Raw genomic sequence first — 128,657 nt, forward strand, 5'->3', positions numbered from 1 at the left:
AATATTGGTATTATCATTACAATAACTGTTAGTCTTATTTCCCAGCATATAATCCTCTCTGCGGTATGAGATTTGAATGCTTGCAGTCATGTATCGACTAGAGTCTTGGTCACGTCTCGCTATGTTCTGCTGAAAGACACAGCTGAGATTGTAGCCATGACATTACTCCAAATATGAAAATCATATACTTGTGGTCACTTGACCACTGCTGGAAAAGGCAAGTGGGGACGAATCCTAACAGTGTGTGCATTCAGCGCTTGCTGGAGATTTCACCAGAGGTAGTCAACAGTGATAACATTAATTTTCAAGGTGTTTTCCATCCGAAATGTGTATCAAAATGACTGCAACAATCAGATTGTGGCTTTCAGGCTCTGAAAATTGATTGGTGTGAGCAACTGCAACACTGTTCCTATGTTCAGTGCACTGGGCTATATAAGGGTGTGTGCAGACGCTGCGGAATCCGCTGCGGATTAATCCGCACGGATTTTGCAAAAACCGCAGGTAAACCGCAGGTCAAAAGACCTGCGGATTATCTGCGGTTTTGCCTGTGGTTTGGTCCTGCGGATTCACCATCTCCACAATGGTGGAGATAGGAACCCGCAGCGGATTCCGCAGAAAGAATTGACATGTCAATTCTTTCTGCGGTTTCAAAACCGCAGCAAATCCGCACGGATTTTTCCGCAACGTCTACACAGCGTTTTTTTTTCCATTCATTTGAATGGTACTGTACACCGCAGCTAAAACTGCTGCGGGTCCGCAGCGGCCAGAACCGCTGCGGAAACGCAGCGGAATCCGCAGCGTGTGCACATACCCTAAAGATAAACGGGGTGCTCACTGTTATATTAGGTGCTCAGAGGTAAAATCCAATACTGAATGTAGTACAAAAACCTCAGCACACAAAATTCAAATGAAACTCAAATGAGTATGAGTAAAGACCAAAGTTTATTGATTCCAAAATATCATAAAGACCAATATTCCAAAATTCAACGTTTCGGCTATAGCGCCTTTTTCAAGAACTTATCTGCAGAATAAACGATACATGCACTCATTACATAAGAGATATACAATCAAGTACTAATCGTACTAAAATAATAAATCATAATTCACATAAAATAAAGACTCAATGCATTGAATATTATATCCATTTAAATAGTCAATATAGACCCAGAGTAATACCTGTGGAAATAATAATCCATGGACATCAGAGTCAAATTCATCATACATGTCACATAGGTGTGGAATGCCTTATAAAGAAAAAAGAAAAATCATATTGAAAAATTTAATACAAAAAAAATAGTGCGTCACCAGGAAAAGTTTACCAGGTATACGATACAATATATGAAAGTAATATGCTCCATATAAATGATTGCAAAAAATTGCAAAAGAGCATCCTAATCTTATTTTTGCTCCATATAAATGATTGCAAAAAATTGCAAAAGGGCATCCTAATCGAAATACATTGTGCGTTATATAAATATACCATGCAATATGTGAAAGTAATATGCTCCATATTTTGAAACTTGTGGTTCTTCTCTAGTGTGTGCAATGTAGGCTATGTTTTTTCTTTTATTTTCTTGTATTCAAATATTGGTGGAAATAATTATCATAGCTTTTTCGTATATATCTGTATGCCTCTTATTTATTATCTTATATGATCTTATTTATTTAAATTTTTCTTGTTTTTTCTTGTCTTTTTTAGTTTGATAATGCACGTGGGAAATGATCCTTATCCTGATATGTCGGATGGTGGTGGCGGCTTTAAACTCTCCTTCTTTTTAATATCAGTTTCCCGTTCGAGTTCGGCATTCCCCTGTAAGCCTGCTTACGTCATCTCACAACCATTCGGCTTTTCACTTCGGCTTTTTCCGGTATACGGCGCATGCGCAGTTCTTTCTGTGGGACGCTGACTCTTACCCCGGAAGTTCTCAGCTTCTCCGATATAAGAGAGCCGTGTTCTCTCATGGCAGAGACGGGCCACACCGCACGGGTCACCAGGGAGCACTTGCACGCAATCCACGGACTTTCAAATAGGTATGCTTGGACCGAGTTATATCTGGATAAGGGACGTTTATAGAGCGTACAATGTATTTGGATTAGGATCCTTTTTTTGCAATTCTTTGCAACTATTCATATGGAGCATATTACTTTCACATATTGCATGGTATATTTATAGAACGCACAATGTATTTCGATTAGGATGCCCTTTTGCAATTTTTTGCAATCATTTATATGGAGCAAAAATAAGATTAGGATGCTCTTTTGCAATTTTTTGCAATCATTTATATGGAGCATATTACTTTCATATATTGTATCGTATACCTTGTAAACTTTTCCTGGTGACGCACTATGTTTTTTTGTATTAAATTTTTCAATATGATTTTTCTTTTTTCTTTATAAGGCATTCCACACCTATGTGACATGTATGATAAATTTGACTCTGATGTCCATGGATTATTATTTCCACAGGTATTACTCTGGGTCTATATTGACTATTTAAATGGATATGATATTCAATGCATTGAGTCTTTATTTTATGTGAATTATGATTTATTATTTTAGTACGATTAGTACTTGATTGTATATCTCTTATGTAATGAGTGCATGTATCGTTTATTCTGCAGATAAGTTCTTGAAAAAGGCGCTATAGCCGAAACGTTGAATTTTTTTCTGTGGAATATTGGTCTTTATGATATTTTGGAATCAATAAACTTTGGTCTTTACTCATACTCATTTGAGCTTCATTTGAATTTTGTGTGCCAAGGTTTTTGTACTACATTCAGTGCACTGGGCTGCCATGGTAAAATTTAAGGCATTAGCAGAGATGTCAACCTGGGACCGCTCTTTACAGGGTGACATGTGAGCACAGGTGATTGCAAAATTGGAGTGGCGTTTTCAAAGGGTGTGACCCCATATCCATTAATGTAAGGCACACTATGATCAGGACAGCACAGATAACTCTCCTCTACTTCAGTTTTGGAACTACAAGTGACAGCGTGTTCTGCTTAACTTAAGCAAGGCATTCTGGGAATTGCAGTTCCACAACTAAAGACATGCCGGATAGACTTATATATGTTTATAAGCATCATTATATCTTTATGCTTATCTCTCCACAGCACATGCCCGAAAAAAGTTAAAAACATTGAAAAATCTTTATTCCATTAAGTTAAAACCCACATTATCCTCAATGTTTACGCATTTTGCGCCCCGGTCCTGGGCTCTGAGGCAAAGTCACAACATGAAGCACTAGAACTCAACAACTGTACCATAACTCTTAGCCTCTAAGGGCCATAATAACGTCATGGAATTAAACTACGGTATATTTGTGCCGTAAAGAGCAGTATGGCTCACCCTAATACCTTAGCTAGATGACAACCAAGATGGCTGTCAATAAATCTCCTACAGATCTAAGTGATGACCAAAATATCTGCTATTTATCCCTTAAAGCGGTTGTCTGGTATTCAGCTACTCCATGCAGTCACTCCATGTGGCTGCAGACTTTTAGTCCTCAATTGTGCGCACAGTGAGGATTTTCCACTGCCGTTACAGGGAGTGGGCAGTCATGTGACCAGAAATATGCGACATATATACTTTCGGCCACATTCCATGTTTATTGCAATGTCTGTTACTCTGTCACTCTCTACCTGTCCTCCATGTGTAATGCAGTGTCTGTCACTCTCTGCCCTCCATGTGTAGTGCGGGGTCTGTCACTCTCTATCTGCCCTCCATGTGTAGTGAGGGGTCTGTCACTCTCTGCCCTCCATGTGTAGTGAGGGGTCTGTCACTCTCTGCCCTCCATGTGTAGTGAGGGGTCTGTCACTCTTTGTCTGCCCTCCATGTGTAGTGCGGGGTCTGTCACTGTCTGGCCTCCATGTGTAGTGAGGGGTCTGTCACTCTCTGCCCTCCATGTGTAGTGAGGGGTCTGTCACTCTTTGTCTGCCCTCCATGTGTAGTGCGGGGTCTGTCACTGTCTGGCCTCCATGTGTAGTGAGGGGTCTGTCACTCTCTGCCCTCCATGTGTAGTGAGGGGTCTGTCACTCTTTGTCTGCCCTCCATGTGTAGTGCGGGGTCTGTCACTGTCTGGCCTCCATGTGTAGTGAGGGGTCTGTCACTCTCTATCTGCCCTCCATGTGTAGTGAGGGGTCTGTCACTCTCTGCCCTACATGTGTAGTGAGGGGTCTGTCACTCTCTGCCCTCCATGTGTAGTGAGGGGTCTGTCACTCTTTGTCTGCCCTCCATGTGTAGTGCGGGGTCTGTCACTGTCTGGCCTCCATGTGTAGTGAGGGGTCTGTCACTCTCTATCTGCCCTCCATGTGTAGTGCGCGGTCTGTCACTCTCTATCTGCCCTCCATGTGTAGTGAGGGGTCTGTCACTCTCTGCCCTCCATGTGTAGTGAGGGGTCTGTCACTCTCTGCCCTCCATGTGTAGTGAGGGTTCTGTCACTCTCTGCCCTCCATGTGTAGTGAGGGGTCTGTCACTCTTTGTCTGCCCTCCATGTGTAGTGCGCGGTCTGTCACTCTCTATCTTCCCTCCATGTGTAGTGAGGGGCCTGTCACTCTCTGCCCTCCATGTGTAGTGGGGGGTCTGTCACTATCTGCCCTCCATGTGTAGTGAGGGGTCTGTCACTCTCTGCCCTCCATGTGAAGTGGGGGGTCTGTCACTATCTGCCCTCCATGTGTAGTGAGGGGTCTGTCACTCTCTGCCCTCCATGTGAAGTGAGGGGTCTGTCACTCTCTGCATTGAAGGAGAACTCACCACCTCTCGTGGCAGCCTGTTCCACTCATTGATCACCTTCACTGTCAAAAAGTTTTTTCTAATAACTAAGTGGTACCGGCAGGTACGTGGGATGCAGTGACGAGTCGCGAGACTTTATGCTTTTGGTGATAACTTTTTATAAGTATAGATCAGGTGACTAGTCTAAGCAACCAAACGGGTAACAGGGATTGTCCTCGCAGGGACTCAACACAAGCAAACACGGATATATATGAACATGACTATCCCGGCAACGGCCGGTCACTATAGGGCCGCGGTATGGTCGACTACGGGTCCTTAGTTATATAATGTCACTTATCCGTCCTGACGTCTTCGGCGTCCTGGGTGATGGTTCTTCGGCGTAGCAGCCGCTGGGCCCAGCGGCTGAAGAACTGGCGAAGTCTTCGAGCGTTCCGACGCTCAGGCGAAGCAGGGGCACAACAGGCCCCGGAAGAGTTCTTGGACAGGTGGGCCGCAATCCCCAGACGGGGGGTAAGCGGTCGCGAAGCGGGGTGGCGGTTGACAAGCCACCGGCGCAGCCAGCGGCTGTAACAGGGATTCCGCGGCGGGAGACGGCTCGACTCTTGCCACGAACTGGAGCGGGAAACTAGTGGCTGCCGTCTGCAGTGAACTGCCGCGGTCGGGAGTGGGGCGGCTGCGGACGGCGAGGGGTAGGCCGCAGCCGCGGGCTGGAGTGAGGTGGCAACGGCCGCAGATGACCGCGGGCAGGCCGCAGCCGCGGGCCGGAGTGTGGCGGCAACAGCCGCAGGCGTCCGTGGGCAGGCTGTGGGCTGGAGTTGGCGGCAACAGCCGCAGGTGTCCGTGGGCAGGCTGTGGGCTGGAGTTGGCGGCAACAGCCGCAGGTGTCCGCGGCAAGGGAGGTGTTAAGCCGACGCTGCAGACAGATCCTCCGGGACAGATGGTGTGGTGCAGCACTGATGTTATAGCCCTCCACAGGCAGGGCTGTTGTCCCAGGGCAGTGTAGATGTGGAGACACTTAGATGGTGTAGTGTTTGGCGCAGGGGATGTAGCAGTGCCAGGCGGACGGACGCAGGAAGGAATGGAGGACACTAGGGCATGTAGTTCCAAAGCTTTACTCACAGTCTGTAGTGCCCACTTCTGTGCCGTGTCCTCCGGGTCAGGAACTTATGTGCCTTTTCTGAACGTCTCCTTTATAGTGCCTTTAAGTGTGAAGATCTCCTAGTACTGTTACACTGGAGTTCCTCCTGACAGATGTTCCCAAGAACTCTACTTATACGGCAGACAGCTGTAGCCTGCTGTCACGGTCACGTGTGTCTGGACGCAGCGAGTACCGCAAGGCGAACCCATGTGACGCACGTGACCCTGGATACACCGCCTCCAGTGGGGCGAATTTAAATAATAAACACGTGCAGCTGGATACACCGCCTCCAACTGGCGAATTTAGACATTACACGTATATACAAGTCTGGAAACCCCGCCTCCAGTAAGGCGAATTTAAACAATAAGGGAAACCTGGGAAACATTAACAATGGTGGGCCCTGCGATAGGGAATAGGGAAGTGGAGACCTCCTGCGCTCCCCTGAGCCAGTGTCCCTGCACTCCTAACGTTCCCTATGCCGGTTCCGCACCGGGCGCGCAACAGGAACCTAAAAACCCGAATTGGTCGGTGCGGACACTAATCCCACCACTGCACTAAACACACATGAGGAAAGATGACAAAACAGGGGTAACACCACTTAGCTTTGCTCTGTTGCGTACGCTCCTAGCAACAGAGCACACCACCTGTGTGCATCTTCTCCTCCACCCGGATCCATTACCATAACTGGATCCTTCACCATAGTGCAGCCTTGGAGCAGAGTCCACCACCAATTGCAGAAGTCCAGTAACAGAGTCCCAAAGATGAGTTCAGCTCCTGACCAAAAAGTCAAGCATGTTTGAGTCCAGCTCTCAGCAACCAAGTCCCACAAGCTGAGTGCAACTCTCTCCATAGTCGTCACTCCACCAAGCCATGCAAGCACTTCCTGCCGACACCATAAACTGTGACTCCACCACATCATGCCAGCCCTTCTTGCAGATCATCTAGCTGCCACTCGTCCCCTCTGGCTGGGCTGCACATGACTCAACTTCAGCTCCTTCCTCACCCAGGCATACTTGCCAAATGAACACACAATATGACCAACAGTGATTGAACCCACCTGGCTCCCTTTTATAGAGCCTAACACCTGATTTGTAATTGCGTGCACATTAACCCTAAAACTAAGGTGCGATACCACTCACCACCACCGGGGCAACTTAGAATGAACGACACCACATGTAATAATTCTAATGGCCACCGGGGGGCAATCACATCACACTTTGGCACACAGCCAAAGGAAAAAAAGTTCACTTTATGCATTTAAGCTGTCATATCCACCTTGGATCATGACACCTGCTTCGGGGACTCTCTACTCCTGAGTCCCGGCTCTCTATCCAAGTTGCTGTTATGCCCCCAAGTCTTAGATGGGAGTAGTGCATTTACAGCCCACTACTCCACCGGTGTCTGCTGCAGAACCAATAGTGTCCATACAACCTCGGGGACCGGGCCCCGGCCTTGCACTTAGAACTTCTAGGCAGGGTTCTTCCTCTAACCCACGTCCTCTGTGTTCCCTTTCACTCCTACGTTCCGTACTTGTTTTTCCCTCCTATGGAAGCTCAGGCTTCGGTTTAATGTCTTTCTCCTTCTTTCCTTTCCCATTCCAGCTGGGTCAGATCACTGAGGCAGCTGCAGCACTCCTTCCTCCATCCCTCTTCCAGGGATCCCCACTCCTCTCCGAGTGGCTTCCTCTCTACGACTCCCCGTCTGACTGACTGACCTCCTATCCTAAAACCTTCCCCCTCTTTTATGTGTATTCTCAACTCCACCCACCTCCCAGCACGTTTAGTGTTCCAAGCAGGGAATCACCAAAGGTGCTCTGCTTCACTCTAAGCAAGGAGCCGCAATATGGTTTTGCTGAACTACTCTATTGTGTGGGGTGCGAGTGTTGGAGCGTGGTCAGGAGCCCCCAACTTACCTGGATGGTGGGGCACCACACATTAGGAGAAGGTGCAGTACCACTGTGGCGACTGAGCCTCAGAGGCGCCACATATCCCCCTGTTAAACGCAACACGTCCGCGGGCTGCAAGGTAAACAAAGTTGACAATACAGGAACTTACAAATGTGTAGTGCGGGGTCTCTACCTGCCCTCCATGTGAAGTGCGGGGTCTCTTGTGTGTAGTGCGGGGTCTCTACCTGCCCTCCGTGTGTAGTGCGGGGTCTCTTGTGTGTAGTGCGGGGTCTCTACCTGCCCTCCGTGTGTAGTGCGGGGTCTCTTGTGTGTAGTGCGGGGTCTCTACCTGCCCTCCGTGTGTAGTGCGGGGTCTCTTGTGTGTAGTGCGGGGTCTCTACCTGCCCTCCGTGTGTAGTGCGGGGTCTCTTGTGTGTAGTGCGGGGTCTCTACCTGCCCTCCGTGTGTAGTGCGGGGTCTCTTGTGTGTAGTGCGGGGTCTCTACCTGCCCTCCGTGTGTAGTGCGGGGTCTCTTGTGTGTAGTGCGGGGTCTCTACCTGCCCTCCGTGTGTAGTGCGGGGTCTCTTGTGTGTAGTGCGGGGTCTCTACCTGCCCTCCGTGTGTAGTGCGGGGTCTCTTGTGTGTAGTGCGGGGTCTCTACCTGCCCTCCGTGTGTAGTGCGGGGTCTCTTCTGTGTAGTGCGGGGTCTCTACCTGCCCTCCGTGTGTAGTGCGGGGTCTCTTCTGTGTAGTGCGGGGTCTCTACCTGCCCTCTGTGTGTAGTGCGGGGTCTCTTGTGTGTAGTGCGGGGTCTCTACTTGCCCTCCGTGTGTAGTGCGGGGTCTCTTGTGTGTAGTGCGGGGTCTCTACCTGCCCTCCGTGTGTAGTGCGGGGTCTCTTGTGTGTAGTGCGGGGTCTCTACCTGCCCTCCGTGTGTAGTGCGGGGTCTCTTGTGTGTAGTGCGGGGTCTCTACCTGCCCTCCGTGTGTAGTGCGGGGTCTCTTGTGTGTAGTGCGGGGTCTCTACCTGCCCTCCGTGTGTAGTGCGGGGTCTCTTGTGTGTAGTGCGGGGTCTCTACCTGCCCTCCGTGTGTAGTGCGGGGTCTCTTGTGTGTAGTGCGGGGTCTCTACCTGCCCTCCGTGTGTAGTGCGGGGTCTCTTGTGTGTAGTGCGGGGTCTCTACCTGCCCTCCGTGTGTAGTGCGGGGTCTCTTGTGTGTAGTGCAGGGTCTCTACCTGCCCTCCGTGTGTAGTGCGGGGTCTCTTGTGTGTAGTGCGGGGTCTCTACCTGCCCTCCGTGTGTAGTGCGGGGTCTCTTGTGTGTAGTGCGGGGTCTCTACCTGCCCTCCGTGTGTAGTGCGGGGTCTCTTGTGTGTAGTGCGGGGTCTCTACCTGCCCTCCGTGTGTAGTGCGGGGTCTCTTGTGTGTAGTGCGGGGTCTCTACCTGCCCTCCGTGTGTAGTGCGGGGTCTCTTGTGTGTAGTGCGGGGTCTCTACCTGCCCTCCGTGTGTAGTGCGGGGTCTCTTGTGTGTAGTGCGGGGTCTCTACCTGCCCTCCGTGTGTAGTGCGGGGTCTCTTGTGTGTAGTGCGGGGTCTCTACCTGCCCTCCGTGTGTAGTGCGGGGTCTCTTGTGTGTAGTGCGGGGTCTCTACCTGCCCTCCGTGTGTAGTGCGGGGTCTCTTGTGTGTAGCGCGGGGTCTCTACCTGCCCTCCGTGTGTAGTGCGGGGTCTCTTGTGTGTAGTGCGGGGTCTCTACCTGCCCTCCGTGTGTAGTGCGGGGTCTCTTGTGTGTAGCGCGGGGTCTCTACCTGCCCTCCGTGTGTAGTGCGGGGTCTCTTGTGTGTAGCGCGGGGTCTCTACCTGCCCTCCGTGTGTAGTGCGGGGTCTCTACCTGCCCTCTTGAAAAGTTCTGCAGCTTTATCATGAATTATTATCACTTTTATTGAATTCCACGAGCAGGTAACTAGATCTTATGGGGTGACAGGTGAGGGCGGCTGAAAACAGGGTGACCACCTCTAAACCGAGGTGTGAGAGAATTGTCGTTACCATGGAGACACAATGATCTATTCGGACAATGGTACTTTCTAGATTAAGCCCCCATGCAAACATTGAAGCGCACCCCTGACAGCGATCTACCCCCAACTCCTCCATACATCGGAGCGCTGGACTCCCCCAGAAAAAAAAGATTGACTATTAAAAATCCCGGGTGTTGGATCCTTCTCTCCCCAAGATATCGGCCGACTCCAGTCTGATCTGCATGGAGGTGGAGGCCTTTACTTTTCAATCAGACAAAAGTGTGACAAATCTTTATTTAATTGATGATTTTTCATTTTTTGTTTGCAGGTGTCTTTCTTCTGGCACTGGCTCCATGTGTGGGCTGATCGCCATTCTCACAAGCAGCAGTGATGCAGAATAGTAAGCGGAGTCCTATCCTGCCTGTGACAGCAGAGGGACCAGAGCAGCCGTGTGTGCAGAGCATGAGGGAGACCTCCTCCACACACAGCGCCTCTCCGTGCACTGCCTGGAATGTACTGCAGCTGCCATCCAGCCAGCCCTGCTCGGTGTGCCGCTGCGCTGGATGCGCTCGGCACTCGGCTGCTCACGCCTGCCTCATTTTCAAGTTTTCAGGGTATGGTAACAAAGAGTGGCTCCAGTAGTGAGCAGAGAATAGTGAGCCAGTCGTGTCCTGTGTGCAGGTAAGTGTGCCAATGGCGGCTCCCCTGCACCCCACAGCACCTAGGCTCCCCAGCTGCCCCTTCCCAGCCTGGGAGGCAGCACATTGCACTAATTTCCTGCAGCATGCTCTGCAGAAGGGGGAAGGGGGATCCTCTGCTTATTTCCTAAATATTTCATGTAATCATTCTCTCCCCATTGCAGGCTTCTTCCATGTGCACTGCTGACTAGTGGGGGTAGTTCCTTGGTTTTCCATGTAAACATGACTGTGCAGGAAGCCATTATCCCTGGCCATGTTGGGGGGCTGCTGACATTGTAACTTGGGTTATTGGGGGGGCTACATTGTGTGTGTGGCTGGAGAAGTTCTCCACACTGTGCAGTGGATGGGGCTGGTGGTCTTGGGTCACAATCTGGGGGGATTTACCTGGGCACCATAGTTTATAAAACTTCTAAGTATCCCAGTGGTGGTGAGTGTGCAGCAATCCAGGAGGTTCTGCAGCTGCTGCGCCTGTGACAGCATGGCCTGGGCTCCGCATGTAGCAGCCGTGGGGAAGGTCATGTGTCAGTGTGGGAGATGTGATCATGGAAATGGCCTATGTATATCCCATCCATGCTTTGCTTACTTTCCTCTTCTCCCCTCTGAATTCCTCTGTTTCCATCCTGGAGCCCAGGGAGAGTACACATTGTCTGTGCCAGTCCACTCATGATATTATGTATGCAGTCAGCTGTTATAGCTTTGTATAGCGGTAACATATTCTGTAGCGCAGGAGTCCTGTGAGCCGATATTCAGGTATGTACATAAAAACTCATAAGGGCCAAAGAAAGTATATAAAGGGTTATTCCCAAAATATCACGCTGTCCCCTAACCATGGGATTACAGAGAAGTTATCACTGGAGGGTCCGACTCCTGGCACCCCCAGTGATCCTGAAAACAGGGGGTCTAGAATGGAGCCTGCTTGGTCTGCGCTCTACTCCTGTATGGATCTACCAGTTCCCAGGTTGCAGAGCCCCCTTGTCTGGGTCGTTGGGGTCCCTGCAGTCAGACCCCCGGTGATCAATAATTTATTTTGTGAATAATCCTTTACACAGCCTGAATGTTCAGCAGCTGCCATCCACTGGCTCCCATCACCCATGGGGGTATACATTTTGTTTTTTTTCTGACTGGCTAGATGTAGACCTGGGTAACGTTTCCCTTAGGCCTCCATAGACTAATATAACCTTGTATGTGGAGCGCATTCCCGGCCTGCCTGCTAAATGTGACGGGAACATTGGAGCATAATGTGTGTGGCGGTCTCGGCGGTAGACCCCATCTTTGGGAGCCACTGCCTTAGGCCTCACTCAGATGTCAGATTTTCACGTACTAGTCCCGTCTGTGGTTTTCATTCATATAACACCCACCCATTAATGTCTCTGTGAGGGGCACACGGCCTCGTGTTTTTACAAACCGAGTGGTCCGTACCGATGCACAGAGGCATGTCCGACTTAGATCTGAGTCGCTGATCAGACTCGCCTATGAAAGGCGCACTCAGACATCTGTATAAAACCGTATGGGACTGGGCAGGAATGCGCGGACTGGCTGGCGGCTCTCCCGACATATTCATGTATTTCTATGAAGCTGTCACACTCGGGTCGGGAGACCACCAGCCAGTCCCCGGGCATTGCGGTCCGATCTCTGAAGAATTTATATGGACGGCTCAATGCACGCTAAGGGTCCATGAGAAAGTCAGGCATTGTTTCTATCTATCTACACTTTCTGCCTACTTTGAGAAGACCACCCCCACAGAAGACCACTTCTCTGCACTTTTTCAGTGGTCTTCAAGAGGTTTTTCTGGATCTATACATGCACTAGTATGAATGCATGTTAAAAACAATATATATATATATATATATATATATATATATATATATATAATGTGTGTGTATCATAGTTTAACTATAGATAACACACACGTATAACAATATCTTGGCCATATGGTTAACTCATTGCTGCACAGGGGTGCCCTGGCGGTGGATGGGTTAAACATAAGTGTGGGGGTTGGGGGGGTGTTAAGGTCCCCATTTGTTCCATGCAGGCTGCTTCCTGGGTCAGACTGTCTCTTGGGACCACATGCTGCTCAGTGGGACAGTCCCTGTGAAAAGAGACAAGTGTCAGCTGTATGCTAATGTGGAGGACAGCATTGTCTGCTGCCGGCCGGGGAGGAGGGGACATTCCACTGGTGTTCAGGATCAGACCCACTTACATCACTGCCACACACCACGCTGGCCGCCACTGATTGGGGGAGGCTGGAGTGATGGCCAGGAGTGTGGGTGTTATGTGCTCCTGTAATTATTGTCACATGTCCTGGTCTATGCAGTGTGACATTGCTGGCCATACACGGAGGGGATATACCTGGGTGATGGCTAGTGCTGGATTACCTACTGATCCCATATCCATCCCGTATGTGGAGGGCACGCGCGTTCTACATGTGGCCTGTTCTGTAACTGTTCATCGTATGTGACGGCTTTATATCACTCTAAAAGGCGTAGGTTGTGACCGCAAGTGCAAGCTTTGAATAACTTTTAATTTTTGTATGGGCAGGTGCAAATGAGCGCGGTTTCTCTCCATCCAAGAAAATTGGTCCCATTATGCTAATCAGAGTTTGCTAAGAGTGGGATCTGATTTTTTTTTTTTTTTTTTTTTCCCCGTAGGTGAAGAGGAAAAAAAAAAGTTTTTCCACCTCCTTCATGCAATCTGTTGGTGAAAATTGGACTGCACTCTGATGTCATCCAATTGCAGCCTTTTTTTTTTTTTCCCCACAGACTCATAGCCATGAATGGGCGAGTGCCATCCGATCCTCAGAGGCAAATTGTGCGTGCTGCGATTTTTATTTGTTTCCTTGCAAATGTGCACAGCCAAATAGAATAACACGCGGATGGGGTGCTAGATGCCTAAACCACAGATATCGCTCTTCCCACGATCATCTGCACAAGCCCTAATAGGGAATTGCTTTATGAGCAGTTTTCTAGTAAAGTTGGCGCAAGTTGATTCTCAGAATCGGTTCCGGCGACAATGTCTGTGGCTGTCGGACGGGGCCCAGCGCACTGCCTCCTACCTGAAGGCATCCGTGGCTCACTTTTGATTAGCCAGCCTGGAACGTCGTCATTGCGATGTGACGCATGTAACGTTGCGCCAGGTTGGCTAATCAAATGACGAGCTATGGATGCAGGAAGGAGGCAGCTACAGGTCGCTGATGTGTGGACGTTGGGCTGGGAATAGCTTCGCCCCAGCTTTGTTACTAAAGCTCTGTTCTGACGGAACAGACAATGTTCAAAATGGCTGATACAGAGGGACATTTTTTTTTGCATACGCTCAGACAAGTGCATTTTACGTGTCCTTATCAGAACAGGAGAGCGGGTGAATGCAGAACTTTATACTCCGTCCACATAACGGACCCCAGCCGTCTGCTGTCCGGCGAGCTCTCGTCATCCCTTATGTGACACATCTGTGTTGGACATTAATTCCATTTGTCCGTTCCGCAGAAGCCTCTGACCGGTCCCCCCAGACAGGACACATCCCTGACAGGGGGACACATTGCCCAAAGGGCCCCATTGTACGGAAAAAGAAGCCTGGATACTGTGCGCTCTGCAACTTACAAAATGACCTCCATTGCTTCCCCCGCTCACATCTTCCCAGTGGCGTCCATTACAAAGGCTGCCGATGTGGAGGCCGTCACTCACAGGGGCCAGTGGGAATATGTGCCCACCGCGTGGTGGCTATAACTATACACTGCGTTGTATGAAATACTCGGCCGTTCCTCACCTTTTGCTGAACCACGTATACTGACCCGACAGAGGCCAGCATTACACTTTTTTTTAATTAATGGAACCTTTAGGGTACTGTTATGTAAGGAGTTACACGCTAAATGGGGGCCATTAGTATGTGTCCCCCACTATACAGTACAGCTTTGTCCCTTTACTGTAGACTTTAGCAAGGCCTTGTTCACACTGGGGTGTAAATTGGACGAGTGCAATGTGATAAAAAAAAATCCGATTGCGCTTGTGTTATTCAATGAGGTCGTGCAGATCGGTATTTGTTCTCCTCTGTATTCGGCATGCTACGACTACACTCCGAAATCTGATAGTGCGAGAAAAAAATTGGATCATCAGAGCGGCATCTATTACAGAAGCATTACAATTCTGTAACGAGGAATCTGTAGATGTTCCTATAAAAGATGCTGAGTTAAAAATCCTATTGTATACGGGCAGCACACGGATGACGAGAGAATATCATCCCGCTCTCCTGGATGAGAATAGGACTGTTTTTTTTTTTTTTTTTTTAGATATCCGCTAGTGTGAACGAGCCCTTACAGGTGCTGTTTCTGATAGTCTGTATCCTGTAAATGGCCGTTCCAGTGCAATGTAATCTGGTAAGTGCCGGCAGTCAGAGTGTATAGTGTTTTCTTTCTTTTTGTCAGAGGCCACTTTGATAAATAAGACCAGGACTGGTTCACATTCTGCAGGCTCCTGACGTGCTGAAATATAAACCGGTGTGGCGTCATGTGCCCGATTTCTAAATAGGGCCCAGAGATATTTGAAACCGTCCTCTGCTACAGGTGTATAATGGTGTCAATCTGGGTGAATCTGAGACTATTGGCGGAGCAGCAGATGACCCCGGGAGGTGGTAGACGCACGCGTCGCTCGCTGCTTCGTCCAAACTTCTTCTGCCCTGTCAGGACCTGGAACGATTGCCAGCCTGCTCTCACACCTGAGCCGCATGGCTGCTTGTGTGGCGACACTGCCCACTTGTGGCGACACCACCTAGTGGCTGCATGTGAAATTGCAACATCCACTGAACCGGCTTGTGCTTCCTTTTGTCAGCATGTATAAAATGTAGCAGAGCAGAATTAGTTCTGAAGCTCATTGGAGCTGAGATCTATCATGTCCAACTCAAAAATGTAATATATCTATGTGCCATACCAGGCTGATGTGTCAGTGCAATGTGGCTGTATGGCCTCCGTGCAATACTGTACAAGCTCTGCGTCTGCTCGCGTGTGTCCCAAGGGTTTATTCACATGCTGTGGTAAGGTCACTGCTATTGCTGTGATTTTATGTAGCAAAATGTAGATATTTTAATAATCGCTATGTTTTTGTGCAGTACTGGTTGAAGTATGCTGCTTCTTGGGTAGTGACTATTTGTGCCAACCCCCCCCCAAAATGTATGAGTGTAATGTCTGTGGCGCTGGTCTCTGCACTCCGACTCCACCAAAATTGGCCACGACTCCAACTTCGACGCCACAGCCCTGGTTTAGATTATGGCACTATCGATCTGGATTGAGGATGAAAATGAATTTGGACTCCGGACCACCCCTTTAAGGACTAGTCTGTTTTCGCCCCTGGCTGGATCTTGCCATCACTGTTGCCGATGATTGACAGGTCTCCCGCTTGTGCGTACATAGGGAGAGACCTGTCAATCACCTGCATAGACAGCGGTGGACTTCGCCTGGCTCCCCGACTGATCTTTTAAAAGTATATGTTATCAGAAATGCAAGAGTGTGATTGGTTGCCATAGGCAACAGACTCTTTCTCCCTCATACTACGTGGCTTCATTGCTGACGACTATACCACCCAAAAAAGAACACCATCGTTTATTGTGTGGCCGGTGTGTTCTCCTCACACCCTTGTGTCTGCTCGTTGTACAGGAACTCGCAGCCATGTCAGGAAGTAGGGTGTAGGTGTGCCTGCTCATCGCTGGCATGCATGCTCACCACGTTTTTGTATGGGGCTGAAAAAGACAAATTCTGCCAGACATGTCCGGAGCGACTCTGCTTCATTTCAGGGAATGGCTCTGTCGGTGGGGTCCCGCTGTGTTTTTTTGGTGATTGACAGAACCCCCAATGTAGGGCTCGGCAGAGAGCACTGTAGTAATGTGAACCTAGCTTTACAAGGTTATTACTATCATTGCAGATGGGAAAATTAGAAAAATTCTTGTAAAAACAACTTGCAAGTTTCTTATTTTTAAAATTTGTCTCTCTTCTCCCCAAATAGTTTACACTGCCGTCCCTCAGTGGTGGCTGAGGTTTTTTATAAAGAGCGGTGCCCTCGTTGGAGCACACTGTTATCTTCTGATCACTGCCATATTCAGCCCCAATGTGCTTCTGATGATGCCTCATATAACGGCATTGGGAGCCTAAAGTGAGGCCAGAAGCACGACCATGCTGCCGGTCTGAGCCGTCAATATGGAGTGCCTGCCCCCCGGCATTCAGAAAGTAGGGATGCTGCGGAGTGTGTTTTTCTAAAAAATACAATGGCACTAACCCTCTAATGCTAAAAGCGAGTCTCAATTACCAGATAATTCATTCAGGAAAGAATGCTCCGAGTGTCACACACTTGAAAAAGGTATTTTGAGCATCGCAAAAATGGCTCTGATTTTTGAAAAATAAAAATGCCAGAAAACGTTAGGTTTTCCAAAATTAATAGTTTACCTGTCATGACCTCCCTCCACTCCCCTTTTAACCCCTTAATGACTGCCGATACACCTTTTAACGGCGGCAACTAAGGGTACTTATGCCTCAGTGCAGCTTTTTAACGGCGGTGAGAAGTAAGGGTATAGCACCCCCCCAGCGTCGGAAACTTTCCGGGATCTCTGCTACCAGTGTAGCTGAGACCCCGGAGAACATGATTCGGGTCGGTTTTTACCAACCCCAGTGTTACAATCACCGATATTCAGAGAATAACGGCGACTGCAAAAAAAAGTCCGATTTCGCGTTTAATTTCTCTCTCCTTTTCCTATTGATTCATTTTGATCAATGTGATAGACCCTATCACAGTGATCAAAATAAAAAATAGTAAATCAAACCCCCCTTTATCACCCCTTAGTTAGGTAAAGAAAGTATTTAGTTCCATTTTTCAGTTAGGATTGGGGGTAGGGTTAAGGTTGTGGGGTTAGGGTTAGAATTGGGGGGATTCCACTGTTTAGGTATATCAGGGGGTCTTCAAACGCGACATGGTGCCACCATTGATTCCAGCCAGTTTTGCGTTCAAAAAGTCAAACCATGCTCCCTCCCTTCTGAGCCCTGCCACGCGCCCAAATAGTGGCTTTCCTCCAAATACGGACTATCGGTGTACTCAGGAGAAATTGCACAACAAATGTTATGGTCCATTTTCTCCTGATACCCTTGTGAAAATAAAAAGGTTTGATTCCAAAGTAAATTTTTTGTAAAAAAAAAAAAATAAAATGTTCATTTTTTTCCTTCCACATTGCTTTAGTTCTTGTGAAGCACCTGAAGGGTTAATAAACGTTTTGAATGTGGTTTTGCGCACCTTGAGGGGTGCAGTTTTTAGAATGGTGTCAGTTTTGGGTATTTTCTGTTATATTGACCCCCCCCAAACTCGCTTCAAATGTGAGGTGGTCCCTAAAAAAATGGTTTTGTAAATGTTGTTGGAAAAATGAGAAATCGCTGGTCAACTTTTAACCCTTATAACTTCCTAACAAAAAAAATTGTTTCCAAAATTGTGCTGATGTAAAGCTGACATGTGGGAAATGTTATTTAGTAACTATTTTGTGTGACACCACTCTCTGATTTAAGGGCGCAAAAATTAAGTTTGACAATTGGAAAATGTTCAAAATTTTTCCCAAATTTCTGTTTTTTTTCCATACATAAACACAAGTCATATTAAAGAAATTCTACCACTAACATGAAGTACAATATGTTGCGAAAAAACAGTTTCAGAATCAGTGGGATCTGTCGAAACGTTCCAGAGCTATAACCTCATAAAGTGACAGTGGTCAGAATTGTAAAAAATTGTCTTGGTCATTAAGTACCAAATTGGCTCTGTCACTAAGGGGTTAAATAAAGCATGCAATTTATCTGTTTTACATGGCTTCTTCTGGAGAAATTGTACCGCAAATCAGAATTCTACAGGTTAAGAATGCGCAGTCGCACATGGTAAAATAAGCTGCACCGCTATACTGCGCGGTATTGTTACTCTCCTTGGGCAGCAAGCCCTCGCATCCGCAGTTTCCTCTCTCTCTGCACAACCAGGCACAGAAGTAGACCCAAGCCAATAGTGGTCGCATGGGTCACACAGCAGGAACGCCCCTTTAAATGACGGAAGAGAACCTGGCAAACCAAAGGCAGAAAAGAGAAATGGCTGCATTGCTTGTTTCTTACCCATGTCCCAATTTTATTTGTGACAAATCGGCTTCAGATGTCACCACAAATTCTCTGCTTTTTTGTGGCAAAAATTCCATGTGTGTTTCTGCATTTTTTTTTTTTTTGGGTGGATTGGCTACAGGCTTTATGCATTGCCAGGGGGAAGTCCATGATGAGTGATTGTATCCCCCTCTTTTTCAACATTTGCCCCAGGCCTTGTTATTCTGGCCATAGATATGCTGATCAGGCGTTTAGCAAGGCAATTGGCTCTTGCACATTGTCCACACACTTGAAAAGTAAAGGTATCTTTACACGAGACCTTTTTTTATTTTTATTTTATTTTCAGAAAAAAAGCCTGAACAAAAATGTTTTATGTGCACAAACTTCGATTTTCTTACGGTTGTCCTTCTTAGCCTGAAGTATATACTTTTCTGGATAGATTGGGGTCAGGGAGGAAGATTCTGAAGCACAGGCCAGACCTAGTCAACCTTGGCAAAATAAAGGACTGACCTAAAAGTGACAGTTGCCTGCTAATAATAGGAGACAAAGCAGTATACAGGATATACAGGATCTTCCCAGGATCACGTGGTTCACAGGTAATAGACAGGTCCGGGCGGTTGTCTGGCTTCAGCACAGGGCTCAGCTACACTCAGGAGCTGTAATCTTTATTGAAGAATTTGTAGATTTAAAGGGACTCTGTCAGCAAAAAATGACTGCTGACAAGCCAAGCACAGGCTCCCGATGCATCACGGCGGGACCAATCGTTTATATACAACTCCCCACCTGCTTATTTTCCATCCATCTCCCCTCTTCCTCTTCTTTGATTGACAGCTCCAGGCTTCATAGTTCCATAAATGGGTGGAAATAGATGGAAACCAAGAAGGTGGGAAGGTGTAGTTAAATGTTTGGCCCCGCCATGATGATCCGAGCGCCTGTACTTGGTTTGCACAATAATTCTGTGCTGACAAGAGTCCCTTCAAAGGGAACCTGTCATGTCTAAAAATATAAACCCGCGGATATAGGGTTAATTTGCAGGTTAATAATGTTATGAAGGTACTCAGCCTTAGTCCTGAAAGTGTGTCACCTGTGAAAAAATGAACTATGTCCTCGGGAGCTGCCGGCTTTCAGTCATGCAGGCATGCCCGGAGCAGCTACAGTCCTCACTCACACCACTAAGAGTGGCAGCTTTAAGCACGTCCTGGCACTGACTGAAAGCCGACTCAGCACTGCCAACAGTGCAGAGCTGGCTGTCAGTCAGTGTCAAGGTGTGCTTACAGCCTACACTCTGTGTAGTGCTGTGAGCAGTGACTATAATTGCTCCAGGCACGCCTGCGTGACTGAAAGCCGGCGGCCCCCGAGAAGATAGAAGTTCATTTTCTTCTGGGCACCTCACTTTCAGTAACTGTGCCTGGGCACCTTCATAATGGTTTTGACCTGCAGATTAATCCCATACCTGTATGTTTATAACATTTGAGAAATTCCCTTTTAACTGGAACCCATCGCCTTGGAGAATGCTATTTACCTGCAGACATGGAGCCTTAGGGCTCATACTCATCTGCGTTTAAAACGGACGAGTGCAGTGCAATAAAAAAATCTGATTGCACTCTGACTAATTTTATTGAATGATTCTGTTCATCTGGGTTTTTTTTCTCGGATCACACTGAGAAAAAAATCTCAGCATGCTGCGAGTGGCAGCGTATATTGGGACGAGACTCGGCAATGTAATTCAATGGGTCCAAGAAAAAAATGCATGGCACACACGGACCATGCGTGTGCCGTTCTATTTTTACACACCCATCTCATAGAAAACCCAACATTTCATCAGCTGAGTACAGTAAATTCACAGCCCAAACCATCAGAATAGATAGAATAAATGGATAGGAAAATGTCAGTGACATTTATATGGTTAGTGCAGTGCATGTGTAGCTTATAGTACATGTGTTTAGTTAATAAATAAAAGAACAAAAATGGCATGGGGTCCCCCTTATTTTTTTTAAACAGCTGAGGGAAAGCCAAGAGATGGGGGATGTTGTTTATAGTCTGGGGAAGGGGTAATAAACTTTGAGCTTCCCATGCAGTGAATATCTGCTTATAGCTGGTCTACTTAGCCTTTACTGGTTATTAACGAGGGGAACTCCCCCCAAAAAATAATGTGGGGTCCCCCCTATTTTTAATAACCAGCAATGGCTAAGCAGACAGCTGCAGCCAGATATTAATAGCCTGGGAAATAGCCATGGATATTGACCCCCTCCCAGACTAATAACATCAACCCCCTCAGCTGCCTCAGAAATGGTGCATCCACTAAATGGGCTAATTCTGGCTCTTAGCCTCAGCTCTTCCCACTTGCCTTGGTACAGTAGCAAGTGTGGGTAATGGTTTTGGGGTTGATGTCAGCTGACATTAAGGTCAGTGTTTAGTAATGGAGAGACATCTTATAAGACACCTCATTACTAACCCTGTAAATTTAAGTAAAAAAACATGCACCGAACAAAGTCCTTTATTGGAATAAAACACTTCCCGACCTCCTTTTACCCTTTTATTAAGATCCAATTAAAAATGAAAAAAAATTATTGTAATCCTCACCTGTCCGCAGATAATCCATGCAGATGACGTCTCACAACATTGCCCAGCTCTGCTACATCCGCATAGTATGAAGAGTGGTGGCATGATGCGACCGCTCATCATGCCAGCCGTAACGGAGAACGCGCCTGCAGTGACTAGCTGACATCAATATTGTGACCAGAGTTCATCGTCAATGAACTGCAGTAATCTTACTAACGTCACCACTCGTAGCTTGAAAAATTTCACTACTGTCAGTGAGTTCCGGCTGGCGTGATGAGCGGTCACATTATGCCACCGCTGATCACATCATTCTGATATAGCAGAGCTGGGGTTTATCGTGGGACATCATCTGTGGATTATTTTCGGACAGATGAGGATTACTTTGTTTTTTATTTTCTACCCATTTTTTTAGATCCAGATAAAGAGAATCAGGGAGTGTTTTGTTCAAATAAGCAAGTTTTGTTCTGAGTGTGTTTTTTTTTACTTAAACTTACGGATTTAGCAATGGGGGTGTCTTATAAATGCCTCTCCATTACCCCAAAGCATGTCAGCTGACGTTATAAAGCTGACATAAGCCCCAAAACAAGAACTCCACTTGGCTATTAATATCATCCCGCAGCTTTCTGCTTAGCCTTTGCTGGTTATTAAAAATAGGGGGAAAACCCATGTAATTTTTTTTAGGGGTATCACCTTTTTAGTAAAGGTTATGCAGACAGAAGTGCGCTGTTATTAATAAGCTGGAAAGATCCATGGACAGTGGCCCCTTGCCAGTATAATAACACCAGTCCCCAGCTGTCTGCCTTAACTCAGCTGGTTAAGAAAGATGAGGGGGACCCACACCATTTTTTTCACAGTTTCATCACCACATGAATTTTGTACGTGCGTGACAGTATATTGCGATTAATAAACGTTAGCTGCACCCATTTGATGTTTTTACTTTTCTAAATTTGTCAAAGATGGAAATAACTATTTCTGCACTGTTTTAATTATAGTGCATGTGACTTGGTCCATTATTCTCCACTTTCATATATGTACCACCTATTTAGGTGTTGCATTTTCTTCTCCGAGACTTAGAATTCTCTTTTTATGTTTTGATTGACTGCAGTGCCTCCCAACCCTCCGAGTGTTTTTGACACCTTATCCAGATTTATTTTTTACAATGTACATTTAACAAATGAGATCAATTGCTGAAATAATGCGAAGTAGAATGCAGGCCATTATTAACTAAATATGTTCCTCGCAACGACTAATCTCGCCACTCCCCCTTCTCTGTATAGATCAGACACAATGTTTACTTAATCAAAGCTCCAAGGCTGAGGATCGGCAGCCATCCTCTTCCGGTGCTGGCCATACATACTAACAGTTACCACTGAAGGCTCTAGATGCTAATTAATTAAAATTGATTAAAAGGTTATTACAAAAAAAATAAAAAATAGTTATCTCCTATCCATGCGAGGCTTTTCTTCCATTACAGCTCTCGTCTTTTTTTTTTTGATAGTCCCATAGACAATGAATGGAGCGGATGCCAGGTATGTGCACCTATCCTCCATTCTGCAGAGCTCCCAGCAGTCAGCAAGTTATCCTCTATCCAACAGATGGGGATAACTTAATTTTTCTCCTTTGCCTCATTGGTGGACACAGGTACTGTGGGTGTATGCTACTGCCGCCTGGAGCCTGACACGAAGTGGAAAAAAAAGAGGTTAGCTCCTCCTCCGGTGTATACACCCTCGCCCCGATTGCGGGCGGAAATCAGTTTTTGCTTAGTGTCCGTTGGAGGCACACGTCTGTTTTTTCTTCAGACTCTTTTTTTTTTTTTTTTTTTCCCATGAAGATGAGACAGGGGTATTGAAAAGGTCTGATTTCCCCAAACCAACAACAGGCGAGCACGTGTGAGTGTCGCCTCCAGGTATCCTCTCCCGCAACATGGGACACGAAGCCGGACTTAGCCCTGACCACCCCTAGGTATTGAAACCATGGGCTGTACAGAGGCACAAGCGTAGTCCGTGCGGCCCCCACTGCTCCACCAATGCTAGACTGCAGTGCTGTAATGTGGCGGACGGTCCCTTTCCTTGCACCAGGAGGGAAAGGCGGAGCTAGGGTTCCTGCACCGTCCTATATGTGGCCCTCCCTCCCATCTACCTGAGCTGGGAAGCGGAAGATTCATCATGGAGGAGGATGGCCGGGGAGGGCTCCTGCAGCGTCCACAGGGCTGGAGCCCTTAGCCTGCTCATCCGAGATCGGCGCGGTGGTAGTCACGTCCAGCCAGGAAGCCTCGTCTGGGACTCTGTGAGAGGTGGGTCCAAATCGCGGGCATTCATCGTAAATCGAGCCCGCGGCTTCGGCCGAAGCTAGGCCGCGGGCGGAAGTCCTGCCTCCCTTCCTCGCGTCATTTCCAGCGGCCAGTCCCTCGGGTCTGGGTGGGCGCTGAAGAAATTGAGCCCCCGGCTTCGGACCAGCGCTAGGCCGCAAGCCGGAAGTACCGCCCCTGGAACTCTTCTTCGGCCGACGGCCCGCCCCGCAGCTGTGGCGCGCGCTGCCTTGAACTGGAGCCACGCCCGGCATGTCCAGGACACACAGGGGCACAGGACTGGGGTAAGTGCTGCCGTGAGGCCACGCTACGGGGAAAAGTGAGGTGCTCCACCCCCCAGCGGCCTGCAGTGCTGATGCCTGGCAGACTCAGCATGTCTGGAAAAGCGAAAATGCACACGTTTCTATATGCTGCATGCATCTCTTGTCGGGCCGCTTTTCCGCGGGCGCAGAGCAAGTAATTATGCGAAGCCTGCGAGTCCGAACGCGCCCAGGAGCCCTCCCCCACGACCGGGACCAGTGTTCCAGACCCCCCGGAGTGGGCCCTATCACTGTCACAGTCCATGGCGTCGCTTATGAGAGCAATTGAGTGCCTTCACACCCCAGATAGGGACAGGGACTGTGGCTCGCTTGTCTTAGAGGTGTCCTCCACCTCACAGGAGCCTCCGGCCTGCAGGGGCCGCTCTCACTCCAGGCAGACCCGGGGGAAACGAACCCACACGGCGTCTCCCTATCCATCTGGTGCCCCGGCATCCGTGAGTTCCGCTTCTCGCTCCCCGTCACCAGTGGTCGATAGCGAGCAAACCTCAGATTTTGACTCGGATGGACCCCTTGACCTGGATACTCCGGGGTCTTGTGAAACAGTGGACATCCTTATCGAAGCCGTCAACCAGACTTTAGGAATTGAGGATGATTCCACCTTGGCTTCAGGTCATAAGGTGGCATTTAAGCGAGTTAAGCGACCGCATAGAGTATTTTGTACTCGCCCAGAGTTCGAGGACATAGTGCAGCGACCCTGGGAACGGCCAGGCAGACGGTTCTCGGGTCAGAAGGCCCTCGAAGCTAGGTATCCATTTGCCCCGGACCTCTGAAAAAGTGGACGGAATCCCCAATGGTGGATCCACCCATGTCACGCTTGGCCTCTAAGACCCTGTTACCCATACCTAGTGGTTCTTCTATCAAGGATCCCACGGATCGTCTCATAGAGAGCTTGGCCCGTTCAGTATTTGAGGCATCAGGGTCAGCACTCTCCCCCTCATTCACAGCAACATGGGTAGCCATGGCCATGATTTCTTGGTCAGACTCATTAAACAAAGCCTTGCAGGATAGGGACCTACCTGCAGAACTATCAGAGATTGCGAGTCAGATCACTATGGCTGGGGATTTCTTAATCAATGCGTCTTTCGATGCGGCCAATTGCGCGGCACTTGCTGCCGCTAACACAATTTCCATTAGGAGAGCTCTATGGTTAAGGACATGGCGGGCCAATTCCACCTCCAAGAAGTCCTTGACTTCTCTGCCTTATCAGTGCGGCCGCCTATTCGGAGAGAAGTTAGATCAGCTCATCTCTGACTCCACAGGAGGGAAAAGCGTTTTTTTTTACCTCAACAAAAGGTCAAACCGCCGTTTCGCCACCAGTTTCAGGCACGGTTTCGTGCCTTTCGCAACCCCGGGTGGACTACAGCGGCCAATCCTGCAGCTTCAGGTCGCGTCAACCAGGATAGAGATTGGCAGGTCTCATATAGAGCCAACCCGTTGGGGAGAATGCGTACGCACCAGCCCAGGTCGAGGGGCTCCAGGTCCCAAAGATCTTCAGCCAAATGACTCGAGGCATTTGCCAGGCGACACCGGCAAGGTAGGCGGCCGCCTACTCTGGTTTTGCCACATCTGGCTCAATGTGTGCACGACACATGGGTGAAAGAGCTGGTGTTCTCAGGATACAAGATAGAGTTTGTCAGATGTCCCCCAAGACGGTTTTTTCTTTCCCGTCTTCCCAGGGTGGATACCCGGGCAAGGGCTTTGCTAGGAGCCATCGAATCGCTCCAGTGCAGTGGAGTCATTATTCCTGTGCCAGAACATGAAAAGACTCATGGCTTCTATTCCAACCTATTCGCAGTTCCCAAAAAGGACGGGACTGTCAGACCTGTTTTGGACCTGAAGTTCCTGAACAAATTCATTAGGGTCAGACATTTCCAGATGGAGTCTCTCCGTTCAGTCATATCGGCCATGGGGCAGGGAGAGTATTTGGCCTCTGTCGATATCCAGGACGCCTATCTACATATCCCCATTTTCCCTCCGCATCAAAGGTTTCTACGCTTCGCCATCAACGTTCTACATTTTCAGTTCGCAGCGCTGCCCTTCGGGCTAGCCACCGCCCCCAGAATATTCACGAAGGTCATGGCAGTCGTCATGGCCATCTTGCACTCTCAGGGCATAGTCGTCTTGCCTTACTTGGATGACCTCATGGTCAAGGGCCCTTCAATGCGGGCATGCGAGGAAAGTGTCATCATCACGCTAGATACACCTTCCCACCTAGGGTGGTTGGTCAATGCGAGGAAATCGTCCCTTGTCCCAGCCCAGAGGATTTCCTTTTTAGTGATGATCTTCGACACTTGCCGAGGGTTGGTAATCCTCCCTCAGGACAAGGCCCTAGCTCTCCGGCAGGGAGTCTGGACACTTCGCCAACCAGTCCCTCATACCATCCGCTTCGGGATGAGGATTCTAGGGAAAATGGTGGCAGCAATGGAAGCGATACCGTTTGCCCAGTTCCATCTTCAACCCCTGCAGCACGCCCTCTTGGCAGCCTGGGACAAGAAACCTTTCACGCTCGATCGCTGGTGCCGGTTGGCCTCTCAGATCAGATAGTCGCTCGTGTGGTGGATAACCGGCTCCTCTCTGCTTCAGGGGAAACCCTTTCCCCCAGACCATTGGTTGGTGGTGACAACCGATGCCAGCCTCCTCGGCTGGGGAGCGGTTTTTCGCCACCACACGACCCAAGGACGGTGGTCCCCGCAGGAGGCACGCCTCCCGATCAACGTGTTGGAGATACGAGCAATCCGGCTGGCTCTGCAACATTTTCATCACCTTCTGGCGGGCCGCCCGTCCGGATTCAATCGGACAATGCCACGGTGGTGGCTTACATAAATCATCAAGGGGGCATCCGCAGCATGCAAACCATGTGCAGGGTAGGGCACGTTCCTCATTGGGCCGAGAGGAATCGCTCGGTAATATCGGCAGTCCACATCCCGGGCGTGGAGAACTGAGCGGCAGACTTCCTCAGCCGGCAGGGTCTTGCGTCCAGGGAGTGGTCTCTACACCCCGAGATTTTCCAACACATTTGCCAACAGTGGGGGACACCGGATGTGGATCTGATGGCCTCCAGGGTGAACGCCAAGGTACCCACGTTTGTTGCTCGGTCCAGGGACCCGCAGGCAATCGCTGTGGATGCGTTGGTTCTGCCATGGAACCAGTTTCACCTCCCATACCTATTTCTCCCGCAGCCTCTACTCCCGAAAGTCATCAAGAAGATCAAAACAAAAGGGGTTCCAGCGATTCTGCTGGCCCCGCCGAGCGTGGTACGCAGGTCTGGTGCAGCTGCTCGCCGACGTCCCTTGGCGACTGCCAGAGCGCCCAGATCTACTGTCCCAGGGTCCGATCTTCCACCCGAGCTTAGGGGCCCTGTGTTTGACGGCATGGCCGTTGAATCTTGGATTCTAACCCAGGCAGGGTTTGGGCGTGAGGTCGCTACAATGGTAAGCGCCCGGAAGCCAGCCTCAGCACGTATTTACCATCACACCTGGAAGGTTTTCTTTTCTTGGTGTCGAGGCCACGGTTGTGCTCTGCTAGAATTCTCTATCCCCAACATCTTGGCCTTTCTCCAGTCTAGCCTAGACTCAGGGTTAGCTCCAAGCTCCCTTAGGAGACAGATATCGGCTATATCGGTCCTGTTCCAGAGCAGAATTGCTACCAATTTGCAGATGAAGACGTTCATCCAGGGAGTCTCCCATTTGGTACCCCCCTATAGGGTGCCCCTGGACGCCTGGGACCTTAACCTGGTCCTAAGTGTTCTGCAGGAAGCTCCATTCGAACTGCTACAGGATGTCTCTTTGTTGTACCTGTCCTGGAAGGTGGTATTCCTGGTGGCCATAATGTCTATCAGGCGGGTCTCGGAGCTGGCGGCCCTATCCTACCGAGCCACGTTCCTCACTTTCCATAAGGATAAGGTGGTTCTTAGACCAGCCCCTCCTTTTCTGCCGAAGGTCGTTTCCTCGTTTCACATTAATGAGGATATTGTCTTGCCCTCTTTTTGTCCAGCATCGGTACACCGAGTGGAAAAGGCCCTTCATACGTTAGACCTGGTGATAGCACTCAGGAGTTACGTGTCGCGGATGGCACCCTTTCGTCAGTCAGACACACTGTTCGTGCTCCCCGAGGGGGGCAGGAAGGGACTCGCTGCCTCAAAATCGACCATAGCCAGATGGATTCGTTTGACTATTCAGGAGTCCTACTGCATCAGAGGCATGCCGATTCCAGCAGGGATCAGAGCACACTCTACTCGGGCAGTGGGCGCCTCTTGGGCGCTTCGGCACCAGGCTTCATCGGAACAGGTTTGCAAGGCAGCGACCTGGTTCAGCCTGCACACATTTGCCAAACATTACAATATCCATACTCAGGCTTCAGCGGATGCCAGCCTGTGTAGCAGGATTCTCCAAGCAGCGGTAACGCACCTTTAGACAGAAGGTGCATGTAGCTTGGATCGGTGAGTCAACTTCCCACTCAGGGACTGCTTTAGGATGTCCCACAGTACCTGTGTCCCCCAATGAGGTGAAGGAGAAACAGGGATTTTTGTGATAACTCACCGTAAAATCCTTTTCTCCGAGACGCTCATTGGGGGACACAGCACCTACTCTATTAGCCAGTTGGCTCTTGTTTTGTTTAATATACATTTTCGTTGATATTAGGGTGGTTTTTTTTCTGGGCATGTTGTTACCTGCATTAAGGTTGATTTTGATGTTCTCCTACTGCTTTTGCATGAAACTGATTTCCGCCCGCAATCGGGGTGAGGGTGTATGCGGAGGAGGAGCTAACCTCTTTTTTTTCACTTAGTGTCAGCCTCCAGGCGGCAGTAGCATACACCCACAGTACCTGTGTCCCCCAATGAGTGTCTCGTAGAAAAGGATTTTACAGTGAGTTTATCACAAAAATCCCTGTTTTTGGGGGAGTATCCCTTTAAAGAAGAAATCCAGCACTCGTCCATGGTAAAAGCTGTTTAAAACATAAAAGATCAATTTATTTCATGTTTAAAAAGTTTTTATCTCCCTTAAAAACACACAGGACATACCGCAAAGGAAAAACTACGCATTTGTTTCAACCCTATGAATCTGTTTTTAGTCACAGCTGTAGCAAAGAACCATTCGTAGGATTAAAACGCGCCGTATATTAAGTTAAACAGCCGAGATCGGAGCTAGCTCCAGCCGCTGCTGTTACAGGAAGATGCTGGCTGTATAGTACAGCCCTGTACAAAGAGGCGACGTGACGTGCTGTTACAGTATTTGTCAAATGGCCCTATGAGGCAGCTGGCAAATACTGTATCAATAGTGAATTTCCTTCCTAATTCCATGTATGCCTATATGGGGGTCATTGTCTCATGAAATCTAGTGCCCATAGCTTGTAATATACTATTTCTCAAGAGAGGCATCCAGGCCCTCCTTGAGCTTGTTTAGTGAATCCGTCATCACAACAACAACTTTGTGGCAGAAGGTTATGTAGTCTTACTGCTTTTACAGTAAAGAATCCCTAGGACTGGACCCTGCTGCAATATACACAGGTTCTTGCATCGTATGATATGCTATTTTACTCCATACACCTTTGATGACACATTTGGGAAGATATTCCCGAAATGTAGAAAACTTTATGTCTAAAAGTAGCCCCATACATTAAGAGTTTATTTAGTCAAATTTGTTTGTAAGCATTCATTCATACATTGTTATGATTTTGACCATTGTTTTTTTGACTCACCATAATATTTGAATAATCGACCGTCACAACAGCTTGTAGTGAAGCTTTTCATGGCTTCCCTGCTCTTACAGTAAAGAATCCTTGATCTTCTTTCATCTTTTTGTACAGATGCCCAATTGTCACCGTCTCAGGCCTAGGTGTAAAGAGATCAATAGAAAGATCTCAGGTCTGTCCCCTCGTGTATTTGTACATTGTAATAAGCCTCTAAGCCTTCATTTTTACAAACTGAATAACTCGAAGTCTCCTAACTTACCCCATTGTGCACAATATTGTATTTGTGTGGCCTGACTCGTATAGCGGCAACACTCTGTCCTTCTAATGATCATCTATAGCTCTTCAGGTACCTTCCATGATTTTATTGCGTTGACGTCAGCAGCTGCCTGGCAGCTGCCACTAAATTTAAAGGGGTTTCCTCTTTCTGATAAGTATTTTCCACGAGCACAGTTGTTTAGTGATGAGCGAGTGTGCTCGGATAAGGTGTGAGCGTGCTCGAGTGCTAATAGTATCTTCGGCGTGCTCGAGTACCATGTTCGAGTCTCCACGGCTTCATGTCTTGCAGCTGTTCGACAGACGTAACACATGCAGGGATTACCTGTGAGACATGCAGCCGCAGCGACTCCAGCATTGTATTGGAGCACGCCGAAGATACTCTATTAGCTCTCGATCATGCTCTGATAACACCTGATCCTAGCACGCTCGCTCATCATTGTTGATTTAAAAGATACATTTTTCTGCACTCATCCTTTCCAGGTCCAGCTCTGAGTCTCTTCTGCTGCTCCCAACGTCTGTCATAGTCTGCAGGGCTGATGTCATGTCGACAGCGCTGCAGACAATCAGTGAGCTCAGTAGACTGCATAAGCCATTCGGAGCAGCTGAGCTCACTGATAGGCTGCAGCTTTGTCGGCGCGACGCAAGCACGGCAGACAGTAACAGACACCGTGTGTAGTTGTAGTTGTGGAGTCTCCGTGCTGGACCTGGGGAGAGGGAGTAAAGCTGAGATGGTGTTTTTTTTTATTTTTATTTAAAACTAACCGTGCTTGTGGGAAAAAGTTTTTTTTGGAAGCAGAAAACTCCTTTTAAAGCAGGAGTGGGCAATTAATTTTCTCGAGGGGCCACACAAGAGACAGTGACTATTGTGAAGGGCCAAACCAATAGGCTGAGATTAATTCTGCTCAATATTAAAACAATGTAATTATTTTATATTAATTGTATCACTTAATATTGAGCAGCGTTAAATATGCTGACATCCCCCTATATACCATCTGAGCAACCACCCAGCCCACTACATACAGTATTAGTCCTCACACAGCTCCTCTATATAAGGTATGAGAAACCCAGCACATTCACCTTGCACCTGTATCTCCGGTTCTCCATTCCTATCTCAGATGCGATGTCATCGTGTCTGCTGGCTCAGCCACATACACTTATTGGTGGTAGAAGGAGCCGGCGGCTCCGTCCTCCACCAATGTATTCGCTGATGTCTGCATTCTGAGGATGACGATAGCGGTGACGGCAGGTGATGAGGGATATGCTCCAGGTGGACGAGGGTATAGTGTAGCCTGTGGGCCACTGTTTCAGCCTTTCGGCTGTCTTGTTCCGTGGTAGATATTGGAACATGCAGAGGGCCGGATGTTTCCCCCTGGGCCGCAGTTTTCCCAGCTCTGCTTTTAAGCATTACACCACCAAACCTATACTTTTTTTTAGCATATTTACAGGATAAGTGTAAATTTGGGATACGTTTACCCATTTTACAGGCTGAAGACTGCCAAAAACAAAACTGGAGTTCATGTAGTTTATCAAAAGGGAGCAAAGTGATTTGCATGCTACTTACATGATACTTAACCAAATGTAAGTATCGTGCGCATGGAGTCCCTGTGACTTGGTACTATGCAGGTGGTATGTTGCACTATGTAGGCATGGATATGCCGTATGCTGCAGGCAATATGGTGCACTATGCAGGCATGGGTATGTCGTATTCTGCAGCTGGTATAGTGCATTCTGTAGGCATGGGTACGCCGTATGCTGCAGGCGGTGTGGTGCACTATGGCAGGCATGGGCATGTCATGCTGCAGTCGGTATGGTGCATTATGCAGGCATGGGCATGCCCTATTCTGCAGCCAGTATGGTGCACTATGTAGGCATGGGTATGCCATATGCTGCATCCGGTATGGTGCACTATGCAGGCATGGGTACGCCGCATTATGCAGGCATGGGTACGCCGCATTATGCAGGCATGGGTACGCTGTATGCAGGCAGTATGGTGCACTACGCAGGCATGGGCACTCCCTATTCTGCAGCCAGTATGGTGCGCTATGTAGGCATGGGCACGCTGTATGCTGCAGGCAATATCATGCACTATGCAGGCATGGGCATGCTGTATGCTGCAGCTGGTATAGTGCATTATGCAGGCATGGGTACGCCGTATTCTGCAGCTGGTATAGTGGATTATGCAGGCATGGGTACACTGTATGTAGGCAGTATGGTGCACTATGCAGGCATGGGCATGCCGTATTCTGCAGCCGGTATGTTGCACTATGCCGGCATGGGCATGCTGTATGGTGCACTATGTAGGCATGGATATGCCGTATGCTGCAGGCAATATGGTGCACTATGCAGGCATGGGTACGCCGTATTCTGCAGCTGGTATAGTGCATTATGTAGGCATGGGTACGCCGTATGCTACAGGCGTTGTGGTGCACTATGTACTGTAGGCATGGGTATGCCATATGCTGCATCCGGTATGGTGCACTATGCAGGCATGGGCACGCCGTATTCTGCAAGTGGTATGGTGTACTATGCCGGCATGGGCACGCTGTATGCTGCAGGTGGTATAGTGCATTATATAGGCATGAGCACGCCGTATGCTGCAGGCAGTGTAGTGCATTATGTAGGCATGGGCACGCCGTATTCTGCAGGCAGTATGGTGCACTATGTAGGCATGGGTACGCTGTATTCTGCAGGTATGGTGCACTATGCAGGCATGGGCAAGCTGTATGGTGCAATATGCAGGCATGGGTATGCCGTATTCTGCAGCTGGTATAGTGCATTCTGTAGGCATGGGTACGCCGTATGCTGCAGGTGGTGTGGTGCACTATGGCAGGCATGTCATGCTGCAGGCGGTATGGTGCACTATGCAGGCATAGGCATGCCCTATTCTGCAGCCAGTATGGTGCACTATGTAGGCATGGATATGCCATATACTGTATCCGGTATGGTGCATTATGCAGGCATGGGTATGCCATATGCTGCATACGGTATGGTGCACTATGCAGGCATGGGTACGCCGTATTCTGCAGCCGGTATTGTGCATTATGCAGGCATGGTTACGCTGTATACAGGCGGTATGGTGCACTATGTAGGCATGGGCACGCCGTATTCTGCAGCCGGTATGTTGCACTATGCAGGCATGGGGATGCTGTATGGTGCACTATGTAGGCATGGATATGCCGTATGCTGCAGGCAATATGGTGCACTATGCAGGCATGGGTACGCCATATTCTGCAGCTGGTATAGTGCATTATGTAGGCATGGGTAAGCTGTATGCTACAGGCGTTGTGGTGCACTATGTACTGTAGGCATGGGTATGCCATATGCTGCATCCGGTATGGTGCACTAAGCAGGCGTGGGTATGCCATATGCTGCATCCGGTATGGTGCACTATGCAGGCATGGGCACGCCGTATTCTGCAAGTGGTATGGTGTACTATGCAGGCATGGGCACGCTGTATGCTGCAGGTGGTATAGTGCATTATATAGGCATGAGCACGCCGTATGCTGCAGGCAGTGTAGTGCATTATGTAGGCATGGGCACGCCGTATGCTGCAGGCAGTATGGTGCACTATGTAGGCATGGGTACGCTGTATTCTCGCGGGCAGGGTCCTCTCTCCTCCTGTACCAGTTATGACTTGTATTGTTTAAGATTATTGTACTTGTTTTTATGTATACCCCTCCTCACATGTAAAGCGCCATGGAATAAATGGCGCTATAACAATAAATAATAATAATAATAATAATTCTGCAGGTGGTATGGTGCACTATGCAGGCATGGGCACGCTGTATGGTGCAATATGCAGGCATGGGTATGCCGTATTCTGCATCTGGTATAGTGCATTCTGTAGGCATGGGTACGCCGTATGCTGCAGGCGGTGTGGTGCACTATGGCAGGCATGGGCATGTCATGCTGCAGGCGGTATGGTGCACTATGCAGGCATGGGCATGCCCTATTCTGCAGCCAGCATGGTGCATTATGCAGGCATGGGTATGCCATATGCTGCATACGGTATGGTGCACTATGCAGGCATGGGTACGCCGTATTCTGCAGCCGGTATTGTGCATTATGCAGGCATGGGTACGCAGTATACAGGCGGTATGGTGCACTATGCAGGCATGGGAACTCCCTATTCTGCAGCCAGTATGGTGCACTATGTAGGCATGGGCACGCCGTATTCTGCAGCTGGTATCGTGCATTATGTAGGCATGGGTACGCCGTATGCTACAGGCGGTGTGGTGCACTATGTACTATAGGCATGGGTATGCCATATGCTGCATCCGGTATGGTGCGCTAAGCAGGCATGGGTATGCCATATGCTGCATCCGGTATGGTGCACTATGCAGGCTTTGGCACGCCGTATTCTGCAGCTGGCATTGTGCATTATGTAGGCATGGGCACGCTGTATTCTGCAAGTGGTATGGTGTACTATGCAGGCATGGGCACACTGTATGCTGCAGGTGGTATAGTGCTTTATATAGGCATGAGCACGCCGTATGCTGCAGGCAGTGTAGTGCATTATGTATGCATGGGCACACCGTATGCTGCAGACAGTATGGTGCACTTTGTAGGCATGGGCACGCCGTATTCTGCAGGTGGTATGGTGCACTATGCAGGCATGGGAGCGCCATATGCTGCAAGCGGTATGGTGCACTATGTAGGCATGGACACACCGTATTCTGCAGCCGGTATGTTGCGCTATGCAGGCATGGGCACGCTGTATGGTGCAATATGCAGGCATGGGTATGTCGTATTCTGCAGCTGGTATAGTGCATTCTGTAGGCATGGGTACGCCGTATGCTGCAGGCGGTGTGGTGCACTATGGCAGGCATGGGCATGTATGCTGCAGGCGGTATGGTGCACTATGCAGGCATGGGCATGCCCTATTCTGCAGCCAGTATGGTGCACTATGTAGGCATGGGTATGCCATATGCTGTATCCGGTATGGTGCATTATGCAGGCATGGGAATTCCATATGCTGCATCTGGTATGGTGCACTATGCAGGCTGCAGGCATGGGTATGCCATATGCTGCATACGGTATGGTGCACTATGCAGGCATGGGTACGCCGTATTCTGCAGCCGGTATAGTGCATTATGCAGGCATGGGTACGCTGTATGCAGGCGGTATGGTGCACTATGCAGGCATGGGCACGTCATGCTGCGGGTGGTATGGTGCCTTCATACGGGGCAGTGCTTTTCGGGAAGAATAACTTTATTATGAAACGTCACTGTTTATTTTTTCTGTTGGATTCAGATGACCTCTGATAGTCCCCAAGATCTGATCTAGTAACTTATAAGTATAATTTACAGCGCTTCTCCTCTGGGTAAATGTCAAGGTGATCGGATCTGCACCTGTTATCTGTGCACTCCATAGGAGACAACTGAGGTGAGGAGCGTCATTCCGCTGTTTCAATCTGGTAATAATGCTCACTGAAATGATACGATGCATAATGTGGGGCATTGGACTTATTCACCCTTGTCGGTTACCAGTCCATCCATTGCTGCAGACATACTGAAAATGAAAGTCAGTCGGCATCAATACCGATCATTGTGAAACTATGAAGTTTGAACCCTGGTGTAACCCACGCACAGCACACAAAGCTCTCCCTACATGGTAGATGATCGTCATTAGCATCCTGGGCCTCGAGGCCATGTGTATCCTCAGCCCCCTGGAGCACACGTAGCATTTTCCTAATCGCCATGTGCACGCTTTACTCCATTGAAACTTCCCCGGATTATTGAGCCTCTGACATCTGTTCTCTTTCAGGGCTTGATGACCAGTTAACGGCGCTCTTCAATTGCTTGTAAAAAATCACCAAAGAGACATTTCTTCAGATCCACTGAACGTGAATGCTGAGATCCAAATGGTAAGTAGGGCATTATCAGTAACTGGATGGAGACATCTGAAGGCAAGCATAATGTAAGCTTTTTTTTCGGGAAGGATGAGTTGTTAAATTGCTCTCATTAAAACTTTCAACCTTCTAAAGGTTAATATTCTAGCCGATAATTCATGAAAATGCACTGGGAACTAGAAGTGCAATAATCAGGGCAGTTAAATCACCATGGAATTCCGCTCTTGACACGGGCGTTTCCTACATATTAGTAGAATGGAGTCCCTACAAGGTCCCATGTTCATCTTTGTACAGGTGATGGAGCGGTTTACAGCTCCTATTAAAGTCTCCTGAAATGAAGGAGTTGCAGAGAGAGGCAGTGACAGACACAAATTGTGCAGCAGCTTCTAGTAAGTGATTTATCTCGCCCTGTGCTGGATTCACAGATACACTGCTCAGTTCTGCTGCATAATGTCCTTTAAGCTTCTGCTTCTTCAGTCTGTGTGTAAGGTTGTGTTCACACATCCGTGTGAGGGGGTTACCAGCTGAGAGAAACTGTTTTTTATTGTTTTTTTTTTCAGGTTGTTATCCTTGTTGCATCCATTATTTTTAGTTTGCACTGCAATATGTATGCTGTGTAATTTTATTTTATCCATTGACTCTTCGCAATGGATCTGTTAAAAATGGGGGAAACTCGGATGTAATACTAAAGTGGAAAGTCTGTCCTCATTGGGTCATCTGGTTTATACAGATCCCCATAGACTTTAATCCCTGAGCAAACATATGGGAACAGAACCTGCTCTGTCTCGAGGACCAAAGACACAGACCTGTTTTAAAACTGATGTGTGTATGTATGGTTCAATGAAATTCGACGGATCCTTGTGGGAACTTATTTGAGTTTCAGTCACAGAATTCTTCTGTAAGGGCCACGTTACACGCTTCAATGTCCCAACGATCCCACCAACGATCCAACGTGGATGGGATCGCTGGGGCATGGTTAGCTGATTGCTGGTGAGCAGTCACATAGGCAGACTCACCAACGATCAGGACCAGAGATAACGCTGGTATCCAGGGTAAACAGCGGGTAACTAAGCACCGCAGGGCGCTTAGTTACCCGCTGTTTACCCTGGATACCTGATCAGGACCAGAGAGCACGCTGGTATCCAGGGTAAACAGCAGGTAACTAGGTAACTAAGCACCTCGCTGCACTTAGTTACCCGCTGTTTACCCTGGATACCAGCTCCCAGCGTCTGCTGTATGGCGCTGGGAGCTCGCTGATCGTTGGTCTGTCGCTGTCACACGCAGCGATGTGTGCTGCCCAGCGGGAGACCAACGATAGATTTATGGCCCAGACCATTAGGCAACAATTAACGATCAGTCAACTGATCGTTGCTACATGTCACACGCAACGATGTCGTTTCGACATTGCTGTAACGTCACCAAACTGGTGACGTTGCAACAATATCGTTCACAATATCGTTGTGTGTAATGGGGCCTTTAGACCCTTAGGGATTAATCACACGCTTCATTTTTTGCCGCAGAAAAACGCAGTTCACTATTTACAGCAGATTTCTCCGCTACAAAAAGAAGTGTGGACAAGAAAAATGCAGTGTAAAATGCCTGCGCTTTTTGTGGCTTTTTTTCCCCCCATTCATTTGAATAGGTGAAAAACGCAGCAAAAAACGCTGAAAATTTTAAACTTCTAAAGTTCAAAATCTGCAAGTAAAACCTAAATAGCATATGCATGAGATGTCCTTAATCTCATTTACTTTGCTGGTAATGTAAAATACTGCGTCAAGAATGCAACATGTGAACAAGCCCTTGCAGTATGAGGAGAGTGAGTGACATTTGTGGAATCTCATGCACTTGCTGCTTATTGTAACTTGCAGAATTCATCTTTCAGTTCATTTTTTCAACTTTGCAAAAAATTCTGCTTGTGCCCCTACCAGTAGTGTGACCAGTTTTTGTCTATGGAGTTTCTGGGGCTGTCTGCTTGGTTTTCTCCACCTATGTATGGCTGTAACAACTGATTTCTGTGACTGGAAGCGGCCATATTGGATTACTGTGATTGGAAATTTACTGTAGATTTTTCTTATTACATGAGTGGAAATGTGGAAGTTGATGCTGATTGTCTGAAAAGCAGAAATGACGATGGCCGATGACCGTACGTGAGAAATGTTATAGGCGTGCTGTGACATGATGGAATCTCACTATATGTGACTCCTAATGCGTCACACGTGACTGGTAATTGGGCCTAGTAATAGACTTTAGGGCATGTTCAGACGTCGGTGTAAGTTGGTCCAATCTTGTACCTTAATGGACAGACTGTCCGCAGGTCTCCTGAACGGAGCGTGACAGCATCATATATTTCTATGAGGCTGTTATGTTAGGGCTGGGAGAGCCGCCACCAGACCCTGCATTGTGGACTGAAATCGGACCGATTTGCACAGACGTCTCAGTGACCGTTTGCTAGGAATTATCTGTGCTTCATGGGCAGGATTCTGCCAATAATGAAGAAAATCAACAATGTCTTGGGTGCTGATCATCAATGGTCAATCATGTGACGGTAGGCCGAAGTCTGTGAATGGCCCACACACAAAGGTTGCACATTTATGAAATTAAATGCCAAAATTATAGCATGGGGCAGCATGGTGGCTCAGTGGTTAGCACTGCAGCCTTGCAACGCTGGGGTCCTGGGTTCAAATCCCACCAAGGACAACATCTGCAAGAAGTTTGGATGTTCTCCTCTTGTATGAGTGGGTTTCCTCCAGGCTCTTCGGTTTCCGCCCACACTCCAAAGACATACTGTTAGGGAATCTAGATTGTGAGCCGGGCCCCATCGGGAACAGTGATGATGATGTCTGTAAAGCGCTGTGGAAGTTATGGCACTATATAAAACAGTAAAATAAATCTGTCATTAATTATATATAATTAATTGCTCATGGGATATGGATTTGGTTAATGGAGAGCATCCATCATCCTTACCCCAATTATAGTGCATAGTAAAACAGCCAGAAATTTACTTTAAGTTTTGGCAGTCTAATCCAAAAACTTACTTTAAGCCAATATAGAGTAGTGTGAACTTACCCTAAGGCTATGTGCACATGTAGCGGAACTCTCACGAAAGTTACCGCGAGAATTCCGGAATTGCATTCCGCTGGAAAATCGCATTTTAAATTCCCGCGGAAAAGCTAGCGATTTGCAAGCGTGATTAGCTTGCAGAATGCTAGCGTTTTCCAAGCGATCTGTAGCATCGTTTGGAGAACTGATCGACAGGTTGGTCACACTCGTCAAACATAGTGTTTGACCAGTGTGACCAGCTTTTTACTATGGAGGCCACCTATGCGGCCTCAATAGTAAAAGATAAAATGTTAAAAATAATAATAATAAAAAAAATAGGTGTTATATTCACCTTCCGGCGTCCCGCGCAGCCTTCCCGGGCCTCATCGATGCTTATGTTCCAGTAATGCCTTGCGAGACCTTTGATGAGTCGCGGTTTCGCGATAATGTAGCGGTCTCGCGAGGAATAGGGACCGCTACATTATCGCGAGACCGCTACGTCATCAAAGGTCTCACAAGGCATTACTGGGAACGTAAGCATCGATGAGGCCCGAGAAGGCTGCGCGGGACGCCAGATGGTGAATATAACACCATATTTTATTTTTTATTCTATTGTTTACAGGGATATGGTACCCAGAGCCCGGAGGACAGTCTCCTCTCCTCCGGACCGTGGGTACCATCCGCAAATGTTCTGCTTACTTTTCGCATGGTGGGCACAGCCACATGCGGGAAGTAAGCGGAACAATGCAATCCTATGGGTGCGGGATCGCCGCGATTCCGCTAATTAATGAGCATGCTGTGTATTTTTCCGCGATGCGATTCCACCGCGGGAAAATCCGCAGCATTAGCACAGCATTGCGGAATCCCACAGGATTGCATGGGATGCTGTTTTTTTGCGTTTTCGCAGGCAAAATCACGCGTTAAAAAAAGCAGCGAAAATGCAAAAAAAACCGCGACGTGTGTACGCAGTCTAAAGCTACAGAGCCACTTTTTTTCTTCCAGTGCCGCTGTGCTTTGTATACCCTGCACAGGAATATGGGGTCTCTACATTTTAAGACCTCATCGTTCTAAACTAAACAGGTTAGTAAGGTTAATTTTCATAGGTGATAATTTGCTAAATGGTGAGTGTCTGATCGGTTAGGGATCCGCATCGTTTGACAAAACTGGTAGCGGTTATCCCCATATGGGATTTTTTTAAATTCCTATTATAAAATGGAGTGGCGCGTCAGATGCCCATCCACCCTTTCATTTTCTATGAGGCTCTTGAAAAAGCCGAGTGCAGGAGTCGGCAACTCCATAGGGAATGTATGGCGCAGCGGGTGGCGCACTGCCACAACATTGTAGTGGGGATAAAAGTAGAAACATGTAATCTTTTATAAAATGCCGCTGTTCTTCTGACTTCTGCATTGCTTTTCTCTTATTCTTTTGCTTTTCCGTTTCTGAGCTATGGCACCCTTTTCCCTGTATATAAGTATAGTTATCCAAGTAGGCGGGGTCATCAAGATTTCCAAAGAGAAGAGTTGATAACCGGGGAATAGGGGGCAATATATCAGGAATGAAGAGAAACAGGTACAGAAGAAAATCAACACCAGATTCTGTCCTATTTTAAGATATTGATGCCAAAAATTTTTTGTCCAGTTTCCCACGCACAGCGTACGCCATTAGTAAAAAATGTGGACCAATGATGTAAATTATTTCCATGTCCAAGACCAATAGCCAGAGTTGGGTCGTGTCTATCTTACTGACTATAATGAGGACTGCACAATGTGAAGAATTCTGTATGAACATGTTCCCCTAATAAGTCTGCTCATGAATATTCATTAGAAGTTTTGCTCCAGTCCAGCTGTCATACAAACATAATATACCATGGCTTGTGAAAGTATTCACCCCCTTGGCTTTTTCCCTGTTTTGTTACATCACAACCCGCGTTTAAATATTTTTGTTATCTGATTTGTGTGTGATGTATCAGCACTAAATAGCTAAGTTGGTGAAGTGAGAAAAACATAGGCATAAATTTACATTTCTGGGATTAAATGGCTAAAAATTGGCATGTGTATATGTATTCACCCCTTTTGCTATGATGTCCCTAAATATTTCTGGTGCAAGCAATTACTTTCATAAGTCACATGTTTAGTGAAAGGAGGACCAACTGTGTGTAATCTAAGTGTCACATGTCTGTCAGTATATACACTTTACCTTTTCTGAAAGGCCACAGAGGCTGCAACACCATTAACAAGAGGCAACACTAACCAACACCACCGTGAAGACCAAGGAGATCTCCAAACAAGTCAGCGACAAAGTTGTTGAGAAGGATAAGTTAGGGTTGGGGTGTATTAAGACATCTCAGTATCTGAAGATCCTCGGAGCACCATCAAATCCATTATCATTAAATGGAAAGAACATGGTACCACAACAAACCTGCCAAGAGACGGGCGCCCACCAAAACTCTCAGCCTGAGTAAGGAGGGCATTAATCAGAGAGGCAGCATAGAGACCAAAGCTAATCCTGAGGGAGGTGCAGAGTTCACAAGCAGAGACTGGAATATCTGTTCATACAACCACATTAATCTGTACACTGCATAGAGGTGACCTTTACAAAGAGTGGTCAGAAAAAAGCCTATACTTGCACACAAAAATTGTAAGTATAGTTTTGAGTTTGCCAACATGTGGGAGACTGCCCAGATGTATGGAGGAAGGTGCTGTCGTCAGATGAGATCAAAACTGAATTCTTTGCCACCAATGTAAACACTGTGACCGGCACCAAACCAACACAGCTCATCACCCCAAGAACACCATCCCCACAATGAAACATGGTGGTGGCATGCTGTGGGAATGTTTTTTGGCAGAAGGGACAGAGAAAAATGGTCCAAGTTGACGGGAAGATAAATGGTGCGAAATACTGGGATATTCCTAAGCAAAACAACCTGTTTCAGACTGGGACAGAGGTTCACCTTCTAACAAGACAATGACCCAAAGCATACTGTTAAAGCAACACTCGAGTGGTTTAAGGCTACATTCACACGCAGCGGAAATTACCGCGAGATTTCCAGATTCCATTCCGCGGGAAAATCGCATTTTAAATTCCCGGGATTATACCGCGGAAAAACTAGCGTTTTGCAAGCGTAATTAGCTTGCAGAATACTAGCGTTTTCCAAGCGATCTGTAGCATTGCTTGGAGAACTGATTGACAGGTTGGTCACACTCGTCAAACATAGTGTTTGACAAGTGTGACCAACTTTTTACTACTGATGCTGCCTATGCAGCATCAGTAGTAAAAGATAGGATGTAAAAAATAATAAAAAAGTAAAAATATTGTTATTCTTACCTTCCGGCGTCCCGCGCAGCCTTCCCGCCTCTCTCCACGCTCCCGGTCCCAGTAATCCTTTGCAAGAATTATTGCGATGGCGTCAGTTCTCGCGGGATCGCGACGTCTCGCGGTCATTCGCAATGATTTCGCGCTCCGACGTCATCGCGAATGACCGCGAGACGTCGCGATCCCACGAGAGCGGACGCCATCGCGGTCATTCTCGCAAAGGATTACTGAGACCGGGAGCGTGGAGAACGGCGGGAAGGCTGCGCGGGACGCCGGAAGGTGAGAATAACAATATTTTTTTATTTTAAATTCTATTTTTTACAGGGATATGGTGCCCAGTGCCCGAAGGACAGTCTCCTCTCCTCCGGACCGTGGGTACCATCCGCAAATGTTCTGCTTACTTTTCGCATGGTGTGCACAGCCACATGCGGAAAGTAAGCAGAACAATGCATTCCTATGTGGGCGGAATCGCTGCGATTCCGCTAAATTAATGAGCATGCTGCGTTTTTCAGCGCAAAGCGATTCCGCCGCGGAAAAAAAACGCAGCATTAGCACAACATTGCGGAATCCCATAGGAATGCATGGGATGCTTATTTTTCACGGCAAAATCGCGCGTTTAAAACCGCCGCGGAAACGCGAAAAAAACGCTACGTGTGAACTCTGCCTAAGGGGAAATGTGTTAATGTTTTGGAGTAGCCTAGTCAAAGCCCAGACCTTAATTTAATTGAGAAGCTGTGGTCAGATTGGAAGAATGCTGTTCACCATAGGAAACCGTCTAATTTTAAGGAGCTGGAGCAGTTTTGCCTTGAGGAATGGGTAAAAATCCCAGTGGCAAAATGTGGAAAGCTCATAGACTTATCCAAAGCGACTTGTAGCTGTAAGTGGTTCCAAAGAAGGCTCTACAAAGTATTTTAGAGGGGTGAATAGTTATGCACACTGAAGTTTTCAGTATTTTGTCCTATTTGTTGTTTGCTTCACAGGAGAAAGAAAATCAAGTGTTCTTTACATAAACTGCTGTAAACCCTAAAAAAAAAGTGAAATTCCAGGTTGTGAGGTAGCAAAACATGAAAAATGCCAAGGGGTGTGTGTGTGTACTTTTGCAAGCCACTGTAGCAGTTGGCTTTAGATTTTGACTGCTGATTGGCCGTCATATTTATTATTAAACAGAAGTCGATAGGCTCCACCCCAGAGGATCCTTCACACCTAAAGATTCCTTTAGATAGTGCAGAGGGAAAACAAAAAGAGCCACCATGTAAGTGAGTCCCCCTGTAAGAATATGACGTAATTTATCCCTGACTGTAATGGTGATGGATGCCATGATTTTATCTGCGGTATCTTATCCGCCATAGTCTCTATGTGGACACTATAACTGCTTGGTGGTAGTTGTTGTCAGTGAGCTTTTGTCACAGTGATCTCTGGTCTCTAGCTCTTGTGTTGAAGTGGTGTCGCCTTCTGCTCTATATTGATAACAGTGCTAGTTATTGCTTTTGTCCATTTTCGGTGTGAATATTATGTTTTGACCAGATAAATGATTCCTGCTGTTTCATTGCTGCTCTGATACATCAGATTATCCCTATTTTTTTTTTCTACGACCTGCCTCTCTACTATCTGCCAATGTCTGAGCACTTGATCCTGACGCCTGTGGTCAGGAACCTCTCCGCACGAAAGTTTTTGTAGGATCGTGCAGGGCGAGGGGGTGTCTATGTATGTACCCCATTTAATAAATACAGTAGTAACATTTCCGTTTGGCAGGTGTATTCTGCAATCCTACACTTACTGATAGACTGTATTGTATATGGTCAGTGATCCTGCACACTAGTGACCGCTGCAGTGTTGTAAGCTGGAGCGTTACCGGAGTTCATACAGGTTCAGTGGACAGAATTAACTCTTTACAAATCTAAATGAAGATGTTCACGGCCCAGGCTGTTATTAAAAAGGGTGCAAGAGTAAAGCCACATCTTAAAGGGAATCTGTCACCCCTTTTTTTCAGATATCATATAATGATATCATTCAATTGTGTGTCACATAAGGATTCTCGTAGTACTTTTGCTTCCCCCTGACCCCGCACCTTTCATGCATAAATACCTTTTTTATATCGGTTCAGATGTATGTAAACTGTCGCTGTCCGGTCCGCTGGGCGGGGCTTATTCACCTGCCCCCCCCTCCCTGTCTTGCTCTACACAAGAAATGCATACAGCAAGACAGGGAGGGGGGGAGCAGGTGATTATCCCCGCCCAGCGGACCGGACAGCGGCAGTTTACATACATCTGAACCGATATAAAAAAGGTATTTATGCATGAAAGGTGCAGGGTCAGGGGGAAGCAAAAGTACGAAGAGAATCCTTATGTGACACCCAATTGAATGATATTATATGATATCTCAAAAAAGTGGTGACAGATTCCCTTTAAAGGAGTTGTGTAATTGTCTCTCTTCGAGAGTGCACCGCCACTCTGCCTCCCGGATTCCTGCTTGCTGATGGACAGTGCTCTCTTAATGTTGAACACTTTGCCCCTGATACAGTTTTTTGAACACTATACAATACAATAAGAATATGGGCATGTAGTTCACAGAAAGTTGAATAAAATGGTAGCTTGATCTCTACTATCTGATATTTTATGCTAAAGAAATCCATTTATTTTCATAATATGTAAATGAGCTGCTAAGATCTATGGACGGAACATGGATCTCCCTGAGAGTGTGCCTTGAGAGATTATTATGCCAGTTACACTGCTCAACAAATTTCAAGGAAGTTCTTGTCCCCTGAGAAAATGTTATTGTGTCCTATAGATTTTGATATGCTGAACACGAATATGTGCTCCAAAAGTCTGTATCACGTAAGGTTTTTAAGAAACAACAGTTTATAGTCTACACTATGAGCATTATATTAGGTCTATTATTCTGTATGGAGCGCCACATGGGATCCATTATTCGGAGTGGCTCTGTAAGAAGCATTTCAAGGTCGTGGAGTGGCTTAGCTGATCTTCAGACCTGAACCCAATAGAAAATCTTTGGAGGGAGCTGAAACTCCAATTTGCTAAATGACAGCACCGAAACCTGAGAGATATGGAAAAGATCTGTATGGAGGAGTGGGCCAAGAACTAAAGGAAACATCTGACCTCTGTAATTGTAAGCAAAGTATTCTGTACTAAATATTAAGTTCTGATTTTCTGTTATATCGCTTATTTCATGAAATAAAGTGTAAATTAATTATGTAAAAATCATACAATGTTTAGTATTATAGTAGTTACATTCTTGAACATAGGAGGCAGTATTATAGTCGTTTTATTCTTTCACTTAGGAGCAGAAATATAGTAGCTATATTCATGTACATAGTGGCAGTGTTATAATAGTTATATTCCTGCACATAGGAGCAGTAGTATAGTAGTTATATTCTTGTACATAGGGGGCTGTGTTATAGTAGTTATATTTTTGAACATTTGGGCAGTATTATAGTGATTATATTCTTGTACATTATAGATGGTATTATAGATGTTATATTCTTCTACAAAGGGGCAGATTTATCATAGTTATATTCTTGTACATGGGGGCCATATTATAGTTGTTATATTCTTGTATATATGGTCAGTGTTATAGTATTTATTTTATTTTACTAATTTATAGTAGTTATATTCTTCTACATAGGAGCAGTATTATAGTAGTTATATTCTTGTACATGGGGCAGTATTATAGTAGTTATATTCTTGAACATAGGGGCAGTATTATAGTAGTTATATTCTTGAACATAGGGGCAGTATTATAGTAGTTATATTCCTGTACATAGAGGCAGTATTATAGTAGTTATATTCTTGAACATAGGGGCAGTATTATAGTAGTTATATTCTTGTACATAGGGGGCAGTATTATAGTAGTTTATATTTTTGAACATTTGGGCAGTATTATAGTGATTATATTCTTGTACATTATAGACGGTATTATAGATGTTATATTCTTCTACAAAGGGGCAGATTTATCATAGTTATATTCTTGTACATGGGGGCCATATTATAGTTGTTATATTCTTGTATATATGGTCAGTGTTATAGTATTTATTTTATGTTACTAATTTATAGTAGTTATATTATTGTACATAGGGTCAGTATTATAGGAGCTATATTATTGTAAATTGGAGGCGGTATTATGATAGTTCTCACATATAGGAGGCAGAATTAGAGGAGTTATATTTTTGTACTTATGGACAATATTATAGTAGCTATATTATTCTACATAGGAAGTAGTATTATAATTGTTCTTGTATACAGGGTGCAGTATTATACTAGTTATATTCTTGTACATAGGAGGTGGTATAATAGTAGTTATATTCTTATACCTAGGTGCAGTATTATACGAAGTCTATTCTTGTACATAGGAGGCAATATTATAGGAGTTATATTCTTGAACTTATGGGACTGTTTTATAGTAGCTATGTTCTTGTTCATATAGGAGTAGTATTATAGTGGTTATATTCTTCTACTTAGGGGCAGTATTATAGTGCTTATATTCTGTACATAGGGGCAGTATTATAGTAGTTATAGTCTTGTACATGGAGCAGTATTATAGTAGCTATATTCTTGTACATATAGGGCAGTACTATGGTAGTTATATTCTTATACATATAGGAGAGTATTATGGTAGTCATATTCTTGTACATTGGGGACAGTATTATATTAGCTATATTTTTGTACATATCAGTATTATAGTTATATTCTTGTACATAGGAGCAGTATTGTAGTAGTTATAATATTGTACATAGGAGCATTATTATAGTAGTTATATTCTTGTACATATGAGGTAGTATTATAGTAGTTATATTCTTGTACATATGAGGTAGTATTATAGTAGTTATATCCTTGTACATATGAGGTAGTATTATAATAGTTATATTCTTGTACATAGGAGGTAGTATTATAGTAGTTATATCCTTGTACATATGAGGTAGTATTATAATAGTTATATTCTTGTACATAGGAGGTAGTATTATAGTAGTTATGTTCTTGTACATAGATGGGCAGTTTTAGAATTATAACCGAATATTATAATGTTTCGTATCATTTCTCAAAAACCTTATGTGATAGGAAAAATCTGAAGTCATTTCTGAAATCAGCATGAAAAAAATTATCAGGAACACTCAAAATTGTCCAGGGAACAAAACCTTGGTAACACAGTGTTATTGCTACCAGTGTTTGACTTGTAGTCCAGGAGAGAGGACTGTCAGTCATTACATGTCCCGGATGGCAGATGTCAAGGTATCATCAAATTCAGCTTCCTATGTCCTTCATGCCCATATATAGATGGCTTAGGAGGGTGGATCCTACTGACAGGTTCCCTTTAATAACTGGTAAATTACAAAATTGCTTGTTTTCACAGTCACTTTGCATTTTTACACTTTGAAACAACCCCTTGAAATGGCAAAATAATGTCATCCATAATGTATACAGAAAATGTGTTCACAGCTGGGACGGGCGTCGTAGCTGTCACTGGTTACTTGATGTGTCACCCGCTGCCTAAGACCTGGAGATAAGCTCAAGTTCACATGAAGGCTGCTCCTATCTGTGGGGACCAAACCTAGTCAGGAAGATAGTTGATGTTTGCAGGTTTTTTTATTATGCCTGAAGCAGGCTGAGGCGTGTATACTGTCCTACTGTTAGCACCAACATGCGTGTAGGAATTATCACCATCCTATACCATCTTATACATGGTCATCGAGTCTTTTCTGCTATCTGTAACTATTTCACCAAGTCCCTGCAATTAGATCCATAGGCGGCCCTCTTATATTTCTGAGATCGTGGCCCACATTTCTCAAAAAATAGGGAGTCTAAATGTTGCAACCTGACAGCTGATACATGAGGCCCGATCCACGGGCGGCATGTATCGCACCCTGGCCGTACGCTTGACTGTGACACGCTGCTGAATTTTAGAGAAAAACAGTTTAATGGCCGCTGGACCGAGCCGCACAGGAGACTAGTCGGACAGGTGGGTCCCCAGAGGTTTCTCTCCGCTGGAGTGACAGGTCTCTCTAGACACACAGGGAGAGAGCTCTCCCTCCAGATGAGTGGTCTGGGACCCGCCTGTCCCAACAAGTCTTCCATGTGGCTCAGTCCCCGACAGCTTTTAAGCATTATTTCTCTGCATTTCGCCAGTGTTTCGGAGCCACCCATACCTGGCTGAGATCATACAACCAGTGTCTCAGTCATGGTGCCCATAGATCGGGCAACACTTTGGTGCTCTGCCCAATCATAGATGAGCATCACAAAACAATCACTGACCTCAGGGAGACCAGTCAAAGAAAACACTGCAGCATCCGGCAAAGGCGCTCAATCACAGTGAAATCCTAGGTGCAATGTTCCCTGGGAAATACGAATATGCAAATAAAGTCCGTGGAGCCCCATTTAAGAGTCTCAAACACGGGACTGGCCAGATCTTCCTCCAGGGAAGGACCCAGCCAAGGGGTGGCTCCTTTCGGAAACCACCATTACCACCATGTTAAGTGGCCCTTTAAGTCAATATCCAGCTCTTTACGAGTTTACAGATATGACAAGGGAAATCATAGATGAGAGCAATGTGTCACACACAAGTCACTACCGTTTTTTGTACAATTTACGAGTTTCTATACATGAGTTAAAAATGGCTGCTATATTTATTTATTCCATGCCTTTTTATGATCGCTTTTTCCTGTCTAAAATATATAACTTTTTTTGCAACTTATGGTAGAAATGCATTTATAAGTCTGGCTTCAGAACAAAAGTTTACCGTATCTCCCCTTTTCTCTTAATTTTTCAGTTTTGGCATATTATACGAAAAATGCTGGGCTAAATGGAGCAAAATATTGATGAATTTAGCTTCGGTATTAAAACTGAAAAGTCATAATTTGAATAGTCACAATATGCAAGAAAATGTTGGTGTAAACGCAATGATGAATGTCCATCACTTTACGCAGACCCCCTACATACAGAGAGGGATGTAGGCATAAGGCCTGAGGGTACACTCGGAAATCCCATTAGAAGACCCAAGGAAAGCGGATGGAGCTGTCCGGCTCGTGCCCGGCCAGCACTGGCGTGTTGGGTTTGCTGTGTTTTGGCCTTGGATTTGATTGTACTTCTATGGTTTTATTAAAGCCAATTTAGTTTTAAAAAGCTGTTCTCCCTCTGACATAATAACATGCTCTATGTGTATGTGAGAGTGCACACAATTCTGGGGAGTCGTGTAGAAAACGTTTTCAGAAAACCAACCCAAATAGCCTGTATGTGTATGTATATATATCATACAGCCCTGTAAAAAGTTTTAGACTAGTATGAAAAAAATGCTGCAGAGCAAGAATGCCTTCAAAAATAGAAATGTTTTATTTTTATCAATTAACACAATGAACAAAACCAAAATCTAAATCAATTATTTGGTGTGACTGCTCCAGAGCTGTTTACCCCAGTGAATCTTTCCACCCCTCTCTCTGCTGTGTAATATATCTTACGTGGTTGTTCAGGCTGGCAGCACCTGTGAACTCTGGTCATGTGACTCTGATGCACTTCTATGTTGGTGACTGCCTATGATTGGTCAGCGCCATACAGGCGGCAGAAGTACACTCCCCTAGTGAAAAATATCTAATAACACCCACTTGAATTTAGCTAAAGTCACCTCATTAGGTGCCAAATATTTGAGAACGCGAATGTGCCAAATTAGCAAAAAAAAACTAGAGTGTTATTCCACTCTGCAGCCACTATTACAGTATACAGTTCAACATGAAAAATTTGGTGAAAAGTCCTCTTTAGTAGATTTGTCCAGCCTGAGGCTGCAAGTCTGCATTCACTCTATGTGACTGCATACTCGTGACTCCTCACAGTGCGCACACTGTGTGTTGTGAGGATTTTCTAGAGCCAGCGGTGGACGCTTGACCATAAGTGGTTGATACGTATACATGCAGGCACATGCTAAATAGACATGTGTGACCTTGCTCAATGCAAGTGTATTGAGGGTGGCCAGACAAATCTAGTCTGAATGTGACTGGAAGTAGGCAAATCATATACTTGAGGCAAATGACCGCTCGCTCCCGATGCCAGAGAATCCTCACAGTGCGCAGTTCTCGTACTGTCACATAGATTGACTGCAGACTTGTACCCTAAGGCTGGACAACCCTTTTACACAGCTGTTTCTGTTTCAGTAGATAATTGAGAAATGAAAATGATCATTATCACCGGTTTGGTGTAACTCATTACACACCTATCTATAATAAAAATAAACTGTTAACACGTCTACTTTTTAAAGCATTCTTGCTTTGCAGTATTTTTCACCCCGCCTAAACATTTGCCCAGTTCTGTATATATGGGTATGCTTTGTGTGTACGGTCCCACGTACAGATTGTCCGCAGTGGTGAGTGTCCTATATCTGTGCATAGTGTCCGGCTGGTATCTGGGTTGCCGGTAGGGCTGGCAGAGCCCGGTATATACAGGGAAGCTCAGTGGCGGGTTGTCAGTTAGTGCAGAGGATGTCAGTTTATGGCAGCTGTTAATGGCAGGTGTGTTATATAACAGGAACTTGTAACGTCTCTCTATTTTCTGTTGTGCTGTGGATGGAGCGACAGACTTTTAAAGATTTATTACTCCTGTGTTTATATACAGTACCTGGAAGAATCGGGCGTATGGATAGTGAATGAAGAGGGGCCCCTGTGTTTCCACGTATCTGCTGATGGGAAGTGTGGGAATAGTCGCTTCTGTGTGCGGCCGGCAGTGCTTGTGTAATAGCTAATAAATGCTGACATTTACAGCAGTAATCAGCCGTGCGTTTCTGCATCCGTAGCACTGACGTATGTGTAGTGGGTTGTCACCACCACGGAGTGATGAGAATGAATGCGACCACTGTACAGCACCGCATGAATATGCAATATGAGCATAAGTAGGGTTATCCCCCTCCTCATATTTCTCCCAGCCCTCCTGTCTGGTAATCTGCTCCTCTCTGCACTGTGTAAATAGGATTCTCAGTGCACTGATCATTATTTAAAGGGAATCTGTCACCAGGTTTTTACTCCCTCATCTGAGAGCAGTATATGGTAGGGGCGGAGACCCTGATTCCAGTGATGTGTCACTTAGTTTACTGGGTGCAGCAGTTGTGACACAATCCGTTTTAGATGTAGCAGAGCTCTGAAAGCTGCCCCCGTTCACCCCAGGCTCTGTGTGTACACTGTATAGTGACAGTGAGCTGCTAATCAGAGGGGTGTGGTCTGACCGCTTGGTGAAGTGAGTTAATCTAGGCAGGGATGATTTCCTGATGATAAAACACTCATTGTATGGAAATAACAGCACCCAGCCTATTAAGTGACACATCCCTGAAATCAGTGGCTCAGCCCCTACCTCATGCTGCCCACAGATTATATAGCACAAATCTGCTGACAGATTCCCTTTAATAGAATGGTATCAGTCACCAGAATAGAGTCAACATTTTACCACACTTCCTATGCAAATGCTGCCCATCGCCGCCTCAGCAGTAAGAATGGCAGAGGGCTTCTTTTACTTTCCGTAGTCTTTCTGCAGCAGGCTGCTTGCACTTTTTGATCATTACTCACACCAGGTTTCACTTTCATAAAATAAGTTTTCAAATGCTTTAATGTAATATCCAAGTGACTGGTGCCCCTTAGTGTAATTGTGTCTCTATTAATGCCCATATGACTTATCCAATAATGCAGAGTATTTTCCCTCTACAATAGCCCGCCGGCCTCCTTATGCCATCGCTGACTGCACACACTTTTTGTTTTTGAAAGTTTTATTTAATACCACCCTCTAGTGGCTAAAGAAATATTGCATGTAGTACACACGAGATGTGTGAAATGTCTCCCTCTGGTGGACCGTTTTTGTATTTTACACAATTCAATGGTCTAAGTATGAAATTGCATATCTGCAGTTAGTTTTTTTTTTTTTTGGCAAATTTCTATATAAACTTATTAAAATACCTGCTCTTTTTAGGATTGAGGTCAGCTTTTTAAGCAACTCTTTAGCTGGTCCCTATCCCCCATCAATACACCTTTTGCATAAGAGAAAAGTTAGCTAAACCCACAGACAATGGCATATCTGGAAGTATATAGACCCCAATACAAAATCTACAATAAGACCCCCACCTATAACAAATCTTTAATAGTATTGTTTTTTTATATGGTCCAATGGAACCTTTTGAGCGCCTCCTACACTCCAGGACCCAGGTAAAAGTGCAACTCCTGCACTCAATATTGTTACGCCCCTACCCACTGATATCCGTGAGACCACCGATTTTTCGCTCCTAAAACATGCCGAAAGAAAGAAGGATCCAGCATGATACTTCTGTTCTCAGGGCACAAGTGCCAAATGAGTCTGGAAACAACTTGCTCCCCTCTGCCCATTGAGAAGGCAGGACATATATGTGTCTGTAGATGTCAGGAGGAAGCATTTTCAGGAAAATGAGCGTTTTACAGCCTGCTGTAATGCACGACTTCCACAGACTTTTGAATATTCTGGATATTTTCCTTGCACTGCTGACTTTATCCACTAGGTGTCACTAGCATTCTATAGTTTTTTACTTCAGTGATGCAGTCAGTAACACCAGCAGCGGCTAGAACACCGGCTGTAGTGCGGACTGATCTGTCTTTTTAATAATTTGCACGCCCATCCCACCCACATGATTGATTTCCTGTTATTTACGTGGTGTCCGCATGTTACACTGCTATACACTGATTGTCGTCACCCGCGTAAATCCCTACCCTGAGTGCAACTGATTGAAGCGGTTGTCCGGATTAAAAGAAAAGGTCCCCATTGGCTTGGCGCTATAAAATGTACCACCTAAGAGATATTCACCTACTAGCTCCCATGTGCCATGAGAAAAATATCTGACTACGTGCTGCTCAAGTCACTTGACCGCTGCTATCAGTCATAGTCTGCAGCGGTCCTGCTTCTAGTGAACCAGTGACATCTCTTCCTGTGTCAGCCCAGACCACGGAGTGGAGTGCGCTGGATCCCGGTGGGTGCCGGTAGGGAAGTGTCACTTTATCATATTTTACGGCGTCAAGCCCCTGAAGGGACCTCTCCTCTTTACCTGGATGATCCCTTTAGCTTATTTCCATTTTCTGATATTCTGACTTTAGTATGAAGATCTGTTTACAGCTCGGTAATTTACCTCAGGCCCTGCCAAGGTGGCTCTCCCAATACCACACTTATAGCTGAAAAAGGCCGTCTTCTCCAGTACCCGGCTCCGGACCTCTTCTCACTCACCTGATGTCTGACCCCAGTTGCTGTCTTAGGCTAGTTTCACACTAGAGTTTCTGCCGTCTGCGCAGGCCGCCAATAAGCCCCACCCTCTCCCAACATCACCGCCTATTATCGCTCATGGCCGCATGCGATCTGCGCACCCTATCTTTAATATAGGGTGCGCAGACTGTGAGCGGACCATGCGCTAGTAGAATTTTTGAGTGTGTGCGCACTTTTGCGCCAAAATGCAACATGCTGCGTTCGGCACACACCGGCACACCTACAAAAGTGCGCAGCGCACTCAAAAATCCTACTAGCGCACGGTCCGCTCACGGTCTGCGCACCCTATATTAAAGATAGGGTGCGCAGATCCCATGCGGCCATGAGCGATAATAGGTGGTGATGTCAGGAGGGGGCGCGGGGCGGGGATTATCGGCGGCCGTGCGCAGACTGCACAAACGCTAGTGTGAAACTAGCCTTACTGCACTCTTTGTGAGCTGGAATTCCTTTAGGCCATGTTCACACGTCCACCCCCACCCTAGTCAGTGAAGCCATGGTTGCACGCTCAGTATTTGGTGACTTTTTTACCTCAGTATTTGTAAGCCGAGACCAGGAGAGGGACAATCAGAGGAAAAGGAGAATAGAAACACGTCACCACTTCTGTATTTATCACCCACTCCTGGTTTTGGCTTAGAAATACTGAGGTAAAAAACTCACCAAATACTGAATGTGTGCACGTGGCCTTACCATGGAAGTCTATGGAAGCGTCAGAACCAGGTTTCCATAGAGCTACATCGCGAGAACGACTTCCTCCTCACGCACAGAACCCGGTGCGAGCCAGCAGGTCCGAATAGAAGTCGCGTGGCCCAGAAGCTGCAGCGGTGACCGTATACGAGCACAGTTACACTACATCACTTGTACATTTAGGGCTCATTCAGACGTCAGTGATGTTTCTCCAACACTGGATTCTCAATCACTTGGCGTCAGGAAACGCTTCAGGTTTTGTGACAAATCTGTGCAGGAAAAAAAGCTTTGTGTGCACAGGTCCTTACACAGATTTAGGCAATAAACAATTTGGTGGGAGCGCTTCTTTAACTCTAAATTCCCCAATAATAATAAATAAAATAAAGTTTCTTTTTAGCCCCTTAGTGACGGAGCCAATTTTTAAAATTCTGACCAATGTCACTTTATGTGGTGATAACTCTGGATGGAACGCTTCAACAAATCCCATTGATTTTGAGATTTTTTTTTTCATGGCACATTATAATTTATGATAATGGTAAATTTAGGTTGATTTGTTTTGTGTTTATAAAAAAAAAATCAGAAACTTGACAAAAATGTAAAAAAATTGCAATTTTCAAACTTTGAATGATTATCCGTTTAATCCAGATAGTCATACCACACAAAAACAATAATAAATAACATTTCCCACATGTCTGCCTTACATCAGCACCATTTGTAAAATGTTAATTTATTTTGTTAAGCTTTTAGGAGGTTTAAAAATGTAGCAGTAATTTTTCATTTTTTCAAGGAAAGTTACGAAATTTATTTTTTGAGGGACCTATCCAGGTTGGAAGTGACTTTGGGGGTGCTACATATTGGAAAACCCCAAAAAAGTGATAAGATTTTAAAAACTGCACCCCCTGACATATTGAAAACTGCTGTCAGGTAGTTTATTAACCCTTCAGGTGATTTTCAGGAATTAATGTAAAGTGGTATAGCAGAAATGAAAAAATGTTTGTTTACTACCCTAAATGTTGCCGACTTCTGAACTGACCACTAGAGCCGGGAGACTCTAAAGGCCCTGTTACATTTAGCGATGCACCAACGGTCCCGACCACAATATCACCCGGTCAGGATCGCTGGTGCGTCGCTAGTGAGCTGCCAAACAGGCAGATCTTACTAGCGATGCAGCAGTGGTCGGCGGTCGATACTCACCTTTCAGACGCAGCGATGATGACCGTCTTCCGCCCGCGTCATGGAGTCGCTCGTCAGCGCCAGCAGGAAGCCGACAACAAGAAATGGACCAGGTCGATCTCGCGCGATCAATGATATCCAGCGGGGAGCCGGGTCGGAGGTAAGTGTCACATGTAGCGAGATCGCTACCGATACAAAATCGGTGACGCTTTAGCGATATTGCTAGCGATATCGCTGTGTTTAATAGGCCCTTAAGGCCGCTATTTGGCCATTAACTGCTATGGCAAACTTCAGGATCACACGATCATAATCTCGGTGTGTCAATTAGTTTAAAGGTACTGTCACACTAAGAGATATCGCTATCAATATCGCTATAACTTGTGACGTAGCAGCGATATTGCTAGTGATATGGCTATGTCTGATACTTACCTACAACCCGCTCCCCCGCTGGTTATCGCTGATCGCGCGAGAACAGGCTGGACTGTTTCTCGTCGTCAGCTTCCTGCGGCGCTTCCTGTGGAGAGACGAGCGTGGAGCCGGGCGGGAGGACGCAGGATCGCCTGGTGTGACAGGTAAGTAGCGACCCCCGACCGCTGCTATGTCGCTGGTGAGATCTGCCTGTGTGGCAGCTCACTAGCGACCGCTTAGCGATGTACCAGCGATCCTGACTGCGTCATATCGCTGGTCGGGATCGCTGGTGCATCGCTAGGTGTGACAGTACCTTAAAGCGGAAGCCCCCACAATCTTTTAACCATTTTTCCGATGTCACTTTTAACAGCAGCAACTAAGGGGTTAAACAGATATGGATGGTGCCAACACTGATCGTTTGTGATACAGCAAGTTGTCAGCTATGGTGGACAGCCGACAGCTGCTGGATTGTCACCTGTATGGGGATAATATTCTCTTATATCTCAGGTCAGTAAAAAGAAGTATTGGCTGTCATTAAGGGGTTAATCTAAGTAATCCATTTAAATCTCCATTAACTTAAACTTGTGGGTTTTTTTTTGGGGGGAGGGGGGCAAAAATGAATAATGAAGCATTACAATGAGGGACTGTCCAAGATAATGCAGCACCCAGGCAGCTATACTTGTGAATAATTTATATCCCATTAGTCGCGCTCTTACTCCAGGCCGTCCCTGCGCCGTGTCTCCGACGCTGCTCGCTCCTTATATGATTACTGTGGCCTCTGATGTCACCGTCCTTACACCCCATGGGACAGCTGCAGCCGGTATATGGCCCGAAACCATAGAGTCCATCGATCCTACACCAGGTGGAAGCTGATCATGAGATTTATTGTATGAAATAAGAACACATTTGTAGTGAAATTTCCTCCATGGATATCACTCCAGTTATTTATTTATTTTTTTAATTCGCCCCTGGGAATGTAATGAATACAATCATGGAAGCGGGGACGTTGGACCGTCATGAGGGTGTTGATAAATATCCCAAACAGAAGATTAGTTAAGGATTGTCCAGTGCTTCTATAGTGATGGATTACCTTTAGGCTAGGTCACCAATATAAGATGGGTCTGGGGTATAACATCCAGCACCTCCACCAATTAGGTGTTCACGGTGCTGGCGGCGGTAGCCAGATGTGAACGGTTGCGGAGCAGAACAGCAGAGCTCCGTCAGCTGTGTAGTAGCGCAGTGGGGTGCTGCAGATCTACACTTATACATTCAGATAGGTGTGACTGTGCAGATGATGGAGCTGATCACATTCGGCTGTCGCCAGCATCGGGAACAGCTGATCAACGGGAGTCCCACCGATCTGATATTGATGACCTACGCTAAGGAGAGGCCATCAAAAAAAAAAAAAGTACTCAACAACCCCTTTAAGCATGCTGTTCTTGGGAATACTGGTTCTCCCAATGGAGATTCTTACTGACAATGCTCTCTGGGGAAAAAAAATGTGCAAATTAACTGCACCACAGGAAATAACTGTGTCTCTGGTGCCAGCTGGAGGTAACTACCTGGTATGGCTGATATCCCTAGTTTGTCTCAAGGCCCTTTAATGGGTCAAGCCTAGACTTACAGCCGGGCTGTGGAGTCGGAGTCGGAGTCGTGGAGTCGGAGTCGGTGCTCATTTTGGTGGAGTCGGAGTTGGAGTTGGTATAAAATGGACCGACTCCGACTCCTAAAATATATAATAAATTGGGTACAGTAATTCAATGCAGGATGTGCTGAATATTTTTTCATAGGAGTTTGGGAAAGTTATGAAATGTCCTATAAATGGCTGTTATATTCCTGATCTAAGGCTACATTCACACACAGCGTTTTTCCTGTGTTTTTTGAGGATACGTTTTTCAGCTGCAAAAGTTGATCATCTTTTTAAAAAACTGCATCACCTGAAAGGTTTTTGAGCTCATAGATAATGTTACTCAATAGCAAAAGCAGATTAGAAATCTGCTCTATCTATCCATTTATCCATATCTGTCTATCCATATCGTATCTGTACCAAAAAGAATGAAAACCAGGTAGTACACCAATATATATTCTGTTCTATCTAAATATCTTGATTATTGGATCATAAAAATGATTAAATGTCTGAGGTTCACATTGTACTACAATAAATTTTTCACTTAAATATAAGCAATATGTGTGGGAGTCGGAGTCGGAGTCGTGGAGTCGGAGTTGGAGTTGGAGTCGGAGTCGGTGTAAGGGAAATTGAGGAGTCGGAGTCGCAGGTTTGGCTTACCGACTCCACAGCCCTGCTTACAGGGTCACTACTTACTAGGTGGCATTAGAGGTGGGGAGCGAGATAGGCATGCTACAACATGGCACACGGGTAAGAAGAGGTCAGAAAGGTTACTTCTTTATTCACAATTGCATGCATTATAACACTTGAAACAACTTTGTTAATCTCTATGTATAAAAATTAATGTGTGTGTGTGTGTATCACCAACCAATCACGAAGCATCTTTCATTTCACCAGAGCTGTTCAAAAGAAGCTAAGCTGTGATTGATTGCCATGAGCAATAGTTTTCCTTGCAAACAATCACTAAGCATCTCTCATTTCACCAGAGCTGGTTAAAAGAAGCTGAGCTGTGATTGGCTGCTATGACCAACAGTTTTCCCACTTGACAACACCTCAGCAGACACTGTCATGGTGGGAGTAATCTAGCATCCCTGGGAACATAAGCTCCCAGCCATTGTCTGCCCCCCCTGAAAGGAGCAGAGAGCACATGACAGAAATGAGTCCCCCTCCCGTGCCCATATTCCCATCACACATCCTCCATCCTGTAGGCACATCTTCCCTTTTAAAACCAGCACTTTGGTTTTGACCCCAGGGTCTCTTAAAGGGATCCCCCGGTATGGAAGTTAGGACTGTTCCACTAAGCTCTGTGGTTCTGATCCCAGGGTCTCTTTAAGGGATCATTGGTATGGAAGTTAGGGCAAATCTACTCTGTGCTTTGGTGTACTAACCCCAGACCTTTCTTAAAGGGATCTCCGGTATGGAAATTAGAGCAAATACCTCAGTGCTCTGATTCTGACCCCAGGGTTCTAATAAAGGGATCATTGGTATACAAGTCAGGGCAAATCCACTCAGCGCTCTGGTTCTGACCCAAGGCCCCTCTTAAAGGGATCATTGGTATGGAAGTGAGGGCAAATCCACTCTGCGCTTTAGTACTGACCCCGGGCCTCTCTTAAAGGGATCTCCGGTATGTAAGTTAGGACCGTTCCACTCAGCTCTGTGGTTCTGACTCCAGGGTCTCTTAAAGGGATCTCCGGTATGGAAGTTAAGGCAAATCCACTCTGCGCTTTGGTATTGACTCCAGGCCTTTCTTAAAGGGATCCCGGTATGGAAGTTAGGACCGTTCCACTCAGTTCTGTGACTCTGACCCCAGGGTCTCTTAAAGGGATCATTCGTATGGAAGTCAGGGCAAATCCACTCAGTGCTCTGGTTCTGACGCCAGGCCTTTCTTAAAGGGATCCCGGTATGGAAGATAGGACCGTTCCACTCAGTTCTGTGACTCTGACCCCAGGGTCTCTTAAAGGGATCATTCGTATGGAAGTCAGGGCAAATCCACTCAGTGCTCTGGTTCTGACGCCAGGCCTTTCTTAAAGGGATCCCGGTATGGAAGATAGGACCGTTCCACTCAGCGCTCTGGTTCTGACCCCAGGCTGACGGGATGATGTGGGATATTAGTGGTAGTAGTCCGGTGGCTCTGGCTGATGGGATGATGTAGGATATTAGAGGTAGTAGTCCGGTGGCTCTGGCTGATGGGATGTTGTGGGATATTAGGGGTAGTAGTCCGGTACCTCTGGCTGACGGGATGATGTGGGATATTATAGTGAATGTGGCTATGCGGAATGGTGGGCCGGGCTCTGCACTCAGCTTTATATATATATATATATATATATATATATATATATATATATATATATATATATATATATATATATATATATATATATATATATATATATATATATATATATTCATTATGATTTGTTATAACTAACCGTAGTTAGTTACTATGCCCGGGCAGCGGCGGGCTCTTCAGCTAGTGACTTATAAAAAGAAAAAAATGAACATGTCCAAACCAGAATGATAACTCTGAAGGGGAAAAAAAAGGAGTAAGGAGGCCATGGAGGGGGGAGCAGGAATAAAGCTAATAAAAGCACCACCTATTCTTAGTAGGACACCATCCTGTGCACAGTGAAGCAACAAAGCCTCGCTGCTCTGTACGTTTAGATGCCGGTGTGAGCCCTGGGACTGCGCCTGTCTGTATAATGTATTGTACTGTGTCCTAGATACCGTAACTGATACTATAGCTTTAGTATAGTCATTTATCTATGACCAGTCCTGCACAAACCCCAGAAGCCAGGAAGTGCCAACATTTCTGGCCCTGGTCTCATCACAGGAAGCAGAAAATGCTCCCAACACTTACCCTAAACAGAAGCTGTGTCCGATGGCCCAACAGTGGCATCCATCACATCACCAATGGTATCCGCATAACGGATGGGTCAGCAGCTTCTCAATAGATTCTTACATTGTCTGCTAAACAGATGCTGCTGTAGCTTGTTACATAAGCTATACGGTGGCAAAAGCCACCCTTATGTATAAAGGAAGAGCTGGTTATCCATGGAAATAACATCACCATATCTTCTTTATTGCGCAACAAAACCCATACAAACATTGCGCTAAGTATAGTTCACATGATGGTCATGGCCGACTGATGTGGTTTTGCCAAAACAATAGCTCCCTTAGTCATAGAGACTATAATTAAGGGCTCTATGGTTTTGCCAGAAACGCTTCAGTTGGTCATGACGACCATTTTTTTTTCTACCTGAAATGCATTAGCATTATGAGATTTCTTTTTTAATATGTCCACAGTTTCCCATTTTTTTATCCTGTACTGTTAAAGGCTAAGTTTTAAGTTCTTTCCTCTGGTGCTGGAGAATATCCCCTGTTGGACCATTGAGAAACGTTTGAATTGATCTGAAGCCTCTGTCACTCCAGCTCTATTCCCTGCCCAGCGTCTCCTCCTCGTGCTTGACTGACGTCTCCTTTGTAAGCAGGAGGAGGTGGCGCTTGGTGGGGAATAGAGCTAAAGTGACAGAGGTGCCAGATCTACAAATGGCTCTTTAGCCTCATTTGCATATCAGTTCAAGTGCTGATTTCTCAGCCATGTGAAGGTATTACTGGACCTGTCTTTTAACCCCTTCATGACAGCCAATACGTCTTTTTACTGACCTGAGATATAAGAGAATATCATCCCCATATAGGTGACAATCCAGCAGATTTCGGCTGTACACTATAGCTGACAACTTGCTGTATCACAAATGATCGGTGTTGGCACTGTCCATATCTGTTTAACCCCTTAGTTGCTGCTGTCAAAAGTGACTACATCAAATAAATGGTTAATAGATTGTTGGGGCTTGCACTCTAATCTAATTGACACACCGAGATCATGATTGTGTGGTCCAGATGTTTGCCATAGCAGTTCATGGCCAAATAGTGGCCTTAAGGGGCCGTTACACACTGCGATATCGCTAGCAATATCGCTGTAACGTCACTGGTTTTGTGACGCAGCAGCGATATTGCTAGAGATATCACTATGATACTTACCTCCGACCAGCTCCCCCGCTGTCTGTCGCTGATCGCGCGAGACCATCCTGGACCATTTCTTGTCGGGCGCTTCCTGTGGCGCCGACGAGCGACGCATGGACGCTGGCGCTGCTATGTCGCTGGTGAGATCTGCCTGTGTGGCAGCTCACTAGCGACCACTTAGCGATGCACTAGTGATCCATATCGTTGTCGGGATCGCTGGTTCATCGCTTAGTGTAACGGTACCCTTAGAGTCTGCCGGCTACAGCGGTCAGTTCAGAAGTTAGTGACATTTAGGTGGTAAACAAACACTTTTTCATTCCGGCTATACCACTTTGCATTAATTCCTGAAAATCACCTGAAGGGTTAATAAACTACCTGACAGCAGTTTTCAATATGTCAGGGGGTGCAGTTTTTAAAATGGTATCACGTTTGGGGTTTCCCAATATATAGCACCCCTAAAGTCACTTCAAACATGGATATATTCCTCAAAACAATAAATCTTGTAAATTTCCTTGAAAAAATGAAAAATTACTGCCACATTTTTAAACCTCCTAAAAGGCTAACAAAATAAATTAGCATTTTAAAAATGGTGCTGATGTAAAGCAGACATGAGGGAAATGTTATTTATCAATGTTTTTGTGTGGTATGACTATCTGGATTAAAGGGATAATCATTCAAAGTTTGAAAATTGCAATTTTTTTTACATTTTTGTCAAGTTTCTGATATTTTTTATAAATAAACACAAAACATATCAATCTAAATTTACCATTATCATAAATTATAATGTGCCACGAAAAACAGTCTCAAAATCACTGGGATTTGTTGAAGCGTTCCAGAGCTATCACCACATAAAGTGACAATGGTCAGAATTTAAAAAATTGGCCAGGTTACGAAGGGGTTAAGGAGTTATATAAATACACTGTGTGCAGAATTATTAGGAAAGTTGTATTTGAGAGGATTCTTTTTATTATTGAATAACAACTATGTTCTCAATCAACCCAAAAGACTCATAAATATCAAAGCTTAATATTTTTGGAAGTTGGAGTGGGTTTTTTTTAGATTTGGCTATCTTAGGAGGATATCTGTTTGTGCAGGTAACTATTACTATGCAGATTCATTAGGTAACTTACCGTAATGAAAACCAAATATACAGTGCCTTGCAAAAGTATTCGGCCCCCTGGAACTTTTCAACCTTTTCCCACATATCATGCTTCAAACATAAAGATACCCCTTTAACTTTGTTGCGCCCGCTTTTGCTGCGATTACAGCTGCAAGTCGCTTGGGGTATGTCTCTATCAGTTCTGTACATCGAGAGACTGAAATTCTTGCCCATTCTTCCTTGGCAAACAGCTCGAGCTCAGTCAGGTTTGATGGAGAACGTTTGTGAACAGCAGTTTTCAGCTCTTTCCACAGATTCTTGATTAGATTCACGTCTGGACTTTGACTTGGCCATTCTAACACATGGATATGTTTATTTGTGAACCATTCCATTGTAGAATTTGCTTTATGTTTGGGATCATTGTCTTGTTGGAAGACAAATCTCCGTCCCAGTCTCAGGTCTTTTGCAGACTCCAACAGGTTTTCTTCAAGAATGGTCCTGTATTTGGCGCCATCCATCTTCCCATCAATTTTAACCATCTTCCCTGTCCCTGCTGAAGAAAAGCAGGCCCAAAACATGATGCTGCCACCACCATGTTTGACAGTGGGGATGGTGTGTTCAGGGTGATGAGCTGTGTTAGACAGAAGAAAAGGAACGTTCCAGCTGATAAAATTTCCTGCTTTATTTAAGAATTAAAATATAACACAGCGGCTTTCTCATCATGAATAAATGGATGTGCAGTGAGGCACTGAGACACCAGCTACGCGTTTCGATCCTACATGGATCGTTATCACAACTGCAAACCTTATACCTAGTGCTGACAAATGAGAACTGCAATTCAAGTCACATGCATATTCCAAAGATCCTGTGAGCATTACAATGCCTATGCTCCATAAGGACCAATGACGATATCACCTTCTATCACATGTTCAAATAGTAAGGTCCTCCACATCTTTTAGGTTTGCGCAATAATAACAAATAAAAACATATTAGTACATATATATACATAGATAAAATATAGCAATAACCATCAGTAATGATACATAATCTCTGTTCTTTTGTTTAAACCATTTGGACACCTAGACCCCAGACAGAATATCCAAAAAGCCTCTCTTGTGAGAAGGCGTCTTTTTCCATCGCCACCACGTTTTTAATTTTTTACACATTCAATTCCTGCGACTGACATTGCCTCCAAATTCCCATTATGCTGCATTAGAAAATGTCTAGAGACCATAGAAATGTTACGTGTATTAACCCCTTCATGACCAAGCCTATTTTGACCTTAATGACCAGGCCATTTTTTGCAATTCTGACCAGTGTCCCTTTATGAGTTAATAACTCAGGAACGCTTCAACGGATCCTAGCGATTCTGAGATTGTTTTTTCGTGACATATTGGGCTTCATGTTAGTGGTAAATTTAGGTTGATAATTTTTGCGTTTATTTGTCAAAAAATCAGAAATTTGGTGAAAATTTAGAAAATTTTGCAATTTTCAAATTTTGAATTTTTATTCTGTTAAACCAGAGAGTTATGTGACACAAAATAGTTAATAAATAACATTTCCCATATGTCTACTTTACATCAGCACAATTTTGGAAACAAAATATTTTTTTGTTAGGAAGTTATAAGGGTTAAAAGTTGACCAGCGATTTCTCATTTTTACAATAAAATTTACAAAACCATTTTTTTTTAGGGACCACCTCACATTTGAAGTCACTTTGAGGGGTCTATATGGCAGAAAATACCCAAGAGTGACACCATTCTAAAAACTGCACCCCTCAAGCTACTCAAAACTACATTCAAGAAGATTATTAACCCTTCAGGTGTTTCACAGGAACTAAAGCAATGTGGAAAGAAAAAATGGACATTTTAATTTTTCCAACAAAAATTTTTTTTAGCATCAATTTTTTCATTTTCACATGGGAAACAGGATAAAATGGATCCTAAAATTTGTTGGGCAATTTCTCCTGAGTACAACGATACCTCATATGTGGTCATAAACCACTGTTTGGGCGCACGGCACGGCTCAGAAGGGAAGGAGCGCCATTTGACTTTTTGAATGGAAAATATGCTGGAATATTTAGCGGTTGCCATGTCGTGTTTGGAGAGCCCCTGTGTGCATAAACATTGGAGCTCCTCCACAAGTGACCCCATTTTGGAAACTAGACCCCCCCAGGAACTTATCTAGATGCATAGTGATCACTTTGAACCCCCAGGTACTTCACAAATTGATCTGTAAAAAAAAAAAAATACTTTTTTTTTCACAAAAATTTTCTTTTAGCCTCAGTTTTTTCATTTTCACATGGGCAACAGGATAAAATGGATCCTAAAATTTGTTGAGCAATTTCTCCTGAGTGCACAGATACCTCATATGTGGTCATAAACCACTGTTTGGGTGCACGGCATGGCCCGGAAGGCAAGGAGCACCATTTGACTTTTTGAATGGAAAATTAGCTCCAATCGTTATCGGACACCATGTCGCATTTGGAGAGCCCCTGTGCACCTAAACATTGAAGCTCCCCCACAAGTGACCCCATTTTGGAAACTAGACCCCCTAAGGAACTTATCTAGACGTGTAGAGAGCACTTTGAACCCCCAAGTGCTTCACAAAAGTTTATAACACAGAGCAGTGAAAATAAAAAATAATTTTTTTTCCTCAAAAATGATTTTTAGCACACTATTTTTAATTTTCACAAGGCTAACAGGAGAAATTGGACCACAAATCTTGTTGTCCAGTTTGTCCTGAGTACGCTGGTACCCCATATGTGGGGGGGAACCACTGTTTGGGCACACGGCAGGGCTCAGAAGGGAAGGAGCGCCATTTGACTTTTTGAAATGCAAATTACTTCCAATCGTTAGCGGACACCATGTTGTGTTTGGAGAGCCCCTGTGTGCCTAAACATTGGAGCTCCCCCACAAATGACCCCATTTTGGAAACTAGACCCCCTAAGGAACTTATCTAGATGTGTAGTGAGCACCTTGAACCCTCAAGTGCTTCACAAAAGTTTATGACGCAGAGCCGTGAAAATAAAAAAATTTTTTTTTCCCTCAAAAAATTATTTTTTAGTGCGCAATTTTTTATTTTCACAAGGGTACCAGGATAAATTAGACCCCAAAATGTGTTGTCCAGTTTGTCCTGAGTACGCTGGTACCCCACATGTGGGGGGGAACCACTGTTTGGGCACACGTCGGGGCTCGGAAGGGAAGTAGTGACATTTTGAAATGCTGACTTTGATGGAATGGTCTGCGGGTGTCATGTTACATTTGCAGAGCCCCTGATGTACCTAAACTGTGGAACCCCCCCACAAGTGACCCCATTTTGGAGACTAGACCCCCCAAGGAACTTATCTAGATGTGTGGTGAGCACCTTGAACCCCCAAGCGCTTCACAGAAGTTTATAACTCAGAGCCGTGAAAATAAAAAATATTTTTTTTTCCACACAAAAAAAATGATTTTTAGCCAGCAATTTTTTTTTCACAGGGGTAGCAGGATAAATTGGCCCCAAAAGTTGTTGTCCAGTTTGTCCTGAGTACGCTGATACCCCATATGTGGGGGATGACCACTGTTTGGGTACACGTCGGGGCTCGGAAGGGAAGTAGTGACATTATGAAATGCTGACTTTGATGGAATGGTCTGCGGGCATCATGTTACATTTGCAGAACCCCTGATGTACCTAAACTGTGGAACCCCCCCACAAGTGACCCCATTTTGGAAACTAGACCCCCTAAGGAACTTATCTAGATGTGTGGTGAGCACCTTGAACCCCCAAGTGCTTCACAGAAGTTTATAACGCAGAGACGTGAAAATAAAAAAAAATTTGTTTTCCTCAAAAAAAATGATTTTTAGCCAGCAATTTTTTTTTCACAAGGGTAGCAGGATAAATTGGACCCCAAAAGTTGTTGTACAGTTTGTCCTGAGTACGCTGGTGCCCCATATATGGGGGGGAACTATTGTTTGGGCACACGTAAGGGCTCGGAATGGAAGTAGTGGCGTTTTGAAATGCAGACTTTGATGGAATGGTCTGCGGTCGTCATTACGTTTGCAGAGCCCCTGATGTGCCTAAACAATAGAAACCCCCCACAAGTGACCCAATTTTGGAAACTAGACCTCCCAAGTAACTTATCTAGATGCCTGGTAAGCACTTTGGACCCCCAAGTGCTTCACAGAAGTTTATAACGCAGAGACGTGAAAATTAAAAAAAAATTTTTTTCCACAAAAATATTTTTTTAGCCCCCAATTTTTTATTTTCCTAAGGGTACCAGGAGAAATTAGACCCCCAAAGTTGTTGTGCAATTTTTCCTGAGTACGCTGATACCCCATATGTTGGGGTAAACCACTGTTTGGGCACACGTCGGGGCTTGGAAGGGAGGAAGCACAGTTTAACTTTTTGAACGCAAAATTGGCTGGAATCAATGGTTGCACCATGTCGCGTTTGGTGACCCCCTGATGTGCCTAAACAGTGGAAACCCCTCAATTCTAACTCCAGCCCTAACCCCAACACACCCCTAACCACAGCCCTAACCCCAACACATACCTAACCCTAATTCCAACCCTAACCATAACCCTAACCCCAACAGACCCCGAACCCTAATCCCAACCCTAACCATAACCCTAACCACAAGCCTAACCCTCTTTCCAACCCTAACCCTCTTTCCAACCCTAACCCTCTTTCCAACCCTAACCCTCTTTCCAACCCTAACCCTCTTTCCAACCCTAACCCTCTTTCCAACCCTAACCCTCTTTCCAACCCTAACCCTCTTTCCAACCCTAACCCTAACCCTCTTTTTAACCCCAACCCTAACCCTAATGGAAAAATAAAAATAAAAATATTTTCTTTATTTTATTAGTTCTGCCTACCTATGGGGGTGATAATCGGGGGGTTTATTTACTTTTTCTTTCATTTTGATCACTGTGAGAGTGATCAAAATGAAAGAATGGAATCTGCAGCCAGCAGATTCGGGCGGGCGCACTGCGCATGCGCCCGCCATTTTCAAAGATGGCGGCGCCCATCATCCGGACCCGAGGGACACCGGGAGGGACGGGGGGACTCAGGAGGTACCGGGGGGGTGAGGGGGGGATCGGAGGCTGGCGGGGAGCAGAGGGAATGGGAGGGGGGCAGATGATGACAGCGGCGGCAGATCGCCGCTGTCATTCAGTTGCGGGGGGGCGATCGCCGGTGGGGGGGGTGGAATCGGTGTCTCCAGCCATGTCCGATGCTACAGCAGCGTCGGACATAGCTGGATTGTAATATTTCATCAATTTTCATTGATGAAATATTACTATCGCTCTGATTGGCTGTTTCACTTTTAACAGCCAATCAGAGCGATCGTAGCCACGTGGGGGCGAAGCCACGCCCCCTGTGGTGAATTACAAAGCCCCCTGTATCTGCGGGTCGGGTGACCTTTCAGTGACCCCGGTCACCCGACCCGCAGGGGGGCTTTGAAGTCATGACGCCACATAGGCGTCACTAGTCAGATTTGAACCAGGTTTCATGACGCCTATGTGGCGTCATTGGTCGTGAAGGGGTTAATGCTATTATTCTCCATATCTCTAATGTGCTCCAGAATGCGGGTTTTCAGTTTCCTTGTTGTGCAGCCTACATGGAATAAATTGCATATTTCACCGTGTACCCTATAGATTACATTTTCTGTATTGCAATTAATGAATTGTTTGATGTGATACTCCTGAATATTACCTGAGTCATTAAATGTTTTTGTTTTTTGTGCATATCTGCACATTTTGCATTTACTGGAACCGCATCTGTAGAAACCAGTGGTTTTTAACCAATTTTCCGAAGGTGATGCAGATGTAAAAAAAAACTAGGAGATACAATATCTCCAATGGTAGGAGCCCGTCTGGCAACGATATTAGTACCAGAATCTAATATTTTCACTAATATTTCATCCTCATATAGGATTGGTAGGCATTTGAAAAACATGCTCTTGATTTTATTAAATTGCAGACTATATTCAAGACTAACAAATGTTTTTTTTATTCAGGTCTTTCTTTTTACTGATATTAGCATTATTTTTTGGCTCCAATACATTTTTTCTGGCCCTATTTTCTGCCCTGGTTTTAGCTCTTTCTAACATCCAGTTTGCATAGCCCCGTTTCTTTAATGTCTTATGTAGCGCATCAAATTCTTTATTTTTCACTTGTTCTTCCGTACAATTTCTTTTTATCTTCTCCAATGGGAATGGATCTAATTACATGCCTAGGATGTCCACTTCGGGCATGCAATATAGTGTTCCCTGTGATGGGTTTGCAATAAGTATTGGTCGCAATTTTTTGTCCTGCGTTTCCCCATAGTTCCAAATCTAGAAACGATATTTGAGTTTTATTTAATTTATGAGTGAATCTGATATTGTAAGCATTGGAGTTAATATAATCCACAAATGCTGGTATGGTAGATACATCGCCCTCCCAAATAATGAGGGTGTCATCGATGTATCTACCATACCAGTGGATGCACTGCACATAGGGATTATTCACTGAATATATAAATTGTTTTTCCCAGAATGCCATGGTCAAATTAGCCAAGGATGGGGAGTACGTCACTCCCATTGGAACTCCAGACATCTGTAAAAAATTCAAAACATGGTGGTGATGGAAAAAGACGCCTTCTCACAAGAGGGGCTTTTTGGATATTCTGTCTGGGGTCTAGGTATCCGAATGGTTTAAACAAAAGAACAGAGATTATGTATCATTACTGATGGTTATTGCTATATTTTATCTATGTATATATGTACTAATTTGTTTTTATTTGTTATTATTGCACAAACCTAAATGATGTGGAGAATTGCACAGAGGACCTTACTATTTGAACATGTGATAGGTGATATCGTCATTGGTCCTTATGGAGCATAGGCATTGTAATGCTCACAGGACCTTTGGTTTATGCATGTGACTTGAATTGCAGTTCTCATTGGTCAGCACTAGGTGTAAGGTTTGCGCTGTGTTAGTAACTTGCAGCTGTGATAAAGATCCATGTAGGATCGAAACGCGTATCTGGTGTCTCAGTGCCTTACTGCACATCCATTTATTCATGAGGAGAAAGCCGCTGTGTTAAAATTTACTGCTTTATATAAGAATTAAAATATATCAGCTGGAACTTTCTTTTTCTTCTGTCTACTATCAACTATCGTTGGGTCCAGACGAGGTTCCGTGCTGTGGCTGCGGTTGGTGAGCTGTCTAGGGCTTTTTTTTAGCCCATTTTTTTCTATTTGTCATGAGCTGTGTTGCCTTTACGATAAACATATTGTTTGGCATTGTTGCCAAAAAGTTCGATTTTGGTTTCATCTGACCAGAGCACATACTTCCACATGTTTGGTGTGTCTCCCATGTGGCTTGATGCAAACTTTAAACGTCACTTTTTATGGATATCTTTGAGAAATGGCTTTCTTCTTGCCACTCTTCCATAAAGGCCAGATTAGTGCAGTGTATGACTGATTGTTGTCCTATGGACAGACTGTCCCATCTCAGCTGTAGATCTCTGCAGTTCATCCAGAGTGATCATGGGTCTCTTGGCTGCATCTCTGATCAGTCTTCTCGTTGTTTGAGATGAAAGTTTAGAGGGACGGCCGGGTCTTGGTAGATTTGCAGTGATGTGATACTCCTTCCATTTCAATATGATCGCTTGCACAGTGCTCCTTGGGATGTTTAAAGTTTTGGAAATCATTTTGTATCAAAATCCGGCTTTAAACTTCTCCACAACAGTATCACGGACCTGCCTGTTGTGTTCCTTGGTCTTCATTAGCTCTCTGTGCATCAAACAGAACCCTGAGTCTATCACAGAGCAGGTGCATTTATACGGAGACTTGATTACACACAGGTGGATTATATTTATCATCATTAGTCATTTAGGACACCATTGGATCATTCAGAGATCCACAATGAACTTCTGGAGTGAGTTTGCTGCACTGAAAGTAAAGGGGCTGAAAAACATTACACGCCCCACTTTTCAGTTTTTAAATTTCCACAAAAATTTAAAATAACCAATAAATTTCGTTCAACTTCACAATTGTGTCCCACTTGTTGTTGATTCTTTACCAAAAATTTACATTTGGTATCTTTATGTTTGAAGCATATGATGTGGGAAAAGGTTGAAAAGTTCCAGGGGGCCGAATACTTTCCCAAGGCACTGTATACCCATCTCATGTGTTTATTTTCACCAGGTAAACCAATATAACAACACAACATTTAGAAATAAACATTTCTGACATTCAAAAACCAAAAAAAAAATCAGTGACCAATATAGCCACCTTTCTTTACGATGACACTCAAAAGCCTTCCATCCATATATTCTGTCAGTTGCTTGATCTGTTCACGATCAACATTGCGTGCAGCAGCCACCACAGCCTCCCAGACACTGTTCCGTGAGGTGTACTGTTTTCCCTCCCTGTAGATCTCACATTTTATGAGGGACCCCAGGTTCTCCATGTAGTTCAGATCATGTGAACAAGGGGGTCATGTCATTATTTTTTCTTCTTTTAGACCTTTACTGGGCAGCCACGCTGTGGAGTATTTGGATGCAGGTGATGGAGCATTGTCCTGCATGAAAATCATGTTTTTCTTGAATGATACCGACTTCTTCCTGTACCACTGCTTGAAGAAGGTGTCTTCCAGAAACTGGCAGTAGGTCTGGGAGTTGAGCTTCTCTCCATCCTCAACCCGTAAAGCTCCCGCAAGTCCATCTTTGATACCAGCTGATACCAGTACCCCACCTCCACCTTGCTGGCGTCCGAGTCGGAGTGGAGCTCTCTGCCCTTTACTGATCCAGCCTCGGGCCCATCCATCTGGCCCATCAAGAGTCGCTCTCATTTCATCAGTCCATAAAACCTTAGAAAAATCTTAAGATATTTCTTGGCCCAGTCTTGACGTTTTATCTTATGTTTCTTGTTGAAAGGTGGTCATTTTCCAGCCTTCCTTACCTTGGCCATGTCCCTGAGTATGGCACACCTTGAGCTTTTTGATACTCCAGTAACGTTGCAGCTCTGAAATATGGCAAAACTGGTGGCAAATGGCATCTTGGCAGCTTCACGCTTGATTTTCCTCAATTCATGGGCATTTATTTTGCGCCTTTTTTTATCAACACGCTTCTTACGACCCTGTTGGATATTTGCCATGAAACGCTTGATTGTTCGGTGATCACGCTTCAAAAGTTTGGCAACTTCAAGACTGCTGCATCCCTCTGCAAGACATCTCACAATTTTTGACTTTTCAGAGTTCGTCAAATCTCCCTTCTGACCCAATTTGCCAAAGGAAAGGAAGTTGCCTAATAATTAAGCACACCGTATATAGGGTGTTGATGTCATTAGACCACACCCCTCCTCATTAGAGATGCAAATCACCTGATTTACATAATTGGCAGTTGGCTTTCAAGCCTATACAGCTTGGAGTAGGACAACATGTATGAAAAGGATGCTGTGATCAAAATACTCATTTGTGTAGTTTGGGGGCTTGAATTCCTGCTGTCAGATTCCCTTTATTAATATTACTCTCGTCTTTTTTTTTTTTCTTGCTTCCTTACACTTTTGAGGTTTCAGGGTTGTCATCATACTAAAGCAGTATCTGCATACATTTATTTCCCTATGTTTGGACATTTTTCTTGTTTTCTTCCCTGTTCATAAACCTGTTAGAGTAATGGAAATCCAAATGAAAGTTGCTTTTGTGAGCATGTGTGTGTCTGCCTCCTAAAGTGGTCCCTGTCTGCGTACGGTGCAGTGGAATATGTCGGAATCCATAACAATAGCCATCAATGTACATGTGTAACCCACCATATAACCATGTTCACACGTCCCTGTGTCGTGGTCAGTGTGGACACCACAGCAGCAGAAAGGGTTAACCCGGGGTGATGTGAAGTGTTGGAAAACTAAAGTGAATTTTCTGTTTGTAAGAAAGCGCTAGGAATGTCTGACTGCACATGTAAAAATAATTCCTCTAACAAACCCGCTGAGCAGGAGAGACACAAGGTAACGTTACCCGCGGTATTCTGGCAACCAGTACATGATAAGCAAACAGCTTAATTGGTTTTCACAGGACCAGACGGCTATGGCAGTATTTTCTTTAACAGTATTAGAGACCTGATTGGGAATGATTTGTTCCCATGTCTTAACTCGCACCCCCCTTCAGAGGAGAGTTAAAGCGGCAGTGTGTAGAGAAACAACAATATCCCAAAGATGGACGTTGCCGATATAGGATATTAAAAGGGGTTCTCCACTTTAGGTTTAGGCTGCCGGCGACTTGGGCAGTGACACGGGTTATGCGACCGCACATCGCTATGTGTCGCTGCTACATTGCAACACCATGCGAGTGAATGGGGTCACATTGCGACCCTCTAGGGCAGGGTTCCCCAACTCCAGTCCTCAAGGCCCACCAACAGGTCATGTTTTCAGGATTTTCTTTGTATTGCACAGGTGAAGCAATTATCACATGAGCAATACTAAGGAAATCCTGAAAACATGATCTGTTGGTGGGCCTTGAGGACTGGAGTTGGGGAACCCTGCTCTAGGGTACTGCAACAAGCTCGTCGCAAAAAAGCCAAGCGGTTCTGATTTTTCTTTCTTTTTTTTGGGACTTTTTCTGTGTGCAGCCTGTGTGGTGGCAAAAGTCACTGTTTAGCACTAGTCTTATTTTGCCATGATTTTGTGTGACCAGTTCTGTTCATCAGCCTCCTCCAACTGGAAAAAAAAGGTGGACAGGTCCTTATGAAAAGAATCTGTTAGTAAGCTTAATCTGAGAGTAGCATGATATAGGGGCAGAAATCCTGATTCCACTGATGTCACTTGCTGGGCTGCTTACTGTAGTTTTGATAAAATCAATATCCTGCTAATACAGTATCATTAGTGGACTAGTAGAGCTGCTGCCAGATAGTCCTTGCTATTCATGAGTTCTGTATAATCCCACCCCACTACTGATTGGTAGCTTTCTGTGTACACTGTGCATAGCCAGAAAGCCAATCAGTGGTGTGGGTGGAGTTATACAGAGCTCCGCATTCAGAGAATGCGCATGAGCTATAAACACAAAATTGCTCAGGCATCCCTATCCTACTGGAAGATATGAAAGTGGGCCCAGTGTGAGCCCCATTTCTCTGTCTCTCTCAAGTCAGGAAACTTGTGTAATTATGGAAATCACAGGAACTGTAGACCTGTTAATGATATGTAAATTGAATCTAAATTTTCAAACCATCTCAATTTATTCAGCATCATGCATGACCTCAATGTGCAGAAATTCCAGCACTTACACACCTTGGCATGTTATCAGTGAGGTTATTAATGGTTGAGGAATGTTCTGCCATGCTGAATGCATTTGGGCATGCAAATCATCAAGATCCACTGCTTTCAGCTCCTTTTGCAATTATCGATCAACGATGTTCTTAAAAGTGTACGATGGAAGACAAGTCCAGAGACGCTGCAGGCCATCGTAACACAACATGTTTAGGCCTTACAGGCTGTTCACAGTAACTTGAGGAACATGTGGCATCGGAGTTGTCTTGTTGAGAAACTGCTCCATGGTTGAACCATCCTGTTCACACTAGTGAGATTGGACATAACATGACAAGCCTAAGGCCACATTCAGTATATAGTCAGTATTTTACCTCAGTATTTGTAAGCCAAAACCAGGAGTGGGTGATAATACAGGAGTGGTGACGTGTCTCTATTATACTTTTCCTCTGATTGTTCCTCTCCTGGTTTTGACTTACAAATACTGAGGTAAAAAACTCACCAAATAATGAACGTATGAACGTAGCTTAAGCCATCAAAAGGTGTCTACGTAAACTATAAGAAGGTGTTTGCATTACATTGTGCTATAAGCCAGACATCCAGATACAGGTGTCCATGGACCTCACGCCACCGCTATCATGGTGCAGAGTAAGACTGCAATGGAGGTCTATCGTCTTCAGCCATGAGCGCTGCTGTTGTTTTAGATACAGTGATAGCCGGAAATGGGCGTAGAGGCCATGTTGGCAACACCGTGAAGGGTCATTCCATGGTAACTTGCGTTACAGCACAGTAACTTACGTTACAATAAGTTTACTTCTCATATGAAGTAATGGTATTGTAACGTAAGTTACCATCAGCTTTGTAACGTAAGTTACTACATTGTATTGTATCGTAAGTTACCAAGAAATAACACTGTATTTTTTATTTAATTTGTATTCTTGGAAAATCAAACTGTGTTGAAATCTATTGAGAATAGTTTAATGTACAATATACATTCACCCATTTTTGTGCCTGCCTTCAAAGAACAGTCTGTAGCCATTATTAACTCAGTTTTGGCTTGTGAATGTAAAGTAAGTTACCATGGAATGACCCTTTGACCCTGAAGAGGCCTTCATGAGGTAACGTCACACTTGTCCTACTCCTAAGATTATGGTATGTGATGGCATACCGTATGGTAGTTGGACACTTCTTTTATTTTTATTATTTCCAGGTACACTAACAACTGATTTGGTCATGGTACCAGTGGTACAACCATGTCCCCATACTGTACCAGGTGCATTTTTCCACTCAACAGTGCCAAGCCACATGTTGCTTGTGTTACTGTGAGCAAGCCTGCGTGTTCCAAATGTGCTACCATTGCATGCAGAATCTCCGGACTTGCCTCCTATCAAGCACATCTCGGACATCATTGGTCGGCAACTACAAAGGGAGCTGCGAGCAGTGGATCTTGATCATTTTTCCAAATGTATTCAGCGTAGCAAAACATTCCTCATTGATAGCAGATTTATTATATATATATATATATATATATATATATATATATATATATATATATATATATATATATATATATATATATATATATATATATATATATACAGCATACAGTTGTGCTCAAAAGTTTACATACCCCGGCAGAATTTTGGCTTTCTTGGCCTTTTTTCAGAGAATATGAATAACATCAAAAAATTTTCTCCACTCAAGGTTAGTGGTTGGGTGAAGCGATTTATTGTCAAACTACTGTGTTTACACTTTTTAAGTCATAATGACAACCCAAAATATCCTAATCACCCTGATCAAAAGTTCACATACCCTGGTGATTTTGGCCTGATAACATGCAAAGAAGTTGACACAAATGAGTTTAAATGACTACTAAAGGTAACATCCTCACCTGTGACCTAACTAGGGGAAGAGTCCTGAAGAGAGAATTCTAATCATTGTGTGTGCATCAAAGCTGAGTTTCTGGGATCCAGACAGACTCTTGCATCCTTCATCCAGCCACTGACATTTCTAGATTGTGAATCATGGGGAAAGCAAAAGAATTGTCAACGGATCTATTGGAAAAGGTAGTTGAACTGTATAAAACAGGAAAGAGATACAAAAAGATAACCACAGAATTGATAATGCCAGTCAGCAGCATTCAAACTGTGATTAACAAATGAAAAATCGGGGGCTCTGTAAAAACAAAACCACGGTCAGGTAGACCAACAAAAATTTATCCACAACTGCCAGGAAAATTGTTCAGGATTTAAAGAAAAACCCAAAAATAACATCAGCTGAAATACTGGACTCTCTGAAAACTAGCAGTATGGCTGTTTCAAGATGCACAATAAGGAGGCGCTTGAAGAAATATGGGCTGCATGGTCGAGTCGCCAGAAGAAATCCATTACTGCGCTAATGCCACAAAGTATCTCTCCTACAATATGCAAAACAGCACAGAGACAAGCCTCAAAACTTCTGGAACAAGGTAATTTGGAATGATGAGACTAAAATTTAACTTTTTGGCCACAACCATAAATGTTACATTAGGAGAGAGGTCATCAAGGCCTATGATGAAAGGGGAACACCATTCATACTGTAAAGCACGAAGGTGGATCGCTGATGTTTTGGATATGTGTGAGCTACAAAGGCATAGGAAACTTGTTCAAAATTGAAGGAATGATGAATGCAGCACGTTATCAGCAAATACTGGAGGCAAATTTGCAATCCTCAGCCAAGAAGCTGCACATGCAACATGACAACGATCCAAAACAAAAGCCCAAGTCGACCATTCATTGGCTACAGCAGAACAAAGTTAAGGTTCTGGAGTGGCCATCTCAGTCTCCGGACCTCAATATCATTGAGCCACTCTGGGAAGATCTCAAGCACGCAGTTCATTCTAGACAGTCCAGGAATTTACAGGAACTGGAGGCTTTTTGCCAAGTAGAGTGGGCAGCTTTACCATCTGAGAAAATAAAGAACCTCATCCACAACTACCACAAAAGACTTCAAGCTGTCATTGATGTTAGAGAGGGCAATACACGGTATTAAGAAATGGGGTATGTGAACTTTGATCAGGGTCATTTGGATGTTTTGGGTTGTCGTCATGTTTTAAAAAGAGAAAACACAGTAGTTTGAGAATAAATGGCTTCACCCATCCACTAACCATGAGTGGAGAAAAAGGTTTGGTGTTATCCTTCATATTCTCTGAAAAAAGGCCAAGAAAGCAAAAATTCTGCCGGGGTATGTAAACTTTTGAACACAACTGTATATATACACACACATACACCGCACACATTCAGTTTCCTATATCCCATGTATGTATGATAGAGTGTTAGATCACGTTATTCTACATCCAGCTGTTCGTTCTCTGCATTCTCTAATGCATATTAATGTCAGTAAGCCTCCTCCTTACACAGAGAAGAGGATTACATAATTTATATATGGACCCTTTCAGATTCAATAGCTAAGCCATCTAGCCGGAAAACTGACCTTGAATCATCGGTATAAATCCCTCCTACAAGCCATGAATGAGCACAACAAACTACTCCTAGCCAGAATAGAAAGATTTGAGCAAGGCTGGCTACAGCTTTAAATGTTTTTGCAGCCGGATACGATGTGTGAATGATTGTCACAGTGCGGCTGTCTTTCTCTGTGGGTCTCGGAGACCTGCAGTAAAGCATCCAGTGCAGGGTCGCAGCCTGGGGTCCCAGCTTAGCTTCTGGTGGAGATCAAAGCGGAAAAGTGGCCCCGGGGTCAGCCAAGATCAGCAGTGACGTGTGTTCTGGGGGCCTCTAACTGCACTGCCAGGGATTGGGACCATTTGTGGATCTGCCATGTGACCATCATTAGTCTTTATTCTATACACCTGCTGTGGGATTCTGGCTTGTAACTATTAACCCATTTTGGCTGTAGTTTTTACAAAGTGAGGTAGAAGGCGGATTACCTTAAAGCCATAGATTCCATTGTACGTGTGATTTCTGCCTTGATTACACATAGTCGCACCAGTAACCAATATGGCTGTTACAGCTTGTGCAGTCGACCGTAGAAATCGGATGGGTGACATCTGTGGTTTTGATGGCTAGCACTTGTACACATGTTATTCTATGGGGCTGTGCACCTGTCTGTTTTTTTTTTCCGTGAATCTAATGGCACTCGTCCATTCATGTCTATGGGTCTGTGAAAAAAATAGATTGTAGTGAAATTTTCCGTTCGCTTTCCACCTCCGAGAAAATTGGATCCCACTCTGATCAGAGTCCGATTAGCATAATTGAACCAATTTTCTTGGATGGCGAGAAAAGGGTCATGTGACACCATCCTTTAAAGACGTTGACCATTTTTGGGGGACATTTTTTTTTCTCTTACATGCATGTGTTTCTTGGAATTGGGATTCATTAAAAAAATGCACGATTTTGTCTTCTGCAGACTCTGTGTTGCACTATTGCTGGCTGCAGCAATATGAGTTAACGGAGAATCAGTCAGCGAGCTTGTTCTGCAGCTCCGATAGAGTTTGTAACTTTCATCTGTCTTTTTTGTTAATGCTCTTTTGAGCTGATTTATGACTACTACCATCTGTAATATACCAACGATGCAACATTTTTTAATGAAACCCAATTCCAAAAATGATTTTTAGCCCCGAATAAATGCATTTAAGTAAAAAAAATAATAATAATTGTCCACAGAGCTGGACAAACCTTTTTACATTATTATATTTGTGATCATGTATGCTTTTCTATGGGCCCACTATAATGAATGGACCTTCCAGTGATGAAGGAATCAGCTCGTGTGTAGAAGAACCTTGGTTGTATATAAAACATTTAGAAATGCCATGTTTTAGGGTTTTTATGGGTCAGTATCCTAAAAACTATCATCTCCCAGATCAGTGGGCTTTCTGAGCTTGGTAGTTCATTGGCACTATGAGCGTTCCTGTGGTTGGCTTGATGTGATGTATAAGTTGGTAAGAAATGACTAGTTTGTATTAGACCAGATATGTAAGGTGACTTCTCGTCATACTCTGCCGAGCTCACCATGTCCATGTCAATTTTTGTCCTTCTAGATTATAAGCACTCCCCAGAGACTGAGCGCGGGAGCAGATCTTCTCATAGGGAGACAGTTCACCGCGGCCACCTCAGCCATGGTCACCCAGACTCACATCACGGATGCCACCAGCTGGATTCCTGGGTAATTGTTGGCGCGTGTAATTTATTTAGGAGAACTGAAAACCTCTGCAGTTTCTCATCTTTGGTGCCTCATTTGGTTCTGGTCAAGTCTTGCTTTTCTATACAACTGTAATAGTTATGTATGAGAGAAACGTGTAAAGGTGAAGCCAGACAGGGAAGCGAAGACTTAAGTTTCCCCCAATTTTAAAATGACAGAGACGGTAAATGTTAGAGAATGTCATGTCATCAGGTAGGACGTACATGTCCATGCAGGACATATGGCCAGTAGGACCTAATAGGTTAGGATAATAATGAATGAACTTGTAAGTAGCACATACATAATGTTACAGGTATATTCAATTACTAACACCAGAAATATTTTTTTCCACAGGGATCGGAAACGTTCCCGTGAGTTCATAGAGTCTGACTTCTCAGAGAGGTAAGGGCAAACAAGAGATGAGTGGTGGTGGGGGATGGCAGTTTTGATGAAGGTCACACTATTCAACCTGGAATGTGATCTATACAATCTCTGGTGCACTAGTTTCAGGAATTGTGGTTTACTCATTATAATATTGCAGGAGATCATATGTGTGTCCAAAAAAAAAGAGAAACAGATTCGGCACCGATGCACCACCGTGGTCTCTTAAACAAATCTAAAGAGACCCCACACACACAATATGAACACCATATACCCCAAGGAACGGGTGCTCAATCCTGAGAAAATATACACTGTCCAATAGCACAATGAGAGAAAAAAGAATGGCACTCACCGTTACTGAAAATAGAAGTGATTATTTCGTGGATAATAATGCATGTGCTCGGCAGCAATGCAGAGACTGCGGACAAAGGCCGTTTCACGCTCCTGCGCTTCAACGGGTCCTAATGGGTCTGAATGGTTGATTAGGACCCGTTGAAGCGCAGGAGCGCGAAACAGTCGTTGTCCGCGCTCTCTGCATTGCTCCCGAGCCCATGCATTTTTATCCATGAAATAAAGACTTCTATTTTCGGTAACGGTGAGTGCCATCCTTTTTTCTCTCATTGTGCTATTGATCATATGTGTGTGCATGTAGAGTATCGGATTGGGGTGGCAAGGGCCCACCAGTAACTCATTCTTGAGGACCAATGCGAATTTTACAATTTTCTCATTCACAAATTTACCTATGTTTCTTAAAGGGAACGTGTCAGCAGGATTGTGCACAGTAACCTACAGACAGTGTCAGGTCGGCTCTGTTACACCGATTAAATTGATACCATGGGTGATGAAATCCGTCTTGTGGTTGTCGAGTAATCTTTATTTTCAGTTTGTAGTTAATGATATGCTGTGCTCCGGAGCGGCCTGTGGGGGGGTCTGGGGGGGGGGGGGGGGGTGCCTGTGCTGCAGCATGATCGCATGTGTTATGTGCATTTAATGATTTTATTTCATGCTATGAAGAAATTCATTAAAAGAAAAATGTCTCAAAATGGCATCGGCCGTGCCTGCGCAGTAGCAGCTATTGGCAATTCAATAGATGCTACTGCGCAAGCGGCACCATCTTGCTAGAGAAAAAAAATGGCCCCTTTTTTAATATTTATACAGCTCTGACAAAAATTAAGAGACCACTGCACAGTTTTATTAAAATCAGCTTCTCTACATGTCTGACAGCCATTCCATTCCAGTGTCAGTTGAATTCCAACCAGAGTACACCTCATTCTACTTAATGTGCTTCTGATTAGGTGATCACCTAAACCAAGTCTTATTTAATGCAGGAAAGTATAAAAAACCCTGCTGTGGTGTTCACAATCCTCTTACAATAGGACAAGCTGGATGGCAAAACAAGTGCTAGTAATATCCCAAAAGTAATAGAAATGAAAAAATTACTTTTAACCATGCCAAAGGAGTAGAAAAGAAAAGTCTTAACTGAGCTAAAGAAGGGCTCTATTCTGGCTTTACTATCAGAGGGATACAATGAGAATCATGTTTCCTCCATTCTTAAAATTTCTAAGATGGCAGTCCATTACAACAAGGTCAAGCAGCAGATATTGGGGACAACAAAGCTACAGACCGGCAGAGGGCGAAAACGACTCTCCACCGGGACCGGGATGACCGTCATCTTATTCGAATGTCACTCAACAACCCCAGGATGACATCAAGTGACCTACAAAAGGAATGGCAAATAGCAGCTGGGGTGAAGTGCATGGCAAGAACAGATCGTAACAGGCTCTTAGAGGCAGGGCTCAAGTCATGTAATGGTAGAATAATAATACGGTAATAATAATCTTTATTTTTATATAGCGCTAACATGTTCTGCAGCGCTTTACAGTTTGCACATGTTGTCATCACAGTCCCCATTAGGGCTCACAATCTAAATTCCCTATCAGTATGTGTTTGGAATGTTGGAGGAAACCCACGCAAACACGGGGAGAACATACAAACTCCTTAAAGATGTTGTCCTTGGTGGGATTTGAACCCAGGACTCCAGCGTTGCAAGGCTGTAGTGCTATCCAGTGAGCCACCGTGCTGCCCGATAGTACGATAATAGTAGAAAAAAGCCTTTCATCAATGAGAAGCAAAGGAGAGCCAGGCTGAAGTTTGCCAAAGACCATAAGGATTAGACCATAGAGGACTGGAGTAAGGTAATCTTCTCTGATGAGTCTAATTTTCCGCTTTGCCCAACACCTGGTTGTCTAATGGTTAGACGGAGACCTGGAGAGACATACAAGACACAGTGTCTTGCACCCACTTCGAAATTTGGTGGAGGATCGGTGATGATCTGGGGATGCTTCAGCAAGGCTGGAATTGGGCAGGTTAATCTTTGTGAAGGGCGTATGAATCAAGCCGCATACAAGGTTATCCTGGAAAAACAGTTGATTCCTTCTGCTCAGGCAATGTTCCCCAACTCTGAGGACTGTTTTTTTCCAGCAGGACAATGCGCCATGCCACACAGCTAGGTCAATCAATGTGTAGATGAAGGACCACCACATCAAATCCCTGTCATGGCCAGCCCAATATCCAGACCTGAACCCCATTGAAAACCTCTGGAATGTAATCAAAAGGAAGATGTATAGTCACAAGCCATCAAACAAAGAAGAACTGCTTAAATTTTTCTACCAGGAGTGGCATAAGGTCACCCAAAAGCAGTGTGAAAGACTGGTGGAAAGCAGCCAAGACGCATGAAAGCTGTGACTAAAAATCATGGTTATTCCACAAAATATTGATGTCTGAACTCTTCCTGAGTTAAAACATTAGTATTGTTGTTTCTAAATGATTATGAACTTGTTTTCTTAGCATTATTTGAGGCCTGCAAGCACTGTGGGGGTTTTTTTCGTTATTTTGACCATTTTTCATTTTCTGAAAATAAATACAAAATTTAGTGCTTGGAAATTTGAAGACATGTTGTCAGTAGTTTATAGAATAAAAGAACAATTTCCATTTTACTCAAAAATATAAAGAGAAAAATCAGAGAAACTGAAAATTTTGCAGTGGTCTCTTAATTTTTGCCAGAGCTGTACAATACTCATTATGTAAACTGATGGGCAGGTCAGTGAGGGGATACATACATACATGGCATGGTCTGCTAAGCTATCACTCTAGAATAGCAGTGAACAGATGCTATATACCTCCATGTGAATGTAGAGCAGTTCGGGCCGGTTGCCCCCTGGCAGCATCCTGACTCTTCCTCTTCTATTCACTTCCTCGTCCTATTCCTTCTTATTCCTAACAAGGAATCTGTAACGAATCCCTGTGGATTTTTTCAGCGAGTGACTGGCCACTATGGCAACCACTTGTTAGGAAGCATCTTTATCATGTGCCATATTTCTTCTTGGGTCTCTGCGTTAGACACCTATCTAGTGTTAATGCAACAAATTCCAAATGCAATGAATTCTTTCCTAGGAAGACAAAGGCTCCTGAGATATATTGGAATATATATTTTTTTCTTTATTCAATTATTTAAATGTCAGGAGTTCATCTTGTGTGTTCTTTTTAAGTACCGTAGATTTTTAATGCATTATGCTTAAAGTATACATTTTGTACCTGATATATTTGTTAGTTGTTTATATATTTTTATTCATTGAATATATAAATTAACAGTTATAAGGTATCTTCTTTTTTTTTTTTTTTTTTTATTTACATTTTCTTTTAAATGTCTGAAGCACAAGGATGTTTAGGTTCTCTTCCCATGTGCATCATACTCCTTTTTTTTTTTTTTTTTTAATTAAGTCCGGGGTCCAAATGGGATAGAAAGAAAAGCATAGTCAAAAAATACCCACACCACCCGACTGGTGTTGTGAGTGAATAGGATCTGTTCATAAACTGATCCGTCATGCTCCCATTACATCCTTACTAAACAAAGAAAAAAAGAAAGGCGCGCCAGCCAACTGTTGAAGAGATATAAACTGGGATACATACGAGATGGTAATAATGAACACGAGTCTTAGTATTCCATTATTATTATTATTATTTATTTATATAGCTCCATTGATTCCATGGTGCTGTACATGAGAAGGGGTTACATACAAATTACAGATGTCACTTAGGCCGGGGTCACACTGCGTTTTAGGCAGTCCGTTGACGGACTGCGTTACATCGCGGTATAACGCGGTGTAACGCAGTCCATTAACGCCGCCATTGAGCCCCATTGTCGGGCACATCGCGGCGCATTCCGTAAAGCGGCATGCGTTCGCGATATGCCGTCATTCGCTGATGGAGCCTTGGACGCGACCTGAGCGTCTGAGGCTCTGTCACCGCTAGCGCAGATGAATCATCTGTGCTAGCGGGTATAGCATAATGCGATTGCGTTATGCTATACCGTTAGCAGCCCGTCAACGCTATGCGTTGAACAGGCTGCTAAAATGTTATGTGAACCTAGCCTTACAGTAAATAAACTGACAGTGATACATAGGGGAGAGGACCCTGCCCTTTTGGACTTACATGCTTCAGGATGGTGGGGAAGGAGACAGTAGGTTGGTGGGTTGCAGCAACTCCGGTGTTGGTGAGGCGATAGCTCCGGTAGTGGTGATGAGGAAAGCGGGGTCATTGCAGGCTGTAACCTTTCCTGAAGAGGTGAGTTTTCAGGTTCCGTCTGAAGGATCCGAATATGGTTGATAGTTGTAGGTGTTGGGGCAAAGAATTCTAGAGGATGGGGGATATTCGGGAGAAGTCTTGCAGGCGATTAGGTGAGAAGTGAATATGTGTGGAGGAGAGAAGGAGGTCTTGGGAGGATCAGAGATTACGTAAGGGAAGATATCGGGAGATTAGTTCAGAGATACATGGGGGAGACAGGTTATAGATGGCCTTGTAGGTCAGTATTAGTAATTTGAACTGGATACACTGAGGGAATGGGAGACAGTGAAGAGACTTGCAGAGGGGAGTAGCGAGGAAAGAAATGAATTAGTCGGACAGCAGAGTCAAGGATGAACTGGAGAGGTGTGAGGGTGTTAGAAGAGAGGCCACAGAAAAGGATGTTGCAGTAGTCGAGGTGGGAGATGATGAGGGCATGCATAAGCATTTTAGTAGATTGAGGGCTGAGGAAAGGACGGATTCTGGAAATATTTTTGAGCTGGAGGCGACAGGAGGTGGAAAGAGCTGTTTGAAGGACAGGGCAGAGTCAAGGGTTACTCCAAGGCAGCGGACTTCTGTTGCCGGGGAAAGCGTGATGTCGTTAATTGTGATAGATGGGTCAGGTAAGGAAGATCTGTGAGATGGAGGAAAGATGATGAGTTCAGATTTGTCCACATTGAGTTTGAGGAAGCGAGAGGAGAAGGATATGGCTGATAGGCACTCCGGGATTCTGGAGAGCAGAGAGGTGACGACTGGGCCAGAGAGGTAGATCTGAGTGTCGTCAGCATAAAGGTGGTACTGGAATCCGTGGGACTTTGAGTTGTCCCAGGCCAAGTGTATAGATTGAGAAGAGTAGGGGTCCTAGAACAGAGCCTTGGGGGACTCCAACAGAGAGAGGGTGGGATGAGGAGGTAGTGTGGGAGTGGGAGAATCTGAATGTGCAGTTGGAAAGGTATGAGGAGATCCAGGATAGGTGGTTTATTTAAGAGTTCATACAATAAAAAAAATTGCGATATCTATGAAGTGGAAACGCTTAGTTATTTTTCTTCATATTTTTTTCTGAAATGGGTGTCTATTTTTCAAGCTTTAGGAAGTAGTGTATTTATATTTTTTGTATCTAATGTTACTTTTGTTGTAACGCTATGCATTCTTTAGGCCCCTGTAAACCTTAGTTGATGATAGCCAAAATATGTTGATTATGGTTTATCCTTTCTAGGATATTGTGACTCACTTTTATTTGTAATCAACAAGGAGTTAGCTGTCACTAGCTTCTTATCAGATGAGATAATATCCATCTGCACCCTTGCCAAAGCCATGACCCCACGTGTGCCTACTTTTTTATTTTTTTATTTTTTTCGAAAAATGAAAAGTTAAACAGTTTTACAAAATATCTTTATTCATCCATTTATTTCAAGATCTCTGCTTTTGCTATCATTCAACGGGAAATTAAGCTGATAAAAACCTGTCCCTCTGCTGTGAGGTGCGGGACGTGTTACAAGACACAGTTCTGATAATTCAGTTCTGATGACGGATACAGTACAGTTATCGACATGAGACAAACTTGAATTCACTGATCGCAGCCTGAGATCTGGAAAGGCTGTGAGTAGTGTTGAGCATTCCGATACTGCAAATATCGGGTATCGGCCGATATTCGCTGTATCGGAATTCCGATACCGAGTACCGATATTTTTTCAATATCGGATACTGGAATCGGAAGTCCCCATAATGCAATGAGCCACTGTTGTGGCTGTGATTGGCTGCTGAAATTATGTAATCATGATGCGCGGTCTGTGCACATCATGATGCGCAGTCTGTGCCGACAGCCGGGGGTCTGTACGGGCCTGCCGGGGGCTTGTCAGCTGCCGGGGGTCTGTACGGGCCTGCCGGGGGCTTGTGCCGGCTGCCTGGGGTCTGTACGGTCCTGCCAGGGGCCTGTGCCGGCTGCCGGGGGTCTGTACGGGCCTGCCGGGTGCCTGTGCCGGCTGCTGGGGGTCTGTGCGGGCCTGCCGGGAGTCTTGTGTGTGTGCAGGCATCGTCCGATGGGACTACAAGTCCCATTGGGCGATGCCTGCTACAATGACAGTGATTGACACATTAGCCAATGATGGGACAGTAGTAGTCCCATCATCCGGCTAATGTGTTGAATGTAAAAAAAAAAAAATATATATATATATATATAGTATATACTACATTCATACAACATACATACATACATACATTCATACTACATAATACATTCATACAACATACATACATAGTAGATAATACATACATACTACATACATACAACATGCTACAGACATACAACATACATACTACATACAATACATTCATACAATACATATGTATGAATGTACTGGCTTCGGGGATCAAAGTGACAAGTATTGGTGAGTATGTACTCTGTTATATGTACTGTATGTCTATATGAATGTATTGTATGTAGTATGTATGTTGTATGTATGTTGTATGTCTGTAGCATGTTGTAAGTATGTAGTATGTATGTATGTATGTTGAATGAATGTAGTATATATGTAGTATGTAGTATGTATGTAGTATGTATGTTGTATGAATGTAGTATATATGAAGTATGTATGTTGTATGAATGTAGTATGTATGTAGTATGTATGTTGTATGAATGTAGTATGTATGTTGTATGAATGTAGTATATATGAAGTATGTATGTTGTATGAATGTAGTATATATGTAGTATGTATGTATGCTGTATGAATGTAGTATGTATGTTGTATGAATTTTGTATATATATATAGTATGTATGTAGTATGTATGTATGCTGTATGAATGTTGTATATATGTAGTATGTATGTAGTATGTATGAATGTTGTATATATGTAGTATGTATGTTTTGTTTGTTTTTTTTTACATTCAACACATTAGCCGGATGATGGGACTACTACTGTCCCTTCATTGGCTAATGTGTCAATCACTGTCATTGTAGCAGGCATCGCCCGATGGGACTTGTAGTCCCATCGGACGATGTCTGCACACACACAAGACCCCCCAGCAGGCCCGTACAGACCCCCGGCAGCCGGCACAAGCCCCCGGCAGGCCCGTACAGACCTCGCCCGCACACACAGACACGCAGAGTGTCTGCCCACGCACCGCCCACACTCTTCCCCCCTCCCGAACTGGATGTGCAAGTAAAGAAAGGGTTTTTTTTAATTCCGATATTTCTGTCCCATTGGCTTGAATGGGACTTCTGGTATCGGAATCAGCGATACCCGATACTTTTTTGGATATCGGCCGATCCAATCCGATCTGATATTTCTCAATATCGGATGGTATCGCTCAACACTAGCTGTGAGGAATTGGTACAGAAAATATATTAGAAAGTCGTATAACTTCGTTTGTACAAAGAATAACATTTGTTTGTACTCATGGAGTTAAAGATGGAAGTTTGTGTTTCGGCAAAGTCATTGTCAGGTAATAATTGTTTATAAGATTGTAGATTTTTAGGATGTACCGTATTTTAGTTATGAAATCATAAAAAATTTGGAAAAGTCATGATCGATCCATATATTCTATAAATTGTTGCCTTCCCATCTACAGTAAAAGAAGTAAGAGAGGTGAGAAGAGCGGGAAGGGTCTGCGACATTTCTCTATGAAGGTTTGTGAGAAGGTTCAGACCAAAGGGACCACGTCCTACAATGAAGTAGCAGATGAACTGGTGGCTGAGTTTACCAGCTCTGCTGGACAGTTGCCTTCTGACTCTGTAAGTAAAGTCTACATGATTTTATACTATTAGCGGTTTTTCTTTCTTTCTTTTTGGGTACATAACCCATACTTCATTTGCACCATACAAAACTGCATCCAGATGGGACATTTCAGAGCACTGGTCTCTGGATTGGTCGGGGGGGTCCCAGCCCATGGAGCCCAAGCGATTCAGAAAGTTATCATCCTTTTGGACATTCACCGGAAAGGTTGTCCCATACTTTGCAACTTCTACTCTATGGGTATACTGCTGGTCACCTGGCATCAGTTCCTAGTGGGCGGTGTCAAATGGATGCTGCCACCAATCAGCAGCCAGGATTTGAGTGCATGGATATGTTGATTTGTTTTATTCACAGGTCCATTGATTATAAGTTGTAAAGTAAGGGATAACTTCTTTAAGAGCGCAAGGAGTGAGATGAATGGCCACCGAAAGTCCACAAATCAAGTAGCTGTTTTGGGGAAACACTATTTATTCTTGTAAAACCAAGATGTTCTTTGTATACCATGGAAATGGCTGATGGTATGGGCTAATTAATGGATGGTGTTGGAACACGGGTGGTCTAATAAATGTACACTAAGCCTCTTCATCAGGACTGGCGAGTTTCTTCCTGGTTTTCGTGAAGTAGACCTCACTGCTAATGTCACTGTTTAAATTGTCTTAACTTGTATTGAATTTGTCTGTACAAGTCCCCACTTAACTGTAAAGTGCTGCGGAATATGTTGGCGCTATATAAATAAAAATTATTATTATTATTATAAGGAGTGTGGTGGAGTCAGACGCTCCTGATCCATGAAGAGATGCACGCCTCTCCATGAATCTGATGAGTGGCACGTACCTCTGTTCGCCACGCAGAAGTCTTACACCAGTCCCTATTTTGGTGTATCTGAGAGAAAGTAACGAGAAAACCACAAAAGTTGCAGAATTTCTTTGCACAACTCTGAGTTGACTTTATAAAGCATTTACATCAGAATCTTGACAAAATTGCTTTAATGAATCGGGTCCTATATACTTTGTTGCTAACCTTGTTTTTTCCCTTTTGTCATTGCTTATGGTGCTCGTGTGTCAGGAGTAATAGTTCCTTATTTCATACTCAGGCTTATGACCAGAAGAACATCAGGCGGCGAGTTTACGATGCCCTGAATGTACTAATGGCCATGAATATCATCTCCAAGGAGAAGAAGGAAATTAAATGGATTGGTTTGCCGTCCAACTCTGTGCAGGAATGTGAGAATTTAGAGGTACACTGATAATATTGTCGCATGTATTTTATTTGAATTTCTTTTTACATGTTAAATAATTAATTTTTCCAAAATTAAAACTCTTTGTTAGATACTTTTTGATTAGAATTAATAAAAAAAAAAAATAGCTCTGTTTCAGGACTGTGGTTTTCACCATTGTTTAGGGAAGAGTTTTTTAAGCAATTCATCAATATCCTTCCTCTGCTTCTCCTAAGTATTATTTATAGACTGCTGAAAAAGTGTAACTACCAGGGTAGCAGTCTCTGCACCTTAGTTGAGTTGGCGGGAGGGGAATTGCTAAAGGGGTTTTCTAGGACTTCAGTGTCAGACTGGTGGGGGTCCAAATTCCCAGCACAACTGCTAAGCCGCTGTACCTATACACTTATAGGGCAGAGAGCGTGCAGTACCATTCATGACCATTGAGCAGTGTGTGGAGCTGTGCTGAGTGGACCTTTCAACCAGCTGATCAGTGGGGGCTGATGGGATTTAGACTCCCATTGATTTGATATTCATAACCTATCATTATTGAAATTTTATCACCCCAAAGAAACTTTAATGAAATCCTTAGTGATTTCTTTTCTCTTTCCCATAGAGGTAGTTAACAGGTTCTTTAAAAAAAAAAAAAAAGCAATGAGCTTTTCATGGCGCTGCCTTTGTGTATCGCAATACAGTGCAAACCCTGGATGAGCGGCAGTGGCTTGTTATACACAGACTGCCACTATATTACACGTAATCCCAGGGCGGACATATCATTTGGGCTCAAGAGGTAAGGGGGCCACTGCCACCTCCAAAGCAGGTGGGGATTGTGCATTGAGGAGCTACTGGACTGTAAAGGGCCCATATACAGTTCTTGTGTCCGCCAGTGTGCAGCCTATGCAGCCACACAGGGGCCCATGAGGTAAGGGGGCCACTATCACCTCCAAGCAGGTGGGATTGTGCATTATGAGGAGCACAGGGACCCTCTCCTGTCTGAGTCCGCTCCTCTTGTGATGTATCTCTGCGTGTGCTCATGGCTTTGTTCTATATACTTGTCCTATATGCTGTTACTCCGGTGCCGAGCAGATTGTGGTCCTGCTATAGTTAGGTGCCTGACATATTTTCTGAGATCAGAATGAATTAATCCTCATGCTAGGCTGAACCGGGTTATTTGGGGTGATTTTTCTTCCATGTCAGGGGACGGTCTACCGTATATCAGCCTGGATAGCATGCACATGGATGCACGTTGTGTGATACCCACAGTGTGTGTGTATTTCAGGCTGTATATAATACTGTATCGCAGGCAAGGACGTGTACATAGCCGAGGTCCCTGTACCCAGCTGTGGGGAGCAGCTGACTCGGCAGCTCATTACTCGTGCATCAGACCATGGCTGCCCGCATGAGCTGGGGCAGAAATATATGTGCCGATGAGAATCCACATTACGTAAGAACTTAGCAAAGTATTTTTTTTTTCTTTTCTGCAGAGCTATTTTTACGTATCACCAGGAAAGCTTCATCCCAATCGCTCACTGTTCTGCTCCCGTCTTCTCTGGCGTCTCATCTTAGTATTCTCTGCTTTGTCGGTTCTGTGATGTTGGCACTAATGTGCACATGACGATGGAATTATTATTAATTAGCTGGTCCAATATTTGGGGGGTTTCGAAAAATATAGTTTCTTGAGACGTGTTGTAAAAAGGATTGTTTTTCAAGTCTTGGTCAGGATTCGAAAATCAATCTTGTTAAACATCGGGTTGACCTGCCTACTCACTGAGAGACACTTACTAAATGAAACAGATGTCATCTGCTAGCAGTAGGAGATGGCAAATTAAGAGTATCAAAACATCTGTTGCACAAGGGTAACACAAGGGGAGAGCACAAAAACCGACCAAACAGTCCAAAAATATATAAATATATACTTTATTGTACAATGTTAATAGTAAAATACAGGTTCAAAACAAAAGGATATACAATGCAAGATGTCACAAAAATATGAATATCACAAAATGTGCGGAGCGTGCCCTGACGCTCGTTTCAGAAAGTTACTCCTTCGTCAGGAGATGATGGAGTAATTTCTGAGACGCACGTCGGGGCGTGCGCCGCACTTGTGATCACCATTTATCAGGTATTTATCTGTCTGCATCTTTACCCATCATGACAGCATAGGGTACATTTGCAATATATATACGGTATATATTTTCCTTTTTAATAGCAGCTGTGTTTACTATAATTGTCTGCATTTTAGTGGCTTTTATAAACTCTATTTGCAGCAGTTTTTTGTTCACTGCAAACTATAATATCTCTACATTATTGCAACTATTATAATGTTCATTCCAACATAGCAGCATATTTTGACTAAATTTTCTTCTCGTTCTTTCACTTATGTGCTTTATTTTTTTTTCTTGGTATATATTTGTCTATTTATTTTTGATATTTTGTTTATTTTCCCCACTTATTTGCACTTTGCACTAAGCACTTTTTTTGTATGCTTGTTTTTTCTATTTTTTACATTACAGTGGATATTCATGGATATAAATATCACTAGATTTTTTTCTCACTTTGAAGTCCTTTTAGCCACTACTGCTATTATGTTACATTATAATTTTTCTACTTTATTTCTCTTTTTTTTGTTGCGATGATGGGTATTTAACCCTTCTATAATAATTTTTTGCTATTCAAACCTGGTTTTGGTGGTCTCTTTTTTTCTAAGTTTTTTAATATATATTTTTTATGTCATAAATAAATGTTCTCACAATTGCAGGCACATCTTGTGCTGATAGTACTATTTACCAATATTAATAAAGGTATTTTAAGCTATATAATTTGTCTTTTTATTATTTTTTGTCTGGATTTCTCTTTTGGGCTGTTACTCACTGAGAGATCAGATTACATTTACTAGTAAAGTCTATGGAGAGGGGAGGGATGAAGGAGCAGAGTGAGAGAGAGTTACGGACACACACCTGTACTGCTGCTTTCTAGTAAGCATTTATCTCACACCAGTCCTGGAGTCACAGCTACACTGGTCAGTAATGCTGAATAATGTCCTTTACGCTTCTGTCTGCATGCTACAAAGAAAAGAGCAGGTTCTCCTCTGTTTCTAAAGGTACTGTCACACTTAGCGATGCACCAGCGATCCCGACAACGATATGGATCGCTGGTGCATCGCTAAGTGGTCACTAGTGAGCTGCCACACAGGCAGATCTCACCAGCGACATAGCAGCGGTCGGCGGTCGCTACTTACCTGTCAGACGAGGCGATCCTGACGTCCTCCCGCCCGCGTCCACGCATCACTCGTCGGCGCCACAGGAAGCCCAGCAGGAAGCTGACGACGAGAAACGGCCCAGGCCGTTCTCGCGCGATCAGCGATAATCAGCGGGGGAGCCGGCCGGAGGTAAGTATCAGACATAGCGATATTGCTAGCGATATCGCTTAGTGTGACAGGCCCTTATGGGCTCGGTGTATAGAAGACCTCATAGAAGCTAGTTTCCAGCCACTAGATCAGAGACAATTGCAGAGATTTGAAATGGGGCCTGCAGGGGGTAAAACTGATGAAAAATGAAGGATGCAAGAATACAGGACTAAAATGGTTTTATTTTTCCTTATGTAGACACTCAGAAGCTTACTTCAAAAAGTCCCCTGAAATAGATATGTGCGCTTTATAGGAATTGTCCAGTACTTTTTGTATTGATGGCCTATTCTTGGGGTATGTCATCAATACCAGATCAGTGGAGAGCGACAAATGACAGCCCTGACGATCAGCTGTTCCTGAAGCTGGTGGTGACCGGATGTGATCAATTGAAGAGCTGCACATCTCCGTCACCTGTATAGTAGCCACAGCGGGGTGAATCTGCAGTACCCTCTGTGACCACTATACAATTATCAGCGATGTGCTGTCAGCACCAAGAATAGCTAATCGGCGGGGTTGCCTGTTTCTGTCGTACTCCCACTAATCTGATATTGATGACCTATGCTAATTGTAGAACATCATTAAAAAGTACTTCCAAGGTCAGATCCCCCGCTTTGATGAAGGCTCCGGCGCTGAGCTTGCATCAAAGCCGGGATATGTTAGCTGTTTTGAACAGCTGATATGTGCCCGCAATAACAAGTGCTGCCGGGCCGGAAATACGCACATCGCTGACCCCCGTCACGTGATCGGCTGTCAACGATGCGTTGGCATAACAACCAGAGGTCTCCTGGAGACCTCTATGGTTGTTGTTGCCGAATTGCTATGAGCGCCACCCGGTGGTTGGCGCTCATAGCAATGCTGTAATTCTGCTACATATAGGATATCTAATCATCGCCTATATGTAGCAGAGGCGATCGAGTTGTGGCAGCGTCTAGCCTCCCATGGAGGCTATTGAAGCATGCCAAAAAATGTTTTTAAAAATATGACAAAAATAAATAAATAAATAACTTTAAATCACCCCCCTTTAGCCCCATTCAAAATAAAACAAAAAATAATCACTCATACACATATTAGGCATCGCTGCGTTCAAATCATCCGATCTATCAATAAAAAAAAAAGGTTTAACCTGATTGCTAAACAGCGTAGCAGGAAAAAAAATAAAAACGTCAATTACGTATTTTTGGTCGCCGCGACATTGCATTAAAATGCAATAACGGGTGATCGAAAGATCGTATCTGCAGATAAACGGTATTTTTAAAAACATCAGCTCGGCACGTAAAAAATAAGCCCTCACCCAGCCCAAGATCATGAAAAATGGAGACGCTATGTGTCTCGCAAAATGGCACTTTTTTTTGTTTTTTTAAGCAAACTTTGGAATTTTCTCTCTTCACCACTTGAAAACCTAGACATGATTGGTGTCTATGAACTTGTAACGACCTGGAGAATCATAACGGCAGTTTACTTTTAGCATTTAGTGAACCTAGCAAAAGAAACAAACAAAAAACAAATGTGGGATTGCACTTTTATTTTGCAATTTCACAGCACTTGGAATTTTTTTCCCGTTTTCGAGTACACAACATGCTAAAACCAATGGTGTCGTTCAAAAGTACAACTCGTTCCTCAAAACAAGCCCTCACATGGCCATATTGACTGAAAAATAAAAACGTTATGGCTCTGGGAAGAAGGGGAGCGAAAAAACAAAAGTGCAAAACCGAGAAAAGCTCCAGTCATTAAGGGGTTAATAATCGCACGTTGTGTTATGTAATTGATATCTCTAGATTATGGACTTTTATGGCTCAACTGGGGTCTTTGAACAGACATCTCTCTGATATAATTTCGGCAAAGGTTAAATCCTTTCCTTTCATGTTTGTGTTTGGTATTGCAGATAGAGAAGCAGAGGAGGATAGAGCGCATCAAGCAGAAGAGTGCGCAGCTACAGGAACTGCTGCTCCAGGTACGCTGCTCCGCCACCACACTGGTATCACAAAGTGCCGAAATGGCAAATACTTACAGAAATCTGACCATTTATTTTAGGCATTCTTCCTGAAGGTACTCTGCCTACGATGTATACACCTATACCCTTTCCATTCACTTTTCTAGGACCATCCTATAATCCAAAATGTTCCATACTTTGGCACCTACCATGTCCCATTGGCACAGTATTAATACAGTTCTCATGATGTACCGCTAATCAACATAAGTAGTAATTTCCTTCTATGACAGGATCACTGATTGGGTGGTTCAGGGAAATGCTGTAGATATAGTATATCTTGACTTCAGCAAAACATTTGACAAAGTCTCTCATACAATCCTTATTAATAAAATGGCTAAGTATGGAATGGACAAGGCAACTGTTAGGTGGATTCATAACTGGCTTAGTGATCGGACCCAAAGAGTGGTTGTACACTCCCTGACAGAAGTTATGTCGCTTATCCATGTTTTGTAAATAAAAGCTTATAACCGGACATTAAATTCATCCATTGGTTGTATTAATTATTCTTTTGAAAGCTGAAACCCTGCGAAATGTGGTTTAGGTTAAGAAAATAAATTGGCATCATTGCAGAAATATTGATCATTTAATGGACACAGATTTTGGCAAGACAAAAGTTTTGTCGGCCACAGAAAGTAATGTGATATTCAAACAAATAATTAACTTAAAATACAAATTTATGTTGCATAACATAGGTGAATGAAGTTGTGGTGCTATTAGAGTCATATTTAATATTTTGTGTGACTTCCATGAGCTTGAAGGACTGCATCCATGCGGTTCAACAATGGTTCATACAATTTGTTAATGAAGTCATCAGGAATAGCAAAGAATGCAGTCTTACATGACTTCCAGAGTACTTCTAGATTCTTTGGTTTTGTCTTCCAAGCTTCCTCTTTTATCCTACCCCAAACATGCTCAATGATGTTCATGTCTGGTGACTGGGCTGGTCAGTCCTTGAGCACCTTGATCTTTTTTGGCTGGAGGAACTTTGTTGTAGAGATGGATGTATGAGATGGAGCACCATCCTGCTGCAGAATTTGACCCCTTTTATGATTTGGAATATAAGAGGCAGCTAATACTTCTTGATATTTTAGGCTATTGATATTGCCTTCCACCGTGCAAATGTTTCGCACACCCCATACTGAATGTAACCCCAGACCATGATCTTTCCAACACCAAATTTAACTGTTTTCTGGGTGTATTTTGGATCCATACGGGCTCCAGTAGGTCTACTGCAGTATTTGCGGCGGATGTGGTGTAATTCTACTGAAGATTCATCAGAGAAATCCACCTTCAGCCACTTTTCCAGCGTCCATCTGTTTAGCAGGCTGTGGGACTTTGCAAATGCCACACGGTTTTTTATTTGCCTTTTGTTTAGAGCTGGCTTCTGGGCACTGATTCGACCATGGAGGCCATTTCGAGACAGAATCCTACAAACTGTTCTAGTTGACACAGGGACTCGAGGTGACCAGGCCTGTTGGAGCTCTGCTGCAGTGGAAGAGGGGCTTGCTTTGGATTTTCTAACCAAAAAACGTTCCTCCTGAGCAGTTGTCTTGCGGGGTCTGCCGGACCTAGGCTTGTCAAACACATCTCCAGTCTCTTCAAATCTTTTTTTAATTCTTTGTACTTGACGATGAGACCCATTAAAGGTGCCAGCCACCTCTGCAGTGGATCTGGTCTTCAGCCTCTTGATAATCCAGGCTTTGGTCGCAGGGTGGATTTTTGGCATGTTATCAGAGCTCAAGTTGCAGCTCAAGTGAAGGTATGGGGTGCTTGGTTTCTTTTTATACACACCCACTAATTAACGGATCATTTACTGAGCACAGGTGAGGATGTAAACTAGGATTGGGTGCATTATATGACCAGGCGACAAAACTTTTGTCTTGCCAAAATCTGACCATACTGTGTCCATTAAATGATCAATATTTCTGCATTGATGGCAATTTATTTTCTTAACCTAAACCACATTTCGGAGGGTTTCAGCTTTCAAAAGAATAATTTATACAACCAATGGATGAATTTAACGTCCAGTTATAAGCTTTTATTTACATAACATGGATAAGCGGCATAACTTCTGTCAGGGAGTGTAAATGGCTGCACATCCAGTTGGAAGAATGTCTCAAGTGGGGTACCACAGGGCTCTGTCCTGGGCCCTTTATTGTTCAACATCTTTATCAATGATTTAGATGAAGGAATTGAGGGTACACTGATTAAATTTGCTGATGACCCAAAGCTAGGAGGGATAGCTAATACTAGAGAAGAGAGAGAGGATTCAAAAAGATATAAATAAACTGGAGCAGTGGGCAGCAACTAACAGAATGGTTTTTAACAGGGAAAAATGCAAAGTACTACATCTGGGCAATAAAAATGAAAAAAGCATATACAGAATGGGTGGAATAAGGCTAAGCAACAGCACATGTGAAAAGACTTGGGTATATTAATAGATCATAAACTAAACATGAGTCAACAGTGTGATGCCGCAGCAAAAAAGGGAAATACAATTCTGGGATGTATTAACAGAAGCATACAGTCTAGATCACATGAAGTCCTTATTTCTCTCTACTCCTCTTTGGTCAGACCTCATCTGGAATACTGTGTTCAGTTTTGGGCACCACATTTTAAAAAAAGACATCAACAAACTGGAGCAAGTTCAGAGAAGAAGAGAAGAACAGCCAGAATGGTGACCGGTCTGCAAACCATGTCCTATGAGGAACTGTTACAGGATTTGGGAATGTTTATGGGAGGAGACATAATAGCTGTCTACAAATACAGTGCCTACAAGTAGTATTCAACCCCCTGCAGATTTAGCAGGTTTACACATTCGGAATTAACTTGGCATTGTGACATTTGGACTGTAGATCAGCCTGGAAGTGTGAAATGCACTGCAGCAAAAAAGAATGTTATTTCTTTGTTTAATTTTTTTTTAAATTGTGAAAAGTTTATTCAGAGGGTCATTTATTATTCAACCCCTCAAACCACCAGAATTCTGTTTGGTTCCCCTAAAGTATTAAGAAGTATTTCAGGCACAAAGAACAATGAGCTTCACATGTTTGGATTAATTATCTCTTTTTCCAGCCTTTTCTGACTATTTAAGACCCTCCCCAAACTTGTGAACAGCACTCATACATGGTCAACATGGGAAAGACAAAGGAGCATTCCAAGGCCATCAGAGACAAGATCGTGGAGGGTCACAAGGCTGGCAAGGGGTACAAAACCCTTTCCAAGGAGTTGGGCCTACCTGTCTCCACTGTTGGGAGCATCATCCGGAAGTGGAAGGCTTATGGAACTACTGTTAGCCTTCCACGGCCTGGACAGCCTTTGAAAGTTTCCTCCCGTGCCGAGGCCAGGCTTGTCCGAAGAGTCAAGGCTAACCCAAGGACAACAAGGAAGGAGCTCCAGGAAGATCTCATGGCAGTGGGGACATTGGTTTCAGTCAATACCATAAGTAACGTACTCCACCACAATGGTCTCCGTTCCAGACGAGCCCGTAATGTACCTTTACTTTCAAAGCGTCATGTCAAGGCTCATCTACAGTTTGCTCATGATCACTTGGAGGACTCTGAGACAGACTGGTTCAAGGTTCTCTGGTCTGATGAGACCAAGATCGAGATCTTTTGTGCCAACCACACACGTGACGTTTGGAGACTGGATGGCACTGCATATGACCCCAAGAATACCTTCCCTACAGTCAAGCATGGTGGTGGCAGCATCATGCTGTGGGGCTGTTTCTCAGCCAAGGGGCCTGGCCATCTGGTCCGCATCCATGGGAAGATGGATAGCACGGCCTACCTGGAGATTTTGGCCAAGAACCTCCGCTCCTCCATCAAGGATCTTAAGATGGGTCGTCATTTCATCTTCCAACAAGACAACGACCCAAAGCACACAGCCAAGAAAACCAAGGCCTGGTTCAAGAGGGAAAAAATCAAGGTGTTGCAGTGGCCTAGTCAGTCTCCTGACCTTAACCCAATTGAAAACTTGTGGAAGGAGCTCAAGATTAAAGTCCACATGAGACACCCAAAGAACCTAGATAACTTGGAGAAGATCTGCATGGAGGAGTGGGCCAAGATAACTCCAGAGACCTGTGCCGGCCTGATCAGGTCTTATAAAAGACGATTATTAGCTGTAATTGCAAACAAGGGTTATTCCACAAAATATTAAACCTAGGGGTTGAATAATAATTCACCCACACTTTTATGTTTAAAATTTATTAAAATTTAACTGAGCAACATAACTTTTTGGTTTGTAAGATTTATGCATCTGTTAATAAATCCTGCTCTTGTGTGAAGTTTGAAGGCTCTAACTTATTTGCATCTTATCAAACCTGCTAAATCTGCAGGGGGTTGAATACTACTTGTAGGCACTGTATATCAAGGGCTGTCACATTGTAGAAGGATCATCTTTATTCTCTTTTGCACAAGGAAAGACTAGAAGCAATGGGATGAAACTGAATGGGAGGAGACACAGATTAGATATTAGAAAAAACGTTTTGACAGTTAGAGTGATCGATGAGTGGAACAGGCTGCCACGAGAGGTGGTGAGTTCTCCTTCAATGGAAGTCTTCAAACAGAGGCTGGACAGACATCTGTCTTGGATGATTTAGCGAATTCTGCTTTGAGCAGGGGGTTGGACCAGGTGGCCCAGGAGGTCCCTTCCAACTCTACCATTCTACGATTCTATGAATACATTTTAGTGTCAGTCATAAACGTCATTTCTATGTCTCCGATACTGTGCAGGTTAATTTTATCATTTCTTTCTATATATAAGGGCCAGGGTTCTATATCTCTTGCATATACTTGGGATTCCTTCCATAGGGCGATTTTTTTTTTTTTTTTATATGCTCCCCTTTTTCCAAGAGAGATGGCACTTTTTTTTCTGTCAATATAGTCACATGAGGCCGTTTTTTGTGGAACAAGGTCCCATTTTGACAGACCGTTCATTTTACCATTTAAATGTACTGAAAAATGGAAAATAAATTACGAGTGGGCTGAAAATAGTGGGAAAAAATCCTCCATTATTTTGTGTTTGCATCTTTCAGTGTGTGGGTCAGCATTGGTGGCAATACAACTATTTGTTTTTTGTTTTTTTTGAGCAAATATTTGCAGGCATGGTGATACCAGATATGTTTTATTTTTTACATTGCAAGCTTGTGCGTGTACTGTGTACTACTGCACAATGTTTCTGGATACAAAGGTGGCAGCAATGAATGTTTCCATAATCCTTGGACAGTCATGGAAACCCATCTGTATAACATCTAGACCAGTGATGGCGAACCTTTTAGAGACCGAGTGCCCAAACTGCAATCTAAAACCCACTTATTTATCGCAATGTGCCAACACGGCAATTTAACCTGAATAATGAGGTTTTAGATTAGAAAAACAACTCCTACATTAGCGCGCTATAGCAAAGAGCTTGTAAGCCCTGCACTCCAAGCCTAAGATACAAGCCACCGACTGCAGTGGATGTCTGTTCTTGAGAATGGAGAGGATTTTTATTCAAAAGTAAAATTGCCACACATGATGATGCATACAGTATAATGGCCACACATGATGATGCATACAGTATAATGGCCACACATGATGCTGCATACAGTATAATGGCCCCATATACTGCTCCATACTGCATAATGGCTCCACATGATGATGCATACAGTATAATGGCGTCATATACTGCTCCATACTGTATAATGGCTCCACATGATGATGCATACAGTATAATGGCGTCATATACTGCTCCATACTGTATAATGGCTCCACATGATGATGCATGCAGTATAATGGCCCCATATACTGCTCCATACTGCATAATGGCTCCACATGATGATGCATACAGTATAATGGCGTCATATACTGCTCCATACTGTATAATGGCTCCACATGATGCATACAGTATAATGGCCCCATATACTGCTCCATACTGTATAATGGCTCCACATGATGCTGCATACAGTGTAATGGCCCCATATACTGCTCCATACTGCATAATGGCTCCACATGATGCATACAGTATAATGGCGTCATATACTGCTCCATACTGTATAATGGCTCCATATGATGCATACAGTATAACGGCCCCATATACTGCTTCATACTGTATAATGGCTTTGCATAAAAAAAAAAACTACTCACCTCTGCTCGTTCCAGCGCTGATCTTGTCTCCATCTATCAATCCTACCTGTGGGCACACGCGCCATCTCGGCAATAGCGCCGCCGCCACTCTCCTCAGCCCGCGCGCCATCCCCGTTCTCAGCACATTGCTCAGACTGATGGAACGGCGCACGGCCTGATGGGAGAGTGCAGGGGAGAGGGGCCGCAAGATTTCGAGTGGGCTGAGGAGAGTGGCGGCGGTGCTAGTTTTGAGGAGATGGCGCACGTGCCCACCGGGAGGGCTCTGCATGCCACCTCTGGCACGCGTGCCGTAGGTTCGCCACCACTGATCTAGACCCTACCATGAAAGGTGCGGGCTCAGCTCCTGAGCGTGCTCCATACACGAGCACTTGACATCCATTTGTGACATTCGTTGTAGATATACAATGGGGTTACATTTTTCAATTATTTCTGCTTGAAGATGCCACTAAGGGGTGCTTGCAGCTTAGAGTGAATCTGTCACCAGGTTTTTACGACCTAATCTGAGAGCCACATAATATAGGGACAGAAACCCTGATTCCAGTGATGTGTCATTTATTGGACTGCTTGATGTACTTTTGATAAAATCAGCAGCAGATTATCACTAGAAGACTAGTAAACCTGCTGCTAGGTAGTCCTCCATATTGATGAGCTATATATAATCCCTCCCCCACTACTGATTGTGCGCCGTACGTGGGCAGAAAGCTGCCAATCAGTAGTGTTGGTGGGGTTATACAGAGCCCAGCATTCAGAGAACTGCTAGATCTGCAGCAGATAAATCAGTGATTTTATCAAAAGGACATCAAGCAGCTCAGTAAGTGACTCATTGCTGGTATCAGGATCTCTGCCCCTACAGCTGGGGAGCAAAAACATGTTGACAGGTTCCCTTTAAGGATCTGTATAGTTTCGTATGAGCTCTGTAATAAAGTTTATAATCTCGTTTTTTTTATCCCTGTGAGGGGGGATTCGGAGATTATATAATAAATCTGTAACATGGAATTAATCCGCACATAATGTTGGGCCTAAAAGCTGCTAATATTCAACCTTTTAAAGTAAATCTTTAATTTAGTTTTAGTTTTGTTTTGTGTAACTTGTAATTTTGGAATTGGCAATCGAAACGGATATTAAAGTGTAACTATAGGCCGGTAGATCTGTCACAACAAAATGCAGGACCTTCAATGTATGTGTTCCACAGTCCTACTATAAGCACTTTACCACCAAATACCTAAGACAGTGTCTCTTATGTAGTCACTCGCATCACATTTCTTAATGAATGTTTGTCCTGTCGCCGAGCAGAGACTGTATAATGGCCGGTTTGCCAGCCCTACAAGAGCGATGGTCCTAGGTCGAGCCGTCTGCTCACAGATAGTGACGTCTGAAGCATCCATCTATCGTATTCTCATCTGCTCATTGTGTTCCTATTTTCCATTGAATACAGAGAGATTCCTCTCCCTGTTTGCCATATTTAGAGACTGAGGGTCCTGTGTGTGTCCGTTAATTTAGGCGGGCATCATGTGAGCCGCTGGTCACAGGGCCACTCGTACAATTCCTGCTGCAGAGGCCTGTGACAATGGAAGTATTTGTTAGGTCCCATCAGATACCGGAATCTCTCATGGGCGTCCTGCCCTCCGTTTAGTGGTTCTTTAGTCATTTTTATTTGGGCTGTGTACATTTATTACAAATGCAGGACACTCCTCTGTCCCACCATATATGAAGGAACACGTGGTCTCCAAATATAATTTTGATGACCTCTGGGCTGTCTGTAATTATACGGAAAAGCTACAGGGGGCATCACATCTTCCTCCCCCTGACTAGTGTGTTCCCGATGACAGACCTATAGTACCAGCACATCATTCATTATCCCTTTACAAGTGAGAGTTGTAGTCAGAGTCCGACTCCGCAGCCCTGCTTATAGCTTCCTTCTACCATTGCTAAGATTCACGACTTCTAAACTTGTAAAAATAAAGAATAGTAATGAGTGTAGAATGCTGAGTATACCGCGCTCCCTGGACAGACAAGAGCATGATGATATGCCGGAGAGTTTAGGTCAGCTTAAATATTTATTCCATTGGCTCCTGTCCGTACCTCCTGCCGTTCCAGTGCCAGCTCTGCACTACGACCTCCAGTTTTTGTTGATATGGCCGCAGTGGTGATGTCATGTCGACATCAAGTGACCTCTGCAGCCAATCACTGGGCTCATTGGTTTGGTATTTCTATATAGGCATCATCGTTAAGACCAGTGATTGGCTGCAGCGGTCACATTGTGTTAACGTGATGTCATCACTAAAGCCATATCAACAAAGTCTAGAAGCCACTCCGGAGAGGAGCGGCAGGAGGTAAGGACAGCTGTAGTTGTTATCTTTATGTACAAGAAGCCTATGAAATAAAGTGGACAGCCCCGTAATGTTACACACTACCCCCGGGCATATATGTCGCTGCAACTGTTCTATATAGATGATGAGCTGATCTGATGATTTTCTCTTCTTACCTTCCTTCCCACAGCAAATCGCCTTCAAGCACCTCGTACAGAGAAACCGTCAAAACGAACAACTGAATCAAACTCCTCCCGCTCTAAACTCCACCATCAAGCTGCCATTCATCATTGTGAACACAAGCAAGAAGACCGTCATAGACTGCAGCATTTCTAGTGACAAGTGCGTACAAAGAAGTGTTAATCCTGGGACCCGAACTAAAGCCAGAATGGGCCCATGAGCTTGTTAAGTCCAAATTTAGGCCTGACTATTTTTATAATGAATTCTTTTCTTAAATGATATATTTTTGTCTGCGTGCTCCCACCACTAGTGGGCGCTCTTCTTTAACATTTATACAGATGACATAAAGAATCCAAGATGTATAGTGAGCTCCCCCTAGTGGTGGGCGCAGGTTGTCCTATAACAAGCTGGCCTCATAGATGTGTTTTTATATTGGTGTATTTATGTCATCTGCATTCTGATATATGAATATATATTAGTAAGGACAGTTTATCCTTCCGTTTACCTCGTATCAATCACTATTTTTTATGTTCCCACTCTTGTGCTTCTCTAGTTTGTGTGATTTTTGTCTTTTCATCCCGGGCTGTGCTTTCTTCCCAGGTTTGAATATCTTTTCAATTTCGACAATGCCTTTGAAATTCACGATGACATTGAGGTTCTGAAAAGGATGGGGATGTCCTTTGGCTTGGAATCTGGAAAGTGCACATCAGAAAACTTAAAACTTGCCAAATCTTTTGTACCCAGAGCTTTGGAAGGATATGTGTCAGGTGGGTGACATTATTTGGAGGGAGTGGGGGGGGGGGGGGATAATTTTTGCAATTCGGCTCTATTAGAAATATTGTACTTTTTTTTTTGTTTTTTTTTGCCATTACAAACTTTGATGTGATCTGTGCTCATTGGACCATCGGAATGAGCTCACTGATGGACTCTCAGTGAACTCATTCTACCACAAGCAATACAGTGCATCACAGAAGCGGAAAAACCTTTAATGAAAATCCAATTACTTCAATGCATATATTTTTGTATAAAAAATTAAGAAAAAAAACTAGCCCCAAATTATGGAGAGCCCCTTGAAATCAAAACTATATTTAATCTAGTGCCATTACATAATTACTAACAGCAGGGGGCAGAATACATTCATATAAAAAAAAAACAAAGGGATTCTATGATTTTTTTTTTTTTATTAATTTTTTTTGGTGGTAATAAGTTTTCAGGTTTTGCCATGAGATGTCGGGCACCAAGCTCAAAAGACTGAGCTTGGTGTGACTATGCAGGTGCAGCAGGAGTTTATACATTTTATTGCAACCAGCAGATGGAAACATTGATTATTCTTGTAATAACATCCTCCTTCTGCATTCTGCCTTTTCACAGTGGTCTTCATGAGCAGACCCCTGCTGTTCAGACTGTTGGGGGGGGTTTAAAATGACACCTCTAGTAGGTACAAACAGGAACTAATATGGGACTTTAAGTGAATTGTCTAGGCCCCATCTCATCAGAAGGAGCCTTAAGGCCCCGTCACACAGCAAGATCGCTGATTTTGTGACGCCACAGCGATCTTTCCAGCGATATCGCTGTGTGTGATGGGGATCAGCGACCGGCCCCCCTGCCGGGTATCGCTGATCGTGCTCGATCGGCCTGGGCCATTTTTTGATCGTTGGTCTCCCGCTGGCCAGCACGCATCGCTGTGTGTGGCAGCGAGAGATCAGCGATCAGCGACTCTGGTTTCCAGGGTAAACAGCGGGTATCTAAGAGCCGTCTTGGTTTGCTTTGCAATTAAGTGTACTCATGTTCTCCGTTATCAGCCACTGAGCTGGTGCTTTGCAGTGAAATTAATGACTGTAAGTTCAGAAAAAATGTCTGCCGCCATGATCCTGAAATTATATCCTATATCTGCACTCTCGGGAATTTGTGCATATATTTAATATTCTGCCTCTAGGGTTACTGGCCTTTTAAATAGCACCTGAATTTCTTATTTAGGCGCCAAGTTTGCAGTGTTCTCAGATAGAGAGAACCCATTATTTTGTTGATGCTGAAAGAGTTAAAAAGTGAAGTGGTCTCGGGCAGGGTTTGGATGCATGATTGCAGAATACAAAGCCATGAAGTGGCGGGGGCGCCTAGTCTTGGGCATTGTCTGCAGAGCTGGCTGTAGACAGGCCGTGCATATTAACAGGGACTGGGCCATTCATTTCCTCCCCGGTGCCATCTCTGCTTAATGAAAAGGGCTTTTCCTGTTGATCACTCGGAACAGTCTGTCCACTGAAGGGAAATCCCATTCACATTTACTGGACAGAGCGCTCCCCCATTATCTGCCTAATGTAGAGCCCTGTCCTCAATGCCAGATACACAGATTACATTAGTATGCATAGTCACAACTCCTATAGCATCAGGGTAACCGTACTGTCAGCTATAGGCTGTCTCCATGTCTACCAATCTAATGCTCAATGTTCTTACATTGAAGGTGTGGGGTCTATCTTTGGTATAAAATAATAGATATAAGTAATTAGCACTTGTATTGATTAAAGGCGTTGCCTCCACACAACTAATTTGCCCATTTAGACGAGCCAATATAATCAGAGAACAAGAACCATTCTATCGGCCAATCTAAACTGGCCAGCAATAACACAAGCAATGCGATTGCTCATTGGAAGTAGTGATTTTTAAAGAGGACCTGTCTATTGCTAAAGCAAAATTGAGTTAGATACCTTAAAAAATCCTTGGAGATCCCCTGATCTTGTCAATCTTTTCCGTTTGTCACTGGATTTCGCCGTTGCAGAGATATTCACAATTTATGAATTTTGGAGCTCAGTATGTGACATCTCTGTTAGCAGTGTAATTTGCCGTTTCTACTCTTTCACCTTTCCTCTTCAGAAGCCAATTATAGCTTAGCAGCTGGTCTAGCGGTCTCAGGGAGGGGAAGAATGATAGCACACACACCCTCCGTTGAACTGCAAGCTGAGATTTCACATATTGCGCACCAAAAACAATATTTGAATATCTCTACATTGATGTGACGCAGCGCAAAATGGAAAAGAGTGGATGAATCAGGAAAACTGAGGGCTTTTTACAATGTATTTTACTACTTTGTTTTTTTAGTAAGTGACCGGTCATCTATATGTAGGTAGGTTTAAAGATCATCATTATTGGCAACACATTGTCCAGACTAAATATCCACTGCTGAAAATATAGAGGGATAGAAGTATCGTATGTATGTGCATACAATTTTTGTTGTCTTGTGTAAGCGGGCAACTAAGCGACCACCCATCAACGTGTACCTATCTGATGGGCAGTCATTAAATGGCCTGGATTGACCCATTCAAAAGGGCAATAAAGCTGGTCCTACACATTAAATGTACTTTGGGAGACTTGAAAAGCCATCGGCGAGGTCAGCCAGACAGCAGATGATGGAGGAGATGATTGATTTTTAGCCCTTCTGAAAATGAAAGCTTGTCCCCAAGAGAAGTTCTGTTTTACATATAGAAGCTGTTCTTTATAGTAGGTTTTCCCTCTTCGTTTTTTTTATGCAGATTGGTGCTTCCCAAAGTGTGCTTTCTGTAAATCCCACTTATTGTAGAGAAAAGCATCCATACGGCCACCACTGGCCATCTTGGTTTGCTGAGATACTTCTTTTTATAGGCGGAGTCCTATCGGTGGGACTACTACTGATAAGACCTTAATAGCATGGTCTGAATTTGTCACACAGCAGATAAATGGGTCATATATGAGTATTGCCTGGGATTTACCACTACTTCTACTACTTTGCAAATCACTATGTATAGTATAATTTCTTATTAAAAAGCCCACCTCTGTGAAGTGGTAGAATGAGTCACAGATATTGTAGTAGTGTTGAATCCAACCGGATCCGGTGGCTGCCATCAGCAGATGCATGTAGCTCGGGCAAGGTCGGCCACTTCTCACAACAATTTAGCTACATGGGAACTACAAGTTGGCACCAACCAGAACGAGGATCTGCAGTTGTAAGCTCCTCATTCCTGAGGGTCATGGCATTGCTCTCTCACTCCCTCATTCTCAAGGTCTTGCTAATCAGATCTTAAATCACAAGTGTTAGCCGGGCATGAAAGCATCTGGGTGTATCAGTGATATGAGTGAGAACAACCTGAGTTCTTGTGTGATGAGCGAACATACCAGGCATGGTGTAATGTCTGGGAACCAGTGGAATAAGGAACGTGTGTATTGGGGATGATGGAGAGGTGGAGACAGTTAATATGACAAGTAGTGTATGCTTGGTTTGGTAGGAACTGTTATTAATATATTGGGTTTAGTTGAACCAGGAGTATAGAAGTATCTTATTTTATTTTGTGGGATCAATAATAAATTGGGCTGTTGTTGGTATTTTCTGTCTGTAGACATGGCCTCCGGGACTTCTTGGGCAGACCAAGGACTTCCTTTCAGCACATCTCAGACGGCCTCCGCAGCGCACATTGCTGGCACTACTACGTACTCACACTCCAGGTATGGTTATGGCCAGAGTTGCGATGAACGAGCGTGCTCAAGCAAGGTGTCTCGAAAAAAAATTCTAGATTTGCTGCGGGTGCATGCCACGCGGCTGTTCGACAGCCACAACACCTGCAAGGATTGACCGGTTTGTTAGACAATCACTGCATGTGTTACGGTTGTCGAACAGCCGCGAGAAATGCAGCCGCGGGGACTCGAGCATTTTTTTCGAGGATGCCTAAAATACTCGATTAGGACACGGGCATGCTCAGATAACACCTTATCCTAGCCAGCTCACTCATCTCTAGTCCAGATCTTCGGGACATAATGCACATATAGTGATTTACTTTTAATGGTGATGTACAGAATTAGGAAACAATGTCCCCGTTCCATAAACTGTGCCATTACATCTGCAATACCAGCCACAACCAACGGCGCAGATTCTGTAAAGCAGCCATGTTTTTCTAATCCCGAAAAACCCTGATAGTAGACTTTTGCGATAACTCCATTCTTTTCCTTCTTTGTGTTTTGTCCTCACAGTGTGAACACGGGATTATTTTTTGACACTGACCTGTCATTGACTAGCAGCAGCCACCACTCCAGCTCTGGAACATCCCACTATACAGAATCTCGAGGTGAAACCCCCTGTTCATTCGATGATGACGAAGATGATGAAGATGACTCTTCCTCCTTGGAATAAAACAGAAATGCGACACATCTGAGTGTTTGTGAAAGAGTGTATTAATAGTTTAGTCTTCCAACGCAGTTTCGATGGGAGATCACATCGGGATCAACAAAGTTTTTTTGCTTGTTTTTTTTTTTTTGAAAATGAGAAAATGCCATGGACGCTGTCATATTTCACAATGGCGTCTTGCCGGCTGAGAGGTGACTACTCTTGCTCCAATAATGCCGTTGTGATTGTTGGAATTTTAGATACTGTTGTTTCTGCAAGGATTATGCACAGGGTATATTGATGGACCTGTATGAGCCGCGAGAGTGAACACTCCTTTACCTGCAGACTGTCGGAGCGATCACTTCACTGCCTTCGAAAATTAATGCATCTTTTGTAAATTCCTATCTTACTCATGAAGCCACTTCAGAAACACAGAACCCCCAGCTAAGCTAAAAGTGATGCCTGCCAACGATCTGTGGGAAAGATGCTGCTATGTTCTAATTCCTGCAGTTATTGAGAAAATCAGAGGACATTTCTGTAACGGAGCCAGTCTTGTACACACAGGATTTCTAGCGCCATCCATACAGAAAAAGGGAACACTTTGATGGAGAATGCTGTCAAAAATTTTTTTTGCAGTTTTATGTCATGACCATTTATCCCCAACCCTTTTTTTATTTAGCGCTTTTTTTTTTTTTTTTGAATAATGAGCAACATCACAAGGGAAAATCATCCATTGCAATAAGTGCTGCATATGAGCTCATGCCGAGTCCTGGAGGCACATTTAATGTGTATTACCGCACCGCCTATTTTCCCGCACATACTAATCTGGTCTTCACAGGTTAATAGTGATCTGGGCAAGTGAACATTGGTCCAGGGTAATTGGTTGTCTCTGTCACATGTAGGAAACGAGTATGGTCCTGCATAGGTTTATTGTTCCAAACCTGTTCTGATCAATACCTGACCCTCAAGCGCTACGGTCGCCCACAATTGTCATTCATCTCTACCAGTTTCAACATTTACCCAATAGAAAATGATCTAACTGAATATAGGACTCTGGTGGTGTCATTATTTTCTGAAAAATATATGTTTTAGAGTCGCTTCTGTCTGCTGTATTTCTAGAGCATGCATGTGATGGCGCGGGAGTCTCCTTGAGTCTTTATTTCGTGGCGCTCTCATTAGTCATCCAGTCCTGCTCTTTAGCTATACACCCCAGTGCCTGTTAGATTTATTAATTACATGAAGCATTTCCAAGAAACGTGAAATGAGGGCTCCACTGCGTATGTTTTTTATTTAGAAAGTACCCTGTATTAGATTGGTTTCCGCAATATAGAGAGTAATGGAATATCCCAAGAATATGCGGTTACTTCCTGACTGCTGGGACTCCACGATCCTCCGGATATAGGGAGTTGTACTGCTTGTTAAGAGGGTCCATTTATGCTGCAAGACTATTGTGAATGAGTATTCCTAGAGGGTTTGTTTTGATGATAATCTTGGTGTAAATAGGCTGCCCATCACCCAATGAATGAGCAGATAACTTGATCGTAGGGTGAAATGATCTTTTGGTCTGCACTAATGATTGTTCTCAGCGGTGCATAGTCTTGTGTAAGCAGGACTTGTGCTGCTAAGAACAATGGCAGCCTATGCGCACAAATCGCTCAGTGTGCATCATTAATTGCGCTCTTCCTGTGTAAACAGGATATTAAACGACTCCTCCGGATCAGTCGAATTGCCAGGTATATTGTAGAAAGACAAACCCTATTCCCTTTTCAGTGCTCTGTCTGTCTGTCTGTCCTCTACGGTACCTGTACATGCAATGGTCTCCTGCTATATGGGCACTTCTCTTTGGAAGCATCACTGATTGCAGTGCCATCTAATCACACATGCCTGACAAAATTGGAATTACTGCCTTTTCCAAAGAAGCAGATTACTAAAGTCTTTTGACAGCCCTGAACACACTTGGGTGCACTACCGACCATAGCGGGTCCTTGCTTTAGCTCTGGACCCCACATTTGTACTATTCTCCCAAGACGTCACAAGTAACGAAACATGAGTACATTTGCATATTCATTTTTTTTTTTTTTACAAGGAAAACGTCTTTGTAAATTAAATCTAATGCTGCTATTAAGGCTGGGTTCACATTACTGCTATTTTTATTACTTTATTTCAGAAATGGCAGCAGATTCTATTCATTTCTATAGGAACTGCCGGATGCATGCGTTTACCCGGGGATACAAGGATCGCGGCATGCTGTCAATGGAATACAAAGTGACGTTTTATGCTTCAGATCTAGAAATACATGATTTCTTATACAAGAGAAGAAACATCTCCTCCATTCATTATTTCATATTGTTTGTCCCATTTTTTTTTTGTACTTTTTCCATAAATGGCCAAAGTCTTATAAACCTATAATGAACCTGTCTCTAGCCTGTAATGTAGAGAGCCCATGTAGGCGCCTAGTCATGGAGTCGTGTATGTGCTGCTGCAATGTCTTGCTCCATTTTCTGACACCGTAAGACACAATGATAATTCAGAGGATTAATTTGCAAAAGGTTATGGTTTAGGGCATTTTTCAAGGGCTATGGAAAACGACAGCTGTAATCTTAATTGATTGGCATGGGTGGTGCATCAATCATTTTCCCGATGTCGATGAAGTTATTGTGGCGCTGTGATATCATCGTGCTGCAATAATGTGTCAACATTCCCAACACTTCCCATTCAGCATATAGCAATGGCTCCTTTTGCCTTCCCCATTTATGCTTTTAATTATCTTTACCAATATGAAACGAAGGATAAAAACCTCATGCGAATGTACGGTAAAAGTGGAAATGTGTTGAGGTCTCATCTAAAAAGCTCTCGTCACTTCTCTGCTGGAGCCTCTGTCTTATGAGTGCTGCCAAAAACACCCGACAAAACGGTGCTGGATTATTTTATTCTGATGACATGATGGCTGATGTGATAGGAGCAATAGGCATCAAAAGTAGTCAATGAGGTTTTTTGGGGCGCAGCTGTTTTTTGGCTTGGATGGAGACTAGCAATGCCATTAGTTTCATTGTTAGGCTCTGCAGTCGTCAGCGCTGTAGGAGCAAAACAGTGGGATCACGCTGTCAAGTTTTACAGTACAAAAATCAAATATTCCACTAACATACAGGAAGGGCAAGAAAACATATTTGTCCTATATTGCAAACACTTTTGTAACTTTGTATATGTAAGTAACTTTGTATTTGTATAAGAAAACTTTTGAAAAAAAATGTCAGCTGTCTGTGGTGGTCTCCGAACCTGGAATTAATTGGACAAATAAAGTATAAAAAGGTTTAGTTACTCTATAACCCTTTTTATCATGAACATCCTCTATTTTTCTATGACGCTGGCTCAGGAGCAGAGTCTGCTCCATGTAGCACAGGCGCCAGCCTTGTTACGTAGCCAGCATGTGATAGTAACTGATAGTTTTACCCAGTGACATTTAAGTTATTTGACAGCGGCTTCAACATGATGGCTGTCTCTTCTGACGGCCATCGGCACATGGCGTGCTGCGGTCACGGGTGTTGGTCAGTTTTGATGGCAGCTGGAGATCTTGTAAAGGTTAGCCCACCTTGTCTTCATTGGCTATGAAGCTTTTGCCTGTGGCTCAATGTCTCAAGAGATCTTCAGTACTATTATATTGTATGAGCGATCAAGTGATTGCAGGTTCAAGTCTAATTAAAAAAAAAAAATATTAAACATTTACAAAAGTTTACAATTCCTCTGTTTACCACAAAATGAAAATTTTAAGGTCCAATCACTTCAGCGGCTTGTGTCTGATAATGCAAATCGGCCTCATTGAAGTGGAGATGAGCTACAATACCACTCACAACTAGTGTTGCGCGAATGTGCTTGGATAACGTGTTAGTCGAGTATCTTGGGCGTGCTCAAAAAATATGTTCTGTGTCCCTGCGGCTGCATCTTTTACCATCCCCTGCATGCGTTGCGTCTGTCTACAGCCGCGAATCATGCAGGGACTCGAACATATTTTTCGAGCACGCCCAAGGTAATCGAATAACACATTATCCAAGCACGTTTGCTCATCACTACTCACAACCCATGGTCAGGGGTGGCGCAGTTTCTGAAAGCAGTCATATTTTTCCAATTTTGGACAACTCTTTAAGAGAATAGAAATACTTTCAGATGTAGCATTCCCACCATGCCACCAGTTGACGAGGAGCTTTTTTTATGCTGAAACAATATTATTTATTTTTTTTAAAGGACTTGTCCAGAATTAGAAAATAGGTGATGACCTTACTCTAGGCTGTGCCTGGTATTGCAGCTGATCTATATTTAATTGAATGAGGCTGCAGTACTTCACACCATCTATGGACAGAAGAAGCACAGTTTCTGGATTTAGAGGGGATTGTTTTTTTTCTTTTTTTCCCATCCTGGAAAATCTTTAAGCCCACCCACTGTGCTCTATTGAAGTATTGCAAGTCATCTAATCCTGACTCCTCCAGGTGACGGAATGCCATGAGACAGCCTTGCTAACCCGACATTTCGATCTATGCTGGACTATACGAGATATACTACGGATCTGCGATGCTTGTGATCTTTGAGTTCTGCTCGTTATATTTATCTTTGCACCAGTGTGATGTTTCCTCTAGTTTTATACAGCCAGTGTGTGACACAATGACATCTTTACGCCTTCGCTGGCAGGCGTACGCAAGGAGGTGCCCTGTTTGTTAATTGTATTTAATGCTGTAAATGCCCATTATCTTTCCGAGAAATTGTGTAACATACTAAATGTTTATCTCAGTAAACCTATTTTTGTTTTCACAACTTTCTTTTATTGGAAATTAAGTGACGCTTAAAAAAACGCACATCTTACACAATTACATTACTTTTATACCGTAAATTGTGATTCATAAATATCTTGTATGGGAGGTGAAACATTGGCTGAGAGTGACACAGAGATGACACCGTGGATACTTGTGGAGGGGAGCTGGAAGCATTGCAGTCTTCTTACTCCCTGGTTTCTGGCAGGGCGGGCTCTCTATGAATGACCATTCTGTTGAGTATTATAGCTGTAGTATAAGTACAGCTCAGCACAAGTTCTGCTGTAACACATTCAGCTATGTTCTGGAGTCTACTCTGTTATCTCTATATGTAAATACAGGGCTAACAGGACATGTGAACAAGCACACAGGTCAAGACAGTGGGAGCTGTGATAAGCTGTCTATTGTATTATTGCATGGGCTGGTGATTTTGCAAGATATGTAGCAGTAGCTTGTCAGATAGTGAGAGGGAGGGGACCTGCTAATTGCTATACAGCAATCATTAAGCTGGAGATAGGAAGGATGGTATGTTAGGTGTTAAGTCATGTCTGAAGGGCCCGTCACACTAAGCGATATCGCTAGCAATATCGCTATGTCACTGGTTTTTGTGACGTTATAGCGATATTGCTAGCGATATCGCTATGTCTGATACTTACCTGCGACCGCTGGTTATCGCTGATCGCGCGAGAACGTCCTGGGCCGCTTCTCGTCGTCAGCTTCCTGCTGTGACGACGAGCGACGTGTGGACGCGGGCAGGACGTCCGGATCGCCTCGTTTGACAGGTAAGTAGCAACCCCCGACCCCTGAGATGTCGCTGGTGAGATCTGCCTGTGTGGCAGCTCACTAGCGACCACTTAGCGATGTACCAGCGATCCTGACCGCGTCATATCGCTGGTACATCGCTAAGTGTGACAGTACCTTTAAGGTCCCGTTACACTAAACGATGCACCAGCGATCCGGACAACGATATGACCTTGTCAGGATCGCTGGTGTATCGCTACATGATCGCTGGTGAGCTGCCAAACAGGCAGATCTCGGCAGCGATCAGCACCAGCGAGGACGCTGGTATCCAAGGTAAATGTCGGGTAACTAAGCGCGCTCGTTGCTTAGTTATCCGCTATTTACCTTGGATACCAGCTCCCAGCACGAGCACGCTGGTATCCAAGGTACACAGCGGGTAACTAAGCGCCACGTGCGCTTAGATACCTGCTATTTCCTTGGATACCAGCTCCCAGTGTCTGCTTACAGCGCTGGGAGCTCGCTGATTGTTCCTATCCCGCTGCCACACGCAGCGATGCACGCGGGCCAGCGGGAGACCAACGATCAAAAAATGGCTCAGGACATTCCTGCACGATCAGCGATACCCGGCCACTGATGCGTGTCACACACAGCGAGATCGCTGTTGCATCACAAAATCGGCGATCTCGCTATGTGTGACTGGCCCCTTAGAATGTAACTACTGCACAGGCTCGGCCAGAGCTCCATAGATACCAGATGTACTCTGAAGGATCATAGGTCTCTTTACAGGCGAATGACAGCAGAAGTAGATAGGCAAGTTTGCAATAGACTTGTTTTTCCATGTTTAATTAATAAAATTTAATAACTTAAGAATACCTTTACAAATTCTGGTGACTTGTTAGGCAGAGCTAGGCTATATGCCCTGTCACGCGAAGCTCTGCGCAGCTATGAATGTCACCAAGCCACTCTCGCTAAGCATTCTGCTATGGTATGGGTTGGTTGAGAACTGTATTAGAAGTGGAAATGAAGAATAAAGACAAAAAAAAAATCGGAACAATAATATTGGAGAAAGAGAAACCGATCCCAAACAAAGATGTTTCTATACAAATGCACAAAGCATGGGGCAACAAACAAGGAGAATTGGAGCTAGTAACACAGGAAAAGAAATGTCATGGCATCACTGCAACTTGGTGTTACAATACACATGATTGGAATACAACATAATTGCAAGAAACAAACTTAATAAACGTGGAGGAGAATATCCACAGAGAATGAAGCTTCAGAGACTGGGAGTTCTGTGGAAACTTTGGGTAAAGGGACTTTTACATATAGCGATATCGCTAAAGCGTCACCGATTTTGTGACGCAAAAGCGATATCGGTAGCGATCTCGCTACATGTGACACTTACCTCCGACCCGGCTCCCCGCTGGCTATCGTTGATCGCGCGAGATCGTCCTGTTCCTTTTCTCGTCGGCTTCCAGCTGGCGCTGACGAGCGACTCCATGGACGCGGGAGAAAGTCGTCACCAGAGCTGCCGTCTGACAGGTGAGTAACGACCGCTGCTACGTCGCTGGTGAGATCTGCCTGTTTGGCAGCTCACTAGCGACCATTTAGCGATGCACCAGCGATCCTGACCGGGTCGTATCGTTGTGGGGATCGCTGGTGCATTGCTAAATGTAACGGGACCTTAAGAACACAAGGAGAGAACAACGGAAAGGACACCAAAGTAAACGTTTACTTTAGGCCACCTGGGCAAGCTGAAGATAGGGATGAACTCTTTATGCATCAGATTGCAAAGTTCTCAAAAAAAGTTGACAGTGATTATGGAAGATTTCAACCATCAAGACATTTGTTGGGAATATCAGGCAAAAGTAACATGTCTGGCAAATTCTTATCCTCTCTTGCTGACTACTTTATCTTCCAAGAGGTAGAAGATAGAATAAAGGGGATCTGCTACCTTTGATCTAATCCTCAGGAAATGGTTGAACAAGTAGCTGTGGCTGGGATCCTAGGAGACAGCGATCAAGCTATCATAGAATTTTGGATAACAGGCTGCAGTACTTCACACCATCTATGGACAGAAGAGGCACGGTTTCTGGATTTAGAGGGGATTGTTTTTTTCCCATCCTGGAAAATCTTTAAGCCCACCCACTGTGCTCTATTGAAGTATTGCAAGTCATCTAATCCTGAATCCTCCAGGTGACGGAATGCCATAAGGCAGCCTTGCTAACCCGACCTTTCGATCTATGCTGGACTATACGAGATATACTACGGATCTGCGATGCTTGTGATCTTCGAGTTCTGCTCGTTATATTTATCTTTGCACCAGTGTGATGTTTCCTCTAGTTTTATACAGCCAGTGTGCGAGACAATGACATCTTTACGCCCTCGCTGGCAGGCGTACGCAAGAAGGTGCCGTTTGTTAATTGTATTTAATGCTGTCAATGCCCATTATCTTTCCGAGAAATTGTGTAACATACTAAATGTTTATCTCAGTAAACCTATTTTTGTTTTCACAACTTTCTTTTATTGGAAATAAGGTGACGCTTAAAAAAACGCACATCGATCAAGCTATCATAGAATTTTGGATAACTTCAAAAGGTTGGAGTTCAGAAAGGGGATGGGAGGAATCCAATGGTTGGATGTGTCCTTAAGGACAGAAATGTCCACTGAGGGTGCAAAATTTGGAATAACTTGATTCTCAAAGCACAATCGTTAACTCCCTAAAAGAGTGAAGCATTTAAAGGGAACCTGTCAGCAGGATTGTGCACAGTAACCTACAGCCAGTGTCTGGTCAGCGCCGTTATACTGATTACAATGATACCTTGGGTGATGAAATCCTTCTTGTGGTTGTTGCTTAATCTTTATTTTCAGTTTTGAGTTAATGATATACTCGTGCCCGTGGCGGCCTGTGGGGTCTTCATGTGGTGTTCTGATTAGTTATTCACCAGTAAGGCTTCTGACAGGTCACTGATTCATCACCTTCTACTGCAAAGGTGCCATTTTCAGACACTTTTTCTTTTGCTGATGAATTTATTTGTAGCATGATATATAAGAATGCACTGCACATTACACATGCGATCATGCTGCAGTGCCAGCCTACTGCAGATTATTTTATTTTTCATAATTATATATATATTTTTTTCATCATGTAAATTAGGGGGCAGATCAGTGACCTGTCAGAAGCCATAGAGGTGAATACCTAATCAGAGCACCACATGAAGACCCCTCACAGGCCGCCCCAGAGCACGAGCATATCAATTCAAAATAAAGATTAACCCCTTAAGCCCCAAGGGTGGTTTGCACGTGTTCGACCGGGCCATTTTTTTTACAATTCTGACCACTGTCCCTTTGAGGTCATAACTCAGGAACGCTTCAACGGATCTAGGTGATTCTGAGATTGTTTTCTAATGACATATTGTACTTCATGTTAGTGGTAAAATTTCATTGATATAACTTGCATTTAATTGTGAAAAAAACGGAAATATGGAAAAAAATTTGAAAATATTACAATTTTCAAACTTTGAATTTTTATGCCCTTAAAATAGAGAAATATGTGACACAGTAATTACTAAATAACATTTCCCACATGTTTACTTTACAGCAGCACAATTTTGGAAACAAAATTTTTTTTTATTAGGAAGTTATAAGGGTTAAAAGTTGACCAGCGATTTCTCGTTTTTACAACAAAATTTACAAAACCATTTTTTTTAGGGACCACCTCACATTCAAAGTCACTTTGAGGGGTCTATATGGCAGAAAATACCCAAAAGTGACACCATTCTAAAAACTGCACCCCTCAAGCTACTCAAAACTACATTCAAGAAGATTATTAACCCTTCAGGTGTTTCACAGGAGCAGAAGCAACGTGGAAGGAAAAAATGAACATTTAACTGTTTAGTCACAAAAATGATCTTTTAGCAACATTTTTTTTTATTTTCCCAAGGGTAACAGGAGAAATTGGACCGTCCAATTTGTCCTGAGTACGCTGATACCCCATATGTGGGGGAGGAACCACAGTTTCGGCGCATGGCAGGGCTCAGAAGGGAAGGAGCGCCGTTTGACTTTTTCAACCTAAAATTGGCTGAAATACAGATCGGACGCCATGTTCCGTTTGCAGAGCCTATGTTGTGCCTAAACAGTGGAAACCCCCCACAAGTGACCCCATTTTGGAAATAAGACCCCCTAAGGAACTCATCTAGATGTGTGGTGAGCACTTTGAACCCCCAAGGGCTTCACAGAAGCTTATAACGCCCGGGCGTAAAAATAAATCATATTTTTTCCACAAACATGATCGTTTAGTCCCCAATTTGTTATTTTTCCAAGGGTATCAGGAGAAATTTGACCCCAAAAGTTGTTGTCCAATTTGTCCTGAGTGCGCTGATACCCCATATGTGGGGGAGAAACACTGTTTGGGCACACACCAGTGCTTGGAAGGGAAAGAGCGCCGTTGGATATTTTCAACCTAAAATTGGCTGAAATTGAAATCGGACGCCATCTTCGGTTTGGAGAACCCATGATATGCCTAAACAGTGGAAACCCCCCACAAGTGACCCCATTTTGTAACTAGACCCCCCTAAGGACCCCCAAGTGTTTCGCTAAAGCTTATAATGCCCGGGCGTGAAAAAAAAATATTTTTTTCCCACAAAAATGATCTCTTAGTCCCCAATTTATTTTCCCAAGAGTATCAGGAGAAAATGGACCCCAAAAGTTGCTGATCAATTTGTCCTGAGTGCGCTAATACCCCATATGTGGGGGAGAAACACCGTTTGAGCAGGGCTCGAAAGGGAAGTAATGACGTTTTGGAATGCAGACTTTGATGGAATGGTCTGCGGGCGTCATGTTCTGTTTGCAGAGCCCCTGATGTACCTAAACAGTGGAAACCCCCCTCAAGTGACCCCATTTTTTAAACTAGACCCCCTAAGGAACTTATCTAGATGTGTGGTGAGCACTTTGAACCCACAAATGTTTCGCTAAAGCTTATAATGCCCGGGCGTGACAATATAAAATCCTATTTTGTTTCCACATAAATGATTTTTAGTCCCCAATTTTTAATTTTCCCAAGAGTAACAGGAGAAATTGGACGCCAAAAGACGTCCAATTTGACCTGAGTACACTGGTACCCCACATGTGGGAAAAAACTGTTTAGGCACATGTCGGGGCTCGAAAGGGAAGTAGTGACGTTTTGGAATGCAGACTTTGATGGGTCTGCTGGCGTCATGTTCCGTTTGCAGAGCCCCCTGATGTGCCTAAACAGGAAAAAACCCCACATGTGACATCATTTTGTATACTAGACCCCCAAAGAACAAATCTAGATGTGCCCCCAACTAAACTAATGTAAATTAGTAGTGCATGGAGGTGTGGTACAATTTGAAGAAATCCTTCATACACAGGCCAGGTTTTTCGGGGCAGGTGTCGCACTGGTAAATGGTGTCCTTGCGTATTCCCTTTTTGTAACACACTCGGCACCTTTTTTGCGGCTTACCTTTTCTACCAGTTGGTGGGACCACCCCCGGAAAATGCTGACCTGGTACGATACGAGCACCTTCAGTTCCGGAAGTACTGGGACCCGCTCCTTCCTGAGCGCCAAACATCAGGGCCTTAACCACTACCTCCTGGAAATGAAGGTACGACGTATCGGTGTGGCGTGCACATTGTGACAGCAGGAATGCGTTGAGCATTGCCATTTGTACGATGTGCACGGCCAGCTTTTTGTACCACGCCCTGGCCTTTCTGAGAGCATTGTACGGTTTGAGGTATTGATCGGAGAGATCAACGCCCCCCTTGTTTTTGTTGTACCCCACGACACAGGGCGTTTTGCTGACCTGGGTGTTGGTACCCCGTACAGTGAAGAGGATGCTGCCATCACCGTGTATGATGGTCAAGAGATGGACATCCCTCTTGTCCTTGACCACCAGTAGGTGGTCGCTACATTGGGCTCTGCTCTCACCTTTTCTGAGCATCTGCCCAAGTAGCGTCTTCGGAAGGCCTCTCTGATTTTTGCGGACAGTACCGCAGGCTGTGGTACCTTGCGCAGAGAGGGATTTGTAGAGTGGGATGCTGGTATAAAAGTTATCAGTGCAGAGGTGATAACCTTTATCCAGCAGTGGGTGAACCAAATCTCACACAATTTTCCCACTCACTCCCAGGACAGGAGGACACTCAGGGGGTTCAATCCTGGTGTTCTTTCCTTCATAGACTCTAAACCTGTGAGTGTACCCTGAGGTACTCTCAGAAAGTTTATAGAGTTTGATTCCGTAACTGGCCCTCTTACTGGGCAGGTATTGACGGAATCTGAGCCTTCCCTTGAAATGGACCAAGGACTCATCCACGCTGATCTCCCTTTGGGGCACGTACACTTCAGCAAACTTTTTGTTGAAGTGTTCGATGACCGGCCGAACTTTGAACAGACGGTCAAAGTTGGGGTCATCTCGTGCGGGACACTGTGCATTATCGTTATAATGCAGAAACTTTTGGATAGCCTCAAAACTCGTCCGGACCATGACCATTTGGAGCACTGGAGTGTTGTATAAAATATCAACACTCCAATATTGCCTAATTTCCAGCTTCTTCAGTATCCCCATGTGGAGGACCAGGCACCAAAACTGCATAATTTCAACTGCGTCCACAGGAGACCAGTTGGAATATGATGAACGCGGGTTTTCCGCCAAAAATTGACAAGCGTACAAATTAGTTTGCTCCACCATGAGATTAACAAAATCCTCAGAGAAAAAGACTTTGAAAAAGTCTTTCTGTGAGGCCGGTGGTGTCAAACTTGATTCCTGATTCTGCCACAAAATCAGGAATCAGTGGCTCATAATTTTCGGGGGGCGAAGTCCATACAGGGTCTACTGAATCAGCTTCGGGCATGGTAGGCGCTGCCTCATCTTCTGTCCAGGAGCGTCTGCGTGGCGGTTCCGCAGGACCCGAGGAGGAAGATGAGGAGGGGGAAGAGGAAGAGGAAGAGGATGAAGAATCCGAAAAATAAAGAAAAGTTGGATCCTTGTCCTCGCTATCAGTGTCGGAGGCAAGGTAAGAATATACCTCCTCCATTGAATAGCGCTGTTGGGATGAACGCGATGGGCGGGACATTTTTGTGAAAGTGGTGCTTGGGTGTACTTTATTTATAACTGTGTATGTGTGGGGGGCAAGTGATTGGTGCACACTATCCTGTAAAGAAAAAGCTAAAAGAAAAAAGGAAATGGGGAGAAAAATACCTGTGAAAAGAAAAGTCTAAAACAGCAGGCCCTAGCTCTGATAAGTGAACGGCGTCACTTATCAAAGTTCAGTGGCGGCTGCTGGGTGTGCGTACAGGTGTGGTGCAAGGGGGGGTGAAAAAAAGGAAATCAGCAGGCACAAGCTCTGATAAGTGAACTATGTCACTTATCACAGTTTGGCGGCTGTGGGATGCGAATAAGGAGTTGGCGCTAAGGGGGCTGCTAAATGTGCGCACAGAGGCGGCGCAAAGGGGGATGGAGGGGCTAAAAAGAGGGGGAAGGGGGGGATGAAGAGAGATCGGATAGGGATCAGGGATTAGCACTTACGCTTGTAGTTAGGTGGCACAAAGGGGGGGTGAAAAAAAAGGAAATCAGCAGGCACAAGCTATGATAAGTGAACTATGTCACTTATCACAGATTGGTGGCTGTGGGATGCGAATACGGAGTGGCGCAAAGGGGGCTGCTAAATGTGCGCACAGAGGCGGCGCAAAGGGGGATTGAGGGGGGTAAAAAGGGGGAAGGGTGGGGATGAAGAGAGATTGGACAGGGATTAGCACTTACGCTTGTAGTCAGGTGGCTCAAAGGGGGGGTGAAAAAAAGGAAATCAGCAGGCACAAGCTATGATAAGTGAACTATGTCACTTATCAAAGTTTGGCGGCTGTAGGATGCGAATATGGAGCAGGCGCAAACGGGGCTTAGGGAAAAAAAAAAAGCAAGCACGAGTGTTGATTGGTGAACTGCGTCACCAATGCTCGGCGGCTGCTAAATGTGCGCACGGAGGTGGCGCAAAGGGGGGGTGATGGGGGGTAAAAAGAGGGGGAAGGGGGGATTGGGGGGGATGAAGCTAGATTGGGCAGGGATCGGGGATCAGGCAATACTTACAGTTGTAGGGTTTTCTTTCTTCTTTCTTTAGCAGGTATTGTGATGCTACAAGCTGCTGTGGCACGACAATACCCAGCACACCAGGAGATCCAGACGTATGACCGCTCTCTAGGGAATCCTCAGCTAGTGTGAGGACCCCCTGCAGAGCTGTCATACAGGTCACAGGCAGGTCAGGGACAGGTCACAGAGCGGTCACATCGCTGCTGTGACCTGTCATTGGTGGGATCGAATGATAACATCGATCCACCAATCACTGCACTGCCTGGTGACCATGACAACTGTCTAGGATCGGAGCTCACAGCTCCGATTCAAAGGCAGGTCATGCCCAGGTTACCAGCAGGGCACAGAACGGTTACAGAGTGACCGCAGCTGTGCCCTGTGGTTGGCGCGATCGCCGATCTAATCGATCGCGCCAACCAGTCCTGCAGGCCCTCCTGGGCCTGTATCAGGTCCCTGCCTAGGATCGGTGCTAATACAGCACCGATCCGGACCGATACTGGCAGGGCAGAGCGGCACTATAGCGCCGCTCTGCCCTGCGATTGGCGCGATTGATGCGATCGCGCCAATCCGGGGGGGTTTGCCGGTGCCTGGCGTTGCTAGGCACTGGATCCAGGATCGAGTACATCGGTACTCGATCCTAGCCTAGGACATCATTGTTTCAGCAGCGCCCGTTGGCTGAAACAATGAGAAGAGCTGTGATTGGCTGTTTCGATTTCAAAAGCCAATCACAGCGCTCGGGAGGAAGGGAGGGTGGTGACAGACCCCAGGATGTCGAGGCCATCTACAATAAGGTACGATGGTGTCGGAATTTTAATGCGATCATCGCGACTTAAGTCACGATGTCGCAATAAATGCCATGACGTACTATCCCGTCCCTGGGAATTAAGTCCCAGGGCACATGGACGGGATAGTACGTCTCATGGCAGAAAGGGGTTAAACCACAAGACGGATTTCATCAACTAAGGCATCATTTTAATCAGTATAACGACGCCAACCTGACAGTGTCTGTAGGTTACTGTGCACAATCCTGCTGACAGGTTCCCTTTAACCCCTTTCTGACCTTGGACGCAATAGTACATCCAAGGTCAGATCCCCTGCTTTGATGAAGGCTCCGGCGACATGTGCCCGCAATAGGCGTAGGTGGAATCGCGATCCACCCATGCCTATTAACTAGCTAAATCCCGCTGTCAAACGCTGACAGCGGGCTTTGACTAGCGCTTCCGGGCGCGCGGCCGGAAATATGTGCATCACCAACCCCTATCATGTGATCGGGGGTCAGCGATGCATTGCCCTGACAACCAGAGGTCTCCTGGAGACCTCTATGGTTGTTGATGAGGCATTGCTATGAGCGCCACCTGGTGGTTGGAGCTCATAGCAATGCTGTAATTCTGCTACATATAGGCGATCTGCTCATCGCCTATATGTAGCAGAGCCGATCAAGTTGTGGATGCTTATAGCCTCACATGGAGTCTATTGAAGCATGCCAACATTAAAAAAAAAAAAAGTTTTAAATATGAAAAAAATATAAAAGTTAAATCACCCCCCTTTCGCCCCATTCAAAATAAAATAAAAAAATCACAGATACACATATTAGGTATCATCGCGTTCAGAATCGCCCAATTAACCTGATCGCTAAACGGCGCAGCGAGAAAAAAATCGAAACGCCAGAATTAAGTTTTTTTTCCATCGCCGCAACATTGCATTAAAATGCAATAACGGGTGTTCAAAAGAACGAATCTGCCCATAAATGGTATCCTTAAAAACATCAGCTCAGCACGCAAAAAATAAGCCCTCACCCAACCCCAGATCACGAAAATGGAGAGCTACGGGTATCGGAAAATGGCGCCAAATTTTTTAAAAAATTTTTAAACAAACTTTGGAATTTTTTTTTTTTTCACCACTTAGATAAAAAACATAACCTAGACATGTTTGGTGTCTATGAACTCGTAATGACCTGGAGAATCATAATGACAGGTCAGTTTTAGCATTTAGTGAACCTAGCAAAAAAGCCAAACAAAAAACGTGTGAGCTTGCACTTTTTTTTTTGCAATTTCACTGCACTTGGAGTTTTTTTCCCGTTTTTTAGTACATGACATGGTAAAACCAATGATGTTGTTCAAAAGTACAACTTGTCCCACAAAAAATAAGCCCTCACACGGCCATATTGACAGAAAACTATAAAAGGTATGGTTCTGGGAAGAAGGGGAGCGAACAACAAAACCAAAGAAAGCTGGGGCCATTAAGGGGTTAAGGAAACCAGGATGGCTGAACGCAAACATTTCTTTATTGCTTTTTTACTTTGTGTTTATCAAATGGAAAGAGGGAGGCATATCTAAAAAGAATATAATGCTGTCAGAGGAAATTATTGAACCCCTCTCCATAATCTTTGAAAGTTCTTGGAGAACACAAGTCCCAGAAGACTGGAGAAGAGGGAATGTTGTCCCTATCTTCAAAATGGGAAAGAAGGTGGACCCAGGCATCTATAGGCCGGTGAGTCTGACTTCTATTCCAGGAAAGATCTTTGAACAAATTATTAAATAACAAGTATGTAAGTACCTGGATAAGAAAGAAGTGATTAAACAGAGTCAGCATGGGTTTCTAACTAATAAGTCATGTCAGACTAACTTAATTTCCTTCTCTGACAATCACTGATTGGGTTGATCAGGGAAACAGTGGATACAGTAAATTTTGACTTCAGCAAAGCATTTGACAAAGTATCTCACACAATCCTTATTGAAAAAATGACCAACTTTGCAACGGACAAGGCAACTGTTAGGTGGATTCATAACTGGCTTAGTGATCGGACCCAAAGTGGTCATAAATGGTTGCACATCCATTTGGAAGAATGTGGAGTTTTTCAACATCTTTATCAATGATTTAGATGAAGGAATTGAGGGTAACCTGATTAAATTTACAATGAAACAAAGTTAGGAGGGATAGCCAGTATTAGAAAAGAGAGAAGATTCAAAAAGATCTAGACAAACTGGAACTATGGGCTGCAACAGAATGCTTTATAACAGGGAGAAATGCAAAGTACTCCCTCTGGGCAAGAAAAACGAAAAAGCATATACAGAATGGGAGGAATACGGCTAAGCAACAGCACGTGTGAAAAAGACATGGGTATACTAATAGATCACAGACTGCACGTGAGTCAACACTGTGATGCAGCAGCAAAAAAAAAAAATTCTGTTCATGTATTAACAGAAGCATACAGTCTAGATCACATGAAGTCATTATCCCCCTCTACTCCTCTGCGTCCAGTTCTGGGCACCACATTTTAAAAGACATGATCAAACTGGAGCAAGTTCAGAGAAGAGCATCCAGAATGGTGACCGGTCTGCAAACCATATCCTATGAGAAACGGTTACAGGATTTGGGAAGGTTTAGCTTGCAAAAGAGAAGACGGGAGACTTTAGTACCTGTCTACAAATAGCTCAAGCTTTATTCTCATTTGCACAAAGATAGACTAGAAACAATGGGATGAAACGGAATGGGAGGAGACACAGATTAGATATTAGAAAAAATTTTTTGACAGGGTGATCAATGAGTGGAACAGGCTGCTACGAGAGGTGGTGAGTTCTCCTTCCATGGAAGTCTTCAAACAGAGGCTGGACAGACATCTGTCTGAGATGGTTTAATGACTCCTGCATTGAGCAGGGGGTTGGACACGATTACCCTGGAGGTCCCTCCCAACTCTACCATTCTATGACTGTTGGAAGCAATAGCAATCTCTGTTCCATTTAAACTCTGGAATGTATTGAACCATCTGTGAGCACCATTCAGACCTCCACCAATATGGCAGCAATTTCACCTATGCAGGGATTAGGTGATAAATGTGAATAAATCTCTCTTTAGTGCAAAACTGCAGCATATAAAGTAGCTGGTGAAAGCCATTATATTTCTTCAGTAATGGTGGGAAAACAAAGGTCTCTCCTCAGCAGCCCCCTAAATTTTAAAATGTCTAGATAAACAGATCCTCCTCTACCCCGTTGTAGTCAATGTTTAAAATGAGCCATAACATTCCCCAGTACAATAAGGGTTAATTAAACATATTGTCTAAACTAACAGGAAAGTATAGAGCACAAGACAAGAGTTTCCTTCATCCCAATTCACTGACCTTGGTGCCAGAATACCATTGTCTGCTATAAAGGATACACTTCCCTGCAGAGGAAACAGAAAGCCCCAGCTAACAATTCACACACTTGTGCATATGGTTTGGCAAGTTATTGGAAGGAAAAAAAAGAAAAATAACGTGTCTCGTATCACTTAGTTGGAGAAGGCAGAGGAGGAGATGGAACTGTCTCAGTGCCCATAAGCACCAATTTTATACCTATGGATAGAGCACATGGAGGTGTAAGGCAATGTACCAACTCCAATCCTCAAGTACCCCCCTCCCTTCCCAAAAGATCACTTTCAGGATTGCCTTAGTTTTATACAGGTGATGTAACTATTGCCAGTGTGTCAAAAATGTCCACGTGTTCTCCTTATAGGATGTCCTCAGTGTGAGCAGCTGCGGGTACTGGACTTGGGGTTGAGAGTCCCATTTGTAGTTTAATTCTCATGTATTCTTTCTCCAACTTGTTTACCTAAAAATGTGGCTTGGTTAGGTCGGGTTCACACGGCTGGGTTTTCGGTCAGTGTCCCGTCCTTGTGCACAATGTAGAGCGGGGTTCCCCAACTCCAGTCCTCAAGGCCCACCAACAGGTCTTGTTTTCAGGATTTCCTTTATATTGCACAGGTGAAGCAATTATCACCTGAGCAATACTAAGTAATCCTGAAAACATGATCTGTTGGTGGGCCTTGATGTAGAGTAGAGCCAAACAAGTCAGCACCTGGGGCCAGTGGTCACATCAGGTATCGGTGGCTCCCGGAATAGAGCACTGCTACCATCCCATATGCGCCACCTCTTCTGAATAATGCATGTAATGGCAGTCGGCTCCTGTACCAACAATATGAAGCTGCACACAGACCCATAAACATCTACACTACGTAGAGGCGACTGGCCCAATAAGTACAACCGTGAGCCAGGACTAAGAATTACAGGATCAATGAAAGGCAATAACATCACAGAGTTGGTTGGTTTTATTGTGTTGCAAACGTGAATAGCCTTAAAAGTGAACCCGTTAAGGGGGAGGGAGGGGGTGGGGAGTCAACGGGGTTCTCTCCATTCCCAGCCATGATAGAGCAGGGGCCCGCGATGAGTGAACGTGCTCGAATAAGGCGTTATCTGAGCATGCTCGGGTGCTAACCGAATGCCTTTGGCCCCGAGGACTGGAACATATAGTTTTTTGAGCATGCCAAATTCACTCGGTTAGCACATGCTCATCACTAGTGTGAACAGGAGCCTACTCCCCATAAAAGCACAGTAGAACACGGTTCGAGCACGCAGGATCGGATTGCAGCTGTGATGTCGATTGTAAAGGAACATCTCGTGGATGCCCAGGCAGACCTGCGCATACCATAGAAAGGCCACAGTCTTTTCAGAAGTTTCATTATCCTCACAGACATGATTAAAATGATAGGCAACTCCTCTATACACATCTGGTAACACAAGATCCACCAATCACAATAAGTGATGTCACAGATGCTCATAACATAAAACCCTGATTTAAACATTGCATCATCTTCAGAAGACATGTTCCCTCTAAATGGAATCTGTCAGTGGGTATTTGCTATGTAATCTGAAAGTAACATGATGTAGGGGCAGAAAGCCTGATGAGGAGTTAATTACAGGACTGCGTGCTGCTGTTTCAATAAAAGTAGTGTTTTACTCAGCAGTAGACTAACTGCAGGACTAGGTCTCTTGTGTCTTCTAGTTCTCCTGTTCGGTGTAACCCCTCCCAACACTGATGATTGGCAGCTGTGTACACAGTGCATAGGCAGAAAGCTACCAATCAGTGGTGTGGGCAGGGTTACACAGAGCTCAGCATTTGAGCCCTGCCAAATATGCAGTAGAGAAAACTGATTACATCAAAATGCCAGCAAGCAGACAAGCAAGTAACACATTGTTGGAATCTGGGACTCCAACCCTACATCATGCTGCTCTCAGAGTACATAGCAAAAACGGTAATTAGACTTACCGGTGATTGTGTTTCCAGGAATCCATCCTAACAGCACCATGGAGGACGTCCTTCTTACCCTCAGTGTGACAGGACACAACGAGAGTTTAAAAAGGACCCTCCCCTACCAACCTTCAGTGATTTTCCAAAGAAACACATCTGGATGGATGCAAAAAAGAAAGTTTTATTTCCACATAATTGTCATACAAATGTTACGTCACATTAGCATGGAGAATATAACAAGGGAGGGAACTACTAGTGCTGTCAGAATGGATTCCTGGAAACACAATTACCGGTAGGTCTAATTACGGTTTTCCAGGTAACCACCTGACAGCACCCTGGAGAAGTATCAACAAGGGGGTAGTGGAAAACCACTAATAAACGACCAAAGATCCAATAATAAAAATATTATACAACTTTATTAAATAGTTATGCAGGAAAAAGACAAAGACCGTCACAAGTGGATGCAGATACGGACAAACCGCGCCAATATTGGGAGAAAAACGCTTAGACCCCCAAGACCCAATGCATCAATTAGATAGATATAAAAATTATGATGAACCCATGGTGGTAATTGCATCTCAAAATAGTGGCAAAGTCACTACTACAACTAAATGGGTTGCCATACAAATATCATGTCAAAAATTGACTACCAGCCAGGTCCATGCTTGTTAGCGATTGCTTTAAAATCAGTGACAAGTGTCATGTATTATACGACGCTGTAAATTGCCCAATCTTACTGTTCACATTACCTCTAATGAGCGGCACTATAGGGGTCGCAGGGGTCTGCGCGTCTGCCCCGACGTGCATGTTAAAACCGGAAACCTTGAAAAGGAGTCGGCCCGGAAGATGGGAGGCGTGGATCGGAAATGACGCGTCCAAAGTCATGACAACCGAGGATGACGAGCGGCGCCAGCATCTAGCAGCAGGAGCCAAGGCGTCAGCAACACTATGGCAACCCGCCGCTTGCAGACACCGGAAGCCGCGCTGCACCCCGGAGCATGACGCGCATGCGTACTAGTCCAGCCAACTTCACCAATACTATCTAAAACAACCGTCACAGAGAACGGAACCTTTCTCTACCAAGCCCAACACTGTGTATCTCTAACATTTTAGATCTGCATGAGGATCTTGTTCCAAAATTGTAGATTGAAGTAGTTGTGGCATTCTATAATCATAATGTACATATAAATATGCCTCAAGCAAAATACATATAAATAAATATACTGAAAGATGAATATGAAAAATCACTGAATATTAAATAACATTGCATCATACACATTGTGAACAAATTTGGAGGATAATAAG

General features: G+C 44.4%; 1 protein-coding gene across 2 annotated transcripts; it reads left to right on the plus strand.

Moving 5' to 3' along the window:
• The first annotated feature begins 10,211 nt into the window (after window positions 1-10,211).
• On the plus strand, window positions 10,212-108,755 carry TFDP2 (transcription factor Dp-2). Of its 2 annotated transcripts, XM_073576598.1 has the most exons (12): window positions 10,212-10,429; window positions 26,349-26,359; window positions 37,868-37,878; window positions 78,438-78,562; window positions 78,932-78,979; window positions 87,146-87,308; window positions 88,403-88,546; window positions 93,811-93,879; window positions 102,540-102,691; window positions 103,130-103,296; window positions 106,894-106,999; window positions 107,522-108,755. In XM_073576598.1, exons 1-12 carry the CDS (start codon window positions 10,278-10,280, stop codon window positions 107,679-107,681), a joined length of 1,308 nt encoding a protein of 435 aa, XP_073432699.1. In that variant the 5' UTR covers window positions 10,212-10,277; the 3' UTR covers window positions 107,682-108,755. The 2 variants fall into 2 exon arrangements, with proteins under 2 accessions (XP_073432699.1, XP_073432698.1); XM_073576597.1 differs by lacking the exons at window positions 26,349-26,359; window positions 37,868-37,878 and adding an exon at window positions 35,480-35,579 and having other exon boundaries at window positions 10,409-10,447.
• The last annotated feature ends 19,902 nt before the right edge of the window (window positions 108,756-128,657 follow it).

This window comes from Dendrobates tinctorius, unplaced genomic scaffold, assembly GCF_039654945.1.
Source record: "Dendrobates tinctorius isolate UK_male_01 unplaced genomic scaffold, ASM3965494v1 ptg000049l, whole genome shotgun sequence".
NCBI lineage: Eukaryota > Metazoa > Chordata > Amphibia > Anura > Dendrobatidae > Dendrobates > Dendrobates tinctorius.

Excerpts from the sequence above, each read along its gene's own strand:
- TFDP2 (XM_073576598.1), top strand. The coding sequence starts at position 10,278 with ATGTACTGCAGCTGCCATCCAGCCAGCCCTGCTCGGTGTGCCGCTGCG. Across the intron at positions 78,980-87,145 it reads GAGTCTGACTTCTCAGAGAG|TAAAAGAAGTAAGAGAGGTG; the intron begins GTAAGGGCAAAC and ends TCCCATCTACAG. Across the intron at positions 93,880-102,539 it reads TACAGGAACTGCTGCTCCAG|CAAATCGCCTTCAAGCACCT; the intron begins GTACGCTGCTCC and ends TCCTTCCCACAG.